The 144179-nt window shown below is 40.9% G+C and overlaps 1 protein-coding gene and 1 pseudogene across 3 annotated transcripts; one reads left to right on the forward strand and one right to left on the reverse strand.

The window, feature by feature from the left end:
- The first annotated feature begins 5957 nt into the window (after positions 1 to 5957).
- PRELID2 (PRELI domain containing 2) lies at positions 5958 to 90547 on the forward strand. 3 transcript variants are annotated; one of them, XM_027081726.1, is made up of 8 exons: positions 6028 to 6133; positions 16068 to 16252; positions 19916 to 19973; positions 22847 to 22920; positions 24451 to 24611; positions 57472 to 57577; positions 81808 to 81877; positions 86249 to 90547. In XM_027081726.1, exons 3-7 carry the CDS (start codon positions 19928 to 19930, stop codon positions 81865 to 81867), a joined length of 447 nt encoding a protein of 148 aa, XP_026937527.1. In that variant the 5' UTR covers positions 6028 to 6133; positions 16068 to 16252; positions 19916 to 19927; the 3' UTR covers positions 81868 to 81877; positions 86249 to 90547. The 3 variants fall into 3 exon arrangements, with proteins under 3 accessions (XP_026937526.1, XP_026937527.1, XP_026937528.1); XM_027081725.1 differs by lacking the exon at positions 16068 to 16252 and having other exon boundaries at positions 5958 to 6133; XM_027081727.1 differs by lacking the exons at positions 6028 to 6133; positions 16068 to 16252 and adding an exon at positions 9150 to 11612.
- A 35622-nt stretch (positions 90548 to 126169) lies between these two features.
- On the reverse strand, positions 126170 to 130822 carry LOC113606776 (ubiquitin carboxyl-terminal hydrolase 25 pseudogene; annotated as a pseudogene).
- Positions 130823 to 144179: the final 13357 nt, after the last annotated feature.

Here is a 144179-nt window from a genome sequence, read left to right on the forward strand (position 1 = left end):
GCCAAAATCTTCACCAATGGCCTAGAAGACTCTATGTGACCTACATCCTTATTACTTTTTTGACCTTTTCTCCCAGGACTCTGCTCCAGCCACACTGGCCTCAGTTCTCAAATACACCAGGCAAAGGAGCGCTGTCTTAGGACCTTTGAACTTGCTACTCCCTCTGCCTGGAATGATCATCCTTCAAGTATGAACATGACTTGCTCCCTCTCTTCTTTCAAATCTTCTACTTAAATGTCACTTTGTCTGGGAAGTCTTCCCTTCTGCCCTGCCCCCATTTATCATCCTTCTTCTCCACTTTTTCTCCTTAGCACACATACTTGTGTAATACCAGATATTTTGCATATTTGTTTTGCTCTGCGTTGGAAATTGAATGCCTTCTAGGTTCTCTATAACACGTGGATGGTATGATGACCAGCTGGCTCCTTGCCCTGGAACGTTTCTTCTCTGCCTGATTAAAATTCTTGAAGTTCCTTTGTGTTGAGCTGCACCCCTCAGGCCTGCAAGCCCTTTACTTGCGCAGCCTTAAGACTGAAGAAAGAGCCCGGAGCCAGGGACAGAGACATCACCGGTTTAATGGACGGGAGAGCTTACACGTCTAAAGCAAGGACCTGGAGCTACACCCCACTGTCACCCCACCGTCTGTAGATGGAGGACAGGGCATGGCAGAAGTCTTTGGCTGGGGAGGAATGTGTATGTGTTGCCAGTTGCAGAGGGAATTGAAGTCAGGTTACCAGGGAAACCAGCAGAGGGACACGCCCCTTTGACAAATTATCATAGTGGAGATAGTTCTGATCTAAAGATTAGAATAGTCACTAGTTGGGGCTAGAGGCAAGTATGTAGGCATTTACCAATTAGGCTCTATGATTTAGAGGGAAGGTCAGTCATGTGAGTAGGTGTAGTTAAAGCAGGGGATGTACAGAGAGCAAGAGAACCGCTATTCTGAGTGACCTGACCATACACTCTGTCTCCTCAGTGTCATCCTTAGTCAATTGGGGGAAGAGAAGTCTGGTTCAATGATGCCATGGGTCTAACTTACCCTGACATTGTGAACTTGTTCTGAGATTTTGCCTTGTTTTCCCTGCAGATTTCTGCTTTGTGCCCTTGTATCCATGTTGCCTGCCCTGAGTCTCTAGTCCATATCTGAAATCTCAGGGAGCTAGAAGGGAATTTAGAGATAAAATTGGCCCATGTGGTCATTTTGTTGATGGTGAAACTGAGGTGCAGGGGCGGGAAGGAACTCGCTCAAGGTCATATTCTATGTTAAGTACATTCATGAATTTATTCAATATATACTATGTGCTAGGCACTTGTAGAATAATAGAAAAAATATATATTGGTCTCTGCCACCCTCCCCCCTACACTCCCCTCTCCCACCTCTTAAACTCCTCCTGGCACAGAGCTCCTAAAACCCTTGTCATATCCTAAGTGATAAAAGCACTAGGAGCATATTTTTTTCTAATATTTGGTCTTTGACTCTGTTCCTGACACCAAGCTCCTAAATCCCCTGGAAATTTCTGGGTGATAGGAGTGTCTTTTGTTCTAATGAGGCAACTCTGGCTAGGCTGCTGGATGGGGGCTGATCACCAGAAAGACCAAACCAGGATTAGAAACTTGGAATTTTCAGCCTCATCCCCCATGCTCCAGAGACGGGAAATGGGCTGGAAGTGGAGTTAATGATTGATCCTGCCTATGTGTGATGAAGGCTTCATAAAAATCCCCAAAGTATGGGGCTTGGAGAGCTTCCAGGTTGCTGAACATGTGGAGGTGCTGGGGGAGTGGGATGGCCGGAGAGGGCATGGAAGCTCGATGTCCCTTCCCACCTAGTCCTATGCAACTCTTCCATCTGGATGTTCATCTCTAACCTTTGTCATATCCTTTTATAATAAACCGGTAAACAGTAAGTAAACTGTTTCCCTGAGTTCTGTAAGCTGCTCTAGCAAATTAATTGAACCATGGGAACCTCTGATTTATAGCCCATCAGGTAATCACCTTGACATGGCCTTGACATCTGGAGGGAGGGGCAGTCTTGTGGGAGTGAGCCCTTAACCTGTGGGGTCTGAAGCTATCTCCAGATAGATCGTGTCAGAATTGTGTTAAATTGGAGGACACCCAGTGTGACACCCAGGTGTCACAGAATTGCCTGATGTGAGGGAAACCCCTACGCATCTAGTGTCAGAAGTGTGAGTGTGGTAGTTATGTGAGAATAAAAGAAACACAAGAGGCGGACTGAGGTTTTTCCTACTCAGCACTGAATAGGGAAGAATGAATAAGACACAGTTCTTTCCAGTCTGGACAACCTCACAGTTCAATGGAGAATTCACATAAACAGACAATTACAAGACTGGATAAAAAAGATCAGTGAGGGCTTCCCTGGTGGCGCAGTGGTTGAGAGTCCGCCTGCCGATGCAGGGGACACGGGTTCGTGCCCCGGTCCGGGAAGATCCCACATGCCGGAGAGCGGCTGGGCCCGTGAGCCATGGCCGCTGAGCCTGTGCATCCGGAGCGTGTGCTCCGCAATGGGAGAGGCTACAACAGTGAGAGGCCCGCATACCACAAAAAAAAAAAAACCCTATTAAAAAAAAAAAAAAAGATCAGTGAGAGAGAGACGGTCAGCATGAAGAGGGTGAGAATGGCACAGAGGTGAGAGGGCAAGGAGAGAAGGTCAGGGCTGAAGCTCTCCATCCACTTAAATCTCACAGTATTTATAAAGGGCCAATCATCCATTCTTTCCATCCAAATGTATTGGATGTTCTTCTACTGGGCCTTGCCTTGAAGATACAAAGATGAGTCTGGTATCTTAAAGGTCAAATAAGGTCATGAACTTGTGAGGTTGGCCCCCAAATTTCCAAACTCGAGTCCCTGACTGGTTAAGCCACTCAATTTCAAAGCAAAGGAAATTTGTTTCACAGCCCTTTTCTCTTCCTTGGGACACAGTGAGTAAGTTGTGCAAACTGGCTGTGATTCTGAGCCACAAGACTGCTTGGAGGTGGCCTCCGTTGTCAAGCCTGGCACCCCTTTTCACCTTCAGAGTGCTCTGATGTCCTTGGAACGGGCAGGTAGTGTTTGTTCTTACACAAGGCAGTTGGCCAGCCAGCCCAAGTAGAGCCAACAGGTGCTGGGTCCTTTAATCTTTCAGGACACAACCTTGGCCTTTTGTGGCTGGTTAATCAGGAGTGGGTGAGCAGCTGTCCAAGGATACATTCTGGAAGAAATTGGTGGTCCGGGTGGAGCGTGGGCACAGGGTCCAGTCTGGTAGGAGCTTCTCTTTCACACCCAGTATCCAGCTGCTGTCTGGTTGCAGAGGCAGATTAGAGACACCATCAACTCCACAAGTAAATTATCTCTCCTTTGTAGGCCTGTGTAATTCCCCAGGGACATTGGTGTTTGTTCTTTTCCTGTAAGGATGGTTGGTGATATAGTAGAGTTGCTTTATACATACATTCAACATGTAATGGCTTTGGTGCCTAACTCTCCACCCCACTTCTCATTCAGTATTTCAAGGTAATGCAGCCCATAGGTTTAGTAAGGTGGGGATTAAGAATTAACTAGTGGGTTTAGCAATTTGGTCCTTGGTGACCTTGACAGCAGTAAGTTCAGTGGAGTGCCAGGGGCCTGAACTGGCTGGAATGGGTTCAAGAGATTATAAGAAAAAAATGGAGCAGAGAGTTGGAATAGAGCTGGAAGAAGACATGGGGTTAAGAGTAGATTTTTTTTTTTTAAGATGGAAGAAATCACAGTGTACTTGTATGCTGGTTGTAATGATCCAGTAGAGGCAAAACTGATGATTCAAAAAAGAGGGAGTGGTTATGGCTTGAGATGTCCTTGAACCAGAAAGAGGACAAAGAACTTTTAGGGATGTGGTAGAGCTGTGTAGGGGAGGAAAAAGTTTTCCTTGACCCTCTTAGAGTCCCTGGCTAGATGTGAAAATTAAACTGACAAAGACAGATTAACAGGAGAAAAGCAGACACATTTACTTCCTGTAAGTTTTATAAGTGACATGGGAGCCTTCATCAGGAAATGAAGACCTGAAGAAATGGTTAAACCTAAGTGTTTTTATTCTAGGTTTGATGAAGAGTGGGCAGTTGTGGAGAAATATGATAGGACAAAGGGTATGAGGTAAGTGTAGCAAACTGGGGGAAACTTGGCAAGACCTGTTTGTTCGGATTCTTCCTGGTGACCCTTCTTCCTGGAGATAAAGATGCTTCTTTCCTCCGGGTATAGAGGGGCACCTGTTAGAAGAGGGTCTTATGACCTGCTTCAGGGGAGAAGGGTGGGGGACAGCCAGAGAGATCTTCCTGCTCCTGCTGTTTTCTCAGACGCCTTCAGCTTAAAATATCCTATATGCTAAGGTGCATGTTTTGGGCTACTGTGTTCTGAACCTCATCAGCTGGTTGTTAAACATAACTATAATTAAATATTAAATTATATAAATTTACTATTAAATAAACAATATTTTAAAAGGTAATAGATATCCAAAAAGCTTCCCTTCCTAACTTCATTACTATCTTTACCATGGTCTGCGTTCTTGCAGTTATGTCTATCGTGAGTGGGTGGTGGAAATGACACCATGCTGATCATTTCAAATTGGCCGTGGTGGGAGTATTTACACCACAAAAATTGCAGCCATTAGACATCAGGGCCTTGTTTTGGTTTGTTTTTTAAAGGAGAGCTGTTTGTTAACCATCTGCAGCCCATGCCTGGATTTGGTGGACAAGTGGAGAGATTGGCCCTCAACTAAGCGGCAATAGTTTGTCCACAAGAACAGGAGAGAAGGCAGGGCGTTTGGACAGGTGGGTAGATAGGTGTGGTAGAGAGATGTTTCCTATTTACTAAGGGAAAAAGGAAGCAAGGTAATCACCTGAGAATAAGGCTGGGGAGGGAGGTGTTGGAGGTTTGAAGAGAGAGGAGCCTGGGACAGTAAGTGGGTTAGAGAAATGCAGTGTTTTTGTCTAAGCACCATTAAAAAGGCCCCTTGAGGTTGGTGGTTATGAATCTAAAGAGAGGCCTGGGTGTATAGTTTTCCTCCAGGCCCTTTCGGTGGCTTGGGTGAGGCAGTAAGTGGAGAGCTGGATTTTTCCAAGGCTAGGGTTTTGCCAGTCCAGTATGACTATGTGTAAGCGAGATTATAAACTTATAAATGAAAAAGCCACCACTTCAAAGACCTCCCTTATTTATCCGAGCTAAAATCATGCCGCCTGTAACTTTGACCTATTATCCTGCTGCTTTTTCTATTTTGTGTTAAATCATCTGACAGCAGGGACTGTGCTTTCCTTACTGCGGAATCCAGTGCCTACCACAGTGCTTGGCACATAGTAGGTGCTCAGGAAGTAACATGTTGGATAAATTATCGGATTAATGGATTCACTTGCTTGCTCCATGATGTTTAACCTTTCATGAGCGTAGGATTTCCTTACGGAGTCAGATGCAGATACGTGCAATTTTTAAGTACTTGAGATGCAACCTAAAGCCTCAGAGGCAGCTGCCCGGGTAGTGTGAGTAATGCAGTTGTTGGTCTTTGTCACACAGGACTCGGCAACACGAGGAGGTTTATATTACAATCCCTAAACTTGGAGGGAGGGTAGTTTATGTATTTATTATTACTGTTTTTTAGTGCTGCCAATAGCGGCTTAAGGCTCCAGGAGAGGTGATGACAAAAGCTCCAGCGCCAAGGTCCAAGCCTCCGAGGAACTGTGCCGCGGCTCCCGGGAGGATACTTGGGTCCATAGGCGTGGTCGGGGGCGTGGCGTGGCCAGGACGAGGCGTGGCCGGCGCGGGAAGGGCGGGGCCGGGGCCGGGCCGCTTCAGGCGCCTCCAGCCGATTCCGCCAGGGGCCCCGGCACCTCCCGCGCCCGCCGCCCGACGGGACGCTGGCGGAAGGGGGCGGGGGCGTGACCGACTGTCTGGTTCTCTGGACAATAAAGTTTAGAAAGTTTGAAGAAGGAGGAGAAAAAAACCTCCCACGCCCCTTCGGCTATCCTGGCGCGGACGCCTGCGGCCCGGCACGTACAGAGCTCCAGCAGCAGTGTGCTCGCGGAGGCGTGGCAGGCGCGCCGGAATGGGAGTCACCGTGGACGTGCACGAGGTGTTCAAGTACCCCTTCGAGCAGGTGGTCGCCAGCTTCCTCCGAAAGGTATTCACCCAGCTCCGTCTCGGCCGGGGCTCGCATTCTCCCGCGCTGCCCCGGTGGCTCAGCGGTCTGCGCTCCGGGCAGCGGGCGCCCGCAGCTCCCCTCACCCCTCTGCCCGCTTGGAGGTCCACACCCACGGTCGGTCTCCCCTTCCAACTGCGGGTTTCGCCTCTGGGATGTGCTGGGCGAGGGAGGGGGTGGATTTCCTTGAGAGCTCCCCCACCAGGATGAGGGAAAGGCTCCGTGCGCGGCAACACGTTCACACCCTGCCCCAGCTGGAGGGAGAGTCGCGGGGAACCCAAGTTCTGGAGCCCCGGTGAGGCTGCACGGGGCTTCTCGATCTCTCTAGTACATCATTGACTCCTTCAAAGCTAGTGGAGGCTGTTGAAGCCGTCAGCTACCACCTCACCACTTTCTCTTTCATTAACAGCTTGGGACTTTGGGCAGTCCCCATGCCTTAGTTTTGTAATATGTAAAATGGGAAAAATAATAGTAACACCTCAGGAGTTGTGAGGATTCAAGTGAAATAATTCCCGTAAAGTGCTTATCACAGTGACTGATGCTTGCTAAGTTTTTTAAAATATATTGTTGTTGTTTGTGCTGCTGTAACTGTACACCCTAGCCTCAATATTCAGTGGCCCTCTTTATCTCAAGGGCTGCTCCTGGGACTGTGGCTCCTAACAGTAGAATGGGAAATTTCTTTCTAGTCTGGTTCTGCCTTTAGTTAGTTCACTTGATGGCCTTGGTCAAGGGTCATTTTCTCTCTAGGCTTCAGTTTCTGCATCTAAGATGTGTCCACTTAAAAAAAACGCACAACCGAAAAGTTGAGAATTATGTTTTATTGGGCAGACTTGCTGAGGACTTAAGCCTGGATACAGCCTCTGAGATAGCTCCTTGGGGCTGGTCTGAGGAGGTAAGGGAGGGGCCAGGATATATAGGAGTTCAAACAAAAAAAAGGATAGTTGACCATCCAAAGATTACTGCTAATTAAAGAAAACGGGACATCTCAAGTTAATGAAATTAGTGTTTTTCTGTGTATGGAACAATGCAAGAGTCTGGGTTCATTGAAATTCATTTGATAAGTGCCTTAACTATCTAGGACCTGTATCCTGTTTTACTCTGTCCTGAATCCCCTCAGGGTGCACCGCTGGGGATGGCTGCAGAGGCTGAAGGACTTATGGCCACAACATCGTTGGTTCACTGAAATGGCAAGTGACATTTTTTGTCCACAGATGAGTGTTGTATCAGATCTTCTTTCGGCTTTCATGATCTTGAGGAAGATTTGCAAGAATTGTAATTTGCCTTGGACAGCTGCCACTGGCAGTGCTCCCGGTGTGCCACCTGGAAGCCGGGAGATGGATTGTTTTAAGTGATAAGACCTGACCTCCATTAGAGGATGCACTTGGGGGCCCAGGTCACAAAGGAGTGAGTAGGACCCTGGTTAACATGATGTTGCCATGGAGGCCTTTTTGGCGGGGGAATGTCAGCTGGTTAATATTGTTAATTATCTCCTGTATGTAGTACCTGGTACCTACTAGGTGCTCAGTACAAGTCTGATGAATGATGAATGAATAAATGAATTACAGATGTGCTGTAGACTTTGCCTTAGGCTAGGCTTCTGGGTCCTAAAGAGAAAAAGCCAACACCCCATTTTTGTTTTAGGGCTGGCACTTTGAAGTGTGGATTCTCCAGTGTCACTGCCCCTTTGGAAAGTCTTTCTGGATTGTCCTCATCAGGAGGCAATCTCTGCCTTGTCAGAGCTGGAGGGACACTTTGGGCCTCAGTGACCGTCTTCTACAGTGTTGGGTAGTTACTACTGCATGTATCTTTTCCCTCATTAGACTCTAACCTTCCTCGGGGTAGGTCTCACTCCTGAAGAAGCACGTAGCACAGTGCCAAGCTCTCATTTAGAGAGTACTTGGCATGTGTCAAGCTTCTGGGCTAAATGCTTTTCTTTCATTCAGCAGATGTTTAGAGACACTTTGTGTGCCAGGCTCCGTGCTGGGTGTAGGGCACCACAGACAGACTCTCTTCTCATGGAGCTGATGGTCTCTGGTGGGTGAGACTGACATTAATCAATGATTAACAAGTGAACACGTAACTCCAGCTGATGATGTGTATTTACACAGGGAAAGTTCACAGTGTTGTGAAGTCCCGGGGGGTGGCATTAGGGAAGACTTCTTCGAGAAAGTGACATTTGTGAAGTGATGGCTGAAACGTGAGACGAGTTTCCTAGGCCAGCGGGGCGGGGGAGGAAGTGCTGTCATACATTATCGTTTTTACAGCTTCAGGAATTAGTTATGATTGACTTCCATTCCATGGTCTGGAGAAACTGCGGTTCAGCTTCCAAGTTCCCACAGCTAGCAAGTGGGAGAGCCAGGATTTCAACACATCTGACTCTAAGCTCACACCCCCGAATCGCCAGGCTGTGCTGCGTTGCACATAATAGACACTCAGCTAATCACTGAGGGAATACAGTGCTGTAGACTCTACTTTGCGTGCTCTTTATCCAGTCTCAGTTTCCTTTTGCCTGCAGTCTTCTCTCAGGGTTTATTCATCTCCATCCGGTTGTGCCTGGTCTAAGGGTATAGCTTTGAAGGTGCGAGGGTGAGAAAATACATTGTTTTGGTTGTCTGCTGTGTAACAGATCACCCTAGTGATTTAGTGGCCTAAACCAATGGTAAGCTTTTGATGGAAAGCTTTTAATTCTCACATTTCTACGAGTTGACTGGGCTCAGGTGGGCAGTTTTTAGGTGCCATGTGTTATAGCTGAGGTCGCGTCTATAGCTGGGTTCAGTTAGGATCTGGAAGAGTTTTTTTTTTTTTTTTCTGCGGTACGCGGGCCTCTCACTGCTGTGGCCTCTCCCGTTGCGGAGCATAGGCTCCGGACGCGCAGGCTCAGCGGCCGTGGCTCACGGGCCCAGCTGCTCCGCGGCATGTGGGATCTTCCCGGACCGGGGCACGAACCCGCGTCCACTGCATCGGCAGGCGGACTCTCAACCACTGTGCCACCAGGGAAGCCCTGGAAGAGTTCTTATACAATACTTAGCAAAGTGCCTGGCACATAGTAAGTAAAAACTGAGGAGGACATTTTGGAAGGTAAGGCTAGGGAAAGTGGAGGAGAACATTTGCAGAAAAGGTGTAGGGGTGGGACAGTGTTATCTCTATGGACATTACACTTGCATTCTTTCTATTCACAAGGTAGTCCTTCAGAGATCCCTGGATGGGGCTATGTGACTGTCTCTAGGATGTCAGTAAATTCAGTTGCTCTGAGAATTTTCACCTTATTTTACATTATTCATTCTTTTTTCTTTTCTTTTCTCTCTCTCTTTTTTTTTTTTTTGGCTGCGCGGCATGCGGGATCTTAGTTCCCTGACCAGGGATCAAACCTGTGCCCCCTGCAGTAGAAGCGAGGAGTCTTAACCACTGGACCACCAGGGAGGTCCCCACCTTACATTATTTAAAGCCATGAACTGGAAGTCAGTAGACCTGGATCCCAATCATTGTGCTTCCTTCATTAAAAGCAGTTTTGAGGTGGCCTTGGGAAACAGTTTTCACCAGCCTATCCTGTGCCCTTGAGCAAATTAGAAAGGGGCATCATCTAGGTGGTCTACACCCATAAGCTCACAGTGAATGGGGCTAGTGGGAGGTGCATGGGGCTACTTATGCAAGTTAGAAAAACGTGCTCCTTCTTCTACTAGGTGCCCAATGGCCTGCTTGACTGGAAAACCTTGTGCAGTGAGCAACATGCACAACCTTAGGAGACAACCCTACTGTCTTAATTTCTTATCCGTGAAATGATATGCTATGTACCCCACCAGTCTCCCAGGATTGTTGTGAGTTTCAGATGTGTAACAGTTTGACAAGCATATGTTTCTTTTAAAGCATAAGGTAGTAAGAATGATCCTTTTGGCAAAATAGCTTTTATTTTTCTTTTAGTCTTTTTGTATTTTTTTTTTTTATTCAAAGGAAAGCACTTGGCAGAAGGGACAATCGTAGGATCTCTGGGAAGCATTTAATCTGATTTTGCACAATGGTATGTTTGAAGGTGCTACAGCACTGAGGAAGTTCTATTTTAAATAGAGTCTACTGATCTCTGGCTTTTGGTATGTTAGGGCTTGCCTTCCAAGTTATAATATCCTGCTATTTTTAAAACCTGAGGAATGTTTGCTCTTCTTACACCTGCCTGTTGGATACTACAGGCAAAATATTAGCTACATGCTTTCAAAGCTAAGTGGCACCTTGAAAGCAAACACCACAATACTCTTTGTTCGTGGAGTGCAATGTTTCTCGTTGAACTCTTCATGGAGGAGTGCTGTGAAAACCAAAATGGTTTATTCATAAGATGCTAAACAGTACTTTCCATGAACTACAGTGTCAGTGCTCTTGACAGTGTGTTTTGGTTTCTTTCTTTGAATGACTCTTAGCTTTCTAGTTCTCATCGTTTATAGCTGTTTCCTTCCTTCTACTTAAAACCATCTGCAAAGAGAACACACTGTTGCATAGATGGATATAGCAGCTGATAGGCTTACTCATCTCTGGAAGCTAACATGGGTCCGTTTAATGGGCTTGCCTTGCATGAGCTGGATTCCTAGATTTTCTAAAAATTTCTTCCTAAAAGACTTCCTAAATTTTGTCTACCTGAAATTTAAAGTCATACAAAAGGCCATTATGTGGCCTGGATTTTTCTTGTTTATTCTTAAATGAGGCCAGAGAGGCTACAGTTTTTCTTAGCATAGAGTTGTTCAGGTTGATTTTCTTGTTATGCTGTAGGTAAAAGAGTCACTGTGAATAGAGTATAAGCTTCATGGGTGGAGATTTTATCATCTGTTCCTGATGTATCTCAAGTATCCAAAGAGATCCTGGAACATAGTAGGGACTCAGCAAATCCTTATTGAATGAATGAGTGAAATACTCTCTTCAGGATTTAGCCTTATGTAATTTCAGACCGAAGCCTGTGTGGATTCAGTAATATGTCCTTACTTTGGGTACTGTAATCAAATGGACAGATTAAAATAATTTCTTTGCTTCAACACAGTGGCCTTGGATTTTATTCATTCTAGCCAGGAGCTTGATGTTGTGAACAAAATGGTTTGAATGTTTACCCTTAAACTCAGAAAGGGGATTTATGAATGGCTATTTCCGCTTAGAGTAGAAAGTTGATTGGGTAATTAATAATGTTTCCATTTCTGATCCTATTTTTTCTTCCTTGCATATCTGACACGTGTGTGGAACATCTCTCCCTACAGAGCTCCTGAAATATTGGGAGTGGACCCGTATTTTCAAAATAAGTGATTTGAAAATGATAGGCCTGGGTTAGCATAATGGTTATTTATCTTTTTGTTCACACTATAATAGTCTTTCTTCACTTTTATCTTCCTATCCTCAATTCTACTAGAAAATTAGGCGCAACGGGAAGAAGGTGAAGACAGGAAGAGCGTGGGCTCTGACATCAGCCAGGTGTCGGGGTGCTTCTGGCTGTGTGAGTTTGGGCAAGTCAGTTCATTTTTCTATGCCTCAGCTTTATCATCTGCATAATATTAATAATATCTTCTGGAGTTGTTGGGAGAAAGTAAGTTGGATAATGCACACAGTTGCATACAATATACATAGTTTAATGTCACCACACAGTAGGTGCTTTAGTACTTGTTTAAAACAAGTACTTTTAAAGTACTTGTTAAAAATCGTTATAGTAATACTAACAGAAATAATTTATGACATGTAAATCCATGAACTTGAAAATAAAAAGCTGAGAGAAGTAGTCTGCAGAAATCTTTTTAACTTGGAGTAATTAAAGGGAGAGTAAGCATGAATAAAGGTGCATATTTGAATTATGACTTTTTTTTTTGTGGTACGTGGGCCTCTCACTGTTGTGGCCTCTCCCGTTGCGGAGCACAGGCTCCGGACGCGCAGGCTCAGCGGCCATGGCTCACGGGCCCTGCAGCTCCGTGGCATGTGGGATCTTCCCGGACCGGGACGCGAACCTGTGTCCCCTGCATCGGCAGGCGGACTCTCAACCACTGCGCCACTAGGGAAGCCCTGAATTATGACTTATTTTTAAAATGTCATTTAAATAATATTAAAGCATACTTAGTGAGTTACCTAGTAGAGGTTGTGGCTTAATCAGTGCCTGAAAGATAGGAAAATTTTAACTATCAAAGTATAGTAGTTAAACATTCATTATATTTCTCCTAATAGAAATCCACAATAGGTCTGTGTATCATTTGGCCCTTGGGAGATGAAAAGCTAAATAAAACATAGCCCTGGCCTCAAGGAGCTCACTGTCAAAGGGGACAAAGGGAAATAAATTAATTTTTGTGATAAGTGCCTTCTCAGGGGCATATCACAGACATACAGTGTGGGCAAGATTCATGTTTTAATTATAAATCTGTAAGAGCTTTTAGAGTACTTAGAGTTTGTTGCCTTTTTTAAAAGTATTCTCTCTATTCTCTTCTCCAATGTGGCGCTTTCCCTAATGCTAGTAGGCAGGGATGTGTCAAGGAGTCCTTGTCGTATCTTCTACAAATTCTGCAATGGTAAAGCATGAGCTTGTGAGGTTTTACTAGTCTAGGAAAATAAGAAATATCTTCTAGTAATTTTTGAGTAATCATTTAAATATATCTGAATTGCAAATGGACACTAATAGTATACTTAATACGACACCACAGTAAGTTACAAGATAAAGACTGAAGTCTTGAAAGTAAGTTTTCAAAAATATTGAGTCATTTTTTAGTAGCAAAACCAGTAAGGTGCCAGGTGTTACACTTTACATAAAATTATTTCCTTGAATTCCTATAACAGCTCTTTGAGGTAGATTTTTTTGTTTTGTTTTTGTTTTTCTAATTTTACAGATGAGAAAACTGTGACTGACTGAGATAATTTGCCAGAGACTCCCATAGGTGGGCTTCAACTGAGGTCTCTTAGATTCTAAAACTCATTCTGTTTCCCAGACTGTCTTTATTTTACTTTCATTTATTTCTTAACTTTTCATTTAGAAATAATTTGAGTTAAAAAGTGTTGCAAAAACAGACAGAAAATTCACATCCTTAACTTCCTCAAACCACTATATAATTTTTAAAATCAGGGAATTAACACTGATACCGTGTTAACTCTCCTATAAACATTGTTCAAATTTTGGCACTTGTTTACTAATACGATTTTTTTTAGTCTAGGATTCAATCCAGGATCCCACATTACACTTAGTTGTTGTATCTTAGTCTCCTCTTCAGTTCCTTAGTGCTTTCTGGACCATGGTGCTTTCCAAGAGTACTGATTAGTTACTTTGTAGACTTTGTAACTTTAAATGCATTGGGTTTGTGTATGCATTTTTTTAAAAAAATAGATCTTTATTGGAATATAATTGTTTTACAATACTGTGTTAGTTTCTGTTGCACACCAGAGTGAATCAGCCATACGCATACATATGTCCCCATATGCCCTCCTTCTTGAGCCTCCCTCCCATCCTCCTTGTCCCACCCCTCTAAGTCATCGCAAAGCACCGAGCTGATCTCCCTGAGCTGTGCTGCTGCTTCCCACTAGCTATCTATTTTACATTCAGTAGTGTACATATGTCCATGCTACTCTCACTTTACCCCAGCTTCCCCCTCCCTGCCCCCGTGTCCTCAAGTCCATTCTCTATGTCTACGTCTTTATTCCTGCCCTGCAGCTGTGCTCATCAGTATCATTTATTTATTTATTTTTTTAAGATTCCATGTATATGTGTTAGCACACAGTATTTGTTTTTCTCTTCCTGACTTACTTCACTCTGTATGACAGACTCTAGGTCCATCCATCTCACTACAAATAACTCAGTTTCCTTTCTTTTTATGGCTAATATTCCATTGTATATATGTGCCACATCTTTATCCATTCATCTGTCGATGGACATTTAGGTTGGTTCCATGTCTTGGCTATTGTAAGTGCTGCGTTTAATGTTTAGGGAAGAGGATTTTCCTTGGTGTCACAATTGTATGAATGATTCTTTTTAATAAACTTCATTATGTCATTGCCAATTATTGGGACATTTTGGTATGAATGAGCGTGAAGTGACGTTGGTTGGCCTTTGTTTAGAATCATAACTTGTCCCACCAGAAGGGCCTTTGAGGATCATCTGGTGGTCTACCACCCGGGCTTCACAGATGGCAGCATCACAGTCTGCACATCTTGCCTCCTTGTCCTTTGTTTTTTCTACTTCATCCTCCTACTGCGAAGGCCAACGAACAGCCATCCAAAACGTCCGTTGACTTAAATGTGTTTAGTCTTTGACATTTTGACTCATCATTTGGTCTTGGTATAAAGTCAGCTTTGCTTTTCGTTTAAGATAGACAATAGTATGTAGCTCATAAAGGGAATTTGGCACAGCTCGCAGTGATTTCTCTGTGTAGTTAAATGCCATATCTCTTTTCAACAGCTCCATCCCTTCGTGTGTACATGTTTGGCATCAGCCTGGGTAGCAGAGATTCCCTTAATGCTTATAAAACTGATATGTTAATATACCAGACTTACTTTAGGTCTCCTTGGCCTTCTTTGAAGGACTAATACAGATATATCAGCTTAACTGCTTCCTCGTGCTCTCTTGGATAATGCCAGTTGGAAGTTGGTAAACAATGGCTTCTTTGGAGGTCATTGACTTTTTTGGTGGGAGTATTATAAAAGGCAGGCATAGACTTCTGAGCTTTTTGGAAAGTTGTGTCTTTCTTTCTTTTTTTTTTTTTTTTGCGGTACGCGGGCCTCTCACTGTTGTGGCCTCTCCCGTTGCAGAGCACAGCCTCCGGACGCGCAGGCTCAGCGGCCTAGCTGCTCCGCGGCATGTGGGATCTTCCCAGACCGGGGCACGAACCCGTGTCCCCTGCATCGGCAGGCGGACTCTCAACCACTGCGCCACAAGGGAAGCCCCTTTCTTTTTTTAAAAATATTAATTATTTATTTATTTGGCTGCACGAGGTCGTAGTTGCGGCATGCATGCGGGATCTAGTTCCCTGACCAGGGATCGAACCCTGGCCCCCTGCATAGGGAGTTTGGAGTCTTAACCACTGGACCACCGAAGTCCTGGAAAGTTGATATGTTAATAACTCCTTACTCTCTTAAGAGTCGGCTTTATGAAAGCTTATTATATTTTCCCCCTGTAAATAAGAAACGTAAATATACCCTATCTTCATGGATCTACTCCCAGAAATATACTGAATGTTATTCCTGTAGTTAGATGGACTCTATTTCTTGACCTCTCACTCTTCATAGCTATGTATTTGTTTTAATGTGTATTTTGTTTTTTACCCATTATTTTGAAATTTTTGGCCTCTTGCCTTTTAATATGTAAAACACATGAAAGCAAGGTATATGACAGTGTAGGAGAGTCTATGTTTTACTCTTGTTAGACTGTTACATACATATAATATAAGCAGTGATATTTGCAACACATTTATGTCTTGGGGAAAGGGAAGGGATTAGTTTATACATTCTGTGAAGAATGTAAAAATTATAAGTAAATTCAGAATGAACTCAAATATACCTTGAAAAATCCCTTGTGTCACCCAGAAAGTATGGCAAATGTGCAGAGCCCTGTGCAGTAATTATTAGCCACTGCAGTTTGTGGTCCCCTGATTGAGGTCCAAGGATGGCAAGGGTTTTTGGTAGATATTTGGGTCATCAGTCCACTTTGCTTCCATGAAAGCCACTAGTGTGGAGCGGGGACCGGAAGATCCCAGGGTTGCCCTGCTCGTGTGCAGGTCTTATGCCATTATGTTTTTAACATGGAGACTTCTTATCTTAACACTTGTTAAGAGATTTACTCATTTTGAGGAGGACAAAATGAGATAATACATATGGTGACCTCTAATACGGCACTCTGCACGGGCAAAGTAGATGTGCAATTAAGTCTTTGATGGGCTTGATCCTGATCTAGCTTAACCCTTTCCACTGTCACACTGTGTTTGTACAGGTGTCCAGAAAAACCCGGTCACCTGCTTCCTGTCTTCCCAGTTGGCATTCCTGGTGGTGACCCTCTCTGAGCAGCCTTCCCTCTCTCGACCCCTTATTCGCTGACTTCAGATACATTTTTGTGAATTCAATCATGAATATTCAAGTTACCACAATATGGTGTCAGAAAATTTTGAGTAATGCCAGGTAGGGGGCGCCTCAGCACAATAAATCTTTATTTTAAAAAAAGTTAAAATAGATGCCTTTCATGTCATGGTATTTAGCTATTGTAAATAAACCTCTGATTTCTTTTTCCATTCTCGTATGGAAGGAGACTCGAGGCTCGCGTCTCTTCAACTCCAAAAGTAGTTGCATAGGAAAATGCCTTGAATCTTGTAAATGAGTTTACTGGAGTGGATAGCTTAGGATTTCTTGTGTTTGGCTGAGGCAACTTCCATTTTACTTTGTAATTTGCAAGAATTGTCGAATGAGTAACCCTTAAGTATTTTACAATGGCTCCTCTTCATGATTTCCCAAGCCCCTGTTATCCCTTAGTCTGATTTATTTTCGCCTTATATATTTTATTTTTTGTTTTTCTGACTAACGTGTAAACTCTCTAAGAGGCTACAATTTTGTTTGTTTCGTTACTCTGTCCCTAGTGCCTGGAACGGTGCCTAGGTAGTCGGAAAACTGTAAAATAGTGTCACTATTATTTAAATCGATACCCTTCACCCTAATAAGCAGATATTAAAGTTATAGAAAAGCGTGAGTAAAGCATTTGAGTTTATGATCTTTAGGAATTTCACTGATAACTTTGTGAAGTAATCAGAACTTGGGAACTTTTTATCATTAGCCTTCTCTGGTGATTATGTTTCCAACCTCTTTCATAATTTAGTTCAGTCATCTTCCTACAGCTTACAGTGTATTTATAATATTCAGTCAGTCAGGATGTATTGATGAATATAATAAAATGAGTAAAATAGAACTGTAGTAGAGGCAATATTCTCATACTCTCATTTTACCTTAGTATAAAAGTTCTGATTTCTGTACACACACACACACACTAAAAATTAAAGGCATCTGTGTGAGTCTCAGATGTCTCCCTCACTTCAAGGGTGTTGTGTAAGTGAAGCCCCCTTGCTGAGGGACAGAACAGCTAAACCTGACCCCCTGTGATGGACATTATCTTCAAAAAAATACTGAAGGTTAAACTTCAAGAAAACAAGCGTCGTAATTTTGAGCATTTTTTTCTGGAGCAAACATGAATGAATGAATACATAAATATTTAAACAGCCATGTTGGGAAATTCCTTGGCAGTCCAGTGGTTAGGACTTGGTGCTTTCACTGCTGGGGCCTGGGTTTGATCCCCGGTCGGGGAACTAAGATCATAAAAGCCGAGCATGTGGCCACAAACAAACAAACAAAAAGGCAAGTTGTTGATTTGTTATCAAGATTGCAGCTGCCCGGATGGGAGTGTGACTGGCAGAGTTTACGGCATGGGATGTGATGTGGTGTTGAGGATGCCAAGGACTGAGCCCACTGCTCGCTTCATAGATTGGTTCCCCTGGTCCTCGAAGGGAGTAAGGTTTAGTTTCCGCATTGGTCCCGGAGGTCAGCAAGGTTTATCTTCCAGATTGTTCATTCATTCGGCAGATATTCATTGAGTGCCTGCTCTGTGCCAGACCTGTGCTGGCTGGTGGAGATACAGAATTCCTGCTCTCGCAGAGTCTGTGTTCTTGTCCCAGGTCTTTTGGGGCCACAGATATCTGTAACAATGTGTGAAAGTGACGGATCCTTTTCCCTGAAAAATCAGTCACTCAGTCAACCTCATATTATACAAACTGATGCATGCAGACACAGAGCTGCCGTGGGGTGGGGAAGAGCCCTGCTCGCTGAGTTTTGTAGACCATTTCCTGGGTTCAGAAGGCTTAAAGCTCAAGCTTACCAAGTGGAGGGCCCTGTCTCCCCCCCTCCCCGCCCCCCGCCGAGCCTGTTCGCTGCTCTCATCTCCCCCTCAGCACCTTACGGTGTTTTGGGTAAGACTTCCCTGTGATTTTCCTTTCCTGTTAGATCGCATGATGAAGCAGTAGACCTCTGGGAATAGAGCCTGACAGGCGCTCAGCAGGCCTGGTCAGCAGCCTGCTTGTCCTCTGGCTTTGAGGACTTCTACTGTCTGAGTCTCTTTTTGCATCTGAGCAGTGCAAAGGGTGGGGTTTGAGTGACTGAGGTGTTTGAGGGTAGGTTAGGTGGGCAGGCCTTGAAGGCAAAAGAAAGTATCTGTTGCTGAATTACAGTCTTGATGCTCATTAACTGGGGGATTTTGAGCAAATGACTTAGTTTATCCAAGCTTAATTTCTCACAAGTGAAAGGGAAAAAAAACCACCCAGAATGTAACTCATGGAATAGTTTTGAGAATTAAACTGAAATAATATATTAAACTGCCTAGGACAAAAATGGTAGCTATTATCAGTTTTTTTTTCCATAAATTTATTTTTGGCTGTGTTGGGTCTTCGTTGCTGCGCGCAACCTTTCTAGTTGCATTGAGCAGGGGCTACTCTTTGTTGTGGTGCACGCGCGGGCTTCTCATTGCGGTGGCTTCTCTTGTTGCGGAGCACGGGCTCTAGGCACGCGGGCTCAGTAGTTGTGGCGCACGGGCTTAGTTGCTCCGTGGCATGTGCGATCTTCCCGGACCAGGGCTCAAACCCATGTCCCCTGCATTGGCAGGTGGATCTTTTTTTTTTTCTTTCTTATTAATTAATTAATTTATTTTTGGCAGCGTTGGGTCTTCGTTGCTGCTCGTGGGCTTTCTTTTTAGTTGCGATGAGCGGGGGCTACTTGTCATTGCCGTGCGCGGGCCTCTCATTGTGGTGGCCTCTCTTGTCGCAGAGCACCGGCTCTAGACACACAGGCTCTAGAGTGCAGGCTCAGTAGTTGTGGCGCACGGGCCTAGCTGCTCTGCAGCATGTGGGATCTTCCTGAACGAGGGCTCGAACCCGTGTCCCCTGCATTGGCAGGCGGATTCCTAACCACTGTGCCACCGGGGAAGCCCTGGCAGGCGGATTCTTAACCACTGTGCCACCAGGGAAGCCCTGTCAGCTTTTTATTAACATGAAATTGTGTTTCAGGGGAATTTAATCAATAAATAAACTTATTTTTTTGTATTTTTTTCTTTATTGAAATATAGTTGATTTACAGTGCTGTGCCAGTTTCTTCTGTACAGCAGAGTGACTCACCATACACATATATACATAAATAAACTATTGAGCACCTGGCATAGACTCCTTCTGTGATTATATTCCTGTGATGCTGACCCAGCCACCAGGCAATAGTAAAGGACAATAGTGAAGGAATTCACTATGTATTGATACTAGGCCTGATTTCATTTTGTGGCTCTACCACTAACCAGCTGGGTGACCCTAAGCTTTCTGATTTTATTTAGTTTCCATTTAGTTTCTGAAAGATGGGATAATGATATCCCATGACCCAGTCACAACAGAGAGGCTGATTTGAGAAAAGATCATGCAAGTAAAGCATTCAACACAGTGCCTCATACAAAGAACACGCTTGATTTATGTAAGGCTGGTTAAATATTAATAGTATTATTTATTAATTAGCTTAACCTAACCTCCCCGTCTCCATCCAGAGCTAGGTTGACTCCAAAGAAGGTTTCTCCTGATTTCATACAGGTCCAGTTGATGACAGCATCTACTTACCTATTTCAAACTAGTAAAATTAAGACTCTTGATTGAAAACTGGCCTTAGAGATTGCTTGGATAATATTTACTGTTTCTGCAAATAACTGGTTACTGTGAAGTAATTCACTTTGGTAAAAAAAAGAATGGTAATTTTTCTTTATGTGTTTTCATTTAGTATCCAAACCCCATGGATAAAAATGTCATCTCTGTAAAAATTGTGGAGGAGAAAAAAGGTAAGTGCTACTGATCTTTGTAAAGATGTGTGTCTTCGTGTGTGTGTATGGCCTGTTATATATATATATATTTTTTTGCGGTACGCGGGCCTCTCACTGTTGTGGCCTCTCCCGTTGTGGAGCACAGGCTCTGGACACGCAGGCTCAGAGGCCATGGCTCACGGGCCCAGCTGCTCCGTAGCATGTGGGATCTTCCCGGACTGGGGCACGAACCCGTGTCCCCTGCATCGGCAGGTGGACTCTCAACCACTGCTCCACCAGGGAAGCCCTGGCCTGTTATATTTTAAACAGGTATATTAACAGGTATAGTTCTGTATTCGAGGCGACTGATAGAAAAGAGCACCCGGCATTTCCAGCAGTAGAAGGCTTGCCTTATGCTCTTGTCACTTTCTCCATTAAGAATTGATGACAGCTGTGACAGTTTACATTTTTGAACACTTAATGTGTGCCAGGCACTCTTACTTTTATTAACTTAATCCTCAGAACAATGAGGTCACATGGCTATGTCTCTTGATATATTCGTATATCATTTTATAGATGGCAAAATAGATATTACTAATAGCATGTATATGAGATGTGACTGTAAAATGATTGGATTATGGAATCAAAACTGCTTAACAATATGGTTCAGTATTGACTAGAGTAGGGCTTGACAAATTATGCTTGTGTTGCCTGTTGTTGTAAATAAAGTTTTATTGGCACACAGCTATGCCCATTTGTTTATGTATTATCTGTGCTTACTTCCTTATCACAACAATAGAGTTGTGGTAACAGAGACCGTATGGCCCACAAAACCTAAAATATTAATATTTACCATCTGGCGCTTTACAGAAGATGTTTACTGATCCTTGGACTGGAGTGTAGGAGTCTTTCCTGTTCTCTGTCATTTACATCTCCGGTAGAAGCGTTTTCACTGTCAGTGTTTGAACTCGAGAGCTGGCAATGAAGGAAGCTATAATGATGCACATCATCAATGTGTAAACCTTTGAAGACACCCAGGCTCGGTCTACCATGCTCTTGAACCTTCTGAGAAAATGTATGAGATGTTCATTTCGTGACCCTGAGCCATTCTCTCTGTTTGGTGAAGAGAGAACTGTCTTTGCGAGGGTATTTCCTGCACTTCCATAACTCTGTAAATATGATTAAAAGCCGTTTTCTCAGGTACCTGCACTCGTAGGAGAAAGGTTTTATATGGCATTAGAAAAGTCTGATTTCAGGTCCTGATTTTGTTACTATCTACATGAACTAACTTCTTGGAGGCTCTATTTCTTCATCTGTTAAATGGGAAAATAATAACAAACTGCCTTTAGGTTGTTGAGAAGATCAAATGATTGAACAATGTGCATATTTCTAAGTGGTTAATTATAATTTCTACCACTGACAGGGGCATCTTTGCCTCCGGGAGTGGCTCATCCATTTTCACTATGTGTACTGCAGACATTGGATGAGATGGCCAAAGGCATGCCAGTAGGCAGAGGAGGTGAACCCATTTCTCACCCTACCAACAACTTCTGGGCACTCAGGGTGTTTGCACCAAGGTTCAGGGCTGTTATAGCCAGAGCTTTGAGAAACTGTAGGAACATGCTGAGTCACAGTAATTCACAGAGCAAAAGACAACACTTCAGAGTTTATATTTTTCTCTGATTTGGTTTCCTTTTTTTCTCAACTCACATTTATTGTGTTTTTTTTTTTATGTCCCTCGTGCTATTCTGTAAACTTCTTTCCAAAACAGAATAGTTCCAGCCACAGGGAGTCTGCTCCCCTACGAGAGAAGAGTATGCCCAATATAATTAATAAGAGGTTTATTCAAAAAGAGTCATGTACCAAAATGTTCATTGCAGCTTTATTTATAGTAACCCGGAGATGGAAACAACCTAAGTGTCCATCATCGGATGAATGGATAAAGAAGATGTGGCACATATATACAATGGAATATTACTCAGCCATAAAAAGAAACGAAATTGAGTTATTTGTAGTGAGGTGGATGGACCTAGAGTCTGTCATACAGAGTGAAGTAAGTCAGAAAGAGAAAGACAAATACCGTATGCTAACACATATATATGAAATTTAAGAAAAAAAAATGTCATGAAGAACCTAGGGATAAGACAGGAATAAAGACACAGACCTACTAGAGAATGGACTTGAGGATATAGGGAGGGGGAAGGGTAAGCTGTGACAAAGCGAGAGAGAAGCATGGACATATATACACTACCAAATGTAAAACAGATAGCTAGTGGGAAGCAGCCACATAGCTCAGGGAGATCAGCTAGGTGCTTTGTGACCACCTAGAGGGGTGGGATAGGGAGGGTGGGAGGGAGGGAGACGCAAGAGGGAAGAGATATGGGAACATAGGTATATGTATAACTGATTCACTTTGTTATAAAGCAGAAACTAACACACCATTGTAAAGCAATTTTACTCCAATAAAGATGTAAAAAAAAAAAAAAGTTTAAATTTGTAGCCAGAAACCTGTGCTTGAAAACATGTTTGGTGCAGAAGGTGGCAGCATCAGATTCTCCATCGTTTTGTTAAAACATTCTCTTCGTTGGAGCTGAGCAGGGGGCTCATTGGCCATGGCCATTGGAGTGTTGACGTTGATAGTCCTGAGCAGTGAACGATTTACAATTCTTTTTCCTTGAATTTAGAATGTGCAGTGTGAGTGGCTAGCTATTTTATCCTTATTCCTTGCTCACAGATATTTGCAGGGATTTGGCCCAGAAAAGTGGTCAGGGATGCTGGGTTTTGAGTTAAATATTTTCTCTGGGAATTCTACATATCGAAAATTGAGATTGACATTAAAAGTTTTATTGACATTAAAACAAGAATACATTTCCGTCAGTTCTTTTTTGAGTGTAAAAATTTTCTGTTTCTAGATGTGTCAACAGGGATCATCTATAGAAAGAGGATTGCAGTCTGTCAAAATGTGGTTCCAGAAATTTTAAGGAAGGTAAATTCATTTCAAAATTTAATCAGATTTGGTGTAACGTTGGGTGTTTTCCAAATAGTCATGGAAAGAGATAGCATTTTCTGATGTGAAGGAGTGTTAGAACTTCCCCAGTTCTCCTACCTCAGAGCCCTTCTAAGGAAGAAATCTGTCTCCTGTCCAACCTCAGTTTTGACAGGTGCTACCAGAGAGAGTTTTTTTCCTGTCTGTTTTGTCTCTTTTGTGGAGGGCGCTTAGTGTACAAAGAGATGGGCAACAATTATTTTAAAAGATACTTTGGACATTTTGCATGAAGTGGCCATCTTTTCTAATCTGTCCACGGTTAGATATGACTCTTAGGTAAGAATGATCAGAAGTGGGCAGATGGTAAGTATTAACTTCAGTAAGGAAGAGAAAAGCTTCAGTTTCCATTTTACTGTCAGTAAGAATGGTTTTGAGAGTATAGTGCTTTCAGCACCCTCTGTAAGTCTTTTTGTGTGTGTTTCTGTAAAGTAATGGTATTGATGATGAAATCTTCATGATAGCAAATTGTTTTCTCTCTTTGAAATCCTTGAGCACTCTGGTGATTGTTGGAAAAAGGTGAGTGAAATTTTTAATCACATTGCTTTAACCGTAGAGGGATTATTGACAAGAGTCCTTTTAGAATCATTAGGAAATAGAGGAGAGTGTCTTGCTGCATACTTTTAAAAATGTCTCCGTCTTTTCAACCTGGAAGTGATCCTGTGTGTGATATAAAACCCAGTGGGGCTCCTGCCGGTTAGCTTGCAAATTGCTTTGCTGTGCTGTATGTAGAAAACATGGCAGCTTCCATCACTTTCTTATCATGGATTAAGACTCTGTTGCTTTCTTTAGTGGAAAGAAGGCTGATATGACAATGAAAATGAACTTTCTTTTATTTTCCAGATAATAATATGTTGCAGTATGTGCAGCAAATTATTGCTGGCTTTTTCCCCAGAGTGTGTACCCTGCCTTTGCCCTGTATACATGCTTTGCATCTATTATTTAAAAAGGCATTCAACTTTGTCCTGTATCTCCATTCTTAAATAATTTAAGAACACCCTGACTTGTACAATTCTGCCTTTGTAGCTTTGCATGTTCCCTCCACCTAGGAAAGCATACATTTCTAGATATTGGGCAGAGTTTAAAATGAAGAAAATATTTTATCTGATACTGTCCTGCATGTGAGCCCATAAGTGGGCCCAATTAGAATCCGTCAATTTAAGAAGGCCATAACCAGCCCTGGAGGAGACACAAAGGAGGCTGACACTTTGCTTAGGGTTTAGCAGTTAGGGGAATCAGGCCAGGGACTCTACAGGCTGTGTAAATCCTGGGCCATTTGCATGTTCTTACCAGCATTTAGTAAGGTCATAGTATGTTTGCTTATCAAGGACTTACCGCCATTGGTGAGTCGTCATCCATATATCAGGATCACTTGTCCTCTTAATTCCCTGAGACTAAAAGCAACTCTGGACACAGTCCTTATGTAGCTTGTTCCTCCTAAATTCAGAAAACCATCTTCTGTCTTTTGGACAGGTGAACATTTTAAAGGTACCTAATGTCCAGTTAGAAGAGGAATCATGGTTCAATCCTCAGGAAAGGAACATGGCTATAAGGAGTCACTGCCTTACGTGGACACAATATGCATCCATGAAGGAAGAGTCTGTCTTCCGGGAAAGTATAGAAAATCCAAATTGGTAAGATCACCTGTGTGTGTGTGTGTGTGCGCGCGCGCGCGCGCATGTAGGTTGGGTGCGGGGAAGCACAAATGAGCACGCATATTAAAAAGCCGTGATTCCATACTTATAACCTCTGTTTACAACTCACATAAATTATATACTATTAATTTTTAATCACACAAGGAATCAGTAAATAGATTTCCCTTTGGGGGAAAAATGACAGCCCAACTCCTTTCTGACTGTCCTATCCAATTTGGTGCCTTTTTGCCTTCTCCAGAGGCAGTGAGTGTTATCAGTGTATTGAGTATTCTTCCAGACCTTTAAGAGATACCTCTAGATACTCATAGAACCTGTATAGTATGGTTTTGATTATCTTTTTTACATACATGCTTTCATTCTGTGTAAATCATTGTGCACTTATCTTTTTTGTTTAGTAGAATGTTTCTAAACTTTATCCAGTTGATGTCTGTAAAATCTAGCTTATTCCTTTGAACTGCTGCATAGTGTTCAATCCTATCATTATACTACATTCTATTTAGCTTTTTTACTTTTGGACAGATGTTCAGATGGTTTCTAGTTACTCTTATATATATAAGCAGTACTGTAATATTTGTGAAGCGTACGATCCTTGTATATTCGATATGTGAATGTTTCTCTAAAGGAGAATTGATTTTATTATTGAAATATAGTTGACATACAGTATTATGTTAAAGGAGAATTTTTAGTTGTCAGGTTTATTGAGTTATTATTTACATACAAAATTTATTCTTCTTAGTGTACAATTCAATGAGTTTTGGCAAACACACACATATACAGTTGTGTATATTGCCACAATCAAGCTACAGAACACTTCAGGTAGATTTTAAAGAACTATATGCCGGGATAATTCCATGAGGAAAGAGTATTCTTTTCAACAAATGGTGCTGGCACAATTGCATATCCACATTCAAAAGAACGAAGATGGACCTCTATCTCACACCAAATACAAAATTAACTCAAAATGGATCAAAGAACTAAATGAAAGAGTTAAGACTATAAAACTATTAGGAAAAAACATAGGTGTAAGTCTATGCGATCTTGGATAAGGCAGTAGTTTCTTAGATATGACACCAAAAGCCCAAGCAACAAAAGAAAAAAATAGGTAAAATTGACTTCATCAAAATGAAAAACTTTTGTGCTTCAAAGGACACAGTCAAGAAGGTGAAAAGACAGCCCAACAAATGGGAGAAACTATTCGCAAACTGTATAACTGATAAGGGTTTAGTATCTAGCATATGTAAAAGACTGTTACAACTCAGTAATAAAAAGACAACCCAGTTAATAAAGGGGCAAGGCATTTGAGTAGATATTTATCCAGAAAGGTATACAGATGACCAATAAGTACATGAAAAGATGCTCAACATCTTTAGTGTTTCGGAAAATGCAAATTGAAACCACTTTGAGATACCGCTTCAAACCTGCCAGGATGGCTGTAATAAAAAAGAGACACAGTAACAAGCGTTGGAAAGGATGTGGAGAAATTGGAACCCTCGCACACTGCTGGTGGGAATGTAAATGGTGCAGCTGCTGTGGAAAACGGTTTTTCAGTGCCTCAAACAGTTAAATGTAGAGTTACCACTTGACCCAGCAATTCTACATTGTATTGAAAAAATCCACAAAAATTTGCAGGAATGTTCATAGCCCCATTATTTGTAATAGGCAGAATGTGGAAACAAGCCAAATGTCCTTCATCTGATGAATATATAACCAAATGTGGTATATCCATACAATGGAATATTATTCAGCCATAAAAAGAAATGGAGCAATGATTCATGTTACAATGTGGATGAAGCTTGAACACACTGTTTTCAGCGAAAGAAGCCAGTTACAAAAGACCATATATTGTTTGAGTCAGTTGATTTGAAATGTCCGTAACAGGCAGATCCATAGGGACAGAAAGTAGATTAGTGGTTGCCATGGGCAAGGAGGACAGGAGAAGAGGGAGTGAACTGCTGATGGGTATGGAATTTCTCTTTGGGGTGATGAAAATATCCTGGAACTAGCGTTGATGGTTGCACACCTCTGAAAATACTAAGACCACTGAACTGTATACCTTAAAGGGGTGAATTTCATGGTATATGAATTATTCCTCGATAAAAGAAAGTTATGTGGCTGGTTCTCAGGACATGCATCTTTTAAGTTTATACAGATTCTGTCACCAATATATTAATAAGTTAATTTGCACTCTCAGCAGCAGCACATGAAAGCTCATTTCCTACAATATTGCCAGGACTTAATATTAACATACTTTTTTATTTTTGCCAGTGTAATGGGTGAGAATGATTAATTCCTTTGAAATAGGTTTACAAACAAAAGCAAACTCTAACAAGCACCACATGTTAATAGTGATTATTGCTGTGAACTGTGATTTCAGAGGATAATTTACTGTATGTTTTTCTGTTCTATATGGTTTGAGATTTTTATTTACCTGTCATTTTAAGGGAAATAAAGCCCTCAAACCCAAGTAACTAAAAATCAGAAATCTAAAATCCGTCTGAAGCCCCATCACTTGTTCAAATCATTTCTGCTCCCCATAATTTTGGTCCTATAGTGATAATTCTAGAATGTTCCAGCAGCACACTGGGTGAGTATGAATGCCAAGTCTTATTAGCGTCTGAGGTAGGCTTGCTCTGAACCACCCACTAGCTTTTTTCTTCTTAGTCTCCCACATGTCAAGAGCTTCACATAGAACATAGATGTTTAGGATTAACTATAAAAGTTGTGGGTAAAGAATAGAGCTTTTCTTCTTCTTTTTTTGTAGAAGTAGTAAAAGGACAGAATTGGCTGATTTTATGCAAAAAGCACAGAAGTCTTTCATATACCTCATTTTAGCCTCATTTTATCAGCTACCTGGGCTGTCGGCTGGTCTGAAAAGCAGTACTAAACCTTCATCAGTTCTTTGTAAAATAATAACTGTCCTGGAGAATCCAAGAAAATGTCCTGCAGGACCTTTTTCCATTGTGTGTTTTTAAAATTATTTTTTAAATAGTCATTCTGATTTTGGAAAAAATGTTAAATGTATCTTGTAAAAAACACTAAATTCAGGGAAAAAAGAAGCAATTTTCATCATCTAACAATAGTGTCTGTTTACATAACTTTCTTGGTCCAATCCTAATGGCATTTAGATTGTTTCTGATTTTTCGCTATTATGAAGAATGCTGTGATGAGATCCCTATGATTACATATATCCTCACTTATTCAATGACCTTTTAAGGTCGATGGGACAGGTGGGATTTCTGGGTCAATTCAAAGGTTATGTGCATTTTATATTTTGATGCATATTACCAGATTCCTCTGTAAAAAAGTTCGACCAACTACAACTTTTCCTTTCTTTGGTTTGTTATGTTCCTGTCCTCTGCAAAACACTCTCTTTTTAATGATTGACACAGCAGGCCAGTATTTATTGACTCCTATTATGTCAAGGTCAAAGCTAGATCCTTCACCTGAGGTGTTTTGAAGCTAAGGTTAAATAACTTACCCAATATGTGACCACATCTTGAGCAAAGTGGTGACACAGGAATATGGACATTTTTAAAGGATGGACTGAATCTCAAGCTGTAGGTTGCTTTGGATTCCAGGTTTTGGAGAATGGGTTTTGTTCTTCTGGCAACAAGCAGTCACACAAAGGTTTCTGAGCAGGGGGTGATGTAATGACAGCTGTGATTTAGGCTCTGGGAAACATGTTTTCTTAGGTCTTGACATGGATTTAGAAAGGCATTTTAGGTGGACATTCTAAATGAGTGGGGAATCTTGGGGGGACATGAAAGAAAGGACCCATTATTATTTCCATTCCCCTCCTTTGCAGGGAATGTGAGAGTAAGGGCTATCCGCTGCACCCAGAAGAGGAAATACGGACAATCTTTTTTTAAAGAAAAAAAAATGCTGTCACGGCTGCTGAGTCTAAAATTAGACCTTCAAGCTGTGTGTTGGTTAGCAGGTGTGGATGTGTGACGGGAAACCAGATGTCATTCTGTCCCTGTGCGTGACCCGTCGGCTCAGTGCAGGGATGGCCTGAAATGGGTTTCCCGTAGAATCTGGCCAAGCCTTGATCTGTGTCTCTTTACTAGATCCAGTTTTGGCTCTCTGCTGACGTCTCTGCAGTTGTGGCACCTTCTTGGGCAAGAGCTCCTTCGGTCTTTCTCTGTCTGTGTATCACACAGCTGGGTATTTCTAATGTGCTTTCTTCCTTTATTAACTTCACTGGGCATTTTTTCTCTGCAGTTTTTATGGAATGGAGTTTACATCCTTTTCAGAAGCTAGAGTGATGTGATGTTTTGCACTCATCTCAAATTTTCCAGAGTCCAGCTTGGCACTCCATGCCTCAGAGACGTCCTCCTATATTAGTTCTGTCCCTTCTCCTATACCCATCAGGCCACCTTCCACAGCAAATTACAGACACCCTGACTCAGGTGATTCCAGCCATCACTTATTTATGTTTACTAGGTGCCAGCCTCTGTTCTAAGTGCTTGATATATGTATGTATTTGTGTATATATGAGTTTATATATATAAATTCATTTAATTCTCATAGCAACCCTATGAGGTTGGAACTATGATTATGCCCATTTTACAACTTGAGGCTTAGAGAAGTTAAGTAACTTATACTAGCTAAGATGGCCAGTAAGTGTCAGAGTCAGATTCAAACTCCAGGTGGTTTGGCTGCAGAATCTATGCTGCTGGCAATGACGCTGTCCTTCCTCTTAGTAAGGAGCTCTATTATCTCATAACCAAGTGGGGTACAGTTTCATAGTTGTTCTTTCGGCTCCACCTTTCCCTGTGTATCCGATTTTTTTTTTCAAGTTTGTTTAGCTCATGGCTGCCAGCAGCAGCTAGGGTAGCACACATACTTGTCCTCATTTAGTGAGGGAAAGAGACCTGTGAGAGTGAGAGAACCCATCCCAACCAAGAGGGAAAAGGCCTTTCCCTGAATCTCTTTGCGACAGCCTCAGTCACCTGCTACCTCGTGGACCAGTAAGAGTGATCAGAGGCTGATACCGGCTGACTGGCCCTCACCAGTCAGGATCTGCCCCTAGAGCTGGGGGTGGGATCCCTTCCCTCTGAAACACATGGGCTGCATGGGAGAGGGATGGGCACCTGGACACAAACACCACTAGAGTATAGTAAGAAGGACCACTGCATACTGGTTTTCCTCTTCAACATGGTACCCATTGTCTTTGTTATGCTTTGGAAGTGATAAACACTACAGCAAGTGAATACAGGGATATCTCTGTACCAGTCATCGGGCCTCCCAAGGGACAGGAATCAGGAACTAAGGCAGTCTCACAGTCTCTTGTCTTTCCATACCTAGCTCAATTGTCCAAAATACAGATCTACTTCATTACACAGGCAGCCTGGCTCCTCCAGGCCCGTGCAGGGTCTCTCCTGTCCTGTGTCACGGTAACTGACTAGATTCTGGGGTTAGAAACCACCTCTGAAACTAAAATTATATGCCCTGGCACAATTTATTCCTCTTCTCTAAGCCTCAGTGTTCTCATCTGTATGATGGGGATGATATCCCTACCTTGGAGGGCTGTTGTGAGAATCAAATGAGTTGGTACATGCAGAGAGCTTAGAGCAGCACCTGCCCGTAGTGGTCAATAAATGTTATTGCTCAACATCGTGACTTACTGTTGCTGTCATCCTCATCTTCTTAAAAATTCACATGACTTTTGATTCTAATCCTAAGCATGTGCTATTTTAATACAGAAACAGTGTTTATGGTTATTTCCATCACGCCGCAGGGAGATGTTCCACGTTGTGGTTTTGCATTCCCCTGGTTCACCGTCTCTGGGGGTATGAGCTCCTCAGTTCGAGAGTCATGGGAGTAGGAACACTTCTCTGTTAGTTCCAGAGTGAGGTCAAAGCGCTGGAGAGCATAGCCTGCAGGGCATGGATTGAATTCTCCTGGATTTGGGGTTCTCGGCACCTGCTATGACCAGGGCTGCTGTAGACCCAGGACTGACACGCGCAGTGCTCTGAGGAACTGACTGGGTTTCCAGAATCAGAGACGCTGGGGGCGAGGCACAGCATGGCCTTGGGACACTTGGGCCAAAGCAGAGAATAGAAAAATGAATCTTAATCTGAAATAAAAAAAATCAGAAGTCAGCTCTCGGGGAAATTTTCTTTCTTTATTTATGTATTTGGCTGTGCCACATGGCCTGCGGGATCTTCCCTGACCAGGGATCGAACCCCAGTCCGCTGCATTGGGAGCACTGAGTCTTAACCAATGGACTGCAAGGGAAGTCCTCTGCTTTGTTTATTATGTAGAGTAGGATACAAGCATTTACTCTTGGAAGTGGGGAAAGGAGTGCACTATTTTAGATTTTTCAGAATGAAAAGTCATGATTTCTGCCCTCTGAAACATTACTTTCCAAGATAAGCATATTAATTTCTTACTCTTCTGCGTTTGATTCTAGACATTTTAATTTTTAAAAATTTTTAAACATCTTTACTGGAGTATAATTGCTTTACAATGGTGTGTTAGTTTCTGCTTTATAACAAAGTGAATCAGCTCTACATATACATATATCCCCATATCTCTTCCCTCTTGTGTCTCCCTCCCTCCCACCCTCCCTATCCCACCCATCTAGGTGGTCACAAAGCACTGAGCTGATATCCCTGTGCTATGCGGCTGCTTCCCACTAGCTATCTATTTTACATTTGGTAGTGTATATATGTCCATGTCACTCTCTCACTTCGCCCCAGCTTACCCTTACCCCTCCCCATATCCTCAAGTCCATTCTCTAATACGTCTGTGCCTTTATTCCCATCTTGCCCCTAGGTTCTTCATGACCTTTTAAAATTTTTTCTTAGATTCCATATATATGTGTTAGCATATGGTATTTGTTTTTCTCTTTCTGACTTGCTTCACTCTGTATGACAGACTCTAGGTCCATCCACCTCACTATAAATAACTCAATTTCGTTTCTTTTTATGACTGAGTAATATTTCATTGTATATATGTGCCACATCTTCTTTTTCCATTCATCTGTCGATGGACACTTAGGTTGCTTCCATGTCCTGGCTGTTGTAAATAGAGCTGCAGTGAACATTTTGGTACATGACTCTTTTTGTATTATGGTTTTCTCAGGGTATATGCCCAGTAGTGGGATTGCTGGGTCATATGGTAGTTCTATTTTAGTTTTTTAAGGAACCTCCATACTGTTCTCCATAGTGGCTGTATCAATTTACATTCCCACCAACAGTGCAAGAGTGTTCCCTTTTCTCCACATCCTCTCCATCATTTATTGTTTGTAGATTTTTTGATGATGGTCATTCTGACTGGTGTGAGGTCATATCTCATTGTAGTTTTGATTTGCATTTCTCTAATGATTAATGATGTTGAGCATTCTTTCATGTGTTTATTGGCAATCTGTATATCTTCTTTGGAGAAATATCTATTTAGGTCTTCTGCCCATTTTTAGATTGGGTTGTTTGTTTTGTTGATATTGAGCTGCATGAGCTGCATGTAAATTTTGGAGATTAATCCTTTGTCAGTTGCTTCATTTGCAAATAGCTTCTCACATTTTGAGGGTTGTCTTTTGGTCTTGTTTATGGTTTCCTTTGCTGTGCAAAAGTTTTGAAGTTTCATTAGGTCCTGTTTGTTTATTTTTGGTTTCATTTCCATTTCTCTAGGAGGTGGGTCAAAAAGGATCTTTCTGTGATTTATGTCATAGAGTGTTCTGCCTATGTTTTCCTCCAAGACTTTTACAGTGTCTGGCCTTATATTTAGGTCCTTAATCCATTTTGAGTTTATTTTTGTGTATGGTGTTAGGGAGCATTCTAATTTCATTCTTTTACATGTAGCTGTCCAGTTGTCCCAGCACCAGTTATTGAAGAGGCTGTCTTTTCTCCATTGTATATTCTTGCCTCCTTAATCAAAAATAAGTTGACCATATATGTGTGGGTTTACCTCTGGGCTTTCTGTCCTGTTCCATTGATCTGTATTTCTGTTTTTGTGCCAGTACCATACTGTCTTGATTACTGTAGCTTTGTAGTATAGTCTGAAGTCAGGGAGCCTGACTCCTCCAGCTCCATTTTTCGTTCTCAAGATTGCTTTGACTATTCGGGGTCTTTTGTGTTTCCATACAAATTGTGAAATTTTTTGTTCCAGTTCTGTGAAAAATGCCATTGCTAGTTTGATAGGGATTGCATTGAATCTGTAGATTGCTTTGGGTAGTAGAGTCATTTTCACAATGTTGATTCTTCCAATCCAAGAACATGGTATATCTCTCCATCTATTTGGATCATCTTTAATTTCTTTCATCAGTGTCTTATTGTTTTCTGTATACAGGTCTTTTGTCTCCTTAGGTAGGTTTATTCCTAGATATTTTATTCTTTTTGTTACAGTGGTAAATGGGAGTGTTTTCTTAATTTCTCTTTCAGATTTTTCATCATTAATGTATAGGAATGCAAGAGATTTACATGCATTAATTTTGTATCCTGCTACTTTACCAAATTCATTGATTAGCTCTAGTAGTTTTTTGGTAGCATCTTTAGGATTTTCTATGTATAGTATCTTGTCATCTGTGAACAGTGACAGCTTTACTTCTTCTTTTCTGATTTGGATTCCTTTTATTTCTTTTTCTTCTCTGATTGCTGTGGCTAAAACTTCCAAAACAATGTTAAATAGTAGTGGTGAGAGTGGGCAACCTTGTCCTGTTCCTGATGTTAGTGGAAATGGTTTCAGTTTTTCACCATTGAGGACGATGTTGGCTGTGGGTTTGTCATATATGGCCTGTATTATGTTGAGGAAAGTTCTCTCTACCCCTACTTTCTGGAGGGTTTTTATCATAAATGGGTGTTGAATTTTGTCCACAGCTTTTTCTGTATCTACTGAGATGATCATGTGGTTTTTATTCTTCAGTTTGTTAATATGGTGTATCACATTGATTGATGTGCATATATTGAAGAATCCTTGCATTCCTGGGATAAACCCCACTTGATCATGGTGTATGATCCTTTTAATGTGCTGTTGGATTCTGTTTGCTAGTATTTTGTTGACGAGTTTTGCATCTATGTTCGTCAGTGATATTGGCCTGTAGTTTTCTTTCTTTGTGACATCTTTGTCTGGTTTTGGTATCACACTGATGGTGGCCTCATAGAATGAGTTTGGGAGTGTTCCTCCCTCTGCTATATTTTGGAAGAGTTTGAGAAGGATAGGTGTTAGCTCTTCTCTAAATGTTTGATAGAATTCGCTTGTGAAGCCATGAGTTCCTGGGGTTTTGTTTGTTGGAAGGTTTTTAATCACAGTTTCAATTTCAGTGCTTGTGATTGGTCTGTTTATATTTTCTATTTCTTCCTGGTTCAGTCTTGGAAGGTTGTACTTTTTAAGAATTTGTCCATTTCTTCCAGGCTGTCCATTTTATTGGCATATAGTTGCTTGTAGTAATCGTTCACGATCCTTTGTATTTCTGCAGTGTCAGCTGTTACTTCTCCTTTTTCATTTCTAATTCTATTGATTTGAGTCTTCTCCCTTTTTTTCTTGATGAGTCAGGCTAATGGTTTATCAATTTTGTTTATCTTCTTAAAGAACCAGATTTTAGTTTTATTGATGTTTGCTCTCGTTTCCTTCATTTCTTTTTCATTTATTTCTGGTGTGATCTTTATGATTTCTTCTTTCTGCTAACTTTGGGTTTTTTTGTTCTTCTTTCTCTAATTGCTTTAGGTGTAAAGTTAGGTTGTTTATTTGAGATGTTTCTTGTTTCTTAAGGTAGGATTGTATTGCTATAAACTTCCCTCTTAGAAATGCCTTTGCTGCATCCCATAGGTTTTGGGTCATCGTGTTTTCATTGTCATTTGTTTCTAGGTATTTTTTGATTTCCTCTTGGATTTCTGCAGTGATCTCTTGGTTATTAAGTAGTGTATTGTTTAGCCTCCATGTGTTTGTATTTTTTACAGATTTTTTCCTGTGATTGATATCTAGTGTCATAGTGTGTGGTCGGAAAGGATACTTCATATGATATGATCTCAGTTTTCTTAAATTTACCAAGGCTTGATTTGTGACCCAAGATATGATCTGTCCTGAAGAATGTTCCATAAGCACTTGAGAAGAAAGTGTATTCTGTCGTTTTTGGATGGAATGTCCTATAAATATCAATTAAGTCCATCTTGTTTAATATATCATTTAAAGCTTGTGTTTCCTTATTTATTTGCATTTTGGATGATCTGTCCATTGGTGAAAGTGGGGTGTTAAGGTCCCCTACTATGATTATGTTACTGTCGATTTCCGCCTTGCATACTGTCGATTTCCCCTTTCATGGCTGTTAGCATTTGCCTTATGTATTGAGGTGCTTCTATGTTGGGTGCATAAATATTTACAATTGTTATATATTCTTCTTGATTTTTGGATTGATCCCTTGATCATTATGTAGTGTCCTTCTTTGTCTCTTGTAATAGTCTTTGTAACAAAGTCTATTTGTCTGATATGAGAATTGCTACTCCAGCTTTCTTTTGATTTCCATTTGCATGGAATATCTTTTTCCATCCCCTTACTTTCAATCTGTATGTGTCTCTACATCTGAAGTGGGTCTCTTGTAGACAGCATATATACAGGTCTTGTTTTTGTATCCATTCAGCCAGTCTATGTCTTTTGGTTGGACCACTTAATCCATTTACATTTAAGGTAATTATTGATATGTATGTTCCTATTACCATTTACTTGTTTTGTGTTTGTTATTGTAGGTCTTTTCCTTCTCTTGTGTTTCCTGCCTAGAGAAGTTCCTTTAGCATTTGTTGTAAAGCTGGTTTGGAGGTGCTGAATTCTCTTAGCTTTTCTTGTCTGTAAAGCTTTTAATTTCTCCATCAAATCTGAATGAGATCCTTGCTGGGTAGAGTAATCTTGGTTGTCGGTTTTTCCCTTTCATCACTTTAAGTATGTCCTGCCACTCCCTTCTTGCTTGCAGTTTCTGCTGAAAAGTAAGCTGTTAACCTTATGGGGATTCCCGTGTATGTTATTTGTTGTTTTTCTCTTGCTGCTTTTAATATTTTTTCTTTGTATTTAATTTTTGATAGCTTGATTAATGTGTCTTGGTGTGTTTCTCCTTGGATTTATCCCTGTATGGGACTCTGTGCTTCCTGGACTTGATTAACTATTTCCTTTCCCATATTAGGGAAGTTTTCAACTATAATCTCTTCAAATATTTTCTCAGTCCCTTTCTTTTTCCCTTCTTCTTCTGGGACCCCTATAATTTGAATCTTGTTGCGTTTAATGTTGTCCCAGAGGTCTCTGAGACTGTCCTCAATTCTTTTCATTCTTTTTTCTTTATTCTTCTCTGCGCTAGTTATTTCCACTAATTTATCCTCCAGGTCACTTATCCATTCTCCAGCCTCAGTTATTCTGCTATTGATTCCTTCTAGAGAATTTTTAAGTGTATTTACTGTGTCGTTCATCATTGCTTGTTTGCTCTTTAGTTTTTCTAGGTCCTTTTTAAACGTTTCTTATATTTTCTCCATTCTATTTCCAAGATTTTGGATCATCTTTACTATCATTACTCTGAATTCTGTTTCAGGTAGACTGCCTATTTCCTCTTCATTTGTTAGGTCTGGTGGGTTTTTATCTTGCTCCTTCATCTGCTGTGTGTTTTTCTGTCTTCTCATTTTGTTTATCTTACTGTGTTTGGGGTCTCCTTTTTGCAGGCTGTAGGTTCGTAGTTCCCGTTGTTTTTGGTGTCTGTCCCCAGTGGCTAGGGTTGGTTCAGTGGGTTGTGTAGGCTTCCTGGTGGAGGGGACTGGTGCCTGTGTTCTGGTGGATGAGGCTGGATCTTGTCTTTCTGGTGGGCAGGTCTGCGTCCGGTGGTGTGTTTTGGGGTGTCTGTGACCTTATTATGTTTTTAGGCAGCCTCTGTGCTAATGGGTGGAGTTGTGTTCCTGTCTTGCTATTTGTTTGGCATAGGATGTCCAGCACTGTAGCTTGCTGGTTGTCGAGTGGAGCTGGGTCTTGCTGTTGAGATGGCGATCTCTGGGAGATTTTCGCCATTTGATATTATGTGGAGCAGGGAGGTCTCTGGTGGCCCAGTGTCCTGAACTCGGCTCTCCTACCTCAGGGGCACAGGTGTGACGCTCAGCCGGAGAAGCAAGACCCTGTCATCTACATGGCTCAGAATAAAAGGAAGAAGCAAGGAAGGAAGGAAGGAAGGAAGGGAGGAAGAAAGAGGAAAGAGAGTAAAATAAAATAAAGTTATTAAAATAAAAAATAATTATTAAAAATAAAAGTTGAAAAGTCATAAAAAAAGAGAAAGAAAGAAAGAAGAGAGCAACCAAACCAAAAAACAAATCCACCAATGATAACAAGCGCTAAAAACTATCCTAAAAAAAAAATCCAAAAAAAAAAAAAGAAAAACACGGACAGACAGAACCCTAGGACAAATGGTAAAAGCAAAACTGTACAGACAAAATCACACACAGAAGCATACACATGCACCCTCACAAAAAGAGAAAAAGGAAAAAAAAATATATATCATTGCTCCCAAAGTCCACCTCCTCAATTTGGTATGATTCATTGTCTATTCAGGTATTCCACAGATGCAGGGCACATCAAGTTGATTGTGGAGATTTAATCTGCTGCTCCTGAGGCTGCTGGGAGAGATTTCCCTTTCTCTTCTTTGTTCGCCCAGCTCCTGGGGTTCAGGTTTGGATTTGGCCCCGCCTCTGTGTGTAGGTTGCCTGAGGGCGTCTGTTCTTCGCTCAGACAGGACAGGGTTAAAGGAGCAGCTGATTCGGGGGCTCTGGCTCACTCAGGCCGGGGGTGAGGGAGGGGCACAGAGTGCAGGGCGAGCCTGCAGCGGCAGAGGCCAGAGTGACGTTGCACCAGCCTGAGGCACGCCGTGCGTTCTCCCGGGAAGCTGTCCCTGGATCAGGGGACCCTGGCAGTGGCGGGCTGCACAGGTTCCAGGGAGGGGGGTGTGGATAGTGACCGGTGCTCGCACACAGGCTTCTTGGTGGTGGCAGCAGCAGCCTTAGCGTCCCATGCCCGTCTCTGCGGTCCACTCTGATAGCCGTGGCTCGCGCCCGTCCCTGGAGCTCGTTTAGGCGGTGCTCTGAATCCCCTCTCCTCTCGCATGCCGAAACAATGGTCTCTTGTCTCTTAGCCAGTTCCAGAGTTTTTCCCAGACTCCCTCCCGGCTAGTTGTGGCGCACTAGCCCCCTTCATTCTGTGTTCATGCAGCCAACCCCAGTTCTTTCCCTTGGATCTGACCTCCAAAGCCCGAGCCTCAGCTCCCAGCCCCCGCCCGCCCCCGCGGGTGAGCAGACAAGCCTCTCGGGCTGGTGAGTGCCGGTCGGCCCTGATCCTCTGTGCGGGAATCTCTCCGCTTTGCCCCCCGCACCCCTGTTACTGAGCTGTCCTCCGCGGCTTCGAAGCTCCCCCCCCTCCACCACCCGCAGTCTCCGCCCGCGAAGGGGCTTCCTATTGTGTGGAAACCTTTCCTCCTTCACAGCTCCCTCCCACTGGTGCAGGTCCTGTCCCTATTCTTTTGTCTCTGTTTTTTCTTTTTTCTTTTGCCTACCCAGGTACGTGGGGGAGTTTCTTGCCTTTTGGGAGGTCTGAGGTCTTCTGCCAGCGTTCAGTAGGTGTTCTGTAGGAGCTGTTCCACATGTAGATGTATTTCTGATGTATCTGTGGGGAGGAAGGTGATCTCCACACCTTACTCCTCCATCTTGAAGCTCCTCCTGCTTCTAGACTTTAAAATGTATTTATCTATCAGTCCTGGTTCTGTCCTAATAAATAGATTTTTATTGTACTATGTGGGAATGTAACTGATATGCACTGGATTTGGTTTTAATAACGTTCACTGTTTCCAAGTAATGTAATTCTAAAAGATAATCATCTTGTAAAAGTATTTTCTTGGGCTTTTCTCTTTCACCATAACTGTGTGTGTTTTGGTGGTAAGTAAAAACTGTTATCTTGAAGCAGGATTTAAATTATCACTGTCACTGGAGACTCAGGCTGTTCATGAGGGTACAGAGCTGGGTTTTGCTTCTGAGTGACAAGACCATAATCCCATACTCAGCACTGAGCATCATGATGGCTCATGTCTTCACCTTTCCGTGTCTAAGAGCTTCTGCTTATCCACTGAGGCTTGCCAACCTTATTTCTGAGATTTGGAGATGTTCAGCCTAGTAGAATGTGTGTTAATAACATTGGTTATGTTGACTCAACATTTATAAGATATCAAAAAAAAATCCTACCTGCAATATAGTAAAAGAAACAAAATCAAACTTTACACACAGATTAAATGACTCGGATGAGCAGCTGTTCTTAGTTCAGTCAGTTTTCGTCATCACTGAAGTGACTCATGTGAATATTCTTTGTTCTGTTAAATAAGGTATATAATATTTTTAATTTTTAAATTTCTGGATTAAAACATCCCAAGTCTCAAGTATTCATTTGGTGATTCACAAATAGTATAATTTGCCTGTTTCGAGGGACTAATGGTTGGGCATTTTTTGTTGGTATTTGTTTTTTCCGTACTCTGATGTATTTTTTTCCCAGGAGCAAATTGGATAGTTTGGTGACTTGCATGCATTTGGCAATAGCCTTTTTAGTTGACCTCCAAGCTTGTTTTCACTGAGGTATTAAAATATTCTGGCTTTGTCAACTTTACTTAGGAATGGTTCCTAAGCCTCGATCATGATGATAAAGGTCTTGAAGGTGTTGTTATCTAATATCCTGAATAAAACCCACTGTATTCATCCCCAAACAGGATGCCCTGTGCTTATATTGACCTTCATTTCCCATGCACTAGTGGGTGATGAGATAATTAGCAGAACGTACTGCCAGTTATAGAGCACGGAGCACCAGTGCCGTTTCTGTAAATATGGCAGGTGTCTGGGCAAGAGCCTTATTTTCCACTCAGTCAGAGTGCCCTACAAAGATAACGTTTGTGTCCATATAATCAGGGCCTTCTCTGCTTTTCCATCCTGTTGCACCCCTGCATCTGGCACAGTGCTGGGCTCACAGAGGAGGCTCTGTGGCCGTTTGTTGAATGAATAGCAGATTATGCTTCTTATGGGCTGAAAAGGGGACTGGCAGAAAGGGCACATGCAGATTGGGGAAGTCTGATAGGATTTGGTAGGAAATTCGGTGTAGAGGGACTCTTGAACCCAGTAATATGGATACTTCTCTGCTGGTTTTTGCTGCTTGGTCGCTTACATGCTGTTGGACTCTGGGAGAAGGGATAAAGCTGGCCTGAGATCCCTCACAGAGTGGTGTGAAGATTTAATAAGATAATAAATGCCCTACACTTGGGGAGTATAAAGCACTAGATAATGTAGGTTGTTGTTGGAACTAATGGTGAATAAATGCTGTTTTCAAAGTGCCGTGTTTCCTTAAAGGTAACTAACTTTGACAAGTGGAGTAAGCTGTTTTATTGAAAATGGAGGTGATGATTGAACTGGAAACAATGATGTTTAGCCAAGAGAGCATTTTGTGCCATTTACAAGTAAGAGCTTTTGAAATATATTGGTGAATGCCTATTGATTTTTTTTTTTCCTCTCCCATCCTCCTTTGCCCTTTGGTTTTCAGTTGTGTATTAGTGAAGGGTTGGGGGGGAGTTTAAATGTGTGGGTTCATTGTGGTGATTCTATTTTTGTCGGCTTGGGCTGGCTCCTGGGAGTCAATATATTTAAAGTTTTCCCGGTGAATCTGTTGAGCCTCCAGATCTGGGAACCCTTGATAACTAGTTAGTATCCTGTGGTTACAGTGGAAAGCAGACATACAGCTGTCACCCCTTTTGGAACTCTGTTTTGTGCAAAGTTCCTGTTAATCTTATAAAGCATGACCAGTTGATAATCTGACTCTCCAGCAAACAGTAAACACTTCTTGGCAGAAACACCCTGCTGGAAAGTTTAGCAAAATTTGGATTAACTCTTCTGGAATCTCTTATGGAGCAGAGAGGCCAGTTTAATTTCCTTCCTTCCTTCCTTCCTTCCTCCCTTCCTTCCTTCCTCCCTTCCTTCCTTCCTTCCCTCCCTCCCTCCCTCCCTCCCTTCCTTCCTTCCTTCCTTCCTCTCTTTCTCTTATTTTTTTTCCTTTCTACTTTCTCCCTCCCCTCCCCTCCACCCTCCCCTTTCCTTCTCTTCCTCCATCCGTCTCTAGTAAATAAAAAGTTTGGGTATTAAAAATTAGAATGTTTTACCAACCAAGAATCGATGCCATGCAGAAACCCTAACGGTCCTGGGACAGTAGCCAGGAGCCTGATGACTGTCCTCCCAGTGTAAGGGTCTGCCTCCTCCATCAGGTTGCAGGTCAACGCCTGGGAGCTGTTCACCCTGTTTTTAATCATGGCTAGTGTTGGTAGCTAAGCAAAGAGATGGGAAAAAAATTGACCAGCTGAGTTCATTTTCCTGGTTTGAATTCACAGCTACAGTTTAAGGCATTTTCTGTGCTGGAGGTGGAGGCTGTTCCATTTCCTATGTGTCTGACCTCAAGAGAGGTGTCGTCTTGAGAGAAATCTAAGTGGTAATTCCTAGCTTGTTCTGTTTTATTCTCTGCTCTGCTCTGGGAAGACTCAACAGCCTCTTTTCTGAAGGTAGGAAAACCTTCTGGCCCTCACATACGTCCTGTTTGGATGAGTCTTGTTCCAAGTATTCTTTATTATCATGTTTAAAAATAACGTTTCCTCTTTTTTTTACAAGTATTACATGTTCATTGTAGGACAGTTACAAGATACATGTAAGAAAAAAACAATATATTCATGCCCTCTTCAGGTCAGTGCTGTTTCTAGGCAGTGACCCCAGAGGAAACAGTATTCTGACATCCATCTTTATAGATTAGTTTTGTCTCTTGTTGATCTTCACATGGAATGGAATCGTATAGTATGTATTCTGTCGTATTAGTTTTTTGTCGTCGTTTTTTTGTTCGGCATTGTGTCTAGGAGCTTCATCTTGTGTGTATCGGCAGTTTAGTTTGTTCTTTTCCCATTGCTGCGTAGCATTCCATGGTAGGAGCATACTGCAGTTGCTACAATTTATTTACTCATTGTGCAGAATTTTGACAGACTCGGAATCATACTGTACATGGTATTCTGACTTTTACAGTTTAACATTGCATTTGGGACTGTCTTTCCTTATTGAATGTGTCATTTTAAAATGATTTTAAAAAATAGCTGGTCAGCTGCATTTATTGGATAAAATTATTCTAGTGTGTTTAATTATTGGGCATTGCATTATAGATAGCGATGTGATGAATATGTTTGTAGGCTAATCTATGCCGTCATCTAAGATTTTTTGCTCAGAACCCATTGTTAGAGGTAGACGTTATGGGTCCAAGGGTTTGCACATACTTGAGGCTTTTATTAGGTATTGCTAAACTGAAGTATGTATTCCTCAGCATCTCATAAAACTTCCCAGGGACCTGGCAGTTGGCAGTGTTGTATAGACTTATGTTTGAAATGGGATCAGGAACAGCTACATAATTTGCAGCAGCCAGTGCGAAATGAAAATGCAGAGTCCCTGTTAAAAAATATGGGAAGGACTTCCCTGGTGGCGCAGTGGTTGAGAGTCCGCCTGCTGATGGCAGGGGACACGGGTTCGTGTCCCAGTCCGGGAAGATCCCACATGCCACGGAGTGGCTGGGCCCGTGAGCCATGGCCGGTGAGCCTGCGCGTCCGGAGCCTGTGCTCTGCCACGGGAGAGGCCACAGCAGTGAGAGGCCCGCGTACCGCAAAAATAAATAAATAAATAGATAAGAATTTTGAAACAGGGACAGTGGAGCATTCAACTGAGTGTGTAGCCCTTCTGATAGCTGAGCCCTGTGCCACCCCGTAGAACATACATCCTTGAAGCCAGCCTGAATAGGATACATGCGCTGGTGGGCCCGATATCCCAAGACAAGCCTCCAGTTGGACCAGTTCACAGACTTGTGTATTTTGAAGCTTTGTCCACCACTTAGGATGCCAGTAAGCTTGCACTGAATAGGCACATTTCTAGGAGGCAGGATTGTGGGAAGGGACACAGGAGCTGATGTTACCTGTGTGGATTCAAAAAGTGGTCATGCCAGTTACTTTTGGGTGACCTTAGCAAATTTGCCACTCGGAACCTCAGTTTTTTCATCTGTAAAATGAAGTTAGCATTATCTACCTCATAAGATAGATAGTGAGAATTAACTGAAATGTGTATATAAAAGACTTAATACAGTGCTTCTGCACGGTAGGCTATTAATAAGATAGATTGGGAGAATGAATGCTATGTTTTAAGAGACTGAGCCACCCTGCCCTGTAATGTTTACCCACATTGGACTGCTAGGCTCCTGAGAGCTACCGTTTACTTACTCCCTGTTCCTGCTCCTGGTTAATCATTTAGGCCGCAACCCAGTGGTTCCTGGGATGGGTTAAAGGAGAGCCGCTCAGAGGGGAAGGGCTTTAGGAGTGAAGGTTATAGAGACCAGCTGGGTGTTTGGTCTCTGTGGCCGCTGTGCTGGGTGTGTGACATGGGATAGCAGGGAGGGAGGGAAGGCTGGAAAGATGGAGGGTTCTGGAGCTCCGAGGGCCTTGAATGCCAGCATGGGGAGGGAGGGACTCCTGGCCAAGTAGTTTATGGGGATCGAGTGCCATCTAGATGCCAGTGAAGTGGAAATACTTTGGAGTTTACTGGAGCTGGATTTGTACTGTGGGCACTTAACTTCCCAGACACTGTGCCCTTCTTTCTGCAAATGGGAATCATAATGATGGTAGTAGTAAATAGCATTATTACTACCAGTGTTAGTATGACTAACTAACATGTAGCGAATGCTTACGCACATTACCTTGAGTGCTTCACACCTATTACCTTATTCACCTTTGGAACAAAGTTTGAGTAGGTGTGATTAACCCCATTTTACAGAGGAGACTGGGCTTCAGGAACTTGCCTACGTGGGCGGGTCCCCATTCCGTGTTAGAGAGGAGATGTGAGTCCAAGCCATCTGACTCCAGGAACCATATGCCTAATCATGTCCTGTAAAGATATATATATTTAAAACAGATATATAAAATATAAGAAGCACATGTATAATTATCTGTGTTCGTGTTAAGGCTAAAAAGTGCTTAGTGCTGACGGAGGACCCTGTAAATTGAATTAGGTCTCTGAGGAAGCACAGTTCTGTAAGTGGGTCTGGTAAGCTGGGGGGAGGGACCGCGTGTCCTGGCATGGTGCAGTGCACGCATGGGCAGGGCAGTCTCCGCAGCAGTGTTGGGCCCTGCCTGTCCCTTGTGCCACCCCTCTGTGTGGTTACAGGAGAATGCCGAAAACAGCCTGACTAGAACTGAGATGTCATCACAACAAGCATATCCGTGGAACCATCTTTCCTTCTCAAAGACACTTTAATTAAATTCCCATCGTGAAAACAATTGGGCAAGATTTGCCATACCCAACCAGTCATTAATTCAGGGACAGGATCTCATTAAGAGCTTTGCTTTCTGGAAACTGCTGTTTTGAGGATTCAGAGCTGGTGGCTGTGTGCTCTGGGGATTAATTCCTGATCCGTTTCCTCTGAACTTTTTTATTTCCCCAAATTCAGAAGGAAACACATTTTTAAATGACCCCAGAGTAGGAGACTGATGGTATAAGCTGTCATTCACTGTCACAAAGGTGTTCCTAGTTTTGAGCTGTGCGCTCTGTCATGATTCCATTGTGTTCTGTGTTGAATTCTGTCCGCCCATGGACAAAGCGATAGATGTGAGTCAGGTATAGGCACCATGTGAGTGAGTGAGCCTCCTCTTTGAACACGTTTCCAGATACTGTGCTGGCTTATCTCTCAGCCAGGTGAAGGCTGCCCCCTACTGACACTAGCAAGTGACCTCCTGAGACATTTGGTTCAATTTCCCTGACAGAAGTATTGAGATGTACCATAAATTTCTCTTCTCTTGCTTCTCCCCTCCCCTCCCTCCTCTCTCCATCCTTCTGCCCCTAATGCATTATTGATTTCTTACCATGTGCTAAGTCATTACAACTGGAAATGATTCAATGAAGAAAACATAAATAGGTACAACCATTTAGAAAAACATTTGGCATGTTTTCCCCCGGTTTCTTTTGTTTTTTTTTTTGGCCACGCTGCACGGTATGCCGGATATTAGTTCCCTGACCAGGGATCGAACCTGTGCCCCCCTGCAGTGGAAGTGCAGAGTCTTAACCACTGGACCGCTAGGGAAGTCCCGGCATTTTTTAAAAGTTGAAACTGTGCATGTCCTGTGACCCAGATATTTGACCACTAGACACTCTAGAGACACTTGTGCACATATGTAGCTGGATGCATTATAGATATTTACTTTACAGAACTATTAGTAGCCCCAAACTGAGTCCACATTAAATGTCCATCTTCAGTAGAGTGGATAAATAATATGGAGTATTTTCAAGCAATAGAACAGTATGCAGCAATGAAAACTAACAAACAACAGGTTCATGCAACAGTCTGGGTGAATCTCCACTGAGCATGCGGGTTTAATTCCCTGTGCCTTAGTGAACAGTGACAAGATCAGGGTGTGCTTAGAAAGCTGACGGGGCGGGCTTCCCTGGTGGCGCAGTGGTTGGGAGTCCGCCTGCTGATGCAGGGGACGTGGGTTCGTGCCCCGGGCCGGGAAGGTCCCACATGCCGCGGAGCTGCAGGGCCCGTGAGCCATGGCCGCTGAGCCTGCGCGTCCGGAGCCTGTGCTCCACAATGGGAGAGGCCACAACAGTGAGAGGCCCGCGTACCACAAAAAAAAAAAAAAGAAAGCTGACGGGGCAGTGTGGGTTATGAGGAGCCCACGCTGGAGGCAAGGATCCCATTGGGAGGCAGTTTTGGTGGTCCTGGAGAGAGAAAGTGCTGTGCTAAACCCAGGCAGTAGCAGCAGCAAGAGAGAGAATGACATGGACTGTTGAGTAACATTAGAAGTAAAATAAACACAATCTGGGGACTGAGTGAATGTTTGGATTGATTAGAAAAAGAACCATTTAACCTGTTGCTGAGATTTCTAATCTCATAGACTAGGATGATGGTTGTCTCCTTCAGTGAGATAGGAGCAGGACTTGGGTTTTGAGGTGGTAGATATGAAGCTGCATGACATTAAGCTGTGACCTCAGGCAAGTTATTTAACTTCTCTTTGCCACAGTTTCCTCATGTGTAAAAGCGAGAAAACATATTAAGAGTAACAACCTCAGAACATAGTACAGTGTCTGATACATAATACACATTGTTACTATACAGCTTTTTGAAGAATAAGTGTGACCCTGAGTGTATAAAATCATAAATGGATGCAGTCATTCCTTTAGGCTTAACAGAGATAAGACAGGTGTAGGAGAACTTGAATCATCTTTATATATCTCTTGAGTGAAACATCAAACAAAACTTGGGGGCAGGAGCAAGTCTTAGGTCAAAAGGCACAAAAAGGGCTTCCCTGGTGGTGCAGTGGTCGAGAGTCCGCCTGCCGATGCAGGGGACATGGGTTCGTGCCCCGGTCCGGGAAGATCCCACATACCGCGGAGCAGCTGGTCCCGTAAGCCATGGCCGCTGAGCCTGCGCCTCCGGAGCCTGTGCTCTGCGATGGGAGAGGGAAAAAAAAAAAAGACACAAAGAAATGGAATTACATAGTGTGAGAAAAGGAAAGCCAAGAGGGGATTTAATGAGACTTTAAATGAAGGATAAGTCCGGAGATAACATGTCCCGGGCCTTCCCTGGTGGCACAGTGGTTAAGAATCCACCTGCCAGTTCAGGGGACATGGGTTCGAGCCCTAGTCTGGGAAGATCCCACATGCCACAGAGCAACGAAGCCCGTGCACCACAACTACTGAGCCTGTGCTCTAGATCCCTCAAGCCACAACTACTGAGCCCGTGTACCACAACTACTGAAGCCCATACACTTAGAGGCCGTGCTCCGCAACAGAGAAGCTACCACAATGAGAAGCCTGCTAGCTGCAACTAGAAGAAAGCCCACATGCAGCAATGAAGACCCAACGTAGCCAAAAATAAATAAATAAAATAAAATAAAATAAATTAAAAAATAGTGGCAGGATACACATTTAAAAAAAAGTTAGCACGTCCCTTTGCTGAAAATGGTTCTTGGTAGCACAGAGCCTTTTAAAGAATAACTTTTTATTTATATAAAAATGATCCTCAAGGATTTATTAGTGATGTTTTTTGGTGATTGCCAAGTAATACATCTTTATTACAGAAACTAGTAAAACGAACAAAGTAAATAAATAACACCTATAATTCTCATGCCTGGAGAGTCTGTTCATATTTCAGCTCTGTCCATTTTTCTGTCTGTCCATCCGTCCATCCATCCATCCATCCATCTTTTTCTCTTTCTTTTTTAAAAAAAGAGCTGAGGACTTCCCTGGTGGTGCAGTGGTTGAGAATCTGCCTGCCAATGCAGGGGACACGGGTTCGAGCCCTGGTCTGGGAGGATCCCACATGCTGCGGAGCAGCTAGGCCCATGTGCCACAACTACTGAGCCTGCACTCTGGAGCCCGCAAGCCACAACTACTGATCCCGTGTGCCACGACTACTGAAGCCTGCGTGCCTAGAGCCCATGCTCTGCAGCAAGAGAGGCCACTGCAATGAGAAGCCCACGCAGTGCAACGAAGAGTAGCCCCTGCTCGCCATAACTAGAGAAAGCCTGAACCCAGCAACGAAAAACCCAATGCACCCAAAAAATAAACAAAGAAATTAAAAAATAAAAATAAAAAAGAACTGAAATTAAACCTGTAAATTGTTGTGTAAGCTGCTGTGTTTTGTGTAGGAACTTAAATGGAGGCTTATCTAACATGAGGGATTTAGGTTAGCTATGTGTATTAAGAAGAAAATGTCTGGTGTGCTTTGTCAATGAGTTATTGAGAGAAAGCACAGCAGTTCCTTCTCTGGCAGTCTTAAAATATAGTAGGATAAACTCTTATCTCATTGATGGCAAGGGCCTGACCCTGCTTTACTGCCCTGTTATTCTCTTATATGTGGGCCAAGCCCGAGAGTGCTTTTCTGAGCACTTGCTTCTCCCAAAAGTGGCAGAAAGGAATGTTGCTTAGAATATGATGTGAGACTTTTATTAATCCCTCACCTACGTTTTCCTTGCAGACTGAAGAGTACATTTCTCCTAAGAGTGTAAGACTGCTCAACTTTTCATTCTGAAATATTAAAATCACTGTAAATTTCTACTCTGACTAATCTGGAACAAAGACAGGAAAGATTAGTGTCACCAGGATATAGTTTTACATGAGCAAATCATTTAAAATAGGCTTAAGTCTAAGGTGGAAGCTGCTTTGCTTAGACTGACTAGTTGCCTAGACTATTTCTGTCATATTGGCTAAGATAACTGTGTTGGGGGGGAGGGGAGAGGGGAGAGAGGAGAGGGTAGACAGGAGAGGGTGAGGGAGAGAGAAGTATTCTGAAGGCTTCCTTTCACTATATGCATGATCTAAATGTAGAGGCTGCTGCTATTAGAGAATTAGAGACAAGGTCTAATTAAGAGGTTATAGTAGCTATTTTTGCCAAAAACACAGCTTTTTGAATTCATAGTTTTCTCAATATATTTCTTAGTGTTAGTGAATGTGCTCATATATACATGTACAAATACACCCAAGTACACCTATGGGAGATTTGGCTCCCATTTCCTTTCCTTAGAGATATAAGAAGGTAGGGGGAAGTTTTTTGTTGTTGCGGAATATTTTTGATTGTAAAGAAATTTAATATTAATTTATCCATTTAACAAATACTCATTGAACTCATTGAATGCAGGCACTGTGCCGAAAATGGGGGAGAGGAAGTCATCTAAAAGCATTAAGGAATGGCAACAAGCCTTTTAGTCAACGGTGCACATGTAACTGTTCATCTGTACCTGTTACTTGGTGGCCTCAGAGGTGAAGTCCTTCTTGCCTTCAGGGTAAAGTCTAAACTCCTCAGTCTGGGAATACCATTTGCAATCTGGTCTCCATCTGTCCTTCCAGCCTTATCTCCTAACATCTCCCACACCCACCTTATACTCTAGTCATTTTTATGGGAAAAAATTGATCAAGCCCCTTACTAAGTATTGGGTATTTTCAGATAACTGGCTGCTCTTCAGACATTCTCTGCTCCTTCACACACCTTCTTGTCTGAGGCCTTGTGGTTTTCCTCTGGTAGAATGCTTTGCCTGCATTTGCTGGTGTGACATTCACCCTCTTGTCTATGTGTCTTTCCCACTAGTCAGTGAGATCCTGGAGGACAGAAACTGTCCTTCCCTGTGGGGCTCTTGCACCCAGTAAGGTGCTTAGTAGATAGTAGCCACTCAGGCAGTGTGTATTGAACAAATGAATAAATGAGGCAAAGTCCAGTATCTTGTGGTGATGAACTCCCTCAGCATTGTTTATCTGGGAAGCCTTAATTTCACCTTCATTATTATTATTATATTTTTCCATTTTTATTGGAGTATAATTGCTTTACAGTGGTGTGTTAGTTTCTGCTTTATAACAAAGTGAATCAGTTATACATATACATATGTTCCCATATCTCTTCCCTCCTGCGTCTGCCACCCTCCTGCGTCTCCCTCTCTCCCACCCTCCCTATCCCACCCCTCTAGGTGGTTACAGAGGACCGAGCTGATCTCCCTGTGCTATGCGGCTGCTTCCCACTAGCTATCTATTTTATGTTTGGTAGTGTATATATGTCCATGCCACTCTCTCACTTTGTCCCAGCTTACTCTTCCCCCTCCCCATATCCTCAAGTTCATTCTCTAGTAGGTCTGTGTCTTTATTCCTGTCTTACCCCTAGGTTCTTCATGACTTTTTTTTCTTAAATTCCATATATATGTGTTAGCATACGGTATTTGTTTTTCTCTTTCTGACTTACTTCACTCTGTATGACAGACTCTGGGTCCATCCACCTCATTACAAATAGCTCAATTTCGTTTCTTTTTATGGCTGAGTAATATTCCATTGTATATATGTGCCACATCTTCTTTATCCATTCATCCGATGATGGACACTTAGGTTGTTTCCATCTCCGGGCTATTGTGAATAGAGCTGCAATGAACATTTTGGTACATGACTCTTTTTGAATTATGGTTTTCTCAGGGTATATGCCCAGTAGTGGGATTGCTGGGTCATATGGTAGTTCTATTTGTAGTTTTTTAACGAACCTCCATACTGTTCTCCATAGTGGCTGTACCAATTCACATTCCCACCAGCAGTGCAAGAGTGTTCCCTTTTCTCCACAACCTCTCCAGCATTTATTGTTTCTAGATTTTTTGATGATGGCCATTCTGACTGGTGTGAGATGATATATCATTGTAGTTTTGATTTGCATTTCTCTAATGATTAATGATGTTGAGCATTCTTTCATGTGTTTGTTGGCAGTCTGTATATCTTCTTTGGAGAAATGTCTGTTTAGGTCTTCTGCCCATTTTTGGATTGGGTTGTTTGTTTTTTTGTTATTGAGCTGCATGAGCTGCTTGTAAATTTTGGAGATTAATCCTTTGTCAGTTGCTTCATTTGCAAATATTTTCTCCCATTCTGAGGGTTGTCTTTTGGTCTTGTTTATGGTTTCCTTTGATGTGCAAAAGTTTTGAAGTTTCATTAGGTCCCACTTGTTTATTTTTGTTTTTATTTCCATTTCTCTAAGAGGTGAGTCAAAAAGGATCGTGCTGTGATTTATGTCATAGAGTGTTCTGCCTATGTTTTCTTCTAAGAGTTTGATAGTGTCTGGCCTTACATTTAGGTCTTTAATCCATTTTGAGCTTATTTTTGTGTATGGTGTTACGGAGTGATCTAATCTCATACTTTTACATGTATCTGTCCAGTTTTCCCAGCACCACTTATTGAAGAGGCTGTCCTTTCTCCACTGTATATTCCTGCCTCCTTTATCAAAGATAAGGTGACCATATATGTGTGGGTTTATCTCTGGGCTTTCTATCCTGTTCCATTGATCTATCTTTCTGTTTTTGTGCCAGTACCATACTGTCTTGATTACTGTAGCTTTGTAGTATAGTCTGAAGTCAGGGAACCTGATTCCTCCAGCTCCGTTTTTCGTTCTCAAGATTGCTTTGGCTATCGGGGTCTTTTGTGTTTCCCTACAAATTGTGAAATTTTTTGTTCTAGTTCTGTGAAAAATGTCAGTGTTGGTTTGATAGGTATTGCATTGAATCTGTAGATTGCTTTGGGTAGTAGAGTCATTTTCACAATGTTGATTCTTCCAATCCAAGAACATGGTATATCTCTCCATCTATTTGGATCATCTTTAATTTCTTTCATCAGTGTCTTATAATTTTCTGCATACAGGTCTTTTGTCTCCTTAGGTAGGTTTATTCCTAGATATTTTATTCTTTTTGTTGCAATGGTAAATGGGAGTGTTTTCTTGATTTCAGTTTCAGATTTTTCATCATTAGTGTATAGGAATGCCAGAGATTTCTGTGCATTAATTTTGTATCCTGCTACTTTATCAAATTCATTGATTAGCTCTAGTAGTTTTGTGGTAGCATCTTTAGGATTCTCTATGTATAGGATCATGTCATCTGCAAACAGTGACAGCTTTACTTCTTCTTTTCCGATTTGGATTCGTTTTATTTCCTTTTCTTCTCTGATTGCTGTGACTAAAACTTCCAAAACTATGTTGAATAAGAGTGGTGAGAGTGGGCAGCCTTGTTTTGTTCCTGGTTTTAGTGGAAATGCTTTCAGTTTTTCACCATTGAGGACGATGTTGGCTGTGGGTTTGTCATATATGACCTTTATTATGTTGAGGAAAGTTCCCTCTATGCCTACTTTCTGGAGGGTTTTTTATCATAAATGGGTGTTGAATATGGTCGAAAACTTTCTCTGCATGTATTGAGATGACCATATGGTTTTTCTCCCTCAGTTTGTTAATATGGTGTATCACATTGATTGATATGCGTATATTGAAGAATCCTTGCATTCCTGGAATAAACGCCACTTGATCATGGTGTATGATCCTTTTAATGTGCTGTTGGATTCTGTTTGCTAGTATTCTGTTGAGGATTTTTGCATCTATGTTCATCAGTGATATTGGCCTGTAGTTTTCTTTCTTTGTGACATCCTTGTCTGGTTTTGGTATCAAGGTGATGGTGGCCTTGTAGAATGAGTTTGGGAGTGTTCCTCCCTCTGCTATATTTTGGAAGAGTTTGAGAAGGATAGGTGTTAGCTCTTCTCTACATGTTTGATAGAATTCGCCTGTGAAGCCATCTGGTCCTGGGCTTTTGTTTGTTGGAAGATTTTTAATCACAGTTTAAATTTCAGTGCTTGTGATTGGTCTGTTCATATTTTCTATTTCTTCCTGATTCAGTCTTGGCAGGTTGTGCATTTCTAAGAATTTGTCCATTTCTTCCAGGTTGTCCATTTTATTGGCATAGAGTTGCTTGTAGTAATCTTTCATGATTTTTTGTATTTCTGCAGTGTCAGTTGTTATTTCTCCTTTTTCATTTCTAATTCTATTGATTTGAGTCTTCTCCTTTTTTCTGTTGATGAGTCTTGCTAATGGTTTATCAATTTTGTTTATCTTCTCAAAGAACCAGCTTTTAGTTTTATTGATCTTTGCTATCGTTTCCTTCATTTCTGTTTCATTTATTTCTGATCTGATCTTTATGATTTGTTTCCTTCTGCTAACTTTGGGGTTTTTTTGTTCTTCTTTCTCTAATTGCTTTAGGTACAAGGTTAGGTTGTTTATTCTAGATGTTTCCTGTTTCTTAAGGTAGGATTGTATTGCTATAAACTTCTCTCTTAGAACTGCTTTTGCTGCATCCCATAGGTTTGGGGTCCTCGTGTCATTTGTTTCTCGGTATTTTTTTATTTCCTCTTGATTTCTTCAATTATTAAGTAGTGTATTGTTTAGCCTCCATGTGTTTGTATTTTTTACAGATCTTTTCCTGTAATTGATATCTAGTCTCATAGCGTTGTGGTCGGAAAAGTTATTTGATACAGTTTCAATTTTCTTAAATTTACCAAGGCTTGATTTGTGACCCAGATATGATCTATCCTGCAGAATGTTCCATGAGCACTTGAGAAAAATGTGTATTCTGTTATTTTTGGATGGAATGTCCTATAAATATCAATTAAGTCCATCGTGTTTAATGTATCATTTAAAGCTTGTGTTTCCTTATTTATTTTCATTTTGGATGATCTGTCCATTGGTGAAAGTGGTGTATTAAAGTCCCCTACTATAAATGTGTTACTGTCGATTTCTCCTTTTATGGCTGTTAGTATTTGCCTTATGTATTGAGGTGCTCATATGTTGGGTGCATAAATATTTACAATTGTTATATATTCTTCTTGGATCAATCCCTTAATCATTATGTAGTGTCCTTCTTTGTCTCTTCTAATAGTCTTTATTGTAAAGTGTATTTTGTCTGATATGAGAATCGCTACTCCAGCTTTCTTTTGGCTTCCATTTACATGGAATATCTTTTTCCATCCCCTTACTTTCAGTCTGTATGTGTCCCTAGGTCTGAATTGGGTCTCTTGTAGACAGCATATATATGGGTCTTGTTTTTGTATCCATTCAGCCAATCTGTGTCTTTTGGTGGGAGCATTTAGTCGATTTACATTTAAGGTAATTATCGATATGTATGTTCCTATTCCCATTTTCTTAATTGTTTAATTTTTGACAGCTTGATTAATATGTGTCTTGGCATATTTCTCCTTGGATTTATCCTGTATGGGACTCTGTGTGCTTCCTGGAATTGATTAACAATTTCCTTTCCCATATTAGGGAAGTTTTCAACTATAATCTCTTCAAATATTTTCTCGGTCCCTTTCTTTTTCTCTTCTTCTTCTGGAACCCCTATAATTCGAATGTTAGTGCGTTTAATGTTGTTTAATGTTGATATTACGTGGAGTTGGGTGGTCTCTTGTGGACCAGTGTCCTGAAGTTGGCTCTCGCACCTCAGAGGCAGAGCACTGACTCCTGGCTGCAGCACCAAGAGCCTTTCATCCACATGGCTCAGAATAAAAGGGAGATAAAGTAGAAAGAAAGAAAGAAAGAAAGAGGATAAAACAAAATAAAATAACGTAAGGTAAAATAAAATGAAGTTATTAAAATAAAAGATAATTATTAAGAAAAAAGTTTTTTAAAAAGTAAAAGAAACAAAAGAAAAACGGACAGAAAAAACCCTAGGACAAATGTTGAAAGCAAAGCTATACAGACAAAATCTCACACAGAAGCATATACATACACACTCTCAAAAAGAGGAAAAGGAGAAAAAATAGTAAATCTTGCTCTCACAGTCCACCTCCTCAATTTGGGATGATTCATTGTCTATTCAGGAATTCCACAGATGCAGGGTACATCAAGATGATTGTGAAGATTTAATCCGCTGCTCCTGAGGCTGTTGGGAGAGATTTCCCTTTCTCTTCTTTGATTGTACAGCTCACAGGGGCTCAGCCTTGGATTTGGCCCCGCCTCTGCGTGTAGGTTGCCGGAGGGCATCTGTTCTTCGCTCAGACAGGATGGGGTTAAAGGGGCTCCAGCTCACTCAGGCCAGGGGGAGGGAGGGATACGGAGTGCGGGGCGAGCCTGCGGTGGCAGAGACCAGTGTGACGTTGCACCAGCCTGAGGTGCGCTGTGCGTTCTCCCAGGGAAGTTGTCCCTGGATCCTGGGACCCTGGCATTGGCGGGCTATACAGGCTCCCAGGAGGGGAGGTGTGGCTAGTGACCTGTGCTCACACACAGGCTTCTTGGTGGCAGCAGCAGCAGCCTTAGCGTCTCATGCTTGTCTCTGGGGTCTGCGCTGTTAGCTGCAGCTTGCGCCCGTCTCTGGACCTCCTTTAAGCAGTGCTCTTAATCCCCTCTCGTCGCGCACCAGGAAACAAAGAGCTCACCTTCATTGTTGAAGGATAGTTTTAACAAATACAGTATTCTTGGTTTACATTTTTTTTTTTTCTTTAGCGCTTTGAATATATCATACCAATTTTTTGTGAACTACTAAGTTTCTCCTGAGAAATCGCTGAAAATTTTATGTGGGCTCCCTTGTATGTGACAAGTTGCTTTTTTTCTTGCTGCTTTCAAGATTCTCTCTCATTGTCTGCGACTTGATGATTTGATTATAAAAGTCTTGATGTGGGTCTCTTTAGGATTTATCCTCTTTGGCATCATTGAGCTTCTTGAATTTGGATGTCCATTTTCTTCCTCAAATTTGGGAAGTTTTCTGCCATTATTTCTTCAAATAGGCTTTTTGCTTCTTTCTTTCTCTCCTCTCCTTCTGGCACTCCCGTTATGTGCACATTGACCACTTCATGATGTCCTGTAAGTCCATTAGGCCATCTTAACTTTTCTTCATTCTTTTTTCTTTTTCATTTTTCATTCTCCTCTGACTCAGTAATTTTAAATGACTTGTCTTCAAGTTCACTGATTCTTTCTGCTGCTTGATCAGATCTGGTGTTTAACCCTTCTAGTGAATTTTTCAGTTTTTATATTTTATTCTTCCATTCCTGGATTACTGTTTTTTTTTTTTTTCCTTAAAATTAGTTTCTGTCTCTTTGTTGAGATTCTTATTTTGTTCATTCCTCATTTTCCTGATTTCATTTAGTTGTCTACCTCTGTTCTCTTTTAACTCATTGACCATCTTTCATGTGGTTATTTTGAATTCTTTGTCAGGTAATTAATAGATTTCTGTTTCTTTAGGATTGGTTTCCAGAGATTTATCTTGTTATTTTGGTTGGGCCTTGTTTTCTTGTTTCTTTGTTTACTTTGTGATCTTTTGTTGAGACTTGGGCATTTGAAAAGACAGCCACCTCTCCCAACCTCTGCAGACTGGCTTTGTGCAGGGGAAGACCTTCACCCATCAGCCTGGGTAGAGGTTTTGTGGGGGGGTGGCCCTCATGTCTTTTGTGAGGATGTTTCTCTTTGGGGCTTGTGTGTGTAATTTTCCAGTTAGAAGGTTTGCCCCAGTTATCAAGAGCTCATGTTCTCTTGCTCCCCCGGTGTCTGTTTGTGGTACTGCAGATTCTTTGGTGCTGTAACAAGCCACCATGCTTGCTTTTGTTCTTAGCAGCCCCCAGACATCCAAAGTATGCTGCTGTTCCCTTCAGCCTTCTGAGTCAGGCAAGACAGAAACCAGTTCCTTGGACAGCCCACTGTAAAGTCAGAATGTTAGCTGTACATTCTGCTCTTTTCTTTCCTTTCAAGGAGAAGCCAGGAGACAGGGTTCTTTTCCTGATTGTGGTGCCCTGTGCTGGGTGGATGGGGACTGTGGCAGGTAAATGCAGCAAACGTTTTTGTTCACTTCAGTGTGGCTCTGCTTGGCTTTGTACTCACCTGGGGTGCTGCAGTCTCTTAGCTGGTTTATGCACTTCTCATAAAGGCAACTTGGCCCATAAGTTGGGGTCTCTGTGGGGGAATGAGGGCCTGGGGCTTCTTATCCTGCCATCTTTATGACATCACTCTCAAGTGTCATTCAAATCTTTGCTTTATGAAATGGAGATAATTAATATTGGTAGAACTTTTTTTATTTTTAATAAATGTATTTATTTATTTTTGGTTGTGTTGGGTCTTCGTTGCTGTGTACGGGCTTTTTCTAGTTGCAGTGAGTGGGGGCTACTCTTCATTGCGGTGCACTGGCTTCTCATTGCGGTGGCTTCTCTTGTTATGGAGCATGGGCTCTAGGCGCATGGGCTTCTGTAGTTGTGGCACACGGGCTTCAGTAGTTGTGGCTCACGGGCTCTAGAGCGCAGGCTCAGTAGTTGTGGCACACAGGCTTAGTTGCTCCATGGCATGTGGGATCTTCCCGGACCAGGGCTCAAACCCGTGTCCCCTTCACTGGCAGGCAGATTCTTAACCATTGTGCCACCAGGGAAGTCCCAATATTGGTAGAACTTTAAATAGGTTAGTGGCACATATAATCTGTCTCACCTCCTTTTCTAATCAAAGATTAAAGAAGTCATTCCAGGCTTCTTTCCTGTCTCTGTCTGTCTATCTCTCTTTAGTAATGGTGGCTAACATATAATAAGTTCCTTACTTTGTGTCAGGAACTGTTCATGTTCCTGTTGTATGTATTAATTCATTTACTTCTGACACTAGTTGTAAAAGGAAGATACTATAATTATTCCCAATTTTCATGGGAAGAAACTGAGTTAAGAGAATCTAAGTAATTTACCTGAGGTCATACAGCTGATTATTGTCTCATACTCAATTTTAACAAGACATTTTGTAGCATGGAATGAGAAATATATATATATAAATACATATATATATATATATATATATATATATATATATATATATATATTAGAATAAGTTAAATTTATTTATTTTGGGTCAGGTAGAGATTCTTAAAGTTTGTTGACTGTCCTGACTATTACAGTTTGATCATTGAATTATTTGTTAGGTATAAATAAAAATTCTGTGTTCTGCAGTTTTTATAATCAGCATAATGTACCCATGTGTTTTCTCTTCTTTCCAGCTTTATTGAGATGTAAGTGACATGTAATATTGTGTGAGTTTAAGATGTACAGTGTAATGATTTGATATATGTATATATTGTAAAATAATTATTACAATAAGGTTATTTAACACATCCATTACCTCACATAGTTACAGTTTGTGTGTGTGGTGAGAACTTTTAAAATCTACTTTCTTAGCAACTTGAAATGAATAGTCTTTAATTTGAATATAATACGTTGCTTATATTATATAAACTGGAAGTCTCCTTTTGATAAAATCTTTGTTGTAATAGGCAATTATTGAATTGTTATGGATATTATTTTGTGTTGATTATAAGTGGTAATAATGCTGTTGGAAATCCCTATAATTTAAATATTCAAATATAGAATGACACCAAAGGTGACACCAATGACACCAAACGTGTGTGTGTGTGTGTGTATATATATATATATATATATTTTCTTTTTAATTTTTATTGGAGTATAGTTGCTTTACAATGTTGTGTTACAAAGATGTATATTTTTGTTTTTTGCAGGACAGAGTTCATTCAAAAAGGCAGGATTTCAATCACAGGGGCTGGTTTTCTCAACTGCGTTTTGGAAACTTTTGCCAGCACATTTTTAAGACAGGGTGCCCAGAAGGTAAGCTTCTTTTCACTTTGAACCAACATTAATTTTAAGAAACCATGGAGATTCCCACTGGGTTCTTGAACAAGGCTCATGAACAGACAAAACAAGAAAAATATACAATTAATAAATATATGCAAAGATAATTACCCTCACTAATTATTACATAAACCCAAATCAAAGTAAAACTGAAGTGCCATTTGTGGCTCATTAAGTTAAAAACATGCCGATGAAGAATATGTGACAATATGGGAATACGTATAGTCTAATAAAGAGAAATAATCAGAATGAATAATTATATTTACTGTATATACAATGTGATGACAGCTATTTAGTAAAAAAGATACTAATAGCTAATATTTACGGAGTGCTTACCATGTGCTACTCACTAAAAAGAATATTTAATCATCAATTCATTTAATGCTCGCAAACCTTGGAAATAGCTGGTATTGTTGTCCTGATATTCTGGACAAAGAAGACACAGAGCTCTGGAGCTGCTGATTGTCTTTTATTGTGGTTTTCAAGCTCTATACTTGTGGGAGCTTAGGCGTCCATGAATGTTATTCAGAGGCCACCTTGAAGTTCTAAGGTCCTGTGTTAACCCTGTGTTTTAAGTAGTGCTATTCTCTTTTTCATCTGTTTTATATAGTATTACATAAGAGACTCATATATTCTGTTTTCTCGCCTAGGAAAGTCCATTTCTTATGCACCTTTATATGCCTATTGTAGGTGTTCCAAAATATTTTAAAATTATTTTATTAGTATTTGTTTTATTTATTATATTTAAAAATTATTTGTCATTATTATTGTTATTAATTATGTTGGTGAACATAATCACTTATTTCCAGTGTTTACTCAGGTATGATGCATGTTACCTAGTTTTGTTTTGTGCGACAGGCTTAATGGCTGGTCTAAAGAACTATCGTTACAACCTTAGATTTTATGGGTAATAGGCCTTGGTTCCCGTTTTACAGATCTAGGTTCAAGAATGAACCTCGACCACAGTGTGTTAATCTGGGAGGCTGAGGGTGATGGCTGAATATTTGGTACTGTACTGTACTTCATAGACATACTGTCTAGATTGATGATGTGTTCCTGACCCTGGTGAGCACATCGCCAGGCTGGCCCTGCCTGTGTAAGCCTGGGCTTGAAGTGGATAGTTGAGCTTCTGCAAGGTCTGATGTGACTGTCACTTACTCAGACATTATTGCAGGTTTACCCTGCTATCTTGCAAAATATGCATTTGTAAACAGCTCCATCTTCTGCAAAATTGCACTCTAAAAATAATAGTGCTGATGAGAAGATAACTTTGGTTCTATGTCCCTGACTGAGTTGACTTCTTGGACATTGTTTGTTTGTTTATTTATTTATTTATGGGTGCACTGCGTGGCTTGCAGGATCCTAGTACCCCAACCAGGGATTGAACTGTAATCTTTGCAGTGGACGTCAGAGTCCTAACCACTGGACCACCAGGGAATTCCCAGGGACATTGTTTAGATTAAAAGTGGCAAAGTTTTTCTGTAAAGAGCCAGATAGTAAATTTGTTAGACTTTGTGGGCCAATAGGCAAAATCAAGATACTGTGTAGGTGCTTTGTAACAAGAGAGAACCAAATGTGCACACATTTTTTATTGACAAAATTAAAATTATAATAATAGTAATTGAGTATAGTTTTTACAATAAAAGTCTACTAAGCATATAATTCTTAAAAGAATGGAATTCTTTTTTGGGGGGAGGTAACATTTACCTGAGTTGGGGTTAAAAATTAGTATTCCCTTCCATCAAATTGGTTGCAAATGTTCATTTGTAAAAACCATTGTTTTTTGTTACAAATACAAAACCATTGTTATCTTGTGGACCATACAAACACACAAATCCAGTGGTGGCTGGATTTGGCCTGTGGGCTATAGTTTGCCAGCCCTTGCTTTAGATAAATAAATATTGTTTGTTTAATCCGAGTGGGTCTCTGTTTGACCTGCCCATCATTCTGAACCTTTTAGTGACTTTTAATCACACAGTGATTGTGTACATTCTGATTCTGTGAGATACATAAAGAGACATTATTATTCCCATTTTATTGGTGAGAAATGTCTTGAAGAGGTAAGTGCACCCAGTCTGTAGGTGGCTACTTGCCCAGAGTCCTTCCTCTTGCAGATATATTTTGAGTACCCGCTTTGTGGGAGGCCCTGTGTTGAGTGTGGGCTAAATGGATTTACTCAAGGTCACAGGACTGGCAAAGGGTGGAGACTGGACTCACACCCCCATCTTTTATCACTTACTGTGCCACTCACTGTTCAAGATGTGTTCAGGTGAATGAAGCAGAATGCTAGCCAACTCAGCATCATGTTGTGCTTTAGATGAATTTGTGTTGTGGTCCTACTCCTTCTGTATTTATTAGGGTTCTTTGGTTGCAAATAACAGAAACTACCTTAGGCTAGCTTGATATAGGGCTACAAGGGTGGTGAGGCTGGCAGGCTTCAGAATGGTCTGCCCTGGAACTGAGAGCTGCCAGGGACCCAGGTGCTATTCCTTCTTTAGCACTTGTCCATACAAATATACATCGGCTTTATTCTCTTCTTATGCAGTCTGGCTTTCTCTGCTTCACAGGCTGTATAGTGCCAACGTGGGCCTCCGCAGTCCAAGGGTACTGTTATGTAGATTTCTGGCCAACAGAGAGACTGCTTATTTCTTCCTTTCCAGATTCTCTGGAAGGAACTCTCAGTGGCCTTCCGTAGGTCAAACATGGCCAGGAGGGGTGAAGCCAGGTCGTGTAAATATGGCTAATCCGATGTCACGACTACGTGGATCAGTGTTAGGGTGTTAGTTCCCAGGGAAAGGGGTGGTAGAATGGGTAAATACTCCTAAAGTTTTCTGGCATGGTCTTAACAGTAGTACTAGGCTCTTGATGACAGAGTGACAGTTTCATTCATCTTACACCCAGTCCCCCCAACCATAGTACCTAGGACAGTGCTCAGTACATAACGTGGACATGAGTAAAAAGGGAATAGAATGCACAGCAAGGTCCACAGCTGGTTTCTGGTGACTTATCTGGAAATCATCAAGTGACTAAATTTTTAAAGTGAGTAATCCAGTGATTCCTCTGAATTCCCACTTATTTATGCTCAGAAGGAAGAATATATTTTTCCTGCTAGCTTTTCCCTTTTCTGGCTTTACTTTTTTTTTTAAAAGAGGCTTAGTTTAATTAGTTAGCTTTTCAATTTTAGGAGCCACTCATGCTTAAGTATCTTTTATCTTTTACCCAAGTGGTGATGTTTTCCGGTATCAGCCTGACTTCCTGATAAACCTTCACAGCTGAGCCTGATTAAGTGGTTTCTGTAGAAGTCATCATTAGAGTGTTTTAGGTGACTTTATTTTCAGTTTAGAACTTTATCCCTGAGGCTGTTTAGTGGGGACGTTACCAGATTGATCGTTGGACCATAGCTCAGCAGAAGCCCCCTGCCTCGGTGGTAGCGAAGTTTCTTTTTCCATTTGGATTCAGACAGCCAATAATGAAACGATGCTGTGACTGAAACAGCACAAATTTTATTCAATGGCCAGAGACTGGAGAAGCAGGAAATTAGTTCGCAAATCAACTTCTGGGGGTGGGGAGTTGACCAAGGCGAGATTTTTAAAGGCAGGGTTAATGGTGGTGGTGGGTGCATATGCATTGGTTTTCTGGGAAAAGGCAGAGTTCTTCCTGCAACTGGGTGCCACTTCTTTTTCTTCCTTCTGTGGTCCGGTACTTCCTGTCATGGCACTGGTAGGTGTGTCATTCAGCATGATATTGTTATCATGAGCATATAATGAGGCTCAGGGTCTGCTGGAGGTCAGGTCTTCCACCTTCTTGGATTTGACTCGTTCTAACCAATTCTGGTGGCCCCTTGTTTTTCTGTTCTGGCGGTTTCCTGTAAGACAATATAACACTTCCCTTCCTTCCAGGAAGAGGGCAGGTTAGAGCTTGAGGCTAATAGTCATGGTAACAGTGGTGAAGGTGGGATCTGTTTTTTTTCCCAGAAAAAGAAAAACTAGGTGCTCACTAAGTACATATATATATATATATATCTGTGTGTATAAATTAAAACCTAGTCCTAGATGTGGACCCCCAAGGTGAGATTGAAACTGTGCAACCCAGACTGGGACTTGAACCCATGGTCATTTTTTTTTTTTTGATATATGCATTCTACTTTAACGATTTTAATTGTGCCCTATGTGACCATGGGAGAGAAGGAGATTAATCTTGAGATGTTATGGAATGCCTTCTTATTTATTTATTTTTTTAACATCTTTATTGGAGTATAATTGCTTTACAATGGTGTGTTAGTTTCTGCTGTATAACAAAGTGAATCAGTTATACATATACATATATCCCCATATCTCCTCCCTCTTGCATCTCCCTCCCACCCTCCCTAGTCCACCCCTCTAGGTGGTCACAAAGCACCGAGCTGATCTCCCTGTGCTATGTGGCTGCTTCCCACTAGCTATCTGTTTTACATTTGGTAGTGTATATATGTCCATGCCACCCTCTTACTTCTTCCCAGCTTACCCTTCCCCCTCCCCATGTCAAGTCCATTCTCTACGTCTGCGTCTTTATTCTTGTCCTGCCCCTAGGTTCGTCATACCTTTTTTTTTTTTTTTTAGATTCCATATATATGTGTTAGCATACGGTATTTGTTTTTCTCTTTCTGACTTACTCTGTATGACAAACTCTAGGTCCATCCACCTCACTACAAATAACTCAATTTCGTTTCTTTTTATGGCTGAGTAATATTCCATTGTATATATGTGCCACATCTTTATCCATTCATCTGTCGATGGGCACTTAGGTTGCTTCCATGTAAATAGAGCTGCAATGAACTATTGTATTGTAAATAGAGCTGCAATGAACATTGAACCCACGGCCTTTTAATTGAAATCGCACACCTGGTCTCAGGACTTAATGAAACTCAGGTTCTTGATTCTTGTCACAGAAAGAGTTCAGTGAGAGACAAAGTGATAGGTAAGAAGTGGATTTATTTGAGAGAAACGCACTCCACAGACAGAGTGTGGGCCGTCTTAGAAGGTGAGAGGGACCAGGGTACGGGGGTTGTCAGTGTTTATAGGGGTGGATAATTTCATAGGCTAATGAGTGGTAGGAGTATTTCAGCTGTTATGGGGAAGGAGTGGGGAACTGGACCATGGCCCACTTTTTGACCTTTTATGGTTGGCCTTGGAACTGTCATGGCACCTGTGGGTTTGTCATTTAACGTGCTGATGTGTTACAGTGAGCGTATCCTGGGGCTCAAGATCTACTGGAAGTCGAATCTTCTGCCATCTTGGACCTAGTTAGTTCTCACCAGTTTTTGTCATGTCCTATGGCTGTCATTCTTTTGAAGGTTGTGCCCTGCCCCCTTCCCTCCTGTTTCAGGATCACTTCTGATTTTGTTCCTCTGGGGGCTTGTTCAACTGCTTTTCTCTTTTCCCTTTACCACTTTGAGGTGACTTGCAATTCGGGGGCCTTTCTGACACAAAACTATGTTGCTACTATGAACAAAGGTGAATAAATATCTGTTTAAATCTCTGCTTTCAGTTCTTTGCTGGATTATATGGTAATTCTGTGTTTAATTTTTCAAGGAAACTTCCTGAAAGTTTCTTTTTGAGATAGCTGTCTATCTTTGTCCACGACAGCAATGGACAGTATCATTACTGTGTATTTTTCTCATACTGTGGACAAGTAGTATGCTAGTTGTCAAATACGTATTTTGCCATGTACATACAGATACATATGCCTCCAGGTAAGCAAGCACTCAGAAAACTGACTAAGGAAACAGAGGAAGATCTGAAGGAAAATAGGGATTGGTGGAAATCTGGGAAACATGTAAGGCTTCATACACATTTCTGCAGCCTAGGGGAATGGCCAGCAACTGTGAAGCAGAGCTGGTTGTAACCCACGCCAGCCAAGTCTAACCTCAGGGATCCTCAGAACAGGAAACAGAGATCAGGATATTACCTGGGGCAGACATGGCTCTGCAGGTGCTCCCCAATTCTGGGAAGGCAACCCTCAGGCCAGTGTTGCTTAGTCTTTTTTCCATTATCACCCCCCAACTAAGGATCCTTTGTAGACTTTTTTCCTAATTGTCCCCCCCACCCAATGTTAATACTGATATCTTATAGTATTATCCTATAATTATGATAAATATCCTAATTATCTGTTTATACACTGTATTATATCTTTGCTATATACATAAAAAGTGCAAGATATTTTTCACTTCCATGAACAGATTGTCATCTGGTTTCAGTATTGTCCCCACTGAGAAAGCGTGCTTTATACTGCATTGGGTGTAACTGTCTTTTGTAGTTTTTGTCTCCATCAAATCAAAACAAAACAATCACCAGTTCATCCCCCACTCCCCTACCACCCCCCAAATTCCAAACAAAAATCAAAAGAACTATTTGGTGAACTCCCATGTGGTTCTTGTAAATCCCACATTTTACTTTTCTGGGAGAGGTGCAGGAGATAATATGGGTGATAACAGCCTTGTCATGCAAGAGTTCTTTTTTTAGTCCAGTTGTCTGAGTACTTTGGGATGACTACAAATGCTGCGGAAATGCAGGGCCTTCATTATGTACTCACACAGAGATATATTTTTTCAAGTTTATGAAATACATTTTCAATGTGTGATAAAATAATTTGTTATTTCAGCCACTCTCCTGGCAAGGCCCCGTTATTGGTTCCATCATTATTCTTATTGTGTTGATTGGGAGGCTGAAGCAGAAAGAGATTGAATTCAACAGCATGTGAAATATTTGTCACTGAAACAATGTGGGCAAGTCAAACAACTTGTGCATCTTTTTAAAGAAGGTCTGGCCTAGACATGTTATGGCTAAAGAGATCTGAATATGCTGCTTCCATAGGGTGTGTGCTTATTTGAGCCTTATGAAATCCATTTTAATAGTGGAAGATAATTCTTTGAGACAGAAGATACTGTTCTTGTATATATACTAGTATATATATATGTATACTAGTGTATATATATATATATGTATGTTGTGTGTGTGTATATATACTGGATGCATGTATGTGGATATATGGATATATACACCCATACACACTATATGCTATATGTATATAGTATAGTATATTCAGGTACTATATATGTAGTCCAAATGGGCATTGGAAGAATCTGCTGCATCATTTTTTTAAACTAACTGTATTAGTTATCTGTTGCTGTGTAACAGACTACCCCAACACTCCACAGCTTGCAACAGCACACGTTCATCGTCTCTCAGTTTCTGTGGGTCAGGAGTCTGGCATGGCTTAGTTGGGTGCTCAGCCTTATGGTTGCACAAGGACGTAATCAAGTTGTTGGCTGGGGCTGCGATCTCATCTGAAGGCTCCATGGAGAGGATTCAGTTTCAAACACTCACGTGGTTGCTGGTAGGATTCTGCCGGCCTCCCTTGGTTCCTTGCCATGTGGGCCTTTCTATACAGCATCTCACAACATGGCAGCAAGCAAGAGGGAGGACAAGAGGGTGCAAGGAAGTCAAAAGCCATAGTTTTTTTGTTTCCTAATCACAGCAGTGACATCCCTTTATTTTCTGTGTTCTGTTCATGAGGAGCAAGTCACCAGGTGTAGCCCACAGTCAAGGGAAGGGGTTACACAAGGGCATAAATACCAAGAGGTCAGGAACACTAGGAGCAGTGTCAGAATTGCCTGTCGTACTGACCTAAGCAGATGGGTATATGCCAGGTTGTATGTACAGCTGTTAACGTCTTTTTGGTACCTATTGGGAATGGTGAGGGTCAGCTGCACCCTCATAACCTCACTACCAGCTTATGAAAAAGTTCTGCAACACACACAGATGCTTTGTTAATCATTTACAAGGACACCCAAAGTAGCTTCCTGTTCTGTAAGTTTGCTTACATCTCCGTCCTTCTGGGTGCTTCGTTCTCTGCAGGCAGAGCTGATGATATTCCAAAGGCAAGATTCAGCTATTTTACAGGTAGCATCAGGTAGCCAGGATCTTCTGTCCAGTGTCTGGCTACAGGACTGTTTAGTCATAAACTGTGGGTGCCTTCCCTAAAGTTGGCAGGTGAAGGCGTTGCTAACTAGTCTTAAATCCTCATTGCAAGGATGAGTGTCACTCTAGAATTTTGAGCTAATCCCCATATCTTAAGTTCTACTAATTGAGGTAATGAGAGTCCATTTCTAATATCCATTATGCTCGTTAGCAAGCCAGTGAAAATTCACTATTTTAACATTACTTATGCTAATTATCAAAGCCTCTGGTGGTTGCTGATAAAGATAACTGAGGTTTCTGTAGAGTGAAGATTGCTGATTAGAATGCTCATAGCCACCGCCTGGAGTGTGAAGCCTACATTAGGGCAACTTACTACCTGGTGTGTAACTTGAGCTAACACATGCACCATAACATTATGCTGCACATGCTGAAATACTTTGAAGCAAATTATAGACATCCTATTAATCGTTTTCCACATGTCAACTCCTGAACTAAAAGCCTAGTATGTTCTGCCTTTAGAAGGATTATTCGGTGTGAAACGAGGTTTTGCCTGTGTGCTTAACAAATGTGAAGCTTTAGAGAAGTGCCCCTTGGTACATGATCTGGTTTTCTTATTTCCCAGATGTCACGTCTCACATCTTGGACCCTCAAATCTCTCACCTCTAAAATGGAGTGATAATAATCTTTCACAGGGTTATTTTAAGGGTTATGTGAGGGCATATATATGAAATATGCCTGGCACATAGAAAAACTTAAATAATCACTAGTATTAAGAGAAATTCTCTAATAAGAAATATATATATATATATATATATTTTTTTTTTTTTTTTTTTTTTTTTTTTTTTGCTGTACGCGGGCCTCTCACCGCTGTGGCCTCTCCCATTGCAGAGCACAGGCTCCAGACACGCAGGCTCAGCGGCCATGGCTCACGGGCCCAGCCGCTCCGCGGCATGTGGGACCCTCCCGGACGGAGGCACAGACCCGCGTCCCCTGCATCGGCAGGCGGACCCTCAACCACTGCGCCACCAGGGAAGCCCCAGAAGTATATTTTTTAAGTAAATAGGCTTTTAAATATTTATCCAAACAAAAATTTTACATAGCAGCAGTATGGGTAAGGTTTCGTTTCTTTAAAAATTATTTTTCTAATCATTTTTTAGGTCCATAATTTTATTACTTGTTGTATCTACATTTAACATTTTGATATAGATCCTTCCATATGTCCTTGTGTATGTTTGCATATGTATGTATATGTTTTTTTTTTTGAATAACAAAATTGGAATTGTTCTGTTTATTTAGCCCGACCTTGTCATTTATGGACATACTGTGAACATTTTTCTGTGCCATTACACATTCCTTGGAAACATGATTTTTGATGCTTTCATAATATTCCACTGGCATGATGGCTCTTATTGTTGTTTTCTATTTTTTTCACTATTATAGATAATATTATAGTAAATCCATGAATGTAAATATTTGTGTATATTTCTGATCACTTCCTAGGCTAACGAGTGTGCACATTTTAAAGACCTTTGATGTGTAACGCCAATTTGCTTCCAGAAGAATTCTGCCCATTTGTAGCTTCCACCGCCAGCTGGCTCTGGGTATTATCAGCTTTCTTGCTGTATGACTTGAATGAATCACAACCTCTTAGGAACTTGCATTTGTCACTAGGAAAGCAGGGCTAATTAGTCCATCCTCATGGGATTGTTGTGAAGAAGAAATGAAGTTTTTAGCTCCAGTCTTCTGATTCTTACTCCAAAGACAGTGAAAGTTAATGCTTCTGTCATTAACTAGTTGTGTGACCTCAGTCCTCCTCCAAGGTTTTAATTGTGTTACCTTGGGCTAGTTGCCCTGAACTGCTCAATTCCTTATCTATGAATTGACTATATAGTGTCCACATAGGCATCGCAGTCACAACCCTAAAAAGAGTGGACATTTCAAAACCCAGTAATAATTCCAAGGTAGAGGAAAATAGCAAATAAAACTGTTATTCAAAAGAATAAACTCACAAAGATGACATAAGAACACTAGTGTAGGGGCTTCCCTGGTGGTGCAGTGGTTGAGAGTCCGCCTGCCGATGCAGGGGACACAGGTTCATGCCCCGGTCCGGGATGATCCCACATGCCGCGGAGCGGCTGGGCCCGTGAGCCATGGCTGCTGAGCCTGTGCGTCCGGAGCCTGTGCTCCACAACAGTGAGAGGCCCGCGTACCGCAAAGAAAAAAAAAAAAAAAAAGAACACTAGTGTAATGTTCTGCTGACTATATATTAGAGACTTCTATTTCCTGCTTGATTATGTGAATTCTTTCAAGATTCTTTTCATTACTTGAATCACTTGAAGAACTGATGAAATATGTTCTGTCCCTCTTATTTCCCAGCTTTCAATTTAAATCTGTTGATAATACTTTTTAATCCCACTCTTGAGTGCTCAAATAGATTGATTTACTTGATGTTTATTCATTAGATGCCATGAGAATATTACCAGGTTTCTGATTTTTAACAACTTGTTTCTAGATCAGTTAAGTGATAGTAGCTGCTCTCTTTTTGCATATCCATCACTCCCCATCAACTCATCTCAGCCTGCTCTTATCTCTAGAGTTTTTAGTCCCGAGAAATACAACCTTTGCAGTGAAAACATCTTAGTGAAAATGAGTATTCTGCAACTGATAACAGTGTTTGTTCCTTCCACGAAGTTTAAATCCATGCCTTTACCTTGACTGTGAGACTCAGGAATCCAAAACCCCTCAATGGCTCATTTGAATTCATCATGGTTGTGATAGAATACTCAGCGGTAAAGCTTCTGGGAATCCCTTAAGTCAGCCAGCTGAAATTCTGGGGTATTATCTTCTATGAAACTAGATGAAACCTGGGAAGTTAAGCTCTTTCCCAAAATGATAGAAAGTGGTTTCCTGAGCTTGAGATGAGTCTCTGTCATTACTTGCACAGTGATCAGAAGCCACGTCCCTGCACAGTGGACTGTGCAGCACAGGGGCCAGGAATCAGGAAATCTGAGCTCTGGCCCTGCCTTGGCTGCACTCTCCTGGCCAAGGTGCTTGGACTAGTTATTCTCAACTTCACTATCATTTTTTGTAAAATCAGGGATTGGACTAGGAGGTCATTTTCAATTCTGACATTGTGTGATTTTTTTTTTTCTTTTTTCCGAAACCACCCTGCTTTCCCCCAATGGGTAAATACCAAGATTTTTAACTGTGATTAAAAATCTTCCAACAAACAAAAGCCCAGAACCAGGTGGCTTCACAGGCGAATTCTATCAAACATTTAGAGAAGAGCTAACACCTATTCTTCTCAGATTCTTCCAAAATATAGCAGAGGGAGGAACACTCCCAACTCATTCTATGAGGCCACCATCACCCTGACACTAAAACCAGACAAAGATGTCACAAACAAAGAAAACTACAGGCCAATATCACTGATGAATATAGATGCAGAAATCCTCAGCAGAATACTAGCAAACAGAATCCAACAGCACATTAAAAGGATCATACGCCAGGATGAAGTGGAGTTTATCCCAGGAATGCAAGGATTCTTCAATATACGCAAATCAATTAATGTGATACACCATATTAACAAACTGAAGGATAAAAGCCATATGATAATCTCAGTAGGTGCAGAAAAAGCTTTAGACAAAATTCAACACCGATTTATGATAAAAACCCTCCAGAAAGTAGGCATAGAGGGAACTTACCTCAACATAATAAAGGCCATATATGACGAAGCCACAGCCAACATCGTTCTCAATGGTGAAAAACTGAAAGCATTTCCACTAAGATCAGGAACAAGACAAGGATGCCCGCTCTCACCGCTGTTATTCAACACAGTTTTGGAAGTTTTAGTGACAGCAATCAGAGAAGAAAAAGAAATAAAAGGAATCCAAATCGGAAAAGAAGCAAAACTGTCACTGTTTGCAGATGACAGGATACTATACATAGAGAATCCTAAAGATGCTACCAGAAAACTAGTAGAGCTAATCAATGAATTTGGTAAAGTTGCAAGATACAAAATTAATGCACAGAAATCTCTTGCATTCCTATACACTAATGATGGCAAATCTGAAAGAGAAATTAAGGAAACACTCCCATTTACCACTGCAACAAAAAGAATAAAATACCTAGGAATAAACCTACCTAAGGAGACAAAAGACCTGTATGCAGAAAACTATAAGACACTGATGAAAGAAATTAAAGATGATACAAACAGATGGAGAGATATACCATGTTCTTGGATTGGAAGAATCAACATTGTGAAAGTGACTGTATTATCCAAAGCAATCTACAGATTCAGTGCAGTCCCTATCAAATTACCAATGGCATTTTTCACAGAACTAGAACAAAACATTTCACAATTTGTATGGAAACACAAAAGACCCCGAATAGCCGAAGCAATCTTGAGAAATAAAAATGGAGCTGGAGGAATCAGGCTCCTGGACTACAAAGCTACAGTAATCAAGACAGCATGGTACTGGCACACAAACAGAAATATAGATCAATGGAACAGGATAGAAAACCCAGAGATAAACCCACACACATATGGGCACCTTATTTTTGATAAAGGAGGCAAGAGTATACAATGGAGAAAAGACAGTGTCTTCAATAAATGGTGCTGGGAATATTGGACAGCTACATGTAAAAGAATGAAAGTAGAACACTCCCTAACACCATACACAAACTCAAAATGGATTAAAGACCAAAATATAAGGCCAGACACTATAAAACTCTTAGAGGAAAATGTAGGCAGAACACTCTAGGACATAAATCACAGCAAGATCCTTTTTGACCCACCTCCTAGAGAAATGGAAATAAAAACAAAAATAAACAAATGAGACCTAATGAAACTTAAAAGCTTTTGTACAGCAAAGGAAACCATAACTAAGACAAAAAGACAACCCTCAGAATAGGAGAAAATATTTGCAAATGAAACAACAGACAAAGGATTAATTTCCAAAATATACAAACAGCTCATGGAGCTCAATATCAAAAAAACAAACAATCCAGTTAAAAAATGGGCAGGAGACCTAAATGGACATTTCACTGAGGAAGACATACAGATGGCCAAGAGGCACATGAAAAGATGCTCAACATCACTAATTATTAGAGAAATGCAAATCAAAACTACAATGAGGTATCACCTCACACCGATCAGAATGCCGTTATCAAAATAGCTAGAAACAATAAATGCTGGAATGGGTGTGATGTAAAGGGAACCCTCCTATACTGTTGGTGGGAATGTAAATTGATACAATGACTATGGAAATCAGTATGGAGGTTCCTTAAAAAACTAAAAGTAGAACTACCATATGACCCAGCAATCCCACTACTGGGCATATACCCTGACAAAACCATAATTCAAAAAGAGACATGTACCACAATGTTCATGGCAGCGCTATTTACGATAGCCAGGACATGGAACCAACCCAAATGTCCATCGACAGATGAATGGATAAAGAAGATGTGGCACATATATACAATGGAATATACAATGGAATATCAGCCATAAAAAGAAATGAAATTGAGTTATTTGTAGTGAGGTGGATGGACCTAGAGTCTGTCATACAGAGTGAAGAAAGTCAGAAAGAGAAAAACAAATACCATATGCTAATGCAAGTATATGGAACCCAAAAAAAAAAAAAAAAGGTACTGATGAACCTAGTTGCAGGGCAGGGATAAAGAGGTAGACATAGAGAATGGACTTGATGGCATGGGGTGGGATGGTGAAGCTGGGGCGAAGTGAGAGTAGCATCGACGTACATGCACTACCGAATGTAAAATAGTTGGCTGGTGGGAAGCAGCCGCATAGCACAGGGAGATCTGCTCTGTGCTTTGCGATGACCTAGAGGGGTGGGATAGGGAGGATGGGAGGGAGGCTCAAGAGGGAGGGGATGTGGGGACATGTGTATGTATATGGGTGATTCACTTTGTTATACAGCAGAAACTAACAGCATTGTAAAGCAATTATACTCCGAAAAAGATGTTAAAAAATATTTTTAAATTTGTCTGACAAAGTCTTGAAGTCTGCATAAAAATTCAGGAGTTGAAGCTAAGTATGGATCGAAGACCATCAGAGATAATTCACGTAACAAGTAGATGGTCAAGGGTTGAGGTGCTGGTAACAAAATATTTAAAAATAAGACACACACTTTTACATTTTTTTTTTTGCCGTGCCACGCACCTTGTGGAATCTTAGTTCCCCAACCAGGTATTGAACCTGGGCCCTTGGCAGTGAAAGCGCTAAGTCCTAACCACTGAACCGCCAGGGAATTCCCAGACACGTGCTTTTAAAAAATACTAATTAGCAAGAGAGGGTAGTAAGCACGTGGTACTGATGTTCCAATTTCATTTTAAAATCCTATGCACGTGAGCTGAATACACCGCATATTACAAAGATTTGTAAATCTCTTAAATGTCTGAGTATTGGTGCCTGGTAATAGATATGTTGGCTTGTTTTCAGTCCGTGTCTTCTGTAAATGCAGACTCTTCTAGAAAATTTGGAGAAAGCCAGTTACAGTAATAATAGTTGTAGCTATAATTTATTGAGTGCTTACCAGGAGCCAGGCCCTGATGAGGAAGTGGAGGCCCACGGAGGTTAAATTACTTGCATGGTGTCATCAGCCAGTGTACAGAGCTTAGTACGCATACGACTTTGAAGTAGACACTCCAAGTGTACAGTATTGTACTTGCTTTGCTGTTGCTCGTTTACGCTCACAGCTGACTGGAATCTTTGGAAATTTGGGAGCCATGTTCTCCTGACTGTTCTGGATGGAATTTCCAACCAGTCTGTTACTTTTCTGGGCCCGTTCTTGTACTTTGTTGTGCTAAATTCAGAGACAATGAGAAAATAGGAATTCGTGGCCACCATAAATCTTCACGTACCTCATGTAAACCTAAGGCGGACACAGAATTGAAAACTGAAACAGCTCTGGCTGGGCTGCATTGAAATAGCAGAAAGATAGGGGCTGCATCCACAGCTTGTGTGGACTAAGAGTGTTTTAGTCACAGATCTTTGGTGGATCAAATCTGTTGTAGGATCGGGCTTGGATTCAGCTAGGCTCTTGGCGCAAAATTAAGGCTGTTCGTTTGACCAACAAGGCCAGGGATTAATACAGAATTCTGGGCAGAGCAACTTGAATTGCAAAGCTAATTTAATTTCTTGAAGGTACATCTAATAGTTAAACTTCAGTTGTGTGCTTAAGCCCTGGAGCATGCTAATTAAGTGCCCCTTGAGCCCTCCGAGGTGTCCAGCTGTTCCTCTTGGTCATTCTCACCCCTTCTGTCAGTGGTCATTTCTTATTCTGTATCCCCAGTCTATGGTAGAACTTCATCTCTTACTGAAGGACCCCTTGGTGTGCCCACACTGTGTGGGACTAGGGGCACCAGGTAGAGCCCCAAGCAGATGATGGGGAGGACGCTGGGGTGTCTGCCTGTTAAGGAGAAAAGAAGCCTTGTATTTCATGAACCCAGGTTTGTTGGAGTGATATTTCTTGTCACTTTCAATATCCTCAGAATTCCATTTACTGCCTGGGATTCGACCCCTTATTCTTTGTCTAGCTTGCTTTCTTAGATTCTGGCTAAACTATTTTTTTCTGAATTTCCTTGGTAAAGGAAAACGGTGGGTTTTTGAGAGTTGAGTTGTTGATACCCAGTTTAAGAAGAATTTAAAGGCTATAATTAAAAATTTTCTTGATCACTGGCCTTTGGTGAGGATGTAGCTTTTGTTACTTTTAAAGACATTGATGTTTGTTAAAGTCCACTAGTTTTTCTACTCTTTGCACTTCTTGATATGTTTGAAATATTTCGTAATTTAAACAATTGCCGCACTCCCCCCAAAAAAGACTTGTTCCGTTTTTAAGCAGAATTAAAAAAAAAACAATTTATATAAAATGTTTTTGAGTAGGTATTACCTGCACGTAAATGTTTTAAATTATATTTGCAGCAGAGCCATTTATGTTCTTTTGCTCTCGCGTTCTCTGAAAGCAGCGTACCCTGTAGTGACCTGCTGTGTGACCTTGGGCAAGCCGTTTAATTTTCTGAGTCTCACTGTTGCCATCTGTAAAATGAGGATAATACAGGAACCCATTTCAGAGAGTACTTGCGAGGAGTGAATGAGTTACATACATAAAATGCTTAGGAGCCGACTTGGCATACAGTAAATGATCAGTTGTTACTGTTTTTTAAAATATTTATTTATTTGGCTGTGCCGGGTCTTAGTTGCGGCATGCGGGATCTAGTTCCCTGCCTGGGGATCCAACCCAGGCCCCCTGCATTGGGAGAGAGGAGTCTTACCCACTGGACCACCAGGGAAGTCCCAGTTGTTACTATTATTTAAAAAGAAAAATGCAAGGAAGTTATAGGCAAAAACTTAATTTTTTCATTATGACATGATAGACAAATGTTTAGCGGTTATAATGAGGCTGTTTTGGAGTCAACCCAACCTGATTTTAAATCTCCGTCCCCTCTCTGATAGGGTATATACGAACTTAAGATAAAAAGAGAATTATCTGGGCACCCATTGGATTTGTTTATTGTCTAGGCATCAGTTGAATGTACTTACTCTGTTAGAGACAATTCATTGATTAAATGTACAAGCATGCTGCTAACCATTTTCTCTCTCAGAATAGGGAAGAAACAAGGGGAAATTATGACTGAGCTTAAATCTGATGAATAGTGAAAAAAATGGCTAATAAAGGGAATTGATAGGAACCTTGTTGTTTTTTTTGTTTGGTAGTATAAGAGTTGGTACAAGACTTGGTACTAGGACCCTTTGGTGCCAGGCGCCGAGCCAGTGCTGCTTCAATGGAAGGAAGATTGTCTTACCATTAGGCCTGAGACAGAGGGAATAAGGAGTATAAAGCATCCCATCCGTGGAAGTTTCTAAGCAAGATCACAATTGTCAGAAATGTCATGGGTGGATGTGGCACTGCATGGGAGGCTGGCTTTGATGTTTAAAAAAATTACTGATAATTATACCCAACAGATACACAGGAACAAGCCATAGTTTGCATGAAGTCTAAGTCAGAAAAACTGAAATTATATACAAGTCACATTTAAAAAAACTAAAAATGGCAATAGACTTATTGAGTCACACTGGAGGGTGGGAGACCAGTGACTAAATGCCTTTTAGCCAACAAAAGGTTCGTGTCAGATCAGGGTTTATATGCAAATTGGCAATAGGGAAATGGCTTTGTCATCTTCCATTGTGATATTTGATCCCAGGACAACTCCTTAAACTGGATGGGCCACTTTCATTTCTTTGCTGAGAGTTTCCTATCTGGACTAGATAATATAATGTGCTTTCCAATTTTTAGATTTTATTATTTTGGAATATATTCTTTTCCTTTACAAACTGTGAGATTAAATGTTCTCCTTAAGGAGAGAGGAAGCTTTATAATGTGAAGCAAAGACATCTAAATTACTGTATCAGTTTAATGTTCTGCAGTTACACCTAAAGATTTTGAGTTACTTATCAAAATAAAAGTGAATCTTACTCAATAGTTTATTAGCCCCTGTGGGAAAATTATATTGAAGTCATACAGTCTGTTAGGATATTCCTACTTGAAAAGCATTATATTTAAAATAATTTGTAGATGCGATTAAATATTGATTTGTATATTAAGAATCATGCCATTTAGTTTGGGCGTAGGGCTGACATACCTGCTTTATGTATCAGGCTTTTTGAACATAATCAATAGGGAAGGGAAGGAAAGCCCTTGCTGTGTACCCAGCATCATACTAGGTGTCTTCACACATGCAATCTCATTAAAACCCTACGGCCCCCAGTGTTGTATTCTGGATTCTTAATCCATATTGCCTTGGGTCAAATCAAGGCTCTACCTCTTGGTTATTATGTGATTTTGGTCCAGATGCTTAATTTCTCTGAGCCTTGGGTCTCATCCAAAAGAAGAAAATACTCTCTAAGGCAGATAGGAGGGTAAAATAAGCCAGTGCAGATGAAGTACTCAGCACAGTTCCTGGCACACAGTATGTGCCAGTACATTTGAACTCCTGTTGTTTGGTGTTATCCTAGTTTTATAGATGAGAAATCCTAAATATAAAAGAATTGGACAGCATCAGATTAAAAGATACTTTATTGTGGCAAAGAATCTTTTCCCGGAGAAGCATTGAGCAGTGTTTCTCTTACCTTTTTTTTTTTTTTTGCGGTACGTGGGCCTCTTACTGTTGTGGCCTCTCCTGTTGCGGTGCACAGGCTCCGGACGCGCAGGCCCAGCGGCCATGGCTCACGGGCCCAGCCTGTCCGCGGCATGTGGGATCTTCCCGGACCGGGGCACGAACCCGTGTCCCCTGCATCGGCAGGTGGACTCAACCACTGCGCCACCAGGGGAGCCCCTCTCTTATCTTTTGATGAGAAAACTGAATGCGGATTCCTCCCTTCTTCCCTCCCTGCGGTTGAAGTGGGCTAGAGGCAGATCAGACAGAGCCTTATGTTTTAAGAGCAGTGGAACACTGTTGAAGGGTTGAAGCAGGGAAGCGACATTTTCTTTTTTCTACCATTTATTCATACTGTTATGATTCTACATAAAGTAAATGAAAAGATTCCGAGAAAGTTTTATGTAAACCAACTTAATAAAAAAAGTTTAGATTCAAAAGGGAAGTGAGATTTTTAAAGTAAACTCGATGTGTACCTTTTTATCAAAAGGTGAGTGGTTTTATAATGCACACTTCAGCATCTGAGATTATGTCACTTTCTAACTCCTCTCGGCTAATCAGGATTCTTCAGGACTCATTTTAAGTCCCTGCTTTGCTGTCAGTTCTTTCCGCAGGATTCCCTTCCTTTTATCTTTCATTCTTTATTCTTTCCTTGTTTGGTTTTTTCTCGTTTCCTATGGCAGCCCCTGTTATCCTGACCTTTCACCACACTTTCTAGGATGCCAAGTACTGGGCAGATCGCACTATAATTCCAAAATTCACACTCATCAGCCTGGCATTCAAAAGTATCAGTGGGTCCGTCTTATGATTCATCAACATTGAGCATGTATTTTGTGCCAGATTCTGCACCAGACAATAAGGATTCAAACGTAAGTAACTTCTGTTCCCTGTTTCTGAGCACCTTACCATCTAGTGTGGTAGACTTGTAAGCTGATGATCGATGGGTTGATTGACTGATTCATTTGTTCATTCAGTAGACATTTACTGCATGCCTTCTGTGTACTGGGCATTGTTTTCCTAGGGGTTACATCTTGAACAAGACAGACGAGGCCCCTAGCCTTATGGGATTTGAATTCTAGTGGGATTAGATGATCATGAAAGAGATTTAGATGAACAACCATTTACTGAGTGTTTACCAGAGGCTAGGTACTGTGGTAACCAGATCAGACATTATTTTGACAAATTCTTAGCACAAATCCATGTTACTATATTATCTCCATTCAAAGATGAGGCAGTTGAAGGTTGGAGAATTTAAGTAAAGTGCCCAAGGTTTCACAGCTAGCTTGGACTCAACCCTAAAACCTTTTCAGAGTGTTGTTGCATAATTACAGGGCTATTTGTGAGATGTTTTATGTGCTGTTGTCTCTTCCAGGAAAGAGCAGAACTAAGGTGGGAGGAAGAGTATGTGTGAGCAGGTGGGGAGTTTGCGGGGGAGTGGAAACATTGGAAGTGTAATAGTCTCATCTCCTGCTGCATCCAGTCCGTTTAACTGCACATGGACTGATGTTCCCACCCCCATGCCTTTTGTTAATCCCTCTGCTTGGACCTTCCCCTCACTCTGTATGTCACACTCATAACCAGGCTTGGGTCTTGTACAAACCATTCACCTTCTAGCAGCTTCTGCAGGTCCTCCGTTCACACAAGATCAGTCTCTACTTCCCTTCTTTCATTGACCTTTTTTTTTTTTCCCCAAGTGTGGTAATGTTTCTCAGAGGCTGTGTTGTTTTTCAGTTATTTTGCATTCCTCTAATTCCTCCCAAGAGACCGATGATGCCCTCTTGAGTAGAAACATCAAGTCTTATATGCATCTCATTCCTCACAGCAGCAGTGCAGTCTTTTACACACAATGGGCATGGATACTGTTTCCGGTACTTATTCCAAAGCCATGATCCAAAAGAAATCTTGTTTTCAGTGGCGGGAGGAGAGGTCTTCCAGTGCGTAATCTGGTTATCACAGTACCTAGCTTCTGGTAAACACTCAGTACACAAACAGTTGTTCTTCATCTGATTATGGCCAATCTTTTATCATTGTGATAACTAACTGAGCAATTCTCTTTTGTTAAGAGCTCCCTATTTATGTGTCTTTTGAGAAGTGCTTTAGAACTTTGTAATTTTTTTTTTTTTTGGCTGTGCCGCACAGCTTGTGGGATCTTAGTTCCGCAACCAGGGATCGAACCCAGGCCCCTGGCAGTGGAAGCACAGAGTCCTAACCACTGGATGGCCAGGGAACTCCCCAAGAACTTTGTAATTTTTATAACGTCTAATATTACCCTCTTCTCCTCTGCTTGGACCTTCCCCTCACTCTGTGTGTCACACTCATAACCAGGCTTGGGTCTTATTCAAACCATTCATCTTCTAGCAGCTTCTGCAGGTCCTCCCTTCATGCAGCCCTCTTTGGGGACTCATAGGTAAATCAGAGCTTCTTAAGGAAGCATCAGTTTGATAACAAAATAAAGATAGCATCTGGATCTAGCCACATTTAGTTCCAACTTATTCTGCCTTCTCTTCAGGCAAGCTTTTCGTTTTCTGTAATAATCAGCTATTTTTCAGATACTTCTGGAGTGGGGAATTGGTGAAGTGTTTTGAATCTGAAAGACGTGACTCTGGGACTCCTCTGTGGGAACGTGTCTGGCCAGCACAGCCCTGGTATTAGGGAAATGAGCCTGAGAGGACTCCCTTGTCTGTACCTTGGCAAATACAAAAAGATGGCCTGGTAACAGGGAGAAAAAATTCTCGGAGGGGAAGGACATAATAAAATCAAGCTGGTTTATGGTTTGTTAGTCCAAAAAGCTTTTAAGTTAAGCTCTATCTATAAAGGTGGATCCACGTAATATTTGTTCTGCAATTCAGGCATCACTGTGTGATAAGTGGTGTAAATTTAGCCCCTTTAAGCCTGATCTCTTAGGGGTTGAATTTTAAGCATTGAAACTATTCGAAAGGACTCTGTCGATTGGGTTTTGATTTGGTCCTTCCTTACCAAAGAGACAGACTAAATAATGGCTTGGCCTCCCTGGTAGGTTTTTTGTTTTTTGTTTTTAATTCATTTATAGATCTCTCTCTGTTTGCCCCTGTTCTCCACCTTCTGTTTCTAACTGTTCTGCTTAAAAAGACTAAAGAGGTATGAGAGAGGGGGAAAAAAGGGAAAGAAAATCAACTGTCACAGTCTGAGCATAATTGATTCAATAAATAATGTCTTTCAATTCCCAAGGCAAACCCCAGCGTCTTCACTTATGTCAGTTAGCACTCAGCTCAGTAGATGGTGGCGTTCTTAATTTAGACAGATGGGAAGAGCTCACCTGTGCTCACTTCCTAAGGAAGGAGTCTGCTTTTCTGGTTTTAAAGACATACCGACAAGACTTATGGGCCCACTGTGCAAAAAGAAGCTTGCAACTGTGACATAACATGGCTATTTTTATTCTTCCTGAAAATAGAAGGCAGGCATTTAATTATTGCTCAGGGGTTTGTTGAAACAAACAAAAGAAGTTGAGACAAGGGGAATGAAATCTATTAGTCTGTAAGTTCCATGAATGCAGGGACTTAGGTCTGTTCACCACTTCATCTCCAGTGCACATAGCAGGTAAATATTTGTTAACTGTTCTGTGCTTGAGTGAGAGAGAGCAGAAGTGAGCCCAATTCAGATCTTAGGTTAAGAATTAAGTTAAATTTCATTCCACTGGTTGTTTCATCCCCCAGCCCCTCCTTTTCCCCCTAATTCTTAAAAAGGTGAGTAGCTCTAAGAGTACAAGAGTATATACTGTATCTTCACAAATGATTAAGGACCATTTTTTCCTCAATTCCCAGGCTTGCAGAGGTGGTATCAAGCTGCTTTTTACAAATTCTAGTATATGAGCTAGTTGTGCTTCAGAACCACATGAGGAATGTTTGCAGATTCCATGCCCCAGCCCTCGAAGTTCTGGTTGAATGGGTCTGGGTAGGGCTTGGGAACCTGTATTCGCTTTTGTGGGTTCCCCCAGTAGTTCTGGTGTGTGCCTGCACTATCCAGTCAACCTCCCAGGCCCCTTAGCTCTCTGGTCTAAGCTACAACTTTGTAAAAGTGATTAGCCTAAGGTACCCAGCAGAATAATTGGCAGGGCTGTGACCAGAACCCAGGTCTCTTGACTCTGACAACAGGGCTCCTGGTCCTACAGTCTACTGTTTTGGCTCACCCCACAGTCCGTGCTCCTTGGCATTGTCAAGATCCTTTAATTAATACTTCCTCCTCTCCAGCTAGTGGCAGTATTTGTGGTGACAGCCAGCTAGAATCTGAAGGACCTTCGGAAACCTCAAGGAAACGTTAGATTTTGTTCAGTGTACTTTGGTACTCAATATATTTTATTGTCTTCTCGAGGTGCATCCCCCTCCCGTGGCTCAGAACAAACCCCAGGTAAGAAGTCCCTGCCTTTCACTTGGAGGCCCACTCAGTGTCTCCCAGCCCGGCCTGACCATGGCGAGCAGCTGGTACTTGTTAAAGGTACAGCTCTCTGGGGCCTCCTTGAGTCCTATGAAATCAAAGCCTTCCTGTGCGGGGCCTGGGGACCTGCAGTTTAAGTTAGTGTTGATCATTATTATTCCCTGTCATCCACACTCCTGTCCCTGAGAGCATCGTGTCCCATTCCCCACAATCCAGCTTTGAGTTCCTTAACACCCCAGTTCATAATTACATCACCATCCTGCCTTTCCATCTGAAGGTTCAGCCTCTGGTACAGAACTTGTCCTTGAAGGAGGAAAGAGGGAGTATCTGCTTCCTCTTTCTTCCAGGGTAGAATTTGACCGGCCGGGGTGGGTAGGTAGTCAGCTTGATGAGTACAAACAGCTTGATACATACAGTCACGGAGTGAGCCTTGCAAGGTTAAGGGGTGCCCTTGAAACCAGAATTCAGTGTCTGTTCCTTCCCTGGCTTTATTGCTTAATAGCTGTATAACGCTGGGAAAGTTACTTAGCTCTCTTTGAATTTCTGTTTTTCTCATCAGTAAAACAGGGGTAAGAATAGTACTTGTTCATAGATTTTGTGTGTATTAAACAAGGTGTCCTAGTCGGCTCTCGGACACAGACTCAGATGGACATTTTTATGTGGAGGGTCACTGGAGAGGGCTCTCGGAAACAACTCTTGTAAGGGAGCGAGGCAAGCAGGATTAGGTGGAAGGTGACGTTGAACTGCGATGCAGTTGTGATGTAGGTCCCAGCTGATCCCGTGGGGAACTGTGGCGATGGGATGCTGTTCAGAGTTGTCCCGAATTGTGGGCGGGGGCTGGGCCTTTCTACACTATACCCACCAGCCATGAGATGTGGGCCACCTCTGCAGAGGGGCATGACCTCAGGGAATGCATCTCCCTTTCGCTGAGGGTAGCTGTGTGCCAGTCTATGGTGCTGGCAGAAGGGGGAGGAGTGCCTGAGCCCTGGGGGTATCTCCGTGGTGCGCCCTGCACCCACTACCTCAGATAATGCACATACAGACCTTAGCAGTGAGTCTAACACATTTGTAAGTGTTCAGTGAGCACAGGCATACCTCGTTTTATCATGCTTTGCTCTAGCACACTTCGCAGATACTGCGCTTTTTACAAGCTCAAGGTTTGTGGCTACCCTGCATCAGGCAAGTCTTTCGGCATTATTTTTCCAGCATCGTCTGCTCACTTTGTGTCTCTGTGTCACATTTTAGTGATTTCAGACTTTTTCGATATCATTATACTCGTTATGGTGATCTGTGATTTTTAATGTCACTGTTGTAGTATTAACTATTACCATGATTATTCCAGCGCTAGCAGTGCCACTCAGTAACTGGGCCACTTTCAGGAAGTTCTTAACATCCCTTGGATGGCTTTCTTAGATTTAAAATGGAAGATTCACAGTTCTGCTCTGCCTGCTTCCCTGAGTAGTTCTGAGCCCATGTGAAGATAATGTATGTGAAATTGCTGAGTGGAATTTTATAAAAATGTAAATAAAGTATGACTACGAGCCTTTTCTGAAAAGACTATATGGCCATGGCTTGGATTCCTTGAAGGGAAAGGTGGTGATAAATGTGAAAGTGCTCGTCCGTGAAATGTGGCATTTTGATTTTTCTTTCTTCTCTCCATAGGGAATTAGAATAATGGAGATGCTGTTAAAGGAACAGTGTGGTGCCCCCTTAGCTGAATAAAGAATCATCAGTGAGTACCAAAAGCAAAATCAGAATTATTTACTCAAGCCATGTCTTCATGCTTATAAGCCTGAGTATTATGCATCAGCCTCCCTGGGCTATTCACGCTGTACGTTTCCCCGTTATATGCGTGGGATGCTGCCTCACAGGTTTTTGTTATCCGTTCTGTACCTTTATTTACTTGGTTCTTTGATTTTCAAAGCAGTTTTGTACTACGTCCTGGGTTACAACTGCACTCAAATTGTTTAAACTGTTTAACACAATCCACCATGATTAGCACCCTCAAGGTGGCATAGGTTTGTAGAGACTGCAGTTCAGAATTAACTGAAGCTTAATTTTATTGTCCTGAGAACAGTGAAAGGAGGGGTTTAAAATTGTATTTGGAGCAGCTTTAAACTGCTTCAACTGTTTAAAAGAAAACAAGACAGGGGCATGTTGATTGGCCAGTGAAATACAGACATTTTACGAGTCATGAATACTCCTCCCGATTTGGGGGCAGGGGTGCTCCCTGAAATGCTATTGAGAAGAATTCCAAGGCCTTGAGAATAACTCTCCAGCTCTGGGTAAGAGTGCTATGATTGATTAGCGATGTCTGCCACGGGCACAGGATGAAGATTATAGCACTTGTGCTGTAGCACATGGCACTTTTAGGGCAAGTGATGTAGGGTTAACAGATAAGCAGGGGGATTTTGGAATTACTTCCTTTTTTTATTCCTTAAGTTTTTATTGTCTGCCTCAAGGACAATGGTCTTCATGGTGGAAAGGGCGGAACAAAATTATCTGAGAGACTCAAAGTCTAAAATAAATTTGTATAGTGGATTTGCGTCTTACAAGATTGATTGGACTTTGATTTTTAACGTCTGAGAGAAGGTAAAACCTTTGAGTAGAGCACACATTGTTGTGGGTAGTTCAGAATTACCTCAAATTTCCTTATGTTAGCTTAAAACTAGAGTATACATGGTTTTGTATAAGCAACTTGGTCTCTAATTTTGATATACAATAAAGTTTGAGAACAGTTAACCAAAGAGGAAGCACAAGGAATATTTGTGTACGAGGACCTCAGCGTTCAAAGCATGCTGGCCAGGCCTGTGAATGAGAATTGGAGAATTATAAAGGTTTTTGCTTGTTTGCGGGTTTGACTCCATTCTGATTAATATCAAGCCTCTGTATACATAATACATACTAATACATTTATTTATTATTGGAACGGCTAAGCAAGATAATTTCATTTAGCACAAGCCCAGAACATGGCAGGTGCTCAAAAAATGTTGGCATGGAATCTAAATGTGGCGTGCTCCATCTCTGTACGTGAAGAGCTGTGGAGAAGAACTTGGCCATATCCCCCTGTTTTTCCAGGCTGGCCTCCTGTGGGGCTCACCAAGCACCACTAGTACTTGTGCACTTGAGCACAGAGCCCATCTTATCCTGCAGGGTGGGATCTACAGTCAGCTCCAAGTTAAAAGAGAGGGCGAGGAAACTCCACTTACAAGTGTACATTGGTTTTCAGACTTTAAATTAGTGATTTGGAAACTTTAGTGAGTATCAGAATCATCTGGAGAATTTGGTAAACACAGCTTGGTGAGCCCCACTCTCAGAATTTCTGATTCATTAGGTCTGCAGGGAGGGGAGCCTGAGAATTTGTGCTTCTAGCCAGTTCCCAGGTGATGTCGGTGAGGCTGATCCATGGAACACACTTTGAGAACGATTGCTTTAAATAAGTTCTCATCTCTGAGTTTGAGACAGATGAAACTCAAGCCCCGCGAAAGCTAATAGCTGGGGTTTTGAAAGTGTTGTCACGTATTCCATCGACTTTAGATTAATCAGAGGAGGAATGATTTTCTTTGTGGGGCCTTTCCCTGATTTTAGCATCTCTGCTTCTGCTTGTTTGCCCTTTTTTCTTTTTTTCTTCCCCCTGCTTGAATGTTGACAGGCTCCACAGTGGAGCAAAGATGACTGAAAAGAAAAGAGTTGAGATTCAACAACAACTCGTATTTGAAATTATCAACTTGAGTTTGTGATTTAAAGTGTTGCTAATGGGAAAGAGGAAACTAAACAAGTATTACCTCCTGTCTTAAATGACCCATGGGTTTTTTTGTTTTGCTTTTACTATGGTGGAGAGCTAAGTCATGAACTCAGGGCTTTGTATTTCCTTTTTTTTAAATTTTAATTTATTGTATTTTATTTATTTTTGGCTGTGTTGGGTCTTCGTTGCTGTGCATGGGCCTTCTCTAGTTGAGGCAAGTGGGCTCTACTTTGGTTGCAGTGCCGGGCTTCTCATTGCCATTGCTGTCGCTTCTCTTGTTGTGGAGCACGGGCTCTAGGTGCACAGACTTCCATAGTTGAGGCACATAGGCTCAGTAGTTGTGGCACATGGGCTTAGTTGCTCCACGGCATGTGGGATCTTCCCGGACCAGGTATCGAACCTGTGTCCCCTGCATTGGCAAGCGGATTCTTAACCACTGTGCCACCCTGTATTGTTTCTAAAAAGCAACCAATTCCTCCTCGCTGAAGTGAAATAGTTGAAGTCTGGATAACTATTAGTTTAGTGCAGGACAGGTGCATTTAATGCAACAGAGTTCCCGAAGGATTTACATAGTTGGAACTGTCATAATTTATGACCAGTTTTCTCAGGAGCAAATATGAAGTAAGAGGTGTATACTCTTACCACTTGGATCTATAATTACTGCAAATTAGGGGCTGTTGCTGAGACTTTAAGCTTTTTTCAAAATCAGCTTCATTTAGGTATCATCTGTGCACAGTTAAAATGACTAATTTCAATGTAGGATTTGGTAAGTTTTGACACATATGTACAGTTATGTAAGCATCACGAAAAACATGATATGGAGCATTTTGAGGCATTGCTGTTGCTGCAGTGCTGTTGCCAGCTTATTACTTTTAGCTCATTTTCTTGACTGACTTTACAAAGTTTGGCAAGTTTGAAATACACCTGTTTTAATGGAACTTTTTATTTTCTCAAAATTATATCTACTGGAAGTGGGAGAATGTTTGTAGATGGGGGAACTACCTTTTATGAGCAGTAAAATGCTACGTTAAAAGAAAAGGCTGGGGGGGGGATTAGCTCCATAGCTGTAGAGCAGAGGTCAGCCAACTGTAACCTGGGGGCCAAATCTAGCCTGTGGCCTCCATTTGTAAATAAAGTTTTATTAGAAAACACCTATGTTCCTGGCTATGTTCCAGCTACAACAGAAAAGTGAAGAACTGTGACAGAGATCTTACAGCCTACAAAGCCTAAAATATTTACTGTCTGGTCCTTTAAGAAAAAGTTGTCTCTCCCTGGGATTAGAGTTTGCCTAAATTAACAACAGGTGGACTCGTGGTGGTGGTTTGGCCTTTTTTTAATGTAGCATTTGATCACATCTTACCTCTATTCCAAAGTTAATAGTGCAAGAGTTTATTTTTTCTGCATTAGCGCCAACATAACCACTTGGATGGTATTATTTTAAGGCATAAAAAAGCATTAAAATAATCACAACAAGGAAGTTAAGATACCAGCAATAGTGATCATTAAAATTGCTTCATAAAGTTCCAATGCATGTGCATGAATGGGGTAGGAATATAGGCATTTTGTTTAGCAGATAAGATAGCACTGGGATGTGGCAATAGCGTAGGTGCCGTATACAGTGTACTCAAATTTTGAGCTTTGGAATTTTGCAGTTCTTAATGTTTTAAAAAAACATCTTAATGTTTTAAAAAAACGGGCCTGCACACGTGTGCCTAAGGAGACATTATTTAATATTTTTATATTCTACCACATTTCAAATTTGCATACTTTAAAGTCACATAGAACGTGACCACATTGTGTAGGGCACCTCACACTAAAGATGCTCCCTAGATCTCTCTGGCCTGTATATCTGAGTGGGCGTTTGATAGTTAAAAAGCTTAGAAAGTGATTTTGTCCTGAGCCAAAATGGAGGTGCATAAATCTCACTAATCAGTGGGCTTGGGGTGTTGCTGCTGACACATCCATCTGATAGATTTTTGAGTTCCTGTCATTTTTGAAGAAAACAAGTAGCTCTGACATCTGTTTGTTCTTGCTGCTGGCAGTTGGGAGACCGGGCTTGGTGAGGTTCGAAAACACAGTAGAGTTCTTTCACATCGGAATGAGTAAGACCTTAATTTTAGCTAGATCTTAACTCCCCTTTGAACCAGCTCCTCTGGGCAGTTGGTAGTTTATTAATAAAATGAGGTGCTTGCTTCGTCTGAAGATCATTAGGAGGTGGAAATGCAATTTCTTCAAGAATTATCCGTAGTGATAGAATTCAAGTGACTCTTAAGAGTTGCTTCAGAAAAGAGGGCAAATAAGTATTGATTGTTGAGACATGTTTATTAGGTGATAAAGCCTGTTTGCTTTCTCTTGCAGGGAAGCTGTGTTGTGTCTACTTTTGCTCGAGAATCTTTTCTCGGACACAACACATCCAAAGACACAGTTTTCGAAATACAGGTATAAGAATGCGGTGTTGGCAGCTTACAGAAGAGGAAACCTTTCTGCCGGGATATGACATGATGCACTCCCCCTGGGAGCCGACCTCAGATAGCGGCTCTCGTGGAGCTGAGACCTTCTGGCTGATTCTTATGGCATAATCTCTACGGTTTTACAAATAAAGGAAAAGTCCCATAGAAGGTGATGTCTGCCCTTCTTCAGGATGTCCTGCTGAGTGCCTGGTGGCGGTGTTGAGGCAGCCAAGGATGGGCCAGAGGCATGGAAAATGCTGCTCTTGCCTGTTTGTTCTCTCCGTCGTTGCTCATAGGATTCATGAGAGGATTCTGGGGCGAATAAAGGACTTAAACCTGATACCTGATTCTTAGGTGGCCTGGAACAGACAGGAATATACCATACCTGTGTTGAAGTTAAGCCATATTCACAGTAATGTTGAAGATTCTCAGAAATCAGGAGCATTTGATTTCTCCCCATCAGTACTACGTACCTGCCGTCAGCTAGCTTTTATAATATAACACATGAACTGTGATTGGTCCTTAAAAGCACCTGGGGAGTGGGGAGACAGACTCCTTCTAACTCATTCTGGGCTGTGGAGCAGATTATATGATCTCTCTGTTTTTCATTGGGCAAATGGGGATAATTGGGCACAGGTCTTTCTACTTGTGATGATTAAACAAGGTTGTTTGGTATGCAAAGCACAGGTTTGGGAGTCAGAAGGACTCCGGTTTGCGTCTGAGCAGGGCCACGCAGCAGCTCGGTGATTACGTATGTAATTTAAAATCTTTCTTAAAGATCTTTCCTAGATTCCTTTTTTAGGTTTATAAAATGGGATTATAGAGTTAACCTTATGAGGCTGTTGGAACAATTGGAGATCATGTGATAAAGTGCATAGCATGCTACCTGGTACACAGAAGTAAACAGAAGCTATTATTAGTACTTGAAACCATTTTGGAAATATACTTTTCTAACGTAAGGTAATGTAGTAGTATTGTTTGAAAATTAGGTGACGGGAGTTTGCATTCCCCATGATCCGAAGCCAAAATGTAAATGCACGCTACCTAAAAGAAAGCTTGAAGAGGGGCAATAATTTGGAATTCATTGTCTTAAGTTAAAACAAGTTGGGCCATTACTGGAAAGTCCTGGGGAAATTATTTTTTTTAATATTTGAAAAATTTTCCATTTAGTGAATGATGAATTTCAAAGCAATTGTTTTCTTAAATTTATTTTTCTTTATCTTTTTTTAAACTTTAATACAAGCCTGCCACTGTGAGCTCCTCTTATTGCATTTGAGCTGTTTGTGCTGCCTGAGTTTTGTGTCTTAGGATAATTTCCCTTCATTTCCTTAGTGTTTCATTCTTCAGTTGTGTTGGAGGGAAAATGAATGGTAGAAACCAGAACACACTTTGACCTTTTTCCAGTTTGTAAATGGCAGTTGGTAGGCTTTAGGAATAAGAGCGCATTTACACAAATAAAAGGTGATGTGAATTATCACAGAGGTGAGAGGCGAGAAATCTGTACTTGGAGGTTGACGTTAGAATAAACGTAATTCTGGGAGTTCCCTGGTGGCCTGATGGTTAGGACTCCAAGCTTTTCACTGCCAGGGTCTGGGTCCAATCCCTGGTTGGGGAACTGAGATCCCGCAAGTCTCCTGGCAGAGCCAAAAAAAAAAAAAGAAAGAATGAATGTAACCCTTCATACTCAACAACTTGCATTCTGTGAAAGCAGTTCTCAACCTTGACTGTCCATTAGAACCACCTGGGAGCTTTCTGCACTCCTGCTGCCTACCTTATTACATCTGGGACTAATAAGTCAGAATCTCTGGGGGTGGAACCCAGTCAGCAGTGTTTTTTTAAAGCTCCCTAGGTGATTCCAGTGGCCAGCGAACACTACAGTTCTGGGTGATTTGCAGATATTATCTGATTCCTTTCTTCACATCTCCAAGGTAGGAAAGTATCTTTGTAGTAAGAATTATTGTTAGAGTGAAGCACAGAGAGGCTGATTTTTTGCCTTAATTCCTTGAAGCTGACGTGGCCAGTGCAAATGCCTGCAGGGGTCTGGCAGGTGATGTGATGTGTGCAGCAGGCTGGCGGCCAGTGGGGAGACCCCAGGAGTACCGTGGCTGTGGTGAAAGGTGGGCAGCTGCTGCCCGGCTCCAGCACAGTGTTGCCAAGTGGCTGGTTTTTCTAGTTCTTCCAATTTCCAATTTTCCAGGAAAAGATAGTATTAAAAAAAAGAAAGAAATCACCCGATTTTTATGTGTTGGCAACGAATTCAGGATTGTTTAAAACATTGTGCCTGCCAAACAAAACATGTTTGCCAGTAGTTTCCAGCCTTTGCTTCAAGAGTGTTAAGGACCAGCTTAAACATCTCAGCCAACTTTTAAGAGATTTGCGTTTCCCTATTCTGGTTGTAAGCTGCTTTCTGCCTCTCCTCCAAGACTGCTTTTACATGTATTTTCCTCCCCATTCCCAAATAATCCTCTGAACTTGCATCAGACACTTATCCTCAGTTTCCGCCCCCCACCCCCGCGGGCATCCATTACTTCAGGTTTCACATATATGGCTTAGAAATCGTATGCTCCTTTTAAAATTAGTTAGGGCTTGTTAAACTTTATTTTTATTATGTGTCAGAATCTTCTTCCTGTGATAAAACATTTAGAAGTCCACATGTAATTTGATTATCTATAAAATGTCAAAACCGGGAGTATAGCCTTACTGGGTGCGTTAGGAACAAGGGTGGGAAGGGTTAATTCAGAGATCTGACCAGTCTCCTCCTGACTGGGTTGCTGAACCTACACACGGAAGGTGCAGATGTATTACAGTGATTCCCAGGCTTCTACTTGTACCAGAAATCCTTGGGTAGGTGGGCTCAACTGCAGGTTCCCAGGGCCTCCCCCAGAGATTCTGATTCATGGAATTTCATTTGGGACTCGGGGATCTGCATTTTAAAACGAGTTCACCAGGAGTCTTGGTTGTGCTGTTTCGCAGACCAGATTTTGAGAAACAGTGATTTAGGGGAGGTGTTTGTGGCCTCTGTGTCTTCTATCATTGAAGAAGGGTTTATAGTCAGTTGGGCCTACTGATCAATACAGCTGATCACTCAGGACATAATATAAAGTTCTCATGCACAGAGAAGCTGACTGAGGCTGTCCCTACATGGTTGAGGTGCTTTTTACCATGAACGGGCTTTTATGGTTTCAATCGTGGGAATAAAAAGGTGCTATATTCTTTTGATATAAATGGCTTTGTGTATTTTATAAGCAGTACCTGCGTAGTAATATCCCATTTATCAGACATCGTGGGTGCATGGTATAGCTGACTCAAGGTTATTCTTTTAAGTGTCACATCTTTTTTGCTCTATTTCTGCCATTTACACGGAGCTCTTTTTTTTTTTCACATCTTCATTGGAGCATAAATGCTTTACAATGTTGTGTTAGTTTCTGCTGTACAACAAAGTGAATCAGCTATACGTATATATATATCCCCATATTGCCTCCCTCTTGAGCCTCCTCCTAATTTAGTATACATTTCCCTGCTTTTGCAAACAGAATCTACTGAAGATAATGAAATCATTTCAGAGTCATCATTTATGTTTTGAATTCTTTCAGGTCCTATTTAGGTTTGTTAAAGCCCCTCCACTGAATGGCTCTGCTCTTTGAGTTTTGCCATGGTTTTCATAGTTTCTTCTTTTCCATCACTGTTCCCTGTCGTTTCTCTCTTCCTTCACTCTGCCTGTCTCTAGGAACTTTGCTCTCCTTTACTATATGGAGTTGGGAATTGCTGTAATTGCATACTGTATGTCAAGTAACAGTAAACAGGAGCTGAGTCAGTCTTTGGGAGGCTTTTTTCAGCAGTGAAATGGATGAACGTTGCTGCATTGACTTGGTGACATTATTTTAGTGGCTCTGCTACTTCCTCTAACTTACTTCCTCATCCTCGACTGCAGTTGTCTGATCTGTGACCTCAAGATAACCGAGATACTGCTACAAATGATTTACTTAGATCTGTAAGCTGTTGTCTCCCCAGCTGTGTTAGTGTTTTTATATGTCCAGTTTTATAATGTGAAACGTAAGTAGATTACAAGTGAACATTTCTGTGCCAAGTTTCTGTGCAGGATAAAGTGTTTTTGATGCAGTGTTACTGTGATCTAGAGCTATAAATCAGTTGTATACCTGTGAAATTCAATCCTGCCGTCCTTCTGAAATAAAGGTGTCACAACTAATATTTATGTGTGAATTTTAATTTCTTGAGGGTATCACATCGCCTGGCAGAGCTTGTGTTTATCATTTGTAGTAGTGATTCTAGTCCTTTCAGCAGCCCCAGATAAGAGTGTTATACCAGCCAGATGATGTTAGCTCCCCACTTCCCCCAAGTTGAGCCGTTAACGTTTCTCCCAGAATTAAGCAGAAGCTGCTGTTACTGGGTGACAGAATGGGCCATGTGCTAATGGAGCAAAGGACCAGGATATGCGGAGCAAGAAGAAATGAAGCACAAACAGTGGTGTGAAGTCATGGGGTCCCAAAGGGGGAGGGAGAGACAGGGCAACTGCTTGTTGACCTGCTTGTGAGGCTCAGCTATACCTTCTGTACTTGGTTTCCGTGAGATTTGCCTTTATCCTTTTATTTGTCCGCCTTTTACTTGAATGTATGCGAGTGGATTTCTGTGCCTGGTTTCCAGAGTGCCTTGTCCAAGCCCTGTTGATGCCTTTCTTTTGTTAGAGCCTGAGGGCCTGTAGGGGTAGAGTCCTTGGTTCATCCAGCACTTACTGAGTACCTGCTGCATGCAAGAGAAAGGCAGGATTTGTCTTCTCTTTTGACTTGATCCAGTGGGTTTCCAGGAGGCTTGCACCTTCATTGTACTGACAGAGGGCAGTAATGGGCACCAATTGATGGTAAGATCAGACACATTTACCTCTTGGGTAAATCACACCATGATTGCTTAAAGGATGCAGAAAATAGCACAGGAGGCATAGCATAATGGAGAGCTTAGCACAAAATGTAGAGCTTGATGGCCCCAGAGCCTCACCAGCAGATTGCACGGTTGTGTAATCATGTCTGAATTAGTGGGGGGCACCTCATCCCTTTTTGGAAGATAACGGGTTCTCTCCAGCCTCAGCCTTATATACGGAAAGGTGGAGCTGCCCTGCATGAGACCGCCTTCTCATCTGAGCCACACACAGTGCACAATGACTGCAGGGTGCAGGATTTTCTGGCATAAAAGTCTTTTACTTTCAGACTGTTCTATTACAGCCTGATCTGAGGACGTCCCTGAATTCAGGGCTGCAGTATCAGTGTCTTGTTTCCCTGATGTCTGGGTGGTCATGCTAACTAGTTCTGGCTAATCCTGCAGACGCCAGAACCTTAACATGAGCCTTGGAGAGACTGAGGCAGATAGAGGGGTAGAGTCCTAAGAATGACAAACCCAGTGTGGTGAGGACTCGAATAAAAATTAACTTACAGAAACAATTGACAGACATTTAAAATGCAGTATTTAATTCTTAACATGCAGTATTTCTTACATTCCTCGACTGCCAATAGGAACCCCCTGAGGAGCTTCAGAAATACTGATGCTTGGATCCCACCCCCTGAGACTCTAGGCTGCAGCCTCTGCATCAGGAATGCATCAAGCTCCCCAGGTGATCCTGATGCCATGGCCAGCAATTCTGTCAACTTCAGAAGTAATGTTTGTTCTCCCAAAAGGGGTTATCCTTAAGCTAGCTGGCAGAAGGAGTTTGCAGTATGAGAACTCTTTTTTTCTAATGTTTTGCCTCTAGTCCTTAAGAAAAATATAATTCACTGTCTAAGAAAAAGGTGCTCCACTGTCTCTTAAATGCTAATAGAAGAAAAGAGAGCCTAAAAATATTTCACCATGCTCAGCCTGCTTTGTTATGATCAAAAGTTTGGGTTGTATTTGGTGGAACAGAATCCCGTGCAGAAAAAGGATTCCATAATAACTCAAGACCCTTACTTGTCTGAAAGGGTTAAACTGAGTAACTGTACTTCCAGACCTTAAGATGTAGTGCTCTGAGCTATGGACAGCCATGCTGTGCAGGAGGTAACGGAGAGAAAATAGCAGCCCCCATCCTGCTAAATTCAACTTCATGGAGCTCTTCTGCGGCATTCTCAGAGAAGGTTAGAGCCATTTTGTGCCTGCCATCTGTTAGGCTGCTGGTGGAATCATTACTTCTTTGTGTAGGTGCCAGGCTGAGCATCTAGATCCGATGACAAAGGAAAATGCTAACTGTTCAGTTGTATGTTTTTGTTTTCCTATTTTGAGTTTAGGTGTCTTCTTAAATTCAGAAGTCCTTAAATTGTTCAAACTTTGAAATCATCCCATTGCCAGTTTCTTTAGAAGTTTAAGGGAAATTATTTTCTGGGCTGAAGCTCCTCTGTTATTTGTGTTTAAGGATGTAGTCGTTAGTGTAGTCAAAACCAAAGTCATTCTTGTCAGTCAGTCCAAAAAAAATTCCCCTGGTCCTCAGGACAAGAGGTTTAGAAAAGTAGCCAGAAATATTTTAATGAATGAATTACCCCACGTAACATTATTGTAAATGGGAACAGAATTTGGGGCAAGGAGGGGGAGAAATGTGCAAGGTCATACCTGTCACTCATTAGGGTGACTACCAGGAAACCTTTACTGTCTGAAAGTTTCTTTCCCAAGTGACATTTCAGAGTTGGGGGATATAGCATGGAAGTTAAGAGCCTTAATTCATGTCTTAAAAAAAAAATTTCTGAACATATCCATAGGTACAGCAGAAAAAAGTTCAGTACAGTTCTTCTGATATCTTGATGATTGGATTTAAAGCCTTTGGAAAACTTGGAGTCACATCTGAGGCACTAGATGGCTACGATTTTTAATTACAGTTTTAAATTGGATTAAACTATGCCTCAGAATACAATTAGAACGATTCCAGTATGGGAAGTAGTCTTTTTGTCTGTGTGAAGTTAGAGCTAGCATTATAACTTGTTTCCTTAGGTGTTAATCGTTCTGTCAAGTGGTATGAGTCCATTTCCTCCTGGAAAAATAAATGCTAACAATGTTTTTGGGCCTTATCAAAGGCAGAGATTTTGCAGAGAAGAATTGGGGAATAGCAAAGTGCTAGCCAGGCATTTATTTCCCTCGATCTGCCTCTGAAACCTCTTCCTGGGGTATCACCTCATATAATCAAAGCAGGGTATGTAGTTGTAGCGGGAATGTATGGCTGTCTATGTGAGGGAGGTGTGAAGCCACAAGATAGACGGGCAAAATGTTCCTCTTAGAACATTTTTCTCAAAGATTTGTGGGGAAAACATTTTTATTAAAACAAATGTATAACTTCGTAGAGGGTAAGATTGGAATGGATTCTTAATTTTATTTATTTATTGATTTTTTGTGCGGTACGCGGGCCTCTCACTGCTGTGGGTTCTCCCGTTGCGGAGCACAGGCTCCGGATGCTCAGGCTCAGCGGCCATGGCTCACGGGCCCAGCCGCTCCGCGGCATGTGGGATCCTCCCGGACCGGGGCACGAACCCGTGTCCCCTGCATCGGCAGGCGCACTCTCAACCACTGCGCCACCAGGGAAGCCCGGGATTCTTAATTTTTAAAAAAGGAGACGTAGAAGACATTTTGCTTGGGACACTGCTTAGAAAGCTGCATTGTACGCAGCAGATGTTATATTAGGTTGAATATAATGGAAATACCAAAGGATGATAATTACTTATGCTCAGCCTGATAGAAGCACTTGCAATTAGTACATCCTCAAACACTGCAGGGCCTTGTTCTGCTGGGGAGAGGTCCCTCTTTGGAAAAGTTGGAGAAACCCTGATGTAGGCCACCTCCAATCCCTGGAACTCCCAGAATTCCCATGCCCCTCGGAGTTGGTCTTCCCTCCCAGCAGCATGGCCTTTGTCTGCCAGGGTCTTGTAATATAAAATGGGTAAACCTTGCCTTCAGGGGCATCACAGACTATTTTGAGGGCTGAGTTAATGTTTCTTAGTTGTTGAGAAGGAAGAACATAAGTAGGAAGAGCAATTATTGAATATTAAAATTTAAATTATTTTTCACTATAATTTTTTGGGGGGCAGTTGTATTTCCACTTTTGTTCAGAGAAAACATTAGTCAGGAAAATTTTATTTGTCAATATAATGTTTTTCACATACTGTTTTCTCCTAAACAGAGGCAGTTCAGATGCACCTATAAACCACAGCTTTCTCTAACCAGGCTGTCTGCAGTGTTTAACGCAGGGTGCTAGATAAAATCAATGGGAAGGGGGGTGATTAGTCTTGATGAGGTAAAATAACAAACGCAGGGAAAAATTAATGAAGCAGTGTTTCGATTCTTGTAATTATAGTGTGGTGTGACTGGCTCTGCTATAGTGAAGCTCTTATCATTTCCAAGAAGAAACCTCTTTTCTGGTTTACAGATATATTTTAACTGTCATGTAGATGGAAATTGTATGGCAACTGATAGCAGGAATTTTTGCTTACAAAACACATATTTCTGTTGAGAATGCCAACTTTGGTATTACCCCAGCTTCTTTGTTGAAATAGCACATCCTGGTCAGATCTGAATTTCCCTTCACAAAAGTGATGTTTGACAATAAATTTGGCATTAGATTAAAATACAAGAAATCTGAGCATGTGATTGGATTCAAGCATAGCCCCAAGGTTTAAACTAGAATCCTAGTTATGCTCTGTGCTAGCTGTGTACATAAACTCTCTGGGCTTCGTTTTCCTCATATGGGGTGGAGTAATAATAGGGACTATTTTATAGGGTTGTTGAAAGGATTAAATGAGTTCCAGACATGTAAAAACAGTTGGAATGGAACAGTGCCTGGCACATAGTAAACACTCAGCAATCTCTGGAAGAGACTGTGGCGTTAATTCTTTAAACATTTGGTAGAATTCGCCAGTGAAAGTATTCAGGCCTCAGATTTTTGTTTTAGGGAGATTTTTAATTACAAATGTGGTCTGTGTAATAGTTGTAGAGCTATTTGAATGTTCTGTTTCATACTGGGTGAGTTGAGGTAGTTTGTGTTTTTCGAGTAATTACTGTATATTATATAAATTGTCAAATTTATGTGTGTAGAGTTGTTCATAGTATTTTCGTATTATCTTTTTGATGTCTGCCTGGTCTTTAATGATAAGCTCTATTTGTCACTTTTATCAGTCTTTTCAAAGAACCAGCTCTTTCTTTCATTGATTTTTCTCTGTTGCTTTTCTGGTGTATTTTATGGACTTCTGCTCTTTAGTATTTCTGTCTCCTGCTTGCTTTGGGTTTATTTTTCTCTTCTTTTATAGGTATTGAGGTGGGAGCTTTCGAGTATTCTTTTGAGACTTTCCCACTTTTCTAATGTGTACATTGAGTGCTATAAATTTCCCTCCTAGCACTGCTTTAACTGTGTTCTACAAATTTTGATATGGTGTATTTTCATTTTCATTCAGTTCAATGTATTTTTAAAAAATATCTCTCAAGACTTTCTTTTTGACCCATGGATTATTAAGAAGTGTGTTGTTTAGTCTTCCAATTGGGGATTTTCTAGATGTCTTTTTTTTTTTTTAACATCTTTATTGGAGTATAATTGCTTTACAATGGTGTGTTAATTTCTGCTTTACAACAAAGTGAATCAGCTATACACATACATATATCCCCATTATCTCCTCCCTCTTGTGTCTCCCTCCCACCTTCCCTATCCCACCCCTCTAGGTGGTCACAGAGTGAGGTAAGTCAAAAATAGATGTCTTTTTTGCAATTCATTTTAATCTGCTTACACTGTGATTGGAGAACACACCCTCTATGATTTCAACTCTTTAAATCTGTTGGGGTTTGTTTTCTGGCCCAGGATGTATAAACTACCTTGGTATATATTTCATGGGCACTTGAAAAGAATGGATATTCTGCTATTGTTGGGGAAAGTGTTTTGCAAATGTTGATTAGCTCCTCTTGGTTAATGGTGTTGTTGAGTTCTTCTGTATTCTATCTGATGTTCTGTCTAGTTGTACTGTCACTTATTGAGAGAAGGGTACTGAGATCTCAAACTGCAGTTGTGGATTTGTCTGTTCCTTCTTTTATGTCTATAGATTTTTGCTTTACATATTTTGTAGCTCTGTTGTTTGGTACGTAACACATTTAGGGTTGCTATGTCTTCTTTTTGGATTAACCTTTTTATCATTTTATAATGTTGCTCTCTGTCATTGATAATTTTCTTTGCCCTGAAGTTTCCTTTAGCTAGAGTACCTTTAATAGGAGTGCCTATATTTCTTTTTATTAACATTACATTTTAAGTGCATTTCTTATAAATAGCATACAGTTGAGTCATGTTTTTTAATCTGCTTTGCCAATCTCTGACTTTTAATTGGTGATTTAGATAATTTACATTTAATGTAATTATTGATTTATTAGGGCTTAAGTCTTCCTTTTCAAAAAAAACTTTGTTCTTTTAGAGTGGCGGCCTTCCTTGGGGTTATTCAGACACATTTTAGAAATCGTGTTTGGTTTATCAATACAGTGTTCTTGAGTGAATCTCTTTGTATAGCCTTTTCTTCTAGTGATTGCTAGGCTGCCCCTTTCCTGGTCCTCTGCCTAGAGAGAGAAGGCTTTTATTGTTTTTGTTTCTTGTTTTTGTTTTTGTCTGTGCCTCTTGGCATTTCCAGGTTGCTGGCTTCTCTAGCACTCAGTCTGAAATATGAGTGTCACAGAGAGAATTCAGAAAACTCATTGCAGTGTTGTCATTTGGGTTTCAAGTTTCCTGGTTGGTTTGCATTCTTTACTTCATTTTTTCATAGCATTCTTTTTTTGTATGTCATGTTCAGGGTTTTTTTTTTTTTTTTATTTGGGGTATAGTTGCTTTACAATGTTGTATTAATTTCTGCTGTACAATGATGTGAATCAGCTATATGTATACATATATCCCCTCCCCTTTGGACCTCCATCCCCACCCCCATGCCACCCATGTAGATCACCACAGAGCACCGAGCTGAGCTCCCTGTGCTATACAGCAGGTTCCCGCTAGCTCTCTGTTTTACACATGGTAGTGTATATATGTCAATTCCAATCTCCCAATTCATCCCCCTCCCCTGTGTCCACACATCCGTTCTTTACCTCTGTGTCTCTATTCCTGCCCTGCAAATAGGTTCATTTGTACCATTTTTCTAGATTCCACATATATGTATTAATATGCGATATTTGTTTTTCTCTTTCTGACTTACTTCACTCTGTATGACAGACTCTAGGTCGATCCACGTCTCTACGAATGACCCAATTTTGTTCCTTATTATGGCTGAGTAATACTCCATTGTATATATGTGTACCACATCTTCTTTATCCATTCCTCTGTAGATGGACATTTAGGTTGCTTCCATGTCCTGGTGAATTATTAGAGAAATGCAGATCAAAACTACAATGAGGTATCACCTCATACCAGTCAGAATGGCCATCATCAAAAAAATCTAGAAACAATAAATGCTGGAGAAGGTGTGGAGAAAAGGGAACCCTCTTGCACTGTTGGTGGGACTATAAATTGATACAACCACTAGGGAGAACAGTATGGAGGTTCCTTAAAAAACTAAAAAAAGAACTACCATATGACCCAGCAATCCCACTACTGGGCATATACCCTGAGAAAACCATAATTCAAAGACACATGCACCCCAGTGTTCATTGTTCAGGGGTTTAAGTTTACTACTACTGACTTTTTATGAGTCCAAAGTCATTGGGCTTCTTTCTCTACTTCAATCCTACCTGTCTTTCAAGTCTTAGCTGAAGTGTCATTTCTGTGAAACTCCCTTTGGGTCTACGCCCTAGGCTGGGGCTCCATTTCTCTTTCCCATAGCACTCTGCACTTCTCGTTCTAATGACTTTGTTCAGTATCTGTCTCCTCCATTTGACAGCTCTGAGGGCAGGGATTTGGTCCCATCCTGAATAAATGAGTGACAGCATTTGTAAAACGAGGGAGTTGAAATAGATGAACTTGGAGATCCTTCATCTCTCCCTTCTTTTCCTTTTTTCTCCCCATTTTCTCTCTTTCTCTCTCTCCTTTTCTCCCACTCCCCCTTCCAAATAATTTCCAAAATAGAATCATACCTGAAATCTTCTCCTTCTGTGCCTTGCCAACATTAGGTTTTATCATGGAAAACAAAATCAAAATTTTGGGTATGTTAGATGAATAATGACATCTTACTGTGGTTCTATTTTGTACTTATTTGAATACCAGGAAAGTTTATTCATTCTGTCAGCAAATATTGAACATCTACTATGTTCCAAACTCTGTGGAAGAAGGCCCTAGAGGTAGAACAATTCACAAAACAAAGGCCTTGCTCTCATGGAGCTTACAGTTGAGGTTTTCTCATATTATTATTGATCATTTACATATCTTCTGTGAATTACATCTCCACATTAGCTGCTTATCCACCTGCCACCCTCTCTTTTTTTAGTGTTCATTTAACAAATATTTTGCTCAGGAGTATGGGAGTTGTAACGTTAAGACAGTCCATTTCACAATTCACTTAGCATCTATTCTGCCTCACCAGTACATACATTCAAACAAAAATGTTTTTCTCAAAAAACAGGTCTGAGCAGCCCACTTGTCATTATATTGTACACTCGATAAAAACTTTATTTTGAAAAAAAAGCCAAAGTGGTTGTGATTTTTGGCATTTTATTTTTATAATAAATGTGTGGCCTCACTGTGTAGCAGCAGTTAAATACCATACGTTGAAAGAGGGAATTGAGCAGTTGGATTTAATGGAACCATTTTAACAAGGACCAGTTGCAGTGTTAGGTTGTAATTGCAAAGGAACCTGCCTGGACTTTAATTTGTCATCTTGTTTTATTTAAAAATGATACTCAATTTGCATTTTCCAGACGCCAGAGGCAGTAATGAAAGGTCCTGGGTGACAAGTCTGTAACATCAGCAAGGTTTTATCTTTTAAATTTATTTTATTTTTAACATCTTTATTGGAGTATAATTCCTTTCCATTGTTGTGTTAGTAGCTACTGTATAACAAGGTGAATCAGTTATATGTATACATATATCCCCATATCCCCTCTCTCTTGCATCTCCCTCCCACCCTCCCTGTCCCACTCCTCTAGGTGATCACAAAGCACTGAGCTGATCTCCCTGTGCTACGCAGCTGCTTCCCACTAGCTATCTGTTTTACATTTGGTAGTGTATATATGTCAGTGCCACTCTCTCACTTCCTCTCAGCTTACCCTTTCCCCTCCCCGTGTCCTCAAGTCCATTCTGTACATCTACGTCTTTATTCCTGTCCTGCCCCTAGGTTCTTCAGAACAATTTTGTGTGTTTTTTTTTTTTTTTAGATTCCATATATATGTGTTAGCATACGGTATTTGTTTTTCTCTTTCTGACTTACTTCATTCTGTATGACAGACTCTAGGTCCATCCACCTCACTACAAATAACTCAATTTCGTTTCTTCTTATGACTGAGTAATATTCCATTGTATACATGTGCCACATCTTCTTTATCCATTCATCTGTCGATGGACACTTAGGTTTCTTCCATGTCCTGGCTATTGTAAATAGTGCTGCAATGAACAATGTGGTACCTGACTCTTTTCGAATTATGGTTTTCTCAGGGTATATGCCCAGTAGTGGGATTGCTGGGTCATATGGTAGTTGTATTTTTAGTTTTTTAAGGAACCTCCATACTGTTCTCCATAGTGGCTGTATCAATTTACATTAACCCACCAACAGTGCAAGAGTGTTCCCTTTTCTCCACACCCTCTCCAGCATTTATTGTTTCTAGATTTTTTGATGTTGGCCATTCTGACTGGTGTGAGGTGATACCTCATTGTAGTATTGATCTGCCTTTTTCTAATGATTAATGATGTTGAGCATTCTTTCATGTGTTTGTTGGCAGTCTGTATATCTTCTTTGGAGAAATGTCTATTTAGGTCTTCTGCCCGTTTTTGGATTGGGTTGTTTGTTTTTTTTTTGATATTGAGCTGCATGAGCTGCTTGTATATTTTGGAGATTAATCCTTGGTCAGTTGCTTCATTTGCAAATATTTCTCCCATTCTGAGGGTTGTCTTTTGGTCTTGTTTATGGTTTCCTTTGCTGTGCAAAAGCTTTGAAGTTTCATTAGGTCCCATTTGTTTATTTTTGGTTTTATTTCCATTTCTCTAGGAGGTGGGTCAAAAAAGATCTTGCTGTGATTTATGTCATAGAGTGTTCTGCCTATGTTTTCCTCTAAGAGTTTTATAGTGTCTGGCCTTATATTTAGGTCTTTAATCCATTTTGGGTTTATTATTGTGTATGGTGTTAGGGAGTGTTCTAATTTCATTGTTTTACATGTAGCTGTCCAGTTTTCCCAGCACCACTTATTGAAGAGGCTGCCTTTTCTCCACTATATATTCTTGCCTCCTTTATCAAATATAAGGTGACCATGTGTACGTGGGTTTATCTCTGGGTTTTCTATCCTGTTCCATTGATCTGTATTTCTGTTTTTGTGCCAGTACCATACTGTTGTTATTACTGTAGCTTTGTAAATAGTCTGAAGTCAGGGAACCTGATTCCTCCAGCTCTTTTTTTCATTTTCAAGGTTGCTTTGGCTATCTTTGTCTTTTGTGTTTCCATACAAATTGTGAAATGTTTTGTTCTAGTTCTGTGAAAATGCCATTGGTAGTTTGGTAGGGCTTGCATTGAATCTGTAGATTGCTTTGGGTATCTACTACATGAATTTTTACTTTTATCTATTATTTTCTTCTTTGTGCTTTATTTTGGTTAACTTTACTGTTCTCTTAAAAAACAATTTTTGAGAGTAAACGTCAGAATATCATGGAGGGCCTCCGTATGTCTGGGTTCCCTCTAAAAAGATAGATTTTTAGTTTGCAATAAGCATATAAATCAATTTTTTTCTTCTGATTACTGCTTGAATGTATTCCATAAATTCTAATATGTAGTAGTTTCATTATCATATTTTAGAAATTTTGAAATTTGGAGCTGTATTTCCTCTTTCACTTGATATTTAAGAGAAAAATTTATTGCTTATTTTATTGCATTATAATTAGGGAGTGGGTTTGTAATATTTCTTCTCCATAGGACTTACTGATGCTTTCTTTGTGACCTAAGAGTTGAGTGGTCAATTTTGTAAATGTTCTGTGCTGCTTGAGAGGAAAATATATATTTCATTATCAGGGTTTAATGTTTGCTATGTTTCCATAAGATCTATTTTATTGAGAATGTTGTTTAGGTGTTCTATAGCCCTGTTAACTTTTTGTCTACTTCACCTGTGTTATAATGAGAGTAGTTTGCTGAAGTCTATTATCAGGGTATTTTTGTGTACTTGCTTCTCTTGTAGTTTCAGCTCTATGAAGATGATTGCTCTGTTATTTGGTGCATAGACACTTTTGAGTATTATAGCTCTATTTTGAATTGCAGCTTTTAGCATTAGTAGTGCCCTTGTTGTCACATTAATATTTTTTTGTTTTGGGCTTGCATCCTACTTTGACTGATATCAGGATTGCAAACACTGCTTTCGTATTGATTTCATTTGCCTGTTGTGCCTGTATCCATCCTTATATGTTTAGCCTTTCAGAATCACTTTTTTTTTTTCAGGTGTGGCTCTTGTATACCAAAGGTTCGATATTTCTTTATGAGTCATTTTGGAAATATTTTTCTCTTAAAAAATGAGTTAAGCTAACTCACATTTATTAATATACTTGTTATGTTGGGTCTCTGTCATGTTATTTTAATTATAATTACTATCTCATCTTATTAAATTTTCTCTGTTTCTCTACGTGACGTGTTTGCTTTGGTCTTTAATAACAAAACATTTTTTTAAAAAATAGGATTAGGTATCTGTTGATAAGCTCTGTACTTACACCTTTTTAAATGCCCTTCTCTACTGTTTTCTTAGTTAACCTTTATTATCTGGTGTGTCAGTTTCTAATGTATCCTTTGACTCCTCCCTTTTATCTGTACAACAGATGTTCTCAAAGTGTGGTCTACTGGAGGCCCCTGAAACCCTTTCAGAGGGTCTGTGATGTCAAAACTGTTTTCATGATAATACTAAGACTTTACTTTGCTTTTCCACTCTCACTCTGTCATGAATGCAAATGAACATTTTCCAGGGGCTACATGATATGTGATGATATTATCCCTTTGATAGCTAATGAAATGTGTGAAACCCATATGAAAATTCAGGTGTCTTCTATTAAGCCAGACCTTAAAGGGATTTGCAAAAATGTGAAATGATGCCACTCTTCTAACTATATTTTTTGGGAAAAGTATTGTTTTTCATAAAAATGTTGCTTATGTTTTTGTGTAATAGGCTTATTATTGTTATTTGTAAGTAAATAAATAGCTTCTCAGTTTTAATTTGTAATATGGGATATATTGATACCGATAATTCAATAAATAAAAACTTTATGAGATTTTCAAATTTTACAAGTGCAAGGATTTGGGAGGTCAAATCCCACATTTGTGCAACATCATTGAAATTATTCTCCTTTCATTTTCCCTCTCCGTTCTCTTCTACTTTTTATTTATATCATATTTACTTTGTCAAATATATTTATTTGCATTTTCTCATATGAGGTGTTCCTATACACATGATTGTGTTTTTAAGATATTTATTCTGTTCCATTGGTCTATTTTTCTGCTATTATGGCTTTATTGTGTGTCTTTATATATGGTGGCCAGCTTTTTAATTTTCTGTTTTATAGTTGATTTAGATATGCATTGACCTTTCTTCTTCCATGTAAATTTTAGAGTAAATATGATGACTTTCTCAAAGGTGTTCAAGTTGAAATTTTATTGGGAATTTATAGATTAGTTATGGGAAAATTTACATTTTAAAAATTATTATAATTTCCATTTATTCCGCTCATCTTTGTCCTTTATTGGATTTTAAAATTATTTTCTAGAGAGGTATTGAGATTTGTTGCTTAGCTGAATTCCTAAATATTTAATATGTTTGTTGCTTATTATATTTTCTATTGGCTATTGCTGATGTTGAGAAATACTGTTGATTTTTGTAGGTCAATCATATATCAACAACATGGCTAAGCTCTCTGGTTTTTTTCTAGTAGTTTGTCTTTAGATTATGTTGGTTTTTCTAAGTAGCCAGCCATATATAATCTGTAAGTAATGCTTCCACTACTCACTGTTGCATTTTGAGCATTTTATTTTGTACTTGGGTGAGATAAAAGTAAGAAAATATAGCAGTGTCAGGTTTGTTCTTTGTTGTACATGAGCTTCAATTATTCTTACCTGTACTGTCCAGTGTGATTATTTGAGAGTTGGGGCAGCACCTGTAGGGGTGTGTGTGTGTGTGTGTGTGTGTGTGTGTGTGTGTGTGTGTGTGTGTGTGTATGTGTGTGTATGTGTATGTAGTATTATGTTAAGATTCATTATGAGTCCAAAAAAGTCATTCTTTGTAACATGGAGAAGAAAATATTCAACCTCTGAAGACCACATATACTGAGGAGGAGAAACATTTCTCTGAAATCCTCTCATTTATATGATACCTGCTGATCTTTTTTTTATTATTAATTTTATTGGAGCATAGTTGATTTACAGTGTTGTGTTAGTGTCAGGTATACAGCCTAGTGATTCGATTATATATATACATATATTCATTCTTTTTCAGGTTCTTTTCCCATATATTACTACAGAATATTGAGTAGAGTTCCCTGTGCTGTACAGTAGGTCCTTGTTTGTTATCTGTTTTATATATAGTAGTGTGTGTATGTTAATCTTCAGCTCCTAATTTATCCCTCCCCCACCACATTTGCCCTTTCATAACCATAGGTTTGTTTTCAAAATCTGAGTCTGTTTCTGTTTTGAAAATAAGTTCATTTATATCACTTTTTAAAAATTAGATTCCACATATGAGTGATATCATATGATATTTGTCTTTCTCTGGCTTACTTCACCTAGTATGATAATCTCCACGTCCATCCATGTTGCTGCAAATGGCTTTATTTCATTCTTTTTTAATGGCTGGTTAATATTCCATTGTATATATGTACCACATCTTCTTTATCCATTCCTCTGTCGATGGACATTTAGGTTGCTTCCATGTCTTGACTATTGTAAATAGTGCTGCAATGAACATTGGGGTGCATGTATCTTTTCGAATTATGTTTTTTTCTAGATATATGCCCAGGAGTCGGATTGCTGGATCATATGTTAGTTCTGTTTTTAGTTTTTTAGATATCTGTTGATCTTAGTACCTTGGTGAGTTGACTAACAAAAATCAAACATTGTCTATTTTACTTACTTGATTTGAATTAAAAATTTTTTGTTATTTTTATTGTACAATTTATTATTTTAAACTAAATAAGTAATAAATTAAAACATTTTCATTGTAAATTATTCAAATCGTGTTCAAATGATGTAGAACGAGACAGAATAGAAACCCCTCCTTTTATCTTATTTCATATGTCCACCTGCCCTTCCTTCTATCACTATCAGCAGTTTTTGGATGCATCTTTCATCCTGTTTCTTTATATTTAAAAACATACGCTTATCTATTACACAACTTTTTTCTTCAGCTACTTTTTAAATATATTCTTTATTGAAACCCAATTCACATGCCATAAATTCCACTGTTTTAAAGTGTACAATGTAGTGGTTTTCGGTATTTTCACAAAGTTACATAACCATTGTCACTATTTCCAGATCATTTTTATCACCCCAAAAGAAGCCCCATAGCAGTTAATAGTCACTTGCCATCTCTCTCTTCCTCTAGCCTCTCACAACCACTAATATATTTTCAGTCATTGGATTTGTGTAGTTTGGATACTTCACATAAGTGGAATCAAACAATATGCGATCTTCTTTTACTTAGCTCCATATGACTTTTTAAAATAAGTATTAATGGGATCAATACTTTTAAAATAAGTATTAATAGGAACATATAAGTTGCACATATAGTAAACATATCATTCTGATTCTTTTTTCTCTTAGTATTTCTTCCATATCATCTTATATATTTCTGCGTAATTATTTTTAGTGGCAGTATAGCATACACGGACCTGATGCATCCTAGTTTATTTGTGTTCCATTATTGATGTATATATGGGTTGTAGCCGGTCAATATTATCAACAATCTCATACTGAAATTTGTTTTTGATACATGTAATGTGCATGTGCAAGAGCTTTGTCTACCAGGGGAATCTACAAAATAATAATAGTACCCACCTTAAAAATTTATTGTGCAGATAAAGCAAGATAATACCAGTGCTTTGAACAATGCCTGGCAAATAGCAAACTCTCAATAAATGGTAGCTGTTATTAATATTACAGAAATATTCAGATCTTCAGTAGCATAGCAAATGTTTACGATACAGTAGTGAGTTTAAAAAGTAACCCAGTAAAATAGTATATATTCTTCGGTTGCAGTTTTGTGATAACTACATCTGCTTATGAATAAAAACTCAAAGGAAATATTTATATGTGGAAAGAATTGCTTTGCTATGATGATGGTATTGTGGGCTGCCTTTTTATGTTTTCAGAATGTCTTTCAAAATGTTATGTCAGTATAAAATGGTAAGAAATGTGGAGAGAGAAGAAGAAATCTTGACTTGCCCTTGAGTGAGAAAGAGGTTCCCAAGCATCTTCCTGCTGGGGCCCCCCACCCAAAACAATGTGGCTCTGACAGGAATGAGTCAAGACTAAGGTAGCTCACCATGATTTTTTCATCATCTTGTGAAGGCTTCCTCATGGTTTTCTCTCCCTTCATTGTAAAAATCTTTGCTTTATCTCCTTGGTTATTCATTTATGCATCCATTCAATAGATATTTATTGAGAGCCCACTGTGTGCTAGGCGTTCTAGGCACTGAATGGACATTAGTGAACTATGTTGAACAATGGAGAGTTCTTGAGTTTTGCATTAGAAAAAAAATCTTAGACTTATACCAACAAATAAATAAGAAAATGCCAATGGTAAGTGCTATGCAGATAATTAAAATACAATGATGTGATGATACTGGACAGTGTGGCTACTTTATTATTTTTTTTTAAGAAATTTATTTTATTTATTTATTTTTGACTGCATTGGGTCTTCATTGCTGCGTGTGGGCTTTCTCTAGTTGCGGCAAGCGGGGGCTACTCTTCGTTGTGGTGTGCAGGCTTCCCATTGTGGTGGCTTCTCTTGTTGCAGAGCATGGGCTCTAGGCATGCAGCTTCAGTAGTCATGGCTCAAGGGCTCAGTAGTTGTAGCTCGCAGGCCCTAGAGCACAGACTCAGTAGTTGTGGCACATGGGCTTAGTTGCTCCACGGCATGTGGTATCTTCCTGGACCAGGGCTTGAACCCATGTCCCCTGTGTTGGCAGGCAGATTTTTAACCACTGTGCCACCGGCTAAGTCCCTGGGGTGGCTACTTTAGTTTGGTGGTTAAGAGGACTTCTCTGCAGAGAAGTTTACCTGTTGAGACCTAAATGACAAGAGGAAGCTGTCCATGGGAATGTTCTGGGGAGGAATATTTCAGGAGAGTGAATAGCAACACCTGAAGGCTTTAGAGGAGAAACCAAATTGGTGGGTGGGAAGTACAGAAAATGGGCCCGTGTGTGTGTTGCTGGATATTGGTGGATAAAGTGGGAGCAGAATGAGGTCAGAGAGGAAGACAAGCATCGGATCGTGTGGGGCTTTGTAAGCTAGGGCAGGGAGTTTGGATTTTATTCTAAGTGTGGGAAGCATTAGATGGTTTTAAGTAGGAGAGTGACTTGCTTGGATCTATGTTTCAAAAAACATCTAACTGTCTGTTCTTTGGGAAATCGATTTTAGGGAGAATGGAGTCAGGGAGATCAGTTGGGAGGTATAGCAACGGTCTGGACAAGAGATGATGATGACTCAGGATAGGGTAGGAGCAGTGGAGAAGAAATGGTTGTTGTGGTTCTTTTCAAGACATTTACCTGGATCTGCACCTGAATTGTGGGGCATAAAGAAAGTAAAAGAGCCAAAGATAACTCCTAGATTTTTAGCTTGAGTAAACGAGTAAGTGGTGATGCTATTTCCTTTGAAGAAAACTGAAGACTGTCTGGGGAATAAAAAAAAGTTCTGTTTTGATTGTAGTAAAGATTCCTATTAGATATGCAAATAGAAATGACAAATGGAGACTTGATTATATGATATGGATTTCCAGGAGAGATACAGAAGTCCTCAATACTTCTGTGATATTTATTTATTTATTAAGTCTAGTTTTCTTAACAGACTTCATTTTTTTAGAGAAGTGTTAGGTTTACAGAAAAGTTGCACATTTAGTAATTAGAGTTTCCACATTTGCCTCTCCTTCACACATGGTTGCTCCTGTTACTAATATCTTACGTTAGTGCAGTTACAATTGATGAACCAATATTGATACATAATTATTAAACTCCATAGTTAGAATAATTTACTCTTCGTGTTTTACAGTCCTATGGCTTTTTACTAATGTATAATAGCATGTATCCATCATTACAGAATCATACAGAATAATTTCACTGCCCTAAAAATGCCCTGTGCTCCACCAACTCAGCTCTTCCTTCCTCCCCTTGAACCCTCTCATCCATTGATAGTTGTACTGTCTCTTTAGTTTTGCCTTTCTAAAATGTCACAGAGTTGAAATCATACGGTAGGAACCTTTTCAGACTAGCTTCTTTTACTTAGCAATATGCATTTAAGAATCTACCATGTATATTTGTGGCTTAATAGCTAATTTACTTTTTTATCCCAGAATATACTTCATTGTATGTACCATAGCTTTTTTTTTTTACCATTCACTATTGAAGGCAGATGTGGTATTTAAAACCAGGGGATTGGGTGGGCTCAGCTAGAGGGAGTGTGTAGCTAAAGAAGAAAAAGAGGTCCTGTCTTGTACTTTCATAGTGAGGCAGTTCTGATGTGAGATTTCAGATGGACCCAGAAGCTCCCCCTGCTCCTGATGAGAGAGATGACAGGAAGCCACATCGTTTTATTTTTGAATGATTGTGGCTACGGTCCCTTCTGGAGTAAGATATTAATGAGGAAGGGGGAGAGAGGATTAATGATAGATCCATGGGGAAGCAGAACTGAGCACTAAGATTCACAGTGGGTGGGATGGGGGGAAGGGCATTCTTGGGCCAGGAGAAGACACCAAAAACATGGCGACTGGAGGTCTAAAATCAAACCTGTTCTACAGAAGTTTTGCTCAGGATGGTCTTGTAGTCATTTTGGGAGGTGTCAGTTATATTTATTCCATGGGATCAGAGATAGGGCAACTTTCCCACACAGGCACTTGCCCCAGCATAGCTCATGGCATCTCACTACCTTTGTGCATTTTTCTGGCCATACCTGGAGGCAGCTGTAGACAGTGTCCTTGATGCCAGTTTGCTGGGAAATTTTCCACAAAAGCACATGAGGATTTGCCCCACCCGACTGAGAAAGCTGATTTTCTGGATAGTTCTCTGTTTATGCATGAGGGAACTTGGCACTGGTGAAGCGGTAGCTTATTTTCCTTTTTTGTTTGGTTTCATTTGTGCTTCAGAAATAGAACAGATTAAGCATCACTTGCTTTTGAAGGCTCCAGCTCTCCTTACAGCATGACTTTAAATTTTGTTCTCCCCAGGCGAGAACGTGGAAAACATCTCTTCTAGCTTTTGTTAAAAGCAAATGCAGGTAGCCGGGGAAGCTCTATGTGGAGACTGGACTGAGTGGATGCGGAGCCCTGGAGCTGGGGAACTAGAGGGCGGATCTTGAATGGGATGCCAGACATTGCTCATGAGAAACCTGAGGAGGATACTAAAAAGACAGCTACAGTTTTCCTGATGACTGCCACCAAGTTTTTTTGAGGCCCCAGCTGTTGCGGGTCTCTGGTTGAGTTTTTAAGCAGGATCAAGTTACAAAGTGCCACACACCTATCCACAGGGGCTCTGATAGGATGTGTTTTTTGGAGCTGAAATTCACATATACATCGAAAGCTATTAGTCAGAAAGCTCTTTGGTTCTAGATATTTATTGGATGTCTGTGATGCACCAGGCTTTATGCCAAGTACCAGCGATACAGGGTGAAAAGACCAAACAGAATCTGCCTTGTAGGGCTTACAGTAGGGTGGCAAAGACACTACTGAACAGGAGCTGACAGTCCTTGGGAGGGTCAAGAAGGAGCTGATGCCAGGCAGCCTTGTCAAGCCGTGTGGATGATTGGCTCTTGGTGCTCCAGCCAGGTGTTAGGGCTGTGCCTCTGAGGTGGGAGAGCCAACTTCAGGACACTGGTCCACAAGAGACCTCTCAGCTCCACATAATATCAGATGGCGAAAATCTCCCAGAGATCTTCATCTCAACGCCAAGACTTCGAATAGCCAAAGCAATCTTGAGAATGAAAAATGGAGCTGGAGGACTCAGGCTCCCTGACTTCAGACTATACTACAAAGCTACAGTAATCAAGACAGTGTGGTACTGGCACAAAAACAGAAATACAGATCAATGGAAGAGGATAGAAAGCCCAGAGATAAACCCATGAACATATGGTCACCTTATCTTTGATAAAGGAGGCAAGAATATATAGTGGAGAAAAGACAGCCTCTTCAATAAGTGGTGCTGGGAAAACTGGACAGCTACATGTAAAAGAATGAAATTAGAACACTCCCTAACACCATACACTAAAATAAACTCAAAATGGATTAAAGACCTAAATGTAAGGCCAGAAACTATAAAACTCTTAGAGGAAAACATAGGCAGAACACTCTATGACATAAATCACAGCAAGATCCTTTTTGACCCACCTCCTAGAGAAATGGAAATAAAACCAAAAATAAACAAATGGGACCTAATGAAACTTCAAAGCTTTTGCACAGCAAAGGAAACCATAAACAAGACAAAAAGACAACCCTCAGAGTGGGAGAAGCTATTTGCAAATGAAGCAACTGACCAAGGATTAATCTCCAAAATCTACAAGCAGCTCATGCAGCTCAATAACAAAAAAACCAAACAACCCAATCCAAAAATGGGCTGAAGACCTAAATAGACATTTCTCCAAAGAAGATATACAGATTGCCAACAAACACATGAAAGAATGCTCAACATCATTAATCATTAGAGAAATGCAAATCAAAACTACAATGAGATATCATCTCACACCAGTCAGAATGGCCATCATCAAAAAATCTAGAAACAGTAAATGCTGGAGAAGGTGTGGAGAAAAGGAACCCTCTTGCACTGTTGGTGGGAAGGTAAATTGATACAGCCACTATGGAGAACAGGACGGAGTTTCCTTAAAAAACTAAAAATAGAACTACCATACGACCCAGCAGTCCCACTACTGGGCATATATCCTGAGAAAACCAGAATTCAAAAAGAGTCAGGTACCAACATATTCATTGCAGCTCTATTTACAATAGCCAGGACATGGAAGCAACCTAAGTATCCATGAACAGATGAATGGATAAAGAAGATGTGGCACATATATACAATGGAATATTACTCAGCCATAAAAAGGAACGAAATTGAGTTATTTGTAGTGAGGTGGATAGACCTAGAGTCTGTCATACAGAGTGAAGTAAGTCAGAAAGAGAAAAACAAATACCGTATGCTAACACATATATATGGAATCTAAAAAAAAAAAAACGGTCATGAGGAACCTAGGGGTAAGACGGGAATAAAGATAGACCTACTAGAGAATGGACTTGAGGATATGGGGAGGGGGAAGGGTAAGCTGTGACAAAGTGAGAGAGTGGCATGGACATATATACACTACCAAACGTAAAATAGATAGCTAGTGGGAAGCAGCCACATAGCACAGGGAGATCAGCTCTGTGCTTTGTGACCACCTAGAGGGGTGGGATAGGGAGGGTGGGAGGGAGGGAGACGCACGAGGTAAGACATATGGGGACATATGTATATATATAACTGATTCACTTTGTTATAAAGCAGAAACTAACACACCATTGTAAAGCAATTATACCCCAATAAAGATGTTAAAAAAAAAAAAAAAGCAAATGCAGGGAATACTTGGGAGGGATTTTTTTTTTAGTTTAATTTGTCTGGTTGAAAATAAATCTTTTCTCCCTACAACAAAAATAAATGCTCATTGTAAAGAAATTAGAACAGATCTGAAAACATACAAAGAAGAAAGAAAAAAATTGGATGGTAATGAAACAAATGAAATAAGATTATGTTAGAGCTGGAAGGGACCTTAGAAATAATCTAACTAAACTCATCAAACTATTTTATAAAGGATGAAACTGGGGCTCAGAAAAGTTAAGCAACTTGTTCAAGGTCACATGGCTAATAATGATAAGAAGACTTAGAATCTTTTTCTTTTTTGATTAATATGTTTTTATTGTACCAGGGTTTGTGAAATTTTTATTTTTTCTCTTTTAGTGATGAGACTCTTTTTTTGGTCAAATCTTATTTAGAAGCCCAACATATAAAACAAAGGTGTACTTGTTGGATGGGAGCAGGTGGGGAGGGAGAGCTGCAGGTCTATTCTCCCCACCTCCCATGACCCCCAGAATTCTTTGGAGATACCCCAAGAGAATGCCTCAGATTTTCCGGGGCAACATATGATACATGTAATAATCACTCCTTCATATCATTCATTCGTTTATTTTTTTCACCAGCCATTTATTGGGTGTTTACTATGTGCCAGGCACTTTTTGAGATGAAAGGAATACATACAGCCTTGAACAAAAACAGGCAAAAAGAAGACAGGATGTATGGTGGGGAGTGGGGGTGGTGTAGCGTGTGTAGGCTGTCGTTCCTGGACTCTGTCCTCTGCTGACCTGTGGCAGCCTTTTCTGTTCCTTCTGTGTAGTTTTAGTTACCCCTTATCTTTTGAATCAGGGACAACAATTGATCTAAAACATCCCTCAAGTCCTATTTTTTTTTTCTGACTTGGTTTGAATAACTGTTTGGTCTTTCTTTGTTCTGAGAAGATGCAACATTCCTCAGTGTTCATTAGCAGCCATCCATTTCTCTGACAGTGGGCTTAGGCGTTGCCCTGAGACTAATTTCTGCTTCCACTTTTATTAGAGATGAGGAACTTGTCAATTCCAAAGGCTTCCATTTTAGCATTTTTGTGACACATTTTGTAAGGAAACTACACGTCCAATTTAACAGAAGTTAAAAGACAAAACCTCATTTCTGGGGGAGATTGTCACCTAAAAGTAGCTTATTAGAAAATCACCCTCTTTCCAACATTAGCAGTAAACTCAAATCCCAAAGGTTAACCGAGCCTCTTGCAAGTTGGCTACATGGTCCTGCACCTCCCTTTAGACCCCAACACAAAGTAAAAAGGCAGACAGAGCAGAGTTGGGGTCCTTGGGGTCAAATCTGGCTCTGCCCTGCACTGGCTGAGGATGTTGGGCAAGTGATTTAATTTCCTTGAGCTATAAGTATAATGGGTATGAAATCAGGGTCACTGTGTGATTAAAAGGAAAAGAATTTTATGAAAGTGGCACAGTGTCTGGCCCATGGACGCATAATACATCTTGTTTCCTTCTTCCCTTTCCTTTGAATCTCTACTTTGAATTTATTCTTTTCCTAAGAATAAATTTCTTAGGACAGTGACTTTATGGGGAACAAGACTCACCTGGGGATTGTGTCAAAATGCAAAATCAGAATCAGCAGGCCTGGGGGTTGGGATTGAAAGTCTGCATTTCCAACAGGTTTCCAAGTAGTAACTGCATGCAAAGCCCCTGGACATGCTTTATATGCTTGGTCACTTTGGAGTCAGTCCTGTGATTGAATCCTGACTTTGCCAGTCACTGGCTGGGTGATCTTGAGGGTCACCTTTCTGAGCCTAAGTTTCTCAACTGGGGTGATTATGCATCACAGGTACAGTGAAGATTTAAAATGAGATAGTGGGTACCAGGAGTACAGCACCATTACTATTTTTGCTACTTTTATGTTAAATATATTAAACAGAAGGCTAATAGCACTGGCATAGAAAACATGACCTGCAGCTCTAGGTGAAGGGAGCACATCCTTTGAATAGCGACTAGCCCAGTGCCTGGCACATAGGAGGTGAAGCACAGATGTTGGCTTCCTCTGAACATTTGATGTTCATATTGGCAGAGGCTAGTTGAGAACTGGGAAGGGTTGCTATGTGGAGGCATTCAGGCCGGGCTGAGAGTTTAGGTGGATGGTCCCTAGAGCTCCCTTCTATAAGCAAAACCAACTACTTATCAGTCATCTGGGACCAAAAAGAAGGAGTGATGCCATTAATTTTTGCTTTGTTCCTTCTGGAAACCACTATGATTCGAGGCTGTGGGGTTCTTACTATAACTTCTAGAACTGGAGGCCGGGATAGCTGAGGCTGGTGTGGTTGGTAAGGTGACTCTGTGATGATGTGGGAGGCTCCTTTCAGACAGGATTCTCTGCTTTGTCCCAGCAGTGTAGTCAGGGTTCACGGTGAGACATGCATCCAGCCTAGCTCCCAGGGAGAGTGCTAGGGCTCCAGGGGGCCTCCAATCCTGCCATTCTCATGCCTCTTTCTTTACCTATGTTTCATGAACTATATCTTATGACTCTGTTTTCCATTTAAAAAATTTTTAATTAAAACTAATTTTATAAGTAATGTATGACCATCCTAGAAAAATAGAAAATATAGGTGATCACAAAGAAGAAAATAAGTAATCCTGAAACTCAACACTTTAAAATAAATTCTGTTAACATTTTTTCTATTAAGAGCTTGAAGTAGTACTTTCTTTTATTTTAAATTTTTATTTTATATTGGAGCATAGTTGATTAACAATGTTGTGTTAGGACTTCCCTTGTGGCACAGTGGTTAAGAATCTGCCTGCCAATGCAGGGGACACGGGTTCGAGCCCTGGTCCGGGAAGATCCCACATGATGCGGAGCAACTAAGCCCATGTGCCACAACTACTGAGCCTGCACTCTAGAGCCTGTGAGCCACAACTACTGAGCCCACGTGCCACAACTACTGAAGCCCGAGTGCCCTAGAGCCCGTGTGGCGCAACTACTGAAGCCCATGTGCTCTAGGGTCCGCGTGCTGCAACTACTGAGCCTGTGTGCTGCAACTACCGAAGCCCGTGTGCCTAGAGCCCATGATCTGCAATAAGACAAGCCACTGCAATGAGAAGCCTGTGCACCTCAATGAAGAGGAGCCCCCACTTGCCGCAACTAGAGAAAGCCCACGTGCAGCAGTGAAGACCTAACACAGCCAAAAAACCCCCCCAAAAAACCAAAAAACAATGATGTGTTAGATTCAGGTGTACAGCAAAATGATTAAGTTATACATATACATGTATCTATTCTTTTTCAAATTCTTTTCCCATATAGGCTATTACACAATACTGAGCAGAGCTCCCTGTGCTATACAGTAAGTTCTTGTTGTTTATCTGTTTTAAATATAGCAGTGTGTACATGTCAGTCCCAAACTCTCCATCTATCTCTCCCCACTCCTTCCCTCCTGGTAACCATAAATTTGTTATCTAAGTCTGTGCATCTGTTCCTGTTTTGTAAATAAGTTCATTTGTATCATTTTGGTTTTTTGTAGATTCTGCATGTAAGGGCTATCATATGATATTTGTGTTTCTCTGTCTGACTTATTTCACTTAGTATGATAATCTCCAGGTCCATCCATGTTGCTGCAAATGGCGTTAATTAATTCTTTTTAATGGCTGGGTAATATTCCATTGTATATATGTACCGCATCTTCTTTATCCATTCCCCTGTCGATGGACGTTCAGGTTGCTACCATGTCCTAGCTCTTATAAACAGTGCTGCAGTGAACATTGGGGTGCGTGTATCTTTTCGAATTATGGTTTTCTCTGGATATATGTCCAGGAGTAGCATTGCTGGATCATGTGGAACCTCTATTTTTAGTTTTTTTTTTTTTTTTTTTTTTGTGGTACGCAGGCCTCTTACTGTTGTAGCCTCTCCCGTTGCGGACCACAGGCTCCAGACGCGCAGGCTCAGCGGCCATGGCTCACGGGCCTAGCTGCTCCGCAGCATGTGGGATCTTCTTGGACCGGGGCACGATCCCATGTCCCCTGCATTGGCAGGCGGACTCTCAACCACTGCGCTGCCAGGGAAGCCGTATTTTTGGTTTCTTAAGGAACCTCCGTACTGTTCTCCATAGTAACTGGACTAATTTATATTCCCACCAACAGTTTAAGAGGGTTGTCTTTTCTCTACACCCTCTCCAGCTTTTATTGTTTGTAGACTTTTTTTTTAACATCTTTATAGGAGTATAATTGCTTTACAATGGTGTGTTAGCTTCTGCTTTACAACAAAATGAATCAGTTATATATATATATATATACATATGTTTCCATATCTCTTCTCTCTTGCATCTCCCTCCCTCCCACCCTCTCTATTCCCACCCCTCCAGGCGGTCACAAAGCACCAAGATGATCTCCCTGTGCTATGCGGCTGCTTCCCACTAGCTATCTATTTTACGCTTGGTAGTGTATATATGTCCATGCCTCTCTCTCGCTTAGTCACAGCTTACCCTTCCCCCTCCCCATATCCTAAAGTCCATTCTCTACTAGGTCTGTGTCTTTATTCCTGTCTTACCCCGAGGTTCTTCATGACATTTTTTTCCCTTAAATTCCATATATATGTGTTAGCATATGGTATTTGTCTCTCTCTTTCTGACTTACTTCACTCTGTATGACAGACTCTAGGTCTATCCACCTCATTACAAATAGCTCAATTTCGTTTCTTTTAATGGCTGAGTAATATTCCATTGTATATATGTGCCACATCATCTTTATCCATTCATCCGATGATGGACACTTAGGTTGTTTCCATCTCCGGGATATTGTAAATAGAGCTGCAATGAACATTTTGGTACATGACTCTTTTTGAATTACGGTTTTCTCAGGGTATATGCCCAGTAGTGGGATTGCTGGGTCATATGGTAGTTCTATTTGTAGTTTTTTAACGAACCTCCATACTGTTTTCCACAGTCGCTGTATCAATTTATATTCCCACCAACAGTGCAAGAGGGTTCCCTTTTCTCCACACCCTCTCCAGCATTTATTGCTTCTAGATTTTCTGATGATGGCCATTCTGACTGGTGTGAGATGATATCTCACTGCAGTTTTGATTTGCATTTCTCTAATAATTAGTGATTTTGAGCATTCTTTCATGTGTTTGTTGGCCATCTGTATATCTTCTTTGGAGAAATGTCTATTTAAGTCTTCTGCCCATTTTTGGATTGGGTTGTTTGTTGTTTTGGTATTAAGCTGCATGAGCTGCATGTAAATTTTGGAGATTAATCCTTTGTCAGTTGCTTCATTTGCAAATATTTTCTCCCATTCTGAGGGTTGTCTTTTGTTCTTGTTTATGTTTTCCTTTGCTGTGCAAAAGCTTTTAAGTTTCATTAGGTCCCATGTGTTTATTTTTCTTTTTATTTCCATTTGTCTAGGAAGTGGGTCAAACAGGATCTTGCTGTGATTTATGTCGTAGAGTGTCCTGCCTATATTTTCCTCTAAGAGTTTGATAGTTTCTGGCCTTACATTTAGGTCTTTAATCCATTTTGAGCTTATTTTTGTGTATGGTGTTACGGAGTGATCTAATCTCATACTTTTACATATACCTGTCCAGTTTTCCCAGCACCCCTCATTGAAGAGGCTGTCCTTTCTCCACTGTACATTCCTGCCTCCTTTATCAAAGATAAGGTGACCATATGTGTGTGGGTTTATCTCTGGGCTTTCTATCCTGTTCCATTGACCTATCTTTCTGTTTTTGTGCCATTACCATACTATCTTGATTACTGTAGCTTTGTAGTATACTCTGAAGTCAGGGAGCCTGATTCCTCCAGCTCCGTTTTTCGTGCTCAAGATTGCTTTGGCTATTTGGGGTCTTTTGTGTTTCCATACAAATTGTGAAATTTTTTGTTCTAGTTTTGTGAAAAATGTCAGTGGTAGTTTGATAGGGATTGCATTGAATCTGTAGATGGCTTTGGGTAGTAGAGTCATTTTCACAATGCTGATTCTTCCAGTCCAAGAACATGGTATATCTCTCCATCTATTTGTATCATCTTTAATTTCTTTCATCAGTGTCTTATAATTTTCTGCAACAGGGCTTTTGTCTCGTTAGGTAGGTTTATTCCTAGGTATTTTATTCTTTTTGTTGCAATGGTAAATGGGAGTGTTTTCTTGATTTCACTTTCAGATTTTTCATCATTAGTGTATAGGAATGCCAGAGATTTCTGTGCATTAATTTTGTATCCTGCTACTTTACCAAATTCATTGATTAGCTCTAGTAGTTTTCTGGTAGCATCTTTAGGATTCTCTATGTATAGGATCATGTCATCTGCAAACAGTGACAGCTTTACTTCTTCTTTTCCGATTTGGATTCATTTTATTTCCTTTTCTTCTCTGATTGCTGTGGCTACAACTTCCAAAACTATGTTGAATAAGTGTGGTGGGAGTGGGCAACCTTGTCTTGTTCCTGATCTTAGAGGAAATGCTTTCAGTTTTTCACCATTGAGGATGATGTTGGCTGTGGGTTTGTCATATACGGGCTTTATTATGTTGAGGAAAGTTCCCTCTATGCCTACTTTCTGCAGGGTTTTAATCATAAATCGGTGTTGAATTTTGTTGAAAGCTTTTTCTGCCTCTATTTAGATGATCATATGGTTTTTCTCCTTCAATTTGTTAATATGGTGTATCATGTTGATTGATATGCGTATATTGAAGAATCCTTGCGTTCCTTGAATAAACCCCACTTGATCATGGTGTATGATCCTTTTAATGTGCTGTTGGATTCTGTTTGCTAGTGTTCTGTTGAGGATCTTTGCATCTATGTTCATCAGTGATATTGGCCTGTAGTTTGCTTTCTTTGTGACATCTTTGTCTGGTTTTGGTATCAAGGTGATGGTGGCCTCGTAGAAGGAATTTGGGAGTGTTCCTCCCTCTGCTATATTTTGGAAGAGTTTGAGAAGGACAGGTGTTAGCTCTTCTCTAAATGTTTGATAAAATTCGCCTGTGAAGCCGTCTGGTCCTGGGCTTTTGTTTGTTGGAAGATTTTTAATCACAGTTTCAATTTCAGTGCTTGTGACTGGTCTGTTCATATTTTCTATTTCTTCCTGATTCAGTCTTGGCAGGTTGTGCATTTCTAAGAATTTGTCCATTTCTTCCAAGTTGTCCATTTTATTGGCATAGAGTTGCTTGTAGTAATCTCTCATGATCTTTTGTATTTCTGCAGTGTCAGTTGTTACTTCTCCGTTTTCATTTCTAATTCTATTCATTTGAGTCTTCTCCCTCTTTTTCTTGATGAGTCTGGCTAATGGTTTATCAATTTTGTTTATCTTCTCAAAGAACCAGCTTTTAGTTTTATTGATCTTTGCTATCGTTTCCTTCATTTCTTTTTCATTTATTTCTGATCTGATTTTTATGATTTCTTTCCTTCTGCTAACTTTGGGGTTTTTCTGTTCTTCTTTCTCTAATTGCTTTAGGTGCAAGGTTAGGTTGTTTATTCGAGATGTTTCCTGTTTCTTAAGGTAGGATTGTATTGCTATAAACTTCCCTCTTAGAACTGCTTTTGCTGCATCCCATAGATTTTGGGTCTTCGTGTCTTCATTGTCATTTGTTTCTAGGTGTTTTTTGTTTTCCTCTTTGATTTCTTTAGTTATCACTTCGTTATTAAGTAGTGTATTGTTTAGCCTCCATGTGTTTGTATTTTTTACAGATCTTTTCCTGCAGTTGATATCTACTCTCATAGCATTGTGGTCGGAAATGATACTTGATACAATTTCAATGTTCTTAAATTTACCAAGGCTAGATTTGTGACCCAAGATATGATCTATCCTGGAGAATGTTCCATGAGCACTTGAGAAAAATTTGTATTCTGTTGTTTTTGGATGGAATGTCCTATAAATATCAATCAAGTCCATCTTGTTTAATGAATCATTTAAAGCTTGTGTTTCCTTATTTATTTTCATTTTGGATGATCTGTCCATGGGTGAAAGTGGGGTGTTAAAGTCCCCTACTATGAATATGTTACTGTCAGTTTCCGCTTTTATGGCTGTTAGTATTTGCCTTATGTATTGAGGTGCTCCTGTGTTGGGTGCATAAATATTTACAATTGTTATATCTTCTTGGATCGATCCCTTGATCATTATGTAGTGTCCTTCTTTGTCTCTTCTAATAGTCTTTATTTTTAAGTCTATTTTGTCTGATATGAAAGTTGCTACTCCAGCTTTCTTTTGGTTTCCATTTGCATGAAATATCTTTTTCCATCCCCTTACTTTCATTCTGTATGTGTCTCTAGGTCTGAAGTGGGTCTATTGTACACAGCAGATATATGGGTCTTGTTTTTGTATCCATTCAGCCAATTTGTGTCTTTTGGAGGGAGCATTTAGTCCATTTACATTTGAGGTAATTATCGATATGTATGGTCCTATTCCCATTTTCTTAATTGTTTTGTGTTCGTTATTGTAGGTCTTTTCCTTCTCTTGTGTTTCTTGCCTGGAGAAGTTCCTTTAGCAGTTGTTGTAGAGGTGGTTTGGTGGTGCTGAACTCTCTCAGCTTTTGCTTGTCTGTAAAGGTTTTAATTTCTCCATCAAATCTGAATGAGATCCTTGCTGGCTAGAGTAATCTTGGTTGCAGGTTTTTCTCCTTCATCACTTTAAATATGTCCTGCCACTCCCTTGTGGCTTGAAGAGTTTCTGCTGTCAGATTAGCTGTTAACCTTATGGGGATTCCCTTGTGTGTTATTTGTTGTTTTTCCCTTGCTGCTTTTAATATGTTTTCTTTGTATTTAATTTTTGACAGCTTGATTAATATGTGTCTTGGTGTATTTCTCCTTGGATTTATCCTGTAAGGGACTCTCTGTGCTTCCTGGACTTGAATAACTATTTCCTTTCCCATATTAGGGAAATTTTCAACTATAATCTCTTCAAATATTTTCTTAGTCCCTTTCTTTTTCTCTTCTTCTTCTGGGACCCCTATAATTCGAATGTTCGTGAGTTTAATGTTGTCCCAGATGTCTCTGAAACTGTCCTCAGTTCTTCTCATTCTTTTTTCTTTATTCTGCTGTGCAGTAGTTATTTCCACTATTTTATCTTCCAGGTCACTTACCTGTTCTTCTGCCTCAGTTATTCTGCTATTGATCCCTTCTAGAGTATTTTTCATTTCATTTATTGTGTTGTTCATCGTTGCTTTTTTCATCTTTAGTTCTTCTAGGTCCTTGTTAAATGTTTCTTGCATTTTGTCTATTCTATTTCCAAGATTTTGGATCATCTTTACTATCATTATTCTGAATTCTTTTTCACGTAGACTTCCTATTTCCTCTTCATTTGTTAGGTCTGGTGGGTTTTATCTTGCTCCTTCATCTGATGTGTGTTTTTCTTTCTTCTCATTTTGCTTATCTTACTGTGTTTGTCGTCTCCTTTTTTCAGGCTGCAGGTTCGTAGTTCCCGTTGTTTTTTGTGTCTGTCCCCAGTGGTTAAAGTTGGTTCAGTGGGTTGTGTAGGCTTCCTGGTGGAGGGGACTAGTGCTTGTGTTTTGGTGGATGAGGCTGGATCTTGTGTTTCTGGTGGGCAGGTCCACGTCTGGTGGTGTGTTTTGGGGTGTCTGTGGACTTACTATGATTTTAGGCAGCCTCTCTGCTAATGGTTGAGGTTTTGTTCCTGTCTTGCTAGTTGTTTGGCATAGGGTGTCCAGCACTGTAGCTTGCTGGTCGTTGAGTGAAGCTGGGTGTTGGTGTTGAGATGGAGGTCTCTGGGAGATTTTCACCATTTGATATTATGTGTAGCTGGGAGGTCTCTTGTTGACCAGTGTCCTGAAGTTGGCTCTCCCACCTCAGAGGCACAGCACTGACTCCTGGCTGCAGCACCAAGAGCCTTTCATCCACACGGCTCAGAATAAAAGGGAGAAAAAGTAGAAAGAATTAGTAGAAGTAGAAAGAAAGAAAGGAGGGAGGGAGGGAGGGAGGAAGGAAGGAAAAAAAGAAAGAAAGAAGATAAAGTAAAATAAAATAAAGTAAGATAAAATATAATAAAAGTTATTAAAATAGAAAAATAATTATTAAGAGAAAAAAACAGACGGATAGAAACGTAGGACAAATGGTGGAAGCAAAGCTATATAGACAAAATCTCACACAGAAGCATACAGATACACACTCACAAAAAGAGAAAAAGGGAAAAAAAGTATATTTATCGTTGCTCCCAAAGTCTACCTCCTCAGTTTGGGATGATTCGTTGTGTATTCATGTATTCCACAGATGCAGGGTACTTCAGGTTGATTGTGGAGATTTAATCCGCTGCTTCTGAGGCTGCTGGGAGAGATTTCCCTTTCTCTTCTTTGTTCTCACAGGCCCCAGCGGGTCAGCTTTGGATTTGGCCCCGCCTCTGCTTTTAGGTCGCTGGAGGGCGTCTGTTCTTCGCTCAGACAGGACGGGGTTAGAGGAGTCGCTGCTTCGGGGGCTCTGGCTCACTCAGGCCGGGGGGAAGGAGGGGCACGGAGTGCGGGGCGATCCTGCGGTGGCAGAGGCCGGCGTGACGTTGCACCAGCCTGAGGCGCGCCTTGTGTTCTACCGGGGGAGTTGACCCTGGATCCCGGGACCCTGGCAGTGGCGGACTGCACAGGCTCCCCGGAAGAGGTGTGTGGAGAGTGACCTGTGGTCGTACACAGGCTTCTTGTTGGTGGCAGCAGCAGCCTTAGCGTCTCATGCCTGTCTCTGGGGTCCGCGCTTTTAGCCGCAGCTCGTGCCAGTCTCTGGAGCTCCTTTAAGCAGTGCTCTTAATCCCCTCTCCTCGAGCACCAGGAAACAAAGAGGGAAGAAAAAGTCTCTTGCCTCTTCGGCAGTTCCAGACTTTTCCCTGGACTCCCTCCCGGCCAGCAGTGGCACACTAACCCCCTGCAGGCTGTGTTCACGCCGCCAACCCCAGTCCTCTCCCTGGGATCCGACCGAAGCCCGAGCCTCAGCTTCCAGCCCTGCCTGCCCCGGCGGGTGAGCAGACAAGCCTCTGGGGCTGGTTAGTACTGGTCGGCACCGATCCTCTGTGCGGGAATCTCCCCGCTTTGCCCCCCGCGCCCCTGTTGCCGTGCTCTCCTCCATGGCTCCGAAGCTTCCCCCTCCGCCACCCGCAGTCTCCGCCCGCGAAGGGGCTTCCTAGTGTGTGGAAACCTTTCCTCCTTCACAGCTCCCTCCCACTGGTGCAGGTCCCGTCCCTATTCTTTTGTCTTTGTTCTTTCTTTTTTCTTTTGCCTACCCAGGTACGTGGGGGGTTTCTTGCCTTTTGGGAGGTCTGAGGTCTTCTGCCAGCGTTCAGTGGGTGTTCTGTAGGAGTTGTTCCACGTGTAGATGTATTTCTGGTGTATCTGTGGGGAGGAAGGTGATCTCCCCATCTTATGCTTCCGCCATCTTCCTGGAAGCTGTGTTTGTAGACTTTTTGATGATGGCTATGCTGACTGGTGTAAGGTGATATCTCACTTTAGTTTTCATTTGCATTTCTGTAATAATTAGTGATGTTGAGCATCTTTTCATGTCCCTCTTGGCCATTTGTATGTCTTCTTTGGAGAAATGTCTAAGTCTTCTGCCCATTTTTTGTTTGGGTTGTTTTTTTGATATTGAGCTGCATGAGCTGTTTGTAAATTTTGGAGACTAATCTCTTGTTGGTCACATCGTTCACAAATACTTTCTCCCATTCTGAGGGTTGTCTTTTCGTTTTGTTTACTGTTTCCTTTGATGTGCAAGAGCTTTTGCGTTTAATTAGGTCCCATTTGTTTATTTTTGTTTTTATTGAAGTAGGACTTTCAAAGTCGTGTGTGTTTTTGTGTATGTACAGTGCACAAAGAATATATTTTACACTTTATTTTTTAATGGTTGAAAAAAATCAACAGAATATTATTTTGTGACATGTGAAGTTATATGAAATTCACATTTCAGCATCCATGAAAAAATCTTTTTGGACACAGCCACACTCAGTTGTTTGCATACTATTTATGGCTGCTTCCTAGATGTAACAGTAGTGTACCCTAAAATTTTGCCAACGTCTGATATAAATAATGTCTATGTTGGTAACCTGATCACCTGCTTACTGATACATCTTTTTATTTTATTTTATTTAAAAAAATTTTGTATTGGAGTATATTTGATTTACAATGTTGTGTTAGTTCCACGTGTACAGCAAAGTGATTTAGTTATATGTATACATATATCTATTCTTTTTCAGATTCTTTTCCCATATAGGTTATTACAGAGTATTGAGTAATGATACATCTTAAACATCCTTCCATATCAAGAAATTCCTCTCTCCAAAATAATTTGTTTTTCATTAGCAAAACAGGACACTTGTCCAGGTCTGTGTCTTTGTCAGTCACTATATTTATTGTCCTTACCAGTTTTTGTAAGTACCTTCCATTTACAAGGCATTATTATCTCATTTAATTCTCACAGCCACCCAGTGAGATAGACATTATGAGTTCATTAAAACTATTTTCTTGCAAGTAATAGAAACCAACTTAAATGTCTTAAAGAAGAAAAGGGGATTTAGGAGGATTGATTTAAGATTATGGGATTTGCCATGGAACTCTTGAGCAGGGCTATAGCTGGAAGGGCCTGGAAAGTAGTCTCATGGTCCCCTCTCAGCCCCTTTGTGTGTCTACTTTTTAATCTTTTTGCATAGATCGTCTTCCTCTGCTGGTCAGTACAAGTGGACTCTGGTTGCTAATAGCATGAGGTTCCGCATTACTGGCCCCACCACTCTGAAGGAGTTTAATCGTTCCCTTTTGGGCCCAATTCTAAATATTATGAGGAAGAGTAATGTATTTGGCCCAGTATTGGCCAGATTTTACTCCTGGTCCGATCACCTGTAACTTTCATAGAAAACAGCTGCTGGGGAAGCATTTACAAAATGGCACCTCTATAAATCGGGGAGAGTTAGGTGGGGTAATTGTGAATTACACAGCTACTTCAAAATGTATCAGCTTCATTAAAGTGCTCCCATTTTACAGAGGAGGAAATTGAGTCTCAGAGACACCAAGTGAATTACCCAAGTAGCAAAATAATTGGTAAAATATAAGTCTACAAACTCCAATCCCAGGCGTGTTTTGAGTACAGCAGACTGCTGTTGGTTAACTGCCTTGCACTTGGGATGTTACAACAGTAACATTCTATTTGAATTCTATTGAATCTAACATTCAATGTTACAACAGTAACATTGGCTGCAGATGGTGGTTCACTCATTTTTATCTCGTTGCTTTATATATTACTGGAAGCTGGGAATTCCCTTGGTGTCTTTTACTTTGTCTCCAGGCTGGGAGCTGGATGGACAGATGCAGGTTTTGGAATTTTCTCCTGGTTGATTGCTGTGCTTAGAGTACTTTGATCCATCCACGGAGGGAAATTGAGTGAAAATGATCCACATGCCAATCTGTGGATATTGTCCCTTAGCCTGGCTTTTGTCTCGCATCCCTGTGTCTGATGCCAGTAACTGAATCTCCAAGCTTGATTAGCAGTGGTTGCAGCCCAGTGAACATGCATCCCGAAACGGCTGTGACATGGTGTTGCGTCAGTGATGGCTGTTGCTGCAAAACCCACTCCTGTGCCAACCCAGGAGGACACCCCGGGTACCATGACTCTGATTCTGGGGCACTTGTTGAATAAAATATGCTGTGATTTTATGGATTTTTTTTCTCTTTAGTTGAAGGAGTAAAATGAGACATGTGGTTTTGTAAAATGTAGTTCTGGAATAGCTCTGGAAACTGTGGACTTGCTGGAAGAATTCCTTTATCTAGAGGAACTCAGGTGTGGAGGACAGGTGTGGTGGAAATTTGTTGTTTGTCACTCGAATAACCATTCCTCTCTCCTCCCCTTCTCCCTCTGATATGCCCTGAACATATCCCCTTTCTGTGTGGTTTTGGGGTGGGACTGATCCCACACACAGTTCAAAAAGTAGGCTCTGATGGGTCCACGCCAACCTGTGTAGTCTTCCCCCTGGTTACAGTTATTAATTTGGGTTTAGTCAGTTGACTCATTTTAGGACAAAGAAAGGTCCCAGGACCAGGGTATGTGCTATGGGAACTGGTATTTTCTTTGCCATAGATAATTTAGGATGAGGATGTGGGACCTGGAATTGAAGCAGCCATTTTGCCGTAAGAGTAAAGGTTAAGCTGTTGTGTATATGTGGGGTGTGTCTGCCATCTGGAGTCTGATGATAAGGCTGACCCCATGGGAGGCAGAGCTAAGAGACGGAAAGAAGACCAGGCAGCAAGTGTTCTTGGTGATGATGTCTGAGCTGCTAAATCAGCAAACTTCACTGAAAGTCACGCTGAGTGGGTTGCTCAAGCCTTTTGAGCTGAGTTTAAAATCATTTGCATTAAAAAATTCCTAACAGCTGTAAGTAGTACCACCAGTTGTCTGCTCTGAATAGATGATGTTTGCTTGGCTATTTGGCATTTTCCAAAGGCTGGACACACTTGTTACTTGATGGCCAGTGGGTGCTACACACACCAGTAAAGGAACGGCAAATCTAGTTCCCAGTTCGTTCCCAGCTTCCTGTTTGCATGGCTAGTGTACATTTATCAGGGTTGAGAGATGAACGCTTGCTTTATTTGACAGTATTTCCTGTGGTCTACCTTTATGAATTTTTCTAGTGAATGTAGAACTTAAGCCCAAGTGGTAACTTTTCTGCCTTTGGGCTGATGAAGTTTCACTAGGGGTGCTCTGGAATCTCAGGAGTGTCATGATGAATCTACATCACTGAGACAATTCCTTCCCCTATGGAAGTACACGGCTTAGAAGGATGTGTGTGGCTCAGTTCTGGCCAAGAGGCAGAATGGAAGTCTGCCGGGGATGAGATTGCTTTAGGGAAAGGTTCCTTAGCTCATTGAAGAACAGAGGACGTTAATGTTATTGAATTGTTTTCCCTTTTGGCTTCTTATTTGGTGAGATTGTTATCTCACAGTTCTAAATGTCTTATTATGTGAGTCTGGTTGTTAGGGTTTTTTTTTTTCCCCTCTTTTTCTTTCTTAATTAATGTTATAGAATGTGTCCTGATGCATTCTGCCAGGACCACATGAAGTAAGGGAGTGTTGGTTCTCCCAGGGAGGGATGCTGAGGGCTAGCCCCATCTCCTGCAAAATAAATAAATAAAATAATAAAAAAGGAAGGGAAGGAAGGACGGATAGAGGGAGAACGGATATAACTTTCTCTTTGAAAATTTTCTAGCCCAATTATGAGATATATGGTTGTTTCCCTGAATTTTCTATAATCCTGATGCCATTCCTCATACTCCTCCGAGTTTACTTCTTCAGGTTTTATCATGTCAGTTTTGGCTCGAGCAACTTTCATTACGTTGTGACCGCTTTCATCAAAACTCAAATTTCTATCTCCAAATTGTTCTAGCAATGTTTTCTCAGTGATTTTCTGTGGAGCCTGATTCTGGATAAAGTAGACTACTACATGATGTAAACGATAGTCTGTTTCTGGTGGGGTGTCTTCTTGGGCCAATTTAACCAACCTTGAATATTCCAACTTAATTGCCGACTGTAAAACTGTTTCAGGACTTTTATCTTCATGCTCATGTGATGCCTTGGTAATTATTCGAATAGTTTCTTCTTTCAAGTGCTTTGAGAAATCACTTCTTGATGGCCGCTCTAGATATTCTGGTTCTCCTGCTTGTGCTGTTGTCACAGAAGACTCTGACTCTCTCAATTTCTGAGATGCTGAAAGTTTTTCCTGCAAAGCTTTCTGGGCAAACTGTGCATCCCCTTCTTCCAGTTCTTTCTCAAATCGCTGGTTGTCTTCCTCAACAAAATCTCTTAAGTCTGGTGGTAGTGTTTCTATTCCAACAAGGGCCTGCCCAGTTTCTTTATTAAACTCCTCTTGTATTAAGAATTGGGGCTTATCATTTATGTACATTAAACAGTATGCACTGGCATTTCTATAACCACCAAAAGAGTCCCTCACTAGCTCTTCCCATGATAATTTTGTTACAGCAATATCATTGTACTTCATCCACCTGTTTTCACGATGATCAAAAATGTATGCCCAGTAGCGCCCGGCATTAGCTTGGCCTTCATGAACTAAAACAGCATGTAAGCGATGAGGAGCTCGTATCATAGATTTGTCAGAGTACATTAGTTCTGTTGTGCGATGGATTCTAGATATGCTTTCCTGCAAATCTCTGGTGTCATTTTCTATTTCTGTCCTCCAGCGATGTCAACAGCTTTCTAGCACAGAGAGTTCCTCTTCTGTTATGTGCCTTGGTGCTGGATGCATGGGCAAATCTGGAGGTATCTGAGACTGAGTGAATGGTTTGTGTATTACTGATCTCGAGGAAAGGGCAGCTATTGATGCAGGTGATGTGCTTGGCAGTTCTAAAGAAGGAGCTCCCGGCTGGTCTGTTGTGCTTGGTAATGTCTGTGATGGTACAGAACCACTAGATGGGGAACTAGCATCAATATCATCAACAGGAGAAGTGCAAACAGGTTTACTTGAGGCAAATTCCAACGCATACATCCACCAAGGGGAATCGTTTGGGACCCGAACCATAACTTAAATACCTTTCAAGTCTCTGTTGTAATACTGTGAGGTAATCTTTTAGTCTCTTGATCTCTTCCCTCTTAATTCTTGTTATTTCTCTGTTTCTATGCATGTTATCTGTCCAGATATAAAACTTGAGGAAATTCCAATTTGTTGTGAATTTTTTCTGGTCTTCCCAATGCCTGATTAAATTCAAATCTTGACAATTCAAACATTAACACAGGTGGTAGTTCAGTAAACCAATGCTCTTGACCAGACTTCCCTGAATTTTCTGAATGTAAAGACTCAGTTTCTCCTTCAATCATGGCAGCGTCTAGGCACTCATGTAGGTCTTTGAATGCATTGACCTGAAGTGGGTACTGACCAAACATTTCAGTATTTTCAAATTTTTTACCTTCAAGCACTCCCACGGCTAGGAATCTTCCACAGAACAACTCTACCATGGGGTTCTTTGGCTTCCCTTCATCCGTCTCCTCTTCAGCTTTCATTTGGAAGGCATCTTCTAACCAATCTAATAATTTGTGTGTAAACTCACTCACGTCTTGCTGCTGGGAGGCATTTGATTTGAAAGCATCCTTAAGAATTTCAACTGCTCTTGATGGGTCAACATATTTCCTTTTAGTACCAACAAGAAGTGCAACTAGATACCGAAGCTCACGCATAAAAGGCAAATTCCGATGCTCCTTTTGGTTTCGGGGTAAATCTTGAACATTTGATGGAGGCTTGTAATTCAGAACTAGTCTTCTAAATTCCAAAAGATTGAATAAGGACTGAATAACAGCACTAAACCAGCAAGTATTGCCAACATTCTTTAGTCCAACAGGAGCTTTGTCCTGCCTTTTTCTATCATAAGGGTTTCGAGAATCTCTCCAAACTTCAGTAGGTGTCCTCTTCAAACATGCTTTATTTTCTGCTATGCTGGCTTCAAGAACTCTGCTAATGGCTTGCTCCTCATCAGTTATTCCAGTCTCCCTGAATGCCCTGTTTGATTCTGCCGAACTCAAGGTAATTGCTCTCTTAAGATCATCTTTATCATCTCCAGTGAGATCAATCACATAAGTATCTGCTTGGCTTCCCACACTGATGTATCTATCATTGCCAGGTAGCGCTGTTTGGTAGTAAGTTGTCTCCTCCTGCTGAGGGGTCTTGGCATTCTTCGCAGTAAGGAAAGCCACTGCTAGTTCCAAGTTTCCGTTACTATCCTTCAAGGCTTGCTGTAATATCTGGGCATCATTAAGCCCAGTAATTTCTCTCAGCTGGTTCAAAAACGTCTGCTGGTGCTTCTGCGCCGCGCTCTGCTGCAGCACTGCTCCACGGTCATGGCCCCCGCAGCGCCGGCGGCGACACCGGCGGCGGCGTCGGGCTCCTCGAGCCTCCGCCGGCACTGACTGCCACGCTCCGCCGAGCTCCAGGGAGCGGCGCGGACGACCGGGGAGGACAGCGTCCCCGCCAGCCAGGCGCGAAGGCGATGGCGGCGAGGCGCAGACAGCGAGAGCCACGGCGGCGGCCCCACGACTCCGCGCGGCCCGCCTCAGCGCGGCTTGTCGGCCGCGGCCCGGGCCATGAGCGGGCGGCGGACGCTCGGCGCGGGAGGACGCGAGCAAACCCGGACGCGTCACGCGCGCGCTCCTTCGCTGGCGGCTCGCGGGCCACTGCGGGGAAGGGAGAAGGGACAGAGGGAGCTGCCGGAATGGCGCTGTCCTCCTCCTCCCGCCGCGACTCCCTCCCCTCCCCTCCCCGCAACCGAAATTGAGTTATTTGTAGTGAGGTGGATGGACCTAGAGTCTGTCATACAGAGTGAAGTAAGTCAGAAAGAGAAAAACAAATACCGTATGCTAACACATATATATGGAATCTAAGAAAAAAAAAAAGTCATGAAGAACCTAGGGGTAAGACGGGAATAAAGACACAGACCTACTAGAGAACGGACTTGAGGATATAGGGAGGGGGAAGGGTAAGCTGTGACAAAGTGAGAGAGTGGCATGGACATATATACACTACCAAACGTAAAATAGATAGCTAGTGGGAAGCAGCGGCATAGCACAGGGAGATCAGCTCGGTGCTTTGTGACCACCTAGAGGGGTGGGATAGGTAGGGTGGGAGGGAGGGAGACGCAAGAGGGAAGAGATATGGGAGCATATGTATAACTGATTCACTTTGTTATAAAGCAGAAACCATTGTAAAGCAATTATACTCCCATAAAGATGTTTTTAAAAAATGGAGACTTTCTTAAAAATCAGTAATGTTTTTCATGGTGCTAAGAACTTTTTCAGCTTCCGTTGAACTAAGCAATTATGTTGAAATTTTTCCTAGATTTTATAATGTTGCCAAAGATTTTTATATGGTCAAATTCTGTCCCATCAACTAAGCCATGAAAATAATTTACTGGAATGTCATTTTTTTTTAGACTTTATTTATTTTTGGCAGTGTCAGGTCTTAGTTGTGGCACACAGCGTCTTAGTTGAGGCACGTGGGATCCTTCGTTGCGGCATGTGGGCTCTTCGTTGTGGTGCGTGGGCTTCTTTCTAGTTGTGGCATGCAGGTTTTCTCTTCTCCAGTTGTGGTGTGCAGGCTCCAGGTCTCATGGGCTCTGTAGTTACGGTGCACGAGTTCCAGAGTGTGTGGGCTCTGTAGTTGTGGCGGCGTTTGGGCTTAGCTGCCGCCGTGGCATGTGGGATCTCAGTTCCCTGACCAGGGATCGAACCCTCATCCCCTGCATTGTAAGGCAGATTCTTCACTGGACCACCAGGGAAGTCCCTGGAATGTCATTTTTAATTAAGTTGAAACTATACTTCCGGTCAAATGAGAGGTGGTGAGTGTGAAGGTTAAGTACACACCTGCTGTCACTGACGTTTTAAATGGCCTCTTCATTCCTCAGTTTCCTTACCTGTGAAATGAGGAAAATCATAGTAATTATAAAAATTAAAATAAATTACTACAAAAAGTACTCTCCTCTTCTTTAGTGGCTCTTACTGTCGTCTGGCCTGACCGTCTGCCATCCCCATCTTTCTCTGGTTCTCTCAGAGCCTGGCTCACGGTGGCTTCATTTTCCACAAGTGGCCACACAGAGATGATTCTAGGGAGTGCCGGACCAAGGTGGGCAGTCACAGCCTCTGTGGTCCAGATGGGCATGGAGGGCTTGCCCACGTGGGTATAAGGAATGCCACCAAAGGCATCCGCCACCCAACTTCTGCCGGATCAGAACACACTCTGGCAGGTGGAACAGATCTTGGCATATGGGAGCATAGTGAATTGGCTGCTCTTATATGTGGGTATCAGGATGGCCAGGGATTCCCAGGGCCTGGAGGAGTGCCTGGAGACAGTAGGGCTAGCCCTCGGGGATTACTTGGAGAATCTATGGTGGGGGGCAAGTACAGATATATTGGGCACATTGACTGTCTTGTGCATCAGCCAGTCATAAAGAATAGCAGCTGTGGGAACCTAGAGGTAGTGGATGTGCCAGTTACTAACACTTTTACTGCTGGAGATAGTGGGAAAGGGTTTCCTTGGAGAGCTCAAGGCAGTGCCTATTTATGAAAACTAAATAATATTTAATATTTTATAATGGCTACTGTCCTGCTTATGAAAGCCAGCAGAATATCAGTCAAACAGGCTATAGGAATGTAAGTTAATATTTTTAGAACACATGGTATTAGTAAAGTAAGACTCAGATACATCAGGTAAGTTGCCCGAGGTCACATAGCCAATGTGTGAAGGGTTTGGATACAGGTCTGTTGGTTCTGGAATCATTACAGGTCAATGTCTAAAGCAGAGGGAACATTGAGGACCAGAAACACCTCTGAGTTTCGGTGCCTCTTTGGAAATACCATGTAAATGGCTATTAGAGTTGCAAGGTCACATCACTCCACTCCAACCATTTTCATCGCCTGTCAAGTGGGAATGAAATGACCACAAAAAGATGTGTGGCTATGTCTATCCATATCTATGTTTGCTCTAAAAGAAAAATGGTTTCCTGCCTGGGACTTACACTCAACTACCTGAGCTTGATATTGCATTCCCAGGAAATGAGGGACCCCATCAGGACCAGGAAGCCAGGTGAAGGAGAGATTGCATGTCACAGAGCACCAGGGTCTCTTTCTGGAAGAATCTCCAGGACTCTGAAGAATGGACGGTGATGTTTTCTTTCCAGAAAAGAAACTTGTTATTGAGGGTGGGGTGAGTGGGGTACCGGAGTGCTGGAGAGGGTGGGACTGAGCTTAGTTTAAATGACAGTATCTGACGTTTCTTCTCCCTGAATTTGGAAATCTTAAAGCAAGATCACATGGCTCTGAAATCAGTTTCTCCTTAGAACAGCACAGTGTCACATGAACTGAAATGGGAGCTAGGAGTGGCACAAAGGCTTCTGGGTTTCCTTAGTGTCGTGGAGCCCAGAAGAGATGCACGTGATGGGGCAGTGGAAAGCTCTGGCCTCTGAGCCAGCCTGAAGTTGATCCCCAGATTTGCCATTTACTGCTGGGAAGTGGATGAATCGGCAGTTCTCCCAGCCTCAGTTGGCCCCTTTGTAAGTTGGTGTGTGTGTGTATCGAAGGGTAATAATAATACTAATATTCAACTTTCATATGTTAAATATTATTTTCTGGTCCCACTTTCCTGCAATCCTTAGCATTTCAGTGTGTGACCGTTGTGGTAGGGGTAAGGGTACTCTTCCCACAAAATTCATTTGGCTTTGCCCTGCTCCTCCTCTGGGAGATGACACTTCCTCCAGGGAGCTTTCCAAGTCTTCCAGTGGCAGTGAGGTGGGCTATTATTCCCTTTCCTTTCCTAGAAGGCTGTTCTTCATGCATTCTGCACAGTTGTAATGATAAAATTTTTTTTTTGTTATTTGTGTTTATTTGGGTTTTCTCTTCTCCAGTAGACTGCACACTGCAAGATACTAAGGACATATCTATTTTTTCCTCTTGTTTAAAGATGAAAAAATGTTTATCATTTCACTTAAAAAGGGGTATGTCATACTGGAAGGCTACTGACACTTGAGAAGTAACTGTTCTGTTAAGCAGTAGCAATGCCTGGCATATAGTAGGTCCTCAGTAAAAAATTGTTGAATGAGTGAATACTTGAGATTTTGTGGATTGGAATTAAAATCTAAACTTTCTCTAGACTTATAATAGAGATTTATATAACGGAGCTTGCAAAGAAGCATGGATGCTATTTTTAGTTGATAATACCCAAGGTCTTGAATTTATATTTTTCATTGCCTTGCAAGCCATAACGTCTCTAAAATGATTTTTCATATTTGAGGGGCATCAGGATAATCACAGGTCTTATGTGAACTTCGAAGTAAGCAGGCTGAAAATTTTTAGTGATTTTATTTTGGAGTGTCAGATAACAGGCAGCTGAAATCGAAACAGCTTCAAATGTCACAAAATGTCTTCCTGTAATTCTCCTCAAGCATTCAATGCATTAAATCTCAAAGGCACAGTCTACGTATCCCAATTCACTGTAGATCTAAACGAAGCAGGCACAACCACACCCAAGGGATTTTCTTGTCTAAATGGACTGCAATTATTTCCCCTAAAACTTCAAATTAATTTTTTAAGTAAGATAATGGTTAAGAGCAGGGGTTGGGAAACTTTTCCTGTAAAGGACCATTATGACCATAAGATTTTACCCTTTGTAAAGTAGGACAGGAAGCATGACTCCTTGGATACTACCTCTTCCTTAGCACCCAGCCTAGGACCTGGCAAATTCTAAGTACTCAGCAACTCTGTGGAATGATGAAGTGAATATTTGTATTTTTTTGAATTTTATTTTTAAATTTTTATTGAAATAGTTGATTTACAATATTGTGTTAGTTTCAGGTATACAGTAAAGTGATTTTGTTATACGTATATATGTAAATATGTATATTCACTTTTTACATTCTCTTCCATTATAGGTTATTACAAGGTATTGAGTATAGTTCCCAGTGCTATACAGTAGGTCCTTGTGTTTATCTATTTTATATATAGTAGTGTGTATCTGTTATAGTAGTGTGTATCCCAAATTCCTAATTTATCCCTCTCCCCTCCCCTTTGGTAACCATGTTTGTTTCTATATCTGTGGGTCTGTTTGTTTTGCCTATACATTCATTTGTATTATTTTTTAGATTCCACATATAAGCGGTATCATATGATATTTGTCTTTCTCTGTCTGGTTTACTTCACTTAGAATGAAAATCTCTAGGTCATTCTATGTTGCTGCAAATGGCATTATTTCATTTTTTATGGCTGAGTAATATTCCATTGTACATATGTACCACATCTTCTTTATCCATTCATCTGTTGATGGACCCTTATATTTATCAAAAGACTTTTCGTCAGTTCTGGCATACACTGCCTGCTCAGTGAGGCTCAGTTTGAACACTTTTAAAACCTGTAGCCCAACCTCCTTCCATCCCCTCTTCCTCTGCCCTCTGCTGAATCCCTGCCATGCTGCTTCATTTCTTTCAGACCCAATTATCATATTCTAGCATGCTGCATAATTTACTCATATATTTTGTTTTTTGTTTCCCCCCACAAGAATTTAAACTATAGGAGGGCAAGGATTTTTGTGTATTTTGTTCACATTGTAGGCACTTAAAATATTTGTTAAGTGAATAAATGAATGACATATCTGAATATCATATAGGGATGGTTGATCCCAGGAAAAAAACATTAAAAACAAAACAAAGGAAAACAAAACCACCTTACTTTATATCATGAACTTCAAATTCTTTAACTACAGTGAATTTGTGCTTACTTTCAGGTAAAATCTGTAGCTGGATATTACATTATACTGTAATATACTTGCTTTTAAAAATAGTTTTATTAATAAAATATTTTAAGAGAAAAAGCATATAAAAGGTGATTGATTAAAAGTTAATTTTTAATATTACAAAAATGCTGCAACTTTATTCTAGAAAAGTAAAAAAAAAACCCAAAAAAGTAAAGAAAAAATCTAAAAATTACCCTTAATCCCATTGAGGTGATCATTGCTAGTATTTTGGAGCATATTCTTCTAAGTATTTCTCCTGTGTGTAATAGTTTCATCTGTTGTGTATAAAAACAGAAGCATACTGTAAATGTTAATAAGAGCCAATGTTTACATTGCACTTACTCTGAGGCACTGTTCTAAGTGCTTGATTTATATTTATTTACACTAATTTCACAACAACCTTACGATCTAAGGTTTCACAACAACCTTATGATCCTAATATTACCCACATTTTACAGATGAGGAAACTGAGGGACTAAGAGGTTAACTTGATTGAAGTCATACAGCTACTGAGTAGTAGAACTGGGACTTGAGCCAAGGCAGTCTGGCTCCAGCATCCATGGTGTTAATCACTATTTTTGCTGCTCCGTATATTGCTTGTGGCTTGCTTTTTTTTTTTCTCCTCTCTTATCACTATATCAAGAACATTTTCCCAACTGTTATATGTTCTCCTCCAATATAATTTGTAAAGGCTGTGCAGTATTTCAATACTTGGCTGCTCTAATTCTTCTATTTTTAAAAAATTGTTAGAAATTCTCCCTCCTTCCTCCTCTCCTCCCTTGTTTCCTCCCTTGTTTCCTTCCCTCCTTCCCTCTTCCCTTCTCCCCTTCCTTCCTTCCCTCCTTCCTTTCTCTTCCCCCTTCCGTCCTCTTCCTTCCCCTCCTCTCCCTTTTCCTCCCCTCCCCTCCCATCCCCTTCCCTTCTTGGCTACTAGGAATAATTCTGCAATAAAGCAACTTGAAGGTAAATCTTTGCATAACGATATGATACCTTCCTTAGGTTAAATTCCTCGAACTGATATATAAAGTTCAGCAAAATCATGAAATAAGGAAACTATGGGAACAATCTTGAAAAGCAGACAATTTTGTAGTTTTATACATTTGGAGTATTAGGCAGTTGCTTTATGAGTTTCTCTAAGTGAGGTTGACCTGTATTCCCTCTTATCAAATGGTTGCTTTAGCTGAAAATCCCCTTGGTAACCAACTATGTACAAGTAAAAATGTGTTCCTAAATGGAGACCTTATGACTGTGGCAAGAGTTATAAATGACAGTGGAAAATTGAGAATGAAAATTCAGGTAAAGACTGAGCAAGTAAAGTAAACCAAACCCATATACTTAACACTACAGGCAAATTGGAGTGTATTTGGAGCCAAAGTGGCACCAAACAAAAGATGTTGCTTTATGAAGACACAGACCTAATTAATCTCTGTCAAATTGCTTTTTAAATACTTGTCTTCTAGATAATTCAAACTCACTGTTGCAGGAATTAATCTATTTCTCCTTTGCCATTTGTAATTGTCAACCTGACACACATTTACTTTTTTTTTTGGTAGTATAAAGTGTTTATGGTGCAAAATTAACATCATTAGACAAAATGTCATCCTTTGGGTGAAAATACTGAACATTTTTACCTCTTGAGTTGTCAGCTCAAACGCTTATGATTGATGCATGGTGCTGTTCTGGGAGAAGGTCTCTGGCTCGTCAAGTGTTCCCTTTGCTAATAATCACAAATGCATGGCGTCGTTGCATCCAAGGCTTAGGGGTGTGTGTGTGTGTTTGTGTATGTGTACATATAAGCTTGCAGAACTGGTTGGACAAAAATACATGTAAATGTCTTCTGCCCCATCAACTGGAACTCTCAAAAATATTCAGGTTCAGTCAATTAAAAATTTATTTACTAATCAATTAATTTAGCATTTATAGAGCATACTGTATGTCTGCACTGCTCTAAATTTTGCAATACAAAGATGAATGAAAACCTCAAGAAGTTCATTGTATCGTAGAAACATTTACCAGGTAAATATTCCCAGGAAGACATTTATCATAATCTCTGTCCAACATCAGCTGTGCATGGCCCTGCACTAGCTACTGTGCACAGTTTCCACTTCATAGTAGGCATGTACTACATGTTTGTTGACTGAAATGTTGTTGGGTGGTTATAAAGATGAGAGCTAGTACTTTGTTTCAAGGAACTTCCAGTCTTCTTGACGAGATGAGCTATAAACATGTAAAGAACTCACTTACAATGCAAGATTTAAGTAATGGTTATATGCAAAAGAGATTTGATAAGATTACTATAAACTACCCACCCTCCCCTCCAAGAAAAAGTTGAGCTTCATTAGTATACACAGAAATATTATTCAGGGTCCTGAAAATGAGTAGGAACACTGTATTCTACATTCTACTATATGTAAAGTATGGTGTACACTTTTACTAATTAGTCTTTAAATAGGACATCGCTGAACTATAGTTAGATGAGGAGGGTTAAGCAAGGTAGAGAATGGTCTCTGCAATTATTTTCTTAGGATACATTTATAAGAGTATGATTACTGGGTCAAAGCTTTAGACCATATTACAATATGATTTCCAAAATAGCTATATCCTTTTTTTTTTTTTTTTTTGCTGCGGTACGCGGGCCTCTCACTCCTGGGGCCTCTCCTGTTGCGGAGCACAGGCTCCAGACAGGCAGGCTCAGTGGCCATGGCTCACGGGCCCAGCCGCTCCTGCGGCATGTGGGATCTTCCCGCACCGGGGCACGAACCCGTGTCCCCTGCATCGGCAGGCGGACTGTCAACCACTGTGCCACCAGGGAAGCCCAGCTATATCCATTTATATGGTCACATGCATAAGTGTACTTGTTTCATCAGAACTGTGTTAGAGTTGGTTATTGTCATCTTTAAAGATTTTGGGGGGGGGGGCAATTTTAATTGAGCTGAGATCATTCTCATTGAAGTTTGCGTTTCTTTGTTGACTAGTGAAGTTAAATGATTTTCATTATGTTTAATAGAGGTATTTTCTATTGTGTGAAGTCATTTTCCTGCCAGTACTGTGATCCAAAAGGAGGGCAAGAAAAGGTTATTTTGCAAATAGAGAAAGAGTGGTGCTGCATCAGTATCTTTATGTACTATATTGTATTTTTTGTTGTTTTGTTTTTGTAGCAAGTGAAAGAAAACCTCACTCCAAATGGCTTAAACAGAGAAAGAAAATTGAGTGGTTTACCTAATTGAAGAATCCTGACCGTGGATTTGCTTTTAGTTGCAGCTCAGGGCTACATGGTATTACGAGGACCCATTTCTGTCTGTACTCTGCTTTTCGATGCAGTACTTCCAAATTCAAACAAGCTCTCCACTTGTGGTTGTTATGTAGCTGCAGCACATTCCAGAAGAAACTATGAACCTGGGGCAGGAAGAAGGGCTTTCTCCTTCCTGTTAATGTAACCCAGCAATGCTTCACCTTGCCCATACACTTGCTTCTAGTAGCAGCAGTTGGTTCCAGTTTGTTTTTCTAACACTCAGAACCTGCCTCATGGTGCCTTCTCAGACATCAGTACCTGCCAGCCAGCCTTTGTCTAAATTCCAGCTCTGTCAGGTCTTCTAACTTCTGAGAAATGAGCACCACCCAGGCAGTATCCTCTCCTCAGATTTGGGTGGAACTCTGCAGCACCCCTCCTCTAAGCTTTTATATTTTAGTAATACCAACCTCTTCTCTTTGCTTCTCTAGCCTTTGAAGTGGTCACTACTTCCTGAAGTTACTATTATGTTTACAATACCAGTGTCTCCTTTTGGTATTTTCAGTCTTCCAACATCTGGCAAATAATTCTCCATATTAAATTATCTTTCAAAATAACTGGTGGGGGCTCTGTTTCCTATCTAGACCCTGACTGAAGCAGCCCCCTTCTGTCTACGTATGTTGTCTCGCCATCATTTGAACTAAGCCCAAAGATCATCCTAATGGAAAGTTAATATTGGCTTCCCATTGCCCTTAGGATAAAGTCTAAACCCTCTTGCTGTCCCAGTGTTGCACCTAAATTCTAGGCACGTGGAATGTCCTTAAATTCTTCTGATGTGCTATGCCGTCACCTTCAGGCCATTGAATGTACAGTTCCTTCTGCTAAGGACTCTGGTAACTTCTACCCTTTTATCTGGGTAACTCACATATCCTTTAGATGCCAGCGGAGACGTCATTTCCACTGGGAAGCCTTTATTGATTTCTCCCCCTTTCCCATGGTAGCCTATACGTTCCTTCAGATGGCATTCGTTTAATTGTTTGCCTTTTTTCCCCACTGGACTGCAGGCTCCTTGAAAGCAGTACCTGGAACTCAATAGGTAGCTTAATAAATATTTGACAAGGACTTCCTTAGAAAATCTCAATGCTTTCTTTTTACTTTTCTGGAGCAAGGACAAAAATCCAGCTACCATTACTGCTGATGCAAGTCATGCCCTAAATGATTACCGAAGGTTTCATCTCCCATCCAAAGGACAAGGCTAATGTTGTGAAAATTGCCAAAGTGGGACTTAAGGGCAACAAACAAGATGCCTTAAAGACCTGAGATGACTCTGAGGCTGCCATATGTCACTGCAGTGTTGGAGGTAGACCGGGATCGGCCATTGATTCACCGGGTTAAAAGCCTTCCTGTCACCCACAGCCGCTGAAGGCGTTGTGTCAGAGACAAGCGGCAGAAGAAAATGAAACCTTGTCGAGTTCTTACACAGATGATTTCAGGATGCTAATGAGCGGCATCAGATCAGAGGAAATTGAATGTGCTTTGCTTTCCTGAGGCTGCACCATGCAATGAAAGAACAAAGACTTTGGAGTCAGAAGTTGGTTCAAGTCTTGGTTTTTGCCCCTAACTCCCGATAGAGTTAGGGACCTTGGTGAGATTCTTAGATTCTTAATCTGTAAAATGGGGCTGATAGCATCTACTTCATTTTATTTGAAGAGAGCTAAAAGAGGTAGTAGATTTGAAGTGTCTAGCCCAGAGCTGAGACAGTATTGGTAATTTGTGGAGAATGACTGGATTGGCAGGTCTGATCCCACTTATTCATTCATTTTTTCATCCATTCAAAAACCATCATTGTACACTGATGTGTACAAAATTGATGAATAATAAGAAAAAAACCATCATTGAACATCTCCTAAATGCTAGTGATCTACATGCAAATAAATTTTAAAAACGTTCTTTTCTTCATGGAGTTTCTACTGGGAGAGGAAAAATCTGAAACAGTAACACGTCAATAAATAAAAGAATAACAGTTTTGTCAGTTGATTTTATATTGTCCTTTATAGCATTTTTTTCTCCCACCTAATCCAGGATCCAGTCCAGGATCACACATTACGTTCAGTTGTCATGTCTCTTTAGTTGCCTTTACTTTAGAATACTTCCTCAGCCTTCCACTGACTTCCATGACATTGAAATTTTTGCGAAGTCCAGGCCAGTTGTTTTATGGAATACTCAATTTAGGTTTGTCTGATTGTTTTTATGACAATGTGCTTTTTAAGGCCATGCAGCCAGCAAATGACAGAGTTTAGACTGACCCTCTGTCATGTACACTTTCCTCTTAAAAGCTGCCAGGAAACTTGGAGGTCAGACCCTATAGTTCCACACCCAGAAGAACAGCCCTGTTAACACAGCCAGGTTGTTAAATAACAGCAGCACTGGAATGGTAATAGGCAGAGAGAACACCTCCTCCCAGGTAAACCTAGCTGTTTCCTTGGTTGTCATCTAGCATCTCCAGGGCTGAGTGACAATTAAAAAAATCTGTAGTTATTTTATTACTTTTCTTTTTGTCTTCATCTCTCAAGGTGACAATTTGTCCTGCTTTAATAGAGCAGCTGGGAAAAACATGAGGGAAATTAGACCAAATATGGGTAAAATGCCATAAGACCGTATCAGTTCTCTTATGATGTATTTTTCAAAACTGTAGGACGTTGAACAAACTGCACTAAAATTAAAAAAAAAACTTTTTTTTTATTTGGAAAATTCTTTTTAAAAGCTGAAGAGTTGCTGCACATAATCTATAATTTACCCAAATGTTGGGTATATTATGATATTGGCATATTAGGAGTTAGCTCACTAAATTTTCTCAAAGAAATGGGAGAGACAAAGGGGCAAGTAATTGGTGTTCTGAGCCCATGTTCTTCTTCCCATTCCTTGAACTGGAACTCAAGTACATTTTAAAATTGGTCCAGATGTTAAAAAAATTTTTTTCCAAACCAGCCCTAAATGAACTCTGCCTTTTCACAGCTTTCTCAATTCTAGATCAGCATTTCTTCTGCTCTTTCAAACGTGGGATTAGGAGGATGGCACTAGGTGGGGCTGGGGGAAGACCCTTACCCCACTTAGCTCTTGATGGTACAGGACATGGTGGGGGTGGGCCGTGAGGGGAAATATTTCACATCTTATGTGTCTTATTGGTGAGAAGTGATACAGATAGATGGTTTGTTTATTCATATTGTAAACATTCATTCAAAATTGCGTATTGCATACAGCATTGTAAGCCAGGCACTGTGTTAGGTAGTGGATTTAGCAGGTGAATTGCTCAGATATGGTTCCTACCCTCAGGGAACTTATAATTCTATGTGTGTGGGGTATGGGTGAAGCACTTACGTAGGCTAAGCACAGGATGCTGCAGGGAGGCGCATAATCAGACATGGAAGGGAGGTAGAGCCGGTGGGTTTAAATGAGTAGTTTGCTCTGTAACAGACACTTTTCTTTTCCATTATGATTTATCACAGGATGTTGAATATAGTCCCATGTGCTATACAGTAGGACCTTGTTGTTTATCCATTCTGTATATATGTTTGCATCCGCTAACCCCAAACTCCCACTCCATCCGTTCCCCACTCTCCTTCTCCTTGGCAACCACAAGTCTGTTCTCTGTGTCTGTGAGTCTGTTTCTGTTTTGTAGATAAGTTCGTTTGTGTCATATTTTAGATTCCACATATAAGTGGAAATATAACCATCATGTAATCACATATAACCATCATATGGTATTTGTCTCTCTCTTTCTGACTTTACTTAGTATGATAATCTCTAGTTGCATCCGTGTTGCTGCAAATGGCATTATTTCATTCTTTTTTATGGCTGAGTAATATTCCATAGTATATGTGTACCACATCTTCTTTATCCATTCGTCTGTCAATGGACAGAGGTGGGCGCATGTATCTTCTTGAATTAGAGTTTTTTTCTAGATATATGCCCAGTAGTGGCATTGCTGGATCATATGGTAGCTCTATTTTTAGTTTTTTAAGGAACATCCATACTGTTCTCCATAGTGGCTGTACCAATTTACATTCCCACCAGTAGTGTAGGATGGTTCCCTTTTCTCCACACCCTCTCCAGCATTTGTTATTTGTAGGCTTTTTTTTAAATTGAATTATAGTTGATTTACAATATTGTGTTAATTTCTGCTGTACAGCAGTTTAATGATGGCCATTCTGACCAGTGTGAGGTGATACCTCATTGTAGTTTTGATTTGCATTTCTCTAGTGATTAGTGATGTTGAGCATCTTTTCATGTGCCTGTTGGCCATCTGTATGTCTTTTTTGGAGAAATATCTATTTAGGTCTTCTGCCCATTTTTTGATTAGGTTGGGTGTTTTTGTTTGTTTTTGTTACTGAGTTGTATGAACTGTCTGTATATTTTGGAAATTAAGCCCTTTTTGGTCGCATTGTTTGCAAATACTTTCTCCTAGTCCGTAGGTTGTCTTTTTGTCTTGTGTAACAAATAGTTTATCCTATGATAAAGAACAGAGCTATTGAGATTATGAGGATTAAATGAAGGCAAAAGTGAGAAACACTATGCTACACATGATGAGCACAGAATAAAGGCTGACCGAGGAGAAGAAGGAGAGGGAGAAGGAGCTGATGGAGAAGAAGGTGATGGGTATATTATATTAGGGTTTTTTTTCTTCTTCTACAACTTTCTGTCTGACACAACACAGTAGGATAACAAAAGTGGTCATTTGGGTAAAGAAGAAAAGAATCTTTTTTGGTAGGATGACATGAAGGAGGTATGCCAAGAAGAATGTATCTTGACCTTGTGAAAGTTCTGACTGGTCAACCCTGGGCTAGAACCAAAGCTGGAGATGGGCCTGCTGAGGTCTCCTCTGTCTGGGATGTCTTAGCTCTTTGCATGGAATTTTTCCTCTCTCCACTTAAATGTCTTCCTCCTAGCCTTTGTTTTCAAATCTCAGTCTCCTGTGCCCTCCCTGCTCCTCCACCTGTCACTGTTTCCTCCTGCCTCTTCTCACAAAGTAGTTTCCAAAGGCTCTGGGCATTTGTCCAGTTTCAGGAAGAGGTGGGGTATAGGAGCTCACGCTGGTTGAAGGTTGCTTTGCCTCCTGAAATCTCACCTTTCAGAAACATTGGATCACTCTGCCTAAAAACCTGACTTACCCTGAGTAGAGGTAGTGTTAAAACACAGTGAATGATAATAATCATAACAGTAACAGTAACCCATTTGCATCAGTTCACTATGCTGGTGTTGTACAGTCAGCATCTATTCTGATTGGCCAGTGGTTAAGCAGCATCTTTTCTGATTGGTCAGCTCCCGTGTTAAACTGGTTGTTATGGGCTGAATTGTATACCCTCCAAATCATTTTTTTGAAGCCCTAATCCCTAGTACCCCAGAATGTGATTATATTTGGAGATAGGGCCTTTAAAGAGGTGATTAAGTTAAAGTGAGACACTGCAGTGGACTTTAATCCAATCCACCTGTTGTCCTTCTAGGAAGAGGAAATCTGGACACACAGAGACACATCAAGGATGTGCACACACAGAGGAGAGACCCTGTGAGGACACAGTGGGAAGGCAGCCATCTGCAAGCCAAGGGGAGAGGCCCCAAGAGAAACCAACTTTGTGGACACCTCCAGAGCTGTGAGAAAATATATTTCTTTTGTTTAAACCACCCAGTCTGTGGCATTGTATGCCAGCCCTAGGAAACTAATACACCAGTGTGATATATTTTGGACTATCATGTCTGATAATAACAAGAATTTTAGTAAGTGCTTACTAAATTCTAGAGGCAATGTGGATTACATCCTTACATCTTGAGATACTGTCCTGGTATTCTTATTCCCATTTTGCAAACAAGGGGACTGAAATTTGGAGGAGGAGATGGCTTGCCTGAAGTCAAAGTCACAGAGCTAGAAAGTGGCGGAATTGGGCCCAAATATAAATCTTTTGAACACCAGGGCCAGGGTTCTTAACCACTAAGCCATACTACCTAGAAATACTGGTATTCTCTGCCTGTTCCCCTTCCGCCAATGTAAATGATGCTCGTAGATGGCTCTCTGTTCTCTCCCTGGGAGCACTAGCTACACTTTGTAATCATAAATTTAATTCTATGATCATTTTTTTCAATTTCCACCTCTTGCACTAGTCCCAGAATGTAGCAGTATGCTTATAATCATAGAAGATGGGGTTGGTTTTGGAAGAGACGGCTTTCATTTTTCTGCCAGGTAGCAAGGCAGCCAGCCTTTTGCATACGGTGAAGTGATCAACCTCAGTGGGCACTGGCAAGTAACAGGAACTACTGCTGGGCTCTTTCATTTATACCTTAATATTGCACCCATGTGGCCTCGGGAGTGGAGCGCGGCATGTAACCTTCACACGTGGCAAATACTAGCGTCTGCGCTCCTCACCGCTCCTGTCACGGAGAACGCTGCCTGGCCCCATGTTCTCGGACTTGTTTTTCCATTTTGTAATGCACTTCAAGGCCGGAAGCTGTCAGCCA

This window comes from Aethalodelphis obliquidens, unplaced genomic scaffold, assembly GCF_003676395.1.
Source record: "Aethalodelphis obliquidens isolate GAN/ISIS:26980383/991018 unplaced genomic scaffold, ASM367639v1 scaffold45, whole genome shotgun sequence".
Taxonomy (NCBI): domain Eukaryota; kingdom Metazoa; phylum Chordata; class Mammalia; order Artiodactyla; family Delphinidae; genus Aethalodelphis; species Aethalodelphis obliquidens.

Bases quoted from the DNA above. Each gene is read 5' to 3' on its own strand.
- PRELID2 (XM_027081725.1), top strand. From the start codon at position 6,059: ATGGGAGTCACCGTGGACGTGCACGAGGTGTTCAAGTACCCCTTCGAG. The intron at 6,134-19,915 runs GTATTCACCCAG...GTTTTCATTTAG, and splicing joins TCGCCAGCTTCCTCCGAAAG to TATCCAAACCCCATGGATAA. The intron at 57,578-81,807 runs GTAAGCTTCTTT...TTCTCTCCATAG, and splicing joins TAAGACAGGGTGCCCAGAAG to GGAATTAGAATAATGGAGAT.